Raw genomic sequence first — 144,179 nt, 5'->3', positions numbered from 1 at the left:
CAGGCCCGGTTTCCCTTGGTAGCTCTCCGGATCCGTAAAACGTATCTTGCTTTCCTGTTCTGATTTGGTACATTGTTGACGCAACATCAATTATTAAATATCTGTTCATGCCAATCTGTTCTGGCTGTTCCACAGAGGATACCCTTCAGCTTCCAAAGAGACCATACTACTCTGCATAGTTTTTGCTAAATATATTCCTAAAGCTTCTTTATTAATTGGAGCCATTCTGCCAAATATGGTTTCTATAACCTTTTCTCTTTCTCCTTTTTCATCACCTATCAGCAAATGTTAAAGAGCTGTTGGCACTGGATACCACAGCTATTGACCCAACAGGATTGGTACACCATGGCAATGAGTTTGACTTTGCTTTAGAAGTCAGCATTCTCCCTTCATAACTGCACAGTGTTTGAACAGCTGGTGGCCCCAAATTCATAAGACCGTTCTTTTCTGTTAGCTAAACCAGAACAATTAGGTCTAAATTTCGCTTTAGCAATACCCTCATAGAAAAAGATTCCTCCCAGTCTTTTTTTCTGAGCTGTTTTCCAAAGAAGCATTTGTATTACCCTCTCTAATTGTTAAAGCTTAATATGCATTTAAATCTAAGTAATTTTAATATGTAACAGGTTCATTGTGTCCAAACAAAATACAAATGTGAAGATTAATGATGTACTTTCTATGAAAAATTATAACTTCCACTATACTCTATTCAAATCAGTTAAGTCTTTGAACAGCTACTAATTCCAAGTTACTCTCCTTAACAGCACTAAGAACAAAGAGAAGACAATCTGCTGTGTTGAAAAGTTTGATTCTTCTTTCATTCAATATCAATCTCAACAAAGAACTATTTCAATGGGGAATGGTATGTGTCTGTGTTATATTCAGGAGAATGGCAGCAGTGCATTCAAATGTTAGACAATGAGGTGTGCTACTTACAGTACTCTGGCATGAGCTTTCCTACTAGTGAGGGCCCAATTCCACAGCCAACTATTCCCTTTCAGGGCCTGGGAAGTGGAATATGTTTTAGGACCAAGGAAGCTTCAAGAAGATACATGTGGTATTGAAAATTCAGGATCATTTTAGTGCAGATTAAGTAACCCTATATGTGAAACAAACTTGTCAGCAGTAATCTAGATTGGTGATTAATTCATAGAGCCTTTTGTATTTGCATGTCAAGGTTGGATGCAACTACTCCCAATTAGATCCAAAAGGTAATGAAAGGGAATGTACTAATGAATAGGTAATCAATAAATAAATAGCCAGATCAACTTTATTGGTATCCTGCTTTGGCAAACTCTGTTGGTCTAGCTGATAAATTTCCAGCAGATTCCACACCATATAGAAGAACAAGGGTAACAGGCGCATGGGATACCATCATTTCCAAGTTAAGTTGTACACCATCCTGACTTGTGATATATTTGCAGTTCTTTCATCAAAGTTCTGGATCTGCCTATGGAATTGATGCAGGCATGACGCTGGTCCAAGAGAGGGGCACAGCGTCACCTTCTCAAGAGTAATTAGGTATAGAAAATTAATGCTAGCCTCTCCACAACCTGAAAATGAATTCATTATAAATTACCTTGCTCTAACAATGGATTTGAAGCATTTTACCCTCAGGATACAGTGCCTGGACTCCAATGAAATAGTAGTGACATGATTTGATGCTGGCAACATTCAGTCGAATGATTCTTGTTTTCCTCAAATACACTATCCAAAAATGGAAGTGTGACAATCTTTTAGTGCAGTATTAGTACCCTACAAAAAATACCAAGGTAAAAATCTGCTAGTTCATCAACATTCTTCAACAAACAACATCAGAAAGGATATAACTACTAACTTTATCTGATGGGAGTGTCTTACAGAAAGTCCTAAGGGATATTGTGGTCAATTAGACTGCTCCTCCACAAACATTTTGAGCTGGCACAACAGTAAATTTCAAATGTCAATATATGATCCAACAAGCTCCCTGGGGAGTGATTCCCATGTTCAATTAAACCGTGAAGCTATTCTTAATGAACAGGTATACAACTTCATTAAGCACTAAGCACAGATGAAAATCTTTCCAATCCCAACTTTGTAAAAGCTTTGAATAGCAAAATAGTAAATGATTTAGAAGATCAATTTTTCAAATTGTAACATGATTGGGAAAATGGTAAGGGAGGACTTTACCAGACAACTGTATAAATGAACACAACTCACCCTTCATTGAGCAAGAAAAAACATGTTTTGATACCTGTAGAGGTTAGCAGAATTTTAACTTTGCAGAAAATATGAACTCTTAAGGATCAACTTCTGATAATCTTAGCCTTTATCAGGATTCTGTGACCAAAAAAAATTTCCAACAATGAAATAAAAACTGAAATGCCAGACATACTCAGCTTTGAAAGGACATTATCCTGAAATGTTAATCCTGTTTCTCTCTCCACAAATGCTGCCCGACTTGCTGAGTGTCGGCAGCATTTCATGTTTCTGTTCCAGAATTCCAACATTCATACTATCTTGCCTTAATGCCATTTACTGGTCTTTCAAGGAACCTGGTTTTGACAACTATTTTTTTTAAAAACTTCCTCTTACTCAGCAATGTACCTTAAGAAACAACTAGGAGATATGTACTATATTGTACTGTCTGACAGTTCCAGTTCCAAAAACTGCCATGCACATACTTTTTCTGAGTTATGTTGTCAGTACCAGTTTGTACAGACAATTCTGGTTTGTGGATCCCTATCCTCCAGGAAATGAACTGGTCTTATTCAAGCTGCATGTAGGCAATAGGGAAATATCATTTCCATTCTTTACTCTTAGCTGGATGTAAACCATATTTTATTGCAGTGAAGGAATACTCTGCTTACATTATTAGACAATTGAAGATACACTTCTCATATGCCTGCTTGGGATCTGCATGAGAGTTCTTCCAATATACCATTATGACATCATGATTCCAGCAAAGTGGCATAAGCTACCTTATAATATGTGCTAATAGATTTAACATCTGTTTATAAAGATCTGAATTATTTAAAGACAAATTAGGATAGCAGTTTTTTCACTGTTACAAACAGTTCAAAAAAACTAAAAATTATTGAGACAGCCATACTAATTTGAAGCCTCTGAATAGATGTACGAGTAGCTCCATTAAAATCTTCAGTTCAGCAACATTTATTGTAGTTAGAAACTTCATTGAACAACATTGGAATCAGCAGTTTAAATTATTTTGCATGACAGAGTAATAGATAGGAAATGATAAAAGAAAGATCAATATTTCTCAACCAGAAATATAGCTATTATTAGAAGGCAAAGTTTAAAGGTCTCACTTTGCTAAAGTACATAATTGAGAGGTAGTGAATTTCAGATTCTGCATAACATCCATTAGGAAGTCAGGCAATTAAACAGATACATAGTTCAAAGTCCCAGGAGCATTTTAATGGCAGTTCTATTTCATTCTGACTTTCATATTGGTAAAACATTATATCTGCTAACCTTCAGGAAAAGATAGAGATCATGCCACATGTGCTAATCTCAGTCAACCTTCAAGTAGTCAATATTCAGTGCTGAAGTCAGTCTTCAAGGTCAGGAAAATAGAAAAGTAAATAGGAAACCACATGGAAAGGCAACACATTAGATGGTCTGGTGGTTGTAACTGGCCTCCTCCCATCATTTTTACAAACTTCTTATAATAACATACATCTTTAGTCCAGGTGTATAAAAGTTAGGCTGGGTGTTCAATTATTTATACATTAACTGATGAGTTTGAACATTTAGTATGACTATAACATCTTGCATTTCCCTGGAAACTGCTGGTTGAAGAAGCTGCTGAAACGTTCAGCAGGTGTAGACATTGTTGACCAACCGGAAATAAGAAAAGTGAAGGTTCATTGAATGATAGTTTCTCTTTTCCTCAACATCGATGGAATATTGACATTTGTTGCTCCCTATAATGAAAAGCTGATAAATTTCCGAAACAAATAAGAAAGATACAAAATGACTCCAATGTCACCCTCATTGGGAGAATGGCCTGCATCAACAGGGAATGCTCACAATGGAATGGCAAGAAAGTAAAGAAGACCAATAAAAAAAACATTGGAAAAATATAAGAGAAGACTGGAACAAGATTGAAGGTAGAGAATTCTTAGCTTATAGCAAGTAGTAAAAAAGTATGAGAAATGGGAGAGAGATCAATATTTCACAAACAGAGATGCAGTTAGTGTGGGATCAAAATTTAAAGGTCTCACTTTGCTAAAGTACATAATTGAGAGGAAGTGAATTACAGATCCAACTTTAACATCCATTAGGAAGTGTAATAATTAAACAAATACATGGTTCAATGTCCCAGGAGTACTTTAACAGCAGATCTGTTCAAACTGTTACCATTTATATTCAAACTAGATTCCATAAATGCTATGGAAGTCCCCACCCCCTTCCCCACCTACCTACCCCCTCTCACCTGGATTCACCTATCACCCACCAGCTCGTGCTCCTCCCCTCCCATCCCTCCCCCCAGCCTTTTATTCAGGCTACTGCCCGCTTTTTTTCCAGTCCTGATGAAGGGTTGTAATACCCCTACCTGATTTGAGGTAAGGAATAAAGAACACAGATCCCATTAGGTGCACATAAAAAACAAAGCGGTCGAAATGAGATTTAGAGACAAATTACATACTCTAATTAAATCCTCTGCTATTTTCAGTCTGACTTGCCTTGGCAATCTAGCATTCAAACAATCAGGGCCTCATTATCTTTCACTTTGAATTCACCTATTTCCTTGGCAATATTTCCCTGACAAAAATATTGGAAAAGTTGGGTCCTAATGCGGGTGAATTCAATTAATCAAAGGTTGACAGTGACAAATGCAGTTGCAATGGGCAAAATAAAATGGCAATAGCTTACTGCAGTACATCTGGGATGGTTTCTCAAATCCATATTATTTTGGTACAACCAAGAATCAAGCACCAAATTATGGAGGGGGAATACATTAGCCACAAAATAATTATGTTTAATGTAACAATTGAACAGAGGAAACAATAAATATTCTTGACTGATGATAAAAATTACCATCCTCGTTAAATTAGAATGGAACTAACCCAAATATTTTGCTAGAAAGGACAACATATAAAAATATAAATGTTCAAGCAAAAGCTTGGAGTGCAATCGAGACATATTCTAACAAAAAGTAAAAGGGTTGCTGGATACAGTAGAGTATAGAATATCATATCAGAACTAGGCTTCAACACAAAAATCAAATGACAAATTCAGTCCCACAATAAAAGAATGTCAAGTGGAGAATGGAAAATATGGAGGGGAAGGAAAAAACTTGAAAGGCTAACTAGGAGAGAATGATATTTAGAAAATATTAGGACAGATAAGTCCCCAGGGCCTGACGGAATATTCCCCAGGCTGCTCCGAGAGGCGAGGGAGGAGATTGCTGAACCGTTGGCTAGGATCTTTGAGTCCTCGTTGTCCATGGGAATGGTACCGGAGGATTGGAGGGTGGCAAATGTTGTCCCCTTATTCAAAAAAGTTAGTAGAGATAGTCCAGGGAATTACAGACCAGTGAGCCTTACGTCTGTGGTGGGCAAGCTGCTGGAAAGGATTCTTAGAGATAGGATCTATGAGCATTTAGAGAATCATGGACTGATTAGGGACAGCCAGCATGGCTTTGTGAAGGGAAGATCATGTCTCACAAGCCTGATAGGATTCTTTGAGGAGGTGACCACGCAGATTGATGAGGGTAGTGCAGTAGATCTGGTCCACATGGATTTTAGTAAGGTGTTTGACAAGGTTCCACATGGTAGGCTTCTTCAGAAGGTCAGAGGGCATGGGATCCAGGAAGGCTTGGCCGTGTGGATACAGAATTGGCTTGCCTGTAGAAAGCAGAAGGTTGTGGTGGAGGGAGTGCATTCAGATTGGAGGGCTGCGACTAGCAGTGTCCTACAAGGATTGGTTCTGGGACCTCTACTTTTCGTGATATTTATTAATGACTTGGATGAGGGGGTAGAAGAGTGGTTTAGCAAGTTTGCAGACGACACAAAGGTTGGTGGTGTTGTGGATAGTGTGGAGGACTGTCGAAGATTGCAGAGGGATATTGATAGGATGCAGAACTGGGCTGAGAAGTGGCAGATGGAGTTCAATCCGGAGAAGTGTGAGGTGGTACACTTTAGAAGGACAAATTCCAAGGCGGAGTACAAGGTTAATGGCAGGATTCTGGGTAGTGTAGAGGAGCAGAGGGATCTGGGGGTTCATATCCACAGATAACTGAAAGTTGCCTCACAGGCGGATAGAGTAGTTAAGAAAGCTTATGGGATGTTAGCTTTCATAAGTCATGGGATCGAGTTTAAGAGCTGTGAGGTAGTGATGCAGCTCTACAAAACTCTAGTTAGACCACACTTAGAGTACTGTGTCCAGTTCTGCTCGCCTCATTATAGGAAGGATGTGGAAGCGTTAGAAAGGGTGCAGAGGAGATTTACCAGGATGCTGCCTGGTTTGGAGAGTATGGATTATGAGGAGAGATGAAGGGAGCTAGGGCTTTACTCTTTGGAGAGAAGGAGGATGAGGGGAGACATGATAGAGGTATACAAAATATTAAGAGGAATAGATAGAGTAGACAGCCAGCGCCTCTTTCCCAAGGCACCAATGCTCAATACAAGAGGGCATGGCTTTAAAGTAATGGGTGGGAAGTTCAAGGTAGATATCAGAGGGAGGTTTTTTACCCAGAGAGTGGTAGGTGCATGGAATGCGCTGCCTGGGGTAGTGGTGGAGGCAGGTACGTTGGTCAAATTCAAGAGATTGTTAGATGAGCATATGGAGGAATTTAAAATAGGGGGATATGTGGGAGGAAGAGGTTAGATAGTCTAAAGCGTGGTTTAAAGGTCGGCGCAACATGGTGGGCCTGTATTGTGCTGTATTGTTCTATGGTTTCATGGTTCAATGGATACAAGTGTGCCAGAGAACAAGGAAATAGTCACGTTTTTTACAATCAAGAAATGGGGAAGAATAAGTTAAAAACCATTCTTACTGATTAGGGACGAAAAGGAAATTGTTCTTTGGGTTCGCTCAGCTTTTACAGAGGAGAGGCACTGAGACTTAGAAAAGATACAAGATGAAATGGTGGCACACATAGGTACATTATGTAGCAAGATGAGGGAAGTTAGTTGTGAAAAAAAAACTAAAGAAACGGCTCAGTTTGTTAAAACGGAAGATTCAAAGGAGATCTGATGGACTATTAAGAATTAGAAGGTTTTTACAGGTTAGTGAGTTAGTGAATGAAGGATTAAGTGTAAGATCGAAACCAAAAGAATGAATAAAGAAGTTAGGGGAAATGTTTTTAATAATAGATGTTCAGGAATCCAATGATGCACACAGATTCCATATGATCATTTGAAAGGAGCTGAATGTTTGAAACAAAAATAGTTAAACTGTATGATGGATATACTGAAATATAGAGTTATTTATATAGGGGGTGACACTGTAGTGTAGCGGTTAGTGTAACACTATTACAGTGGCAGCAACCCGGGTTCAATTCCCGCCGCTGTCTGTAAGGAGTTTGTACGTTCTCCTCGTGTCTGCATGGGTTTCCTCCTGGTGCACTGGTTTCCTCCTATGTTCCAAAGACGTACAGGTTAGGAGTTGTGGGCATGCTATGTTGGTGCTGGAAGAGTGGCGACATTTGCGGGCTGCCCCCAGCACATTCTCAGTAACACAAAAAGATGCTTTTCACTGTGTGTTTTGATATACATGTGACTAATAAATAAAATATATCATTCAGAAAGGTGGCACAGACACAGTAGGTGACCTGTGTGCTGTACAATTTTATGATATTAAAATGTAAATTCTCCACCTATGGGTCTGTGAGTTAAAGGATAGCCCTACCACCCCATCCATTTGGAGCTAGCAAACCACCCCATCCATTTGGAGCTATTGATCCACCGTTTACTGAACTTGAGTTGCTGGAATGGAAGTGAAAGTTGTTCTGGTGCAGCATTTAAAAGTTTGTACCTACTTAAACGAAGAGTTTGCATATATAGCTCTAAAAGCCACAAGGTGGTTGAAGCAGCATTAGTACTGGGTATTCTAGCAACACCAAGGCTTTCAGATGTCTATGGAGGAGGTGCTGCTGGCAGAAGATGTGAAGGAGGAACTGAGGACAGGAAGCTGAAGGAATAGAAGGCACCATCACTCTGGAGCATTCTGGCAGAGACCATCACCAGCACCTCAGGAATTGTCATTGATAACAAAGATTCAGTGAGCTGTCAAGAGTGGCCAAGGCAAATCAAGGATCAAGTGTGGCAATTGTGCCAGCTGACACTCGGTTCTCCAGTTTGAATTATGAGCTGTTGTTGCCACTGAGCCAAAACTTGACACTTGAGGGCATTGGTGGCCTTGCCAAGCACTGGCGATGAGTGTTCACACTGCGTTGCAATGTCCTTGTTGCAGATAGCCAAGCTCCTCTGCTGATCTGCACCAATTGCTCTCAATCAGTGGGAGATGAGCGGGCCACGGTCTACAAATGTGCTCTGGTGCCTGGTGAAGTGGAAAACTCACTTCAACTCCATTACCATTTCTAATGTATGATTTTCAATTTTCTTCAGAAGATAAAATTGAATCTCTGCCTGCAAACTGGAGCAAAAAAACTGCAGGTGCTGAAGATCTGAAACAGAAACATGAAATGCTGGAATCACTCAGCAGTTCAGACAGCATCAACTGGGAGAAAAGCAGAATTCATGTTTCATGCTTGTTTTAAGTTGCAGAGAGTGGGAGGAGAAGGGATAAGAGAGGGAATGTCTGTGATAGGGTGCAGACAAAAAGTATGAAAGTAACAATTTAAGAAATAGCAGTTAGAGACAGAAGAAGAAACAAATTGGAAGAGAAAGGTCTATCCACATCTTTGCAGAGAGAGAAAAAAAGTGATCAACTGAAATTGTTAAGTTTCATATGAAGTCCAGAGGGCTACAACATGTTCAGACAGAAGACAAGATTCAGTTCCTTTCTACTGTTCTCCACTGACGTGACAATACCTTTCTGTGTCAATGTGTTTATTTGTATTCTCTTCTGATTCTGACTGCTGGTTTTTAGCTTGATGACTTTGTTTACAGATGTTCCCTCTGTTCTCTCCACCCGCCCTCTTCTCTATAACTTAAAACAGTCTCCTCACTTTTTTTATGTTTTGATGAAGGATCCTTGACCTGAATTGTCAACTCTGTTTCTTTCCCCACTGATGCTGTTTGATCTACTGAGTGCTTCCAGCATATTCTGTTTTGCTTCACCATTCCACTATCAAATGACTGAGAAAGTGCTACATTGTCAGAGATGCTGTCTTGCAGTTGAGGTCTTAATCAAGGTCCCGTATATCCTGTCAGAAAAATAGAAAGAAAGGATCTCTATGTTTTTTTCAAAGAAAGTGGCAGGGATCCCTTGGTATATATCGTCCAGTGTCTATCCCTCACCAACATCACCAGAACAGTTTAATTGGTTATTTATTTCACTGTGAATTTTTAGGCCTTGCTATGTGCAAATTGGTTTGTTTCCTGATGTTACAACAGCTAATACATTTAATCCATTGGCTGTGAATTGCTTTAGGACATCTGAAAAATACAAGAAACACTGTATGGCTACATTTTCATTATTTTCTATTCTCAGTCCTGTGTATTGTTCCAACAAAACTCATTCACTGCTTTCAGAATTGTGAAGTAGATTTTCAAGATTGCAGATGGGTCATCTGTTATAGAAATGGGTGCAAGTTATGAGGAAATCTGATGAGGAGCAAACAAAACATGAAGCAGAGTTGAAATACTGCACCATGGAATCAGCCAAAATTGCCAACTCTGGCAAAGATCAGAATCACAGGGAAGTTACAGTGCGGAAGGAGGCCATTTGGCCCATCAAGTCTGTAATAGCTCTCTGGCACTAGTGCTGTGAAGCAGCGGCTCTAAAGCTGAGCCATTATGTGTGCATCCTTTTAGTTTATAATGCCCCACCCCATTCTTCCTACCAATATGTAATATCTTCTATTTTTCTGCATTAATTTTCATCTGCTGAATACTCACTCATTCCCCCAGCCTTTGAAGCAAAAATTAAACTGCTGGAGGAACTCAGTGGGTCAAGCAGCATCTGTGGAGGCAAAGGAATGGTCGATGTTCTGGGTTGAGACCCTGAATCAGGACTGACCTGCACCGCCCGCTCCTATCTTTTTCCCAAGATCCACAAACAGGACTCTCCTGGCAGACCCATTGTTTCTGCCTGCCCTTGCCCCCTCAAACTTACCTCTTCATACCTCAATTCCATCTGATCTCCCCTTGTCCAGTCCCTTTCCACCTACACCCAGGACACATCTCACGGCTCCACCATTTTGACAACTTCCAATTCCCTGGCCCCAACCACCTCATTTTCACTATGGCTGTCCAATCGTTATGCACCTCCATTCCCGATCAGGAAGGTCTTTGAGCCCTCCCCTTCCTTCTGGAACATAGACTCAACCAGTTCCCCTCCACTAACACTCTCATTTGCCTGGCAGAACTTGTTCTTACTCTCAACAACTTATCTTTTGATTCCTTCCACTTCTTACAAATCAAAGGTGTATCCATGGCATTCGCATGGGCCCCAGCTACACCTGTTCTTTGTCTTTGACTATATTGGAACAGTCCTTGTTATAAACCTATTCTTTCTCCACTTCGTCAACGGCTGCATTGGTCCTGCCTTCTGCAGTCCTGCGGAACTCATCAATTTTATTACCTTTGCTACTAACTTCCACCCTGCCCTCAAATTCACTTAGACCATTTCTGACACTTCTTTTCCTTATCTGGATCTCTCTGTCTCCATCTCAGGAGATGAACTATCCACCAAGAAAAACCAATCCTGATGCAGGGTCTCGACCCAAAATGTCAACCATCCCTTTGCCTCCATAGATACTGCTTGACCCACTGAGTTCCTCCAGCAGTTTATTTTTTGTTCCAGATTCCTTTCTACTTCCTTAAAGTTATTATTATCCACCTCATGGTTCCCAGTTTTGTTGAGAGAAGGCAAGAGACAAATGATTAGACAACAAGAATTAAAAAGGAAGACACAAGATAATACGTTGGTTCCCAAGGATGCAATGGGAGTAGAAGAGATAGTGTCAGAGCTTTGGTTTCAACAAAATGAGACAACAGGGTGGAACGGCATGTGTGACGTAGAGCTGTTTACCAGACAAGTGATGAATGGTAATATTTTTGCAATGATTAATCTCACTTCCATCATTTCTAGCTGGCATAGTGGATTTTTTTTTCTAATGGATATTCTAAAGAACTGACATACATTGTAACCTCCTGCTATAGCTAATTTATTTTGTTCAATGAAGTATACAGCAAATTTTATTGGAAACCCTGTCAATGTAAAAATTAATGGGAGAGGCACAACATCATCAAAATGGAGTGTTGTTTTAATGTTAGCATGCTCTTCCCATCTAATTAAATCATGTGTACCTGGTTTCTTTGGATATGGAAATTGAAGACCTCTACATGTATGATACTGAAAGAGGCCATTCAGCCCATCATGTCTGAGAAAGAACAATCCAGCCTGATCCCACTTTCCAGCTATTGGCCTACAACATTGCATATACAGCACTTCAAATACACATACAAATACTTCTAAATACAATGAGGGTCCAAGTCCCCACAACCACCAGGTATGCAAACACTTTCCCTCACTTCCCACCAACAGCCTTATTCTTTCTACCAATTACTTTAAATCTTAGCACTCTGACACCAGAGTGCCAGCGAGGAGTTCTGCCCATGGTTGGGAAGCACCCTGGAGTTTCCACATGTACAGAATGTGCAACTTACAATTCTGAGGGTCTATTTATTTGGCTACAAACTGAACTTACCAGAAAGAAACTTAAGACTTGTCCTTGGTCTGGACAAAGAAAACAAGATACTTCACGACACACAATGCACCTATCAGCTCTTTCTCTTTTGTCGATATTTCTTTCAAGGTTGTATCTTCTCTCTCCCTGACACTTGCACTCCTTTCCCCCTGAGATCTCTGACTAGAGAGGGTTGATTTTTATATGAGAGTACATCAAAAGATAAGCGGTGAACTCCTTACATATCCCAGTGAAGCAACATCCTGTTGGTCTATAGCATTGGCGAACTCTAAGGCAGTCAGTTTGTCAGCTGCACACGGACATGTTGTAAGAATGTTACTTAAAGTTGAGAATTTTCAAAGCTTGATGTGCACTTAAGCAAATTATTACAAACTATCATCATTACAGTAAACAGATTTCACATAATTAGAGTTATCAATTCAGACTGGTAAACCGCTTTGTGAGAAAGCCTCATGAAATAATCAGAAGTGAATCTTCTGAGAGTTATTTGAAGCATCGGAACGTTGATTAAGCACAAGGATTTGCTTTTCTGAAACCTCTTTTGGCCATAACCCATTTACGTAATCTTTCTCGGTGATAATGTTTCAAATAAGATTTGAATGAGTGTTGATCTATTGACCAGTTTTCATAGAGTTGGTTATAAAATTGCAGAAAATCCTTTCAGGTGTTGTAAGATCAGTTACTCATTTCCAAAATTTTCTATTTTTATTTCCAGAATTCACAGTTGCTCTTCTTTTAAAAATCATTTTGCTTTGATCATCAGATTGAGAGATGTTGAGACTGGAAATTTTCCAATTTTAGTAAAAGCTCTCGCAGAACATTAGTAACACAGCCAAATGCAGTACAAAGCAAAAATTACTTTGCTTCAATGGATACAGAAACGGCATTTTGTATTGCAACCCAATAGAAAAATCCAGCCTTGCATATTTGAGTTCCAACTTTAAAGGATCACCTCCTACTCCATCCCCATGGTCTTTTGCCATTTCTCAAGCAAGTCACTGCAAACAATTTCAGTCTTCACTAAATTCAGGGTTCTTCCGTGCTAAGGGTCCATGCCCACTCAGAGATACCCAAACTTCATTTGTACAAAAATCATTCATCACCCATCACCCACCATCATCATCTTGGGGCTCACCATTAAGCAGAAGCATAAATGGACCAGCCACGTAAACGGTAGTGTAACAGTTAGCGTAACACTATTACAGCACCAGCGACCCGGGTTCAATTCCCGCTGTTGTCTCTAAGGAGTTTGTACATTCTCCCCATGACTGCGTGGGTTTCCTCCAGGTGCTCCGGTTTCCTCCCACATTCCAAAGACGTATAGGTTAGGAAGTTGTGGGCATGCTATGTTGGTGCCGGAAGCGTGGCGACACTTGCGGGCTGCACCTAGAACACTAGGCAAAGAAGCATTTCACTGTGTGTTTCAATGTACATGTGACTAATAAAGAAACCTTATCTTACCTTAATACCATAACGATTCCACGTGCCCGGATAAGTGCAACTCCAATTAATACTCAAGATACTCGACACAACCAGGACAAAGCAGCACCCTAAACATTCATCCCCTCTATCACTGACACACTGCGGCTGCAAGGTGACACATCTGTAAAATGTCCTGTATTTACTCATCTAGGCTCTTGCAGTAGCACATCCTATGATCTCTGCAACCAAGAAGAACAAAGACGGCAGGCACATGACAACCTATAGGTTCCCCTCCAAGGTGCATGCATAAGAATATGAGAAGAAATGGAAGCAGTAGGAGGTCGCCTGGCTCCTTGTGTCAACTCTGCCATTCAGTAAGATCATGACTGATATTTTACCTCACTGCTACTTTTCTGCACTAACTCCATTACACTTGATTCCCTCAATATCCAAAAATCTATTGACTGCTGTTATGAATATACTCAGCAACTAAGCATATTTAGCCTTCTTGGATTGTGAAATCCAAAGATTCGATGTCCAGCGGATGAAAACATTTCTTCTCTTCTGAATCCTGAGCATCACCAATCCCTGTGGCATCTCCCTTGTCACAGCCTCACAACCCAAAAATGACCTGTTTCTTCTGACGAGACACAAGAGACTGCAGATGCTGGAATCTGGACAACATTCAAAGCGCTGGAGGAACTCAGCAGGCCAGGCAGCATTCATGGAGGGAAATGGACAGTCAACATTTCGGGTCAAGAACCTTCACCTGGACTTCCTACTCTCTGTTTCTTCCTACTCCCTGTTTTCTGTTTATTAACCAATCCTTACGCCACTTTATTAACCCCAATCCCACATGTTCTAATTTTGTTCAGTAATCTTTGTGTTTCACCTTTTCAAAGGCACTCTGAAAATCCCAATACACCACACCCACTGGTTCATCCCACTAATTACAACCTCATATCAAATATTATTTCCCTCTAATAACACCATGATGACTCTGCTCAATCCTAGACTCTGCTAAATTCTAGCATTTTGCCCATCACTGACATCAGGATAACTGGCTTATATCGCTCTCTCTCTCATTGAACAGTGGTGTTACACTTGCTGCCTTCTAGTCTGTGGGAACAGTTCTGAACCAATCACTTCTTTCACACCTGGTGGTGCTGCCATGTTCTTGTACTCTTAACTCTACCTCTCTCGGTTATTCTGCTTTGTCTCTTTAGTTTTTTGTTGTTGCATTACTTCAGATTGCACTACAACCTTTGCATCATTCTTCTGTTTTTGCATTTGTCATTGTATTTATCATTGTATTTATTATCACCATGTAGACTGTTCACTCTGTGAGCTTCACGCAAACAAAGAATGTTATTGCACCCTGGTGCATATGACAATAAACTAATCCAATCTAATCTAATCTGTGGAATTTTCAAAATGACAGCCCATAAATCCACTGCCTTAATTGCCCCCTCCTTCAAAACCTCAAGATGTAGACCATTGGGTCCTGGAGATTCATTGACTTTTAGTCACATTTATTTCACCACTACATTATTTTAACTACTGTCAATTCCTCTGAGCACCTCATTTGCTCGAAACCTTTGTTCTCCACTATTTCCATAAGGCATTCTGTGCCTTCTTCCATGAAGACAGACACAATCATTGAATTTCTTCATTATTTCCTTATTTCCCAAGATAATTTCTCACATCTCAGTCAGTGAAAGACTTTTGCTCATCTTTTTCTTTTTACTATGCATTGAAGCTCTTATTTCAAACCCTATGCAATGAAACTCTCTTTATTTTTATTTATTTTATTTATTAAATATTTATTATTATTTATTTAGAAATATTTATGAAATATTTCTCACTAGTTTACTCTTATGTCTGTTTTCCCTTTCTTTATCAATATCTTTTGTCCTACTTTGCTGAATTCAGAACTGTATCATCCTTTTCTTTCTTTGATCTTTTGATCTTTGATCCTTTGATCTAATAATATCTTTTCCTTCTCTTGTGAGCCACGGCTGTGCCACTTTACTAGTTGGGTTTTTTCCCCTTAATGGTTTATGTATTTGTCTGTTTACAGTCATACCTTTTAACATAGTTTCCCAATCTACCATAATCAACTCATGCCTCATACCTTCAAAATTTTGATTTAAGACATTGGTTTCAGATTGAATTAAATTACTTACAAATTTTAAATAAAATCCTATCATATTATGGTCACTCTTCCCTAAAGGCCCATTAACTCTTTCACACTGCACCATCCTGACTTAGAAATATATTGCTGTGCCTTCAGCGACACCAAGCCTCAATCCTGGAACTTCCTACTCAAAAGCATTATGTGAGTATCTCCCCCAGAAGGACTGTAAGGTTTATGAAGATGATTGCAACAAACAATCTGCCTAAGGAACTCAGCTGGTTGAGCAGCATCTGTGGGGGAGAAAGGAGTTGCTGATGTTTTGGGTCAAAATTCTGCATCAGGATCGAGAGCAGAGAGGAGAGATGGCCAGTGTGAAGAGGAGAAGGGGAGTGGTGAGACAGGTGCCAAAGGTGATTGGTGGACTGAGAAGGGGTAAAAGGGGACAGGCAGGTTGCACCGGGTTGGGAGGGGGGGTGGTCTCCACTTATGAAGATGGTTCACTACAACCTTCTCAAGTGTTTCTCATGCTTCACGTTGTACATTAGGAATAGATAATAAATGCTGCCCTTATCCAGTAAAGTGGATAACTAAAAGGAAAGAATCCAATTAAAGAACTGGAAATCCAATATTTAGTTCTTGTCCTACTGTTGCAGCTTTTGTTTATATTAATTACAATACTGTAGTTGTTGTTGGAGCAAACAAGTCTTTTACTTACATTGGGTAACAAAATAGAATTGAAAATTCAATTCCATTGCACACATTTTCATATATGCTCAAAATCTGAACTAAAGTGTAAAATTGATCTCTGAATGCAGTTAGGATGCACGAAGTGGCCCCGAATTACAGGCATCCCTGCATGTCGTGTGGGTTTGCACAAAGGGTGCTGGTACACAGCAGTAATATCAGTCCACATGTGACACCATTGCTGGATCAGTGGCGCATAGATATGCAGAGAAGAAATAGTGTCAGTTTTAACCAGGAAAGGAGGCCCAAAGGAAGCGCTCTTTAAAGCAGTGGGGATTACCTTCATCATTCCTGGATTGTGGGTTTCCTCCGGGTGCTCCGGTTTCCTCCCACATTCCAAAGATGTACGGGTTAGGAAGTTGTGGGCATGCTACGTTGGCGCTGGAAGCGTGGCGACACTTGCGGGCTGCCCCCTGAACAATCTACGCAAAAGATGCATTTCACTGTGTGTTTCAATGTACATGTGACTAATAAAGAAATCTTATCTTATGTCTGTTACGGAAGACAATAATGGATCTACAGCTGATACAATGATGGATCAGATTTCTGATCAATATTCAGGTGAGGCCTTCTGCTATTTCAGGCCCCTCACCCGCCCCCAAGTGTACCAACCATTTCCCCCATCATCTATCTCTGCTGCTAGTCCATTATCATGGGAGGTGGTGGAGGGGACTTTGTCCCATGTATGTCCTGCACAACAGGTTACCTGGAGGCTAACATGTTTCAATGGCTCCCGTTCAGAACTGTTGCTTTAAGAGGAGTACCCATGATAGGCAATGCTACAGAATAGTTTGTGCCATCACAGAAAAAAACCATGAATCATACAGCTCATGCAGACAACACTATGAATGAGATCAAAGCATGAAATTCACTTCCCAAAAGCTCCTGATCAAGTTTACCTGTGTCCTTAAATAGCACTTTTTTGACAGAACGTGCAATTTCTAGGCTGTTCTGTGTTGCTCATTCTAAAATTACCCTGCAGTATTGACTGGACAATTTATTTCCAGAGATTTGTGAAAACAAACACTGAAAAATGCTTTTCAGACCAGTCAATACTATTTCTCATGATAGAGAAGAATTAGTTACTCGAGATCATTGAGTATACAGTATACACTCACGTTACAGAGGGGCTGTGTTCCAGGAAAACCATCCATATTGTGATTTTCAGAGACATGAACCCTTTTTTTCCCATTGAATCCCATATCATTAGTGGAGGTGCATTCCTACTGGAAGTTTTTCTCTCAGCATTAATGCCCTCACGGGGCAGTCTATAGGCAAGGGAATTCTGATTGTATTGTAGGCAGAAGAGCAAGGCTTGTTGTTTTAATGAACTAAAAGTGGATATTACATTATTTGATAAAGTATCGATGTACGAGTATCAATAGAAGAGATTGCCTTGTCAGTTTCCAAAGCAAATCCCGTAAGTGGTCCCCCAAATGGTAGTCTGCAATCATTGTTCTTGGTAAATTAGTTCAATTCTTTGTATACATTTTGAGTTTATTTATTTATTAACTATTTCACAAAAATTCCATAAGAGTGAATTTTTATTCTGCCTCTCAAATTTTTTCGTTGTGATTTGTGAATTCCATCAGGGCAAATTTCCATTACCCAAACTGCCATAACATGGGGGTGAACTGTATGTTGTATCCTGGAGCCCACACACCTCTATACTCAGCGTGAAGTACAGCAAACACAAAATTACCAAGAATAACAAGGAGGTCTTCTTCAGAATCTTTTAATCTACAGTCAGTTATTAATGTCAAAGATACATCGGAAAATATTTATATGTCTCTGTATCTATTAATATTTATATGTCTTCCTGCTGAATATGAAGAATCTTCAGATGTAAACTCTGGGAAAGTTTGAAGCTGAACCGGAAAGAGTTCAAGAACCTCAATTCAAGAATATGTATTGACTTCTTTTGAAGGGTAAATAAAATGTACACATGTTACACTTAAACCTATGCATTCTTAATGATTATTGAGAAAGCCCATGCCCCATTTTGCCTTGTATCCAAACTGCACATTCACTTGCCTTAATTTGCCAAATTAGTTAAAATGGTGCCTTCTGAAACACTCGATAAAAGAGGTCCTCTAAAGTAGGCTTCTTTAAAACATAATATATATTATATTATACGTTAAGAAGGATCTTTGATGTAAGTAGATAGAAAAATTTAGAAGACCTGTTTATCATAGTGTTTACTTTTCTTTACAAAAAAATATTGGTAAATTGGTAAATTGTTTTATTAGTTATATGCACCAAGGTACAGTGAAAAACTTGTCTTGCATACCGTCAATGCAGATCAATTCATTACAACAGTGCATTGAGGTAGCACAAGGTAAAACAATAACAGAGTGCAGAATAAAGTTATACAGTACAGAGAAAGCGCAGTTCAAGTAGACAGGAAGGTGCAAGATCATAACTGGACAGATTGCGAGGCCAAGAGTCCATCTAATCATACTAGACAACCATTCAATAGTCTTATAACAGCAGGATAGAAGCTGTCCTTGACCCTGGTGGTATGTGCTTTCAGGCTTTTGTATCTTCTGCCCTATGGGAGGGGGGTAGAAGAGTGAATGTCTGGGGTGGGTGGGATCTTTGACTATACTGGCTGCTTTAGTGAGCCAGTGAGAAGTGTAGACAAAGTCCATGGAGGGGAGGCTGGTTTCCGTGATGTGCTGAGCTGTGTCCAAGGCCATGGGCAAAGCAGTTGCCATACCAAGCCGTGATGCATCCAGATAGGATGCTTTCTATGGTGCATCGGTAAAAGTTGGTGCATCAAAGGAGACGTGCCAAATTCCTTTAGCCTCCTGAGGAAGTAGAGGCACTGGTGAGCTTTCTTGGCAGTGGTGTCAACATGGTTGGACCACGACAGGCTATTGGTGATGTTCACTCCCAGGAACTTGAAGTTCTCAACCCTCTCGACCTCAGCACCATTGATGTAAACAGGAGCAGGTGCAAAATCCCCCTTCTTGAAGTCAATGACCACCTCTTTTGTTTTGCTGACATTGAGGATAAGGTTGTTATCATGACACCATATGACTAAGTTCTCTATCTCCTTCCTGTACTCCGACTCATCATTATTTGAAATATGGCCCACTGCGGTGGGATCATCTGCAAACTTGTAGATGGAGTTAGAGCAGAATCTGGCCACACAGTCCTGAGTGCATAGGGAGTAGAGTAGGGGGCTGAGGACACAGCTTTGTGGGGCACCAGTGTTAAGAATAATCGTAGCAGAGGTATTGCTGCCTATCCTTACTGATTGCGGTCTGTTGGTCAGGAAGTTAAGGATCCAGTTGCAAAGGGAGGTGTTGAGTCCCAGGTTTCAGAGTTTGGAGATGAGTTTACTTCGAATTATAGTATTGAAGGTAGAGCTGTAGTCAATAAACAATAGTCTTAACGTAGGTGCCTTTACTGTTCAGATGCTCCAGAGATGAGTGTAGGGCCAGGGAGATGGCATCTGTCATAGACGTGTTTCAGCAGTAGTCGTATTGCGGTGGGTCGAGGTTGTCTGGGAGGCTGGAGTTAATATGATTCTAATACATAATACAAAAACAATTTTGATTACCCTTTCCTTCCATCACTTCCTGTAAAGAGTCTATCACACAATTTCTCTTCCTCTCAATGGAACCATGCAGCTCAGAGGCTGGTCCTTCAGCTCATCATGTCTCTGCTGACTAATAGGTACCTGTCCACATTAATCCCATTTACCAGCACTTGGTTCATACAGTGCCCTGGTGATTCAAGTGATCGTCCAAATGCTTCTTAAATATTGTGAGTGACCTGCCTTCACCACCTTCTCAGCTCATGTATTGCAGAAACAAATGCTCTTCACTGCATTTGTTCAAAAAACATCATCTTTCAATCCCAATATTCCTTTTCACTCAACTGAAAGTTCTCTTTGCTGTGGTCAACAAGGTCTTTGCCCTCACTTCTTTCACCCAGCCACGTCCTTCCCACTTCTACAATAGTATTTGAGCTTGTTTTATGAGATCTCCCATCTCTGCATTCAGCAGATCATTCCTCTATCATTTCCTGACCTCCGGGACTGTTGCAAACCACTTTCTGCAGTCATGGGCTAGAGGTTCCCAGAGTAAGTGGGGGTGCTGCCTTTAATCAAGGAGGTTTTGAGAACATCCTTGAATCTTTTCCTTTCACTGCCTGTATTCTCTCTACGTGACCTATTTCGGAATAGAGTGTCTGTAAGGGGATTCTGGTGTTGGGCATACAAACAATGTGTCCTGCCCAACATGGCTAACTGAAGTAACTGGAGCCTCAGTGCTGGAGATGTTGGCCTGGGAGAGGACGTTAACATTAGTTCACATATTCTTCCATAAATTTGGAGGATTTTGCAGAGTCGCAGTTGGCGTAATCTTTCCAGTATCTGTGTATTCCGGTCGGAGTTTGGGTATCAGAAGCACATGGGAGCACAGGGATTACTGTTACCCAGTAGACCATGAGTTTTGTGTCATGTCTGAGTTCTTGATATTCAAATACCCCTTTCCTCAATCAACTAAAGGCTATGTTGGTGCATTGGAGGTGGTGGTGAGTTTTGCTATTTGATGTCTGCCTGGCAGGTAGCTCCCTAGTTTGGGAAAGTGGTCCACATTTTCTAGGGTCCTGATGTTGAGAGGCAGTGTTGTACAACCAGGGTACACTTAGTCTAGGACCCTTGTCTTGCAGATGTTGAGCAAGGGCCCATCTGTGAATGAATCAACAACGTCTTGGTGCTGAGCTTCCAAACACTCACAAACTCAAGTATTGTCTGCAAGCTGCAGCTCTACTTCTGAGGTCTGAATGACCTTGGTTCTGGAGTGTTGTCACTGTAGAGTAAACAGCTTCCCATTAGTTCTGAAGATTAGCACCACTCCTGTGGGAAGTTTATATTAACTATGCAGAACTAATAAAACCTTCCAAAGTTAACAGCCGTGGTATCAATACTAATGGTTCTGCTTTGAAGTTATTATCTATAAAGATGTACAACATCTGTGCAGAAATTATCTTCATTAACATTGCTTTGTAGACTGCAAAATGTTTATGGCACTTTCTTTTGTGTGCCAATTCATGTTTGATTTATTCCACAACTATAGTTTCTTGGAAGAGTTATTGCACTCGATATTGAATGCATAATACTTTTTTTTCAGAGTCCGTGCAGCACGGTAGTGTAGCGGTTAGCAAAACGCTTTACAGTGCCAGCGACCTGGTTCAATTCCTGCCGCTGTCTGTAAGGAGTTTGTACATTCTCCCCGTGTCTGCGTGGGTTTCCTCCGGGTGCTCCGGTTTCCTCCCACATTCCAAAGACGTACGAGTTAGGAAGTTGTGGGCATGCTGTGTTGGCGTCGGAAGCGTGGCGACACTTGCGGGCTGCCCCCCAGAACACTCTACGCAAAAGATGCTTTTCACTGTGTGTTTCGATGTATTTGTGACTAATAAAGATATCGTATCGTATCGTAAATAATCAACGTGGTGAGTTGCCAAGAACAATCAGTTAGTATATAGAACAGATTATGCGATTCCAGGATGACTAATTTGGCTGACTCTTAAAAGTCTCCTCAGTAAAGGGCAATAAGGGGCAGACAATAAACATGGGCCTCACCACTGGTGTCCACATCATGTGACAAGGTCATGTGACCCCAGGCCTATCAATATGATTGACTCTGAACTGTCTCCTCAGTTTAAGTCTTTCTGTCCTTATTGATTTTTATTGTACTCCAGGTGGGTCAGGGGTTCTCCAAATAATGAAAGAACTACTATCGGAAGGATGGGATAGCACTGGAGAGGCTGCAGCACGATGCTGCCTGGGATGGAGTGTTTCAGTTATGAGCAGAGATTGGAGAGGCTGGTCTACCTTCCCGAAGAGGAGGAGGTTAAGAAGGGATATGATTGAGCTTTATAAATTTATGATGGGTATAGATAGGGGAGACTGCAGGAATCTTTTCCCTTATCAGAGGTAGATAAAACCAGAGGACATAGATTTAGGATAAGATATTTACAGAACATCTGAGGGGGATCTTTTCACCCAGAGAGTGATGATTACCTGGAAAAACTGCCTGAGAGAGTTGTGGAAGCAGAGTCATTGACAGCGTTTAATAAGTGTCTAGACAAGTAGTTCAATCACCTAGACATAGAAGACAATACGCCAAGTGGTGGAAGATGGGATTAATTCAGATGGGTGCCCAGTAGTTGGTGCTGATGTGCTGGACCAAATGTCCTGTTTCCATGCTGTATGATTCTATGACATTATGATATTTTTGAAGAAGGAACAACCTTGTGAGGGGCATTGTGTTTTCAATTTGTTATGTTTTAAATGGCAAATGTACATTCCCAGTCCCTATTGCAAATACTTTCGATTAATTCAGTAAGGGCTCATTTGTCCTGACAGAGCAGGGTTCTGGCTTTGAATATCCAAGCTTGGATCAGCCTGTCCTTGTGTTGAAATAGAAAATGCAGAACTTTAATCTTTGCATATTTACTTTCATTTAATAACCAAACACACTTTGAACAGCAATACTCGATTTAATATGAACAGGAATTGCTGTGGATATAACTCTCAACAGATGCAATTGACCTGCTAGAATCTGCAACATTCTGTCTTTTTTGTTTGCTGATGCCTGGTTTGAAAATCTCATCAAATCAGTAAAACAAGTAAATTTGAAAGACTGTAAAAGGATATTCATTTACCTCAGATTTCTTGAAGTTCAGACACCTGTCCAGGTTATATTAGAAATGATAGCAGATGTTGCTGTCAAAAGATTAACATTCCTGTCTGTACAGATTAAGCAATGTACTTAACACATGTGCAAATTTGCAGCCTACTGTACATGTGTAACCATTATAAGATAAAAACATCAGCAGGAATCAGTTAGCACATTAGTTATAGTCGCATAGAGAGTAAGTTACTGGATTGGCATCTGGAGACCTGTTCTGTTGACTCAGACATGAGTACAAATCCCAATTTGAGGAATTTAAATTCAAGTAATTAAATCCGCAATAAAATTCTTACATCGGTAACAGTGACCATAATTTACTGGATAATTGTAAAACAAATCTGATTCTCTTATGTTGCACAGTACAGGAAAATCTGCAGTCCTTGCAGCAGATCGTGTGAGTCCAGGCCCAACAATGTGGTCCATTCTTAATTTTCTCTTCAATTATAGGTCAAGGAAGGACAGAAAGTAAATGTGAGGCTTTCCAGTCATGCCAATGTCTTGTGAACAAATTATGAAATGCACACCCAGTCACAATATTTATAATACTTTATTGACATTTTCTAAATAGCACAGTCCTTCAGCTGTATATTAGGTCAGTGTGGTAGTCCTTTTTCAGAGCTAAATGAGCAAAAGCATGACAACAAGGATGATCACAAATGTATATTCAAACTCAAACCTATCTAAACACAGGAGCAGGAGTGGAGCATTTAGGTTCTTCAGTCTGTTCTCACATACCACGGGCTGAATTCTTTAGCAATACACAACAAAAAAGTGCCGGAGGGACTCAGCAGGAACGTTGCTGGCTGTGGCTAGATGTTACCTAGGGAACTGCTGACGTTCAGCTCCAAGCATGCAGGTAAAACCCCAGACTTAGGCAGAGCTGGTTGTAAGTCTGGGACATACTGAGTGACAGATGCCGGCACATCTGCCACTCCACACTGTCGAAGATTCCAACAGTGGAACCCTGTCTTGCTGGGATTCCTGAGCCTTGCCCTCGGAAATCTGTCTCTCCAATCCAACTCCAGTTAGAATTAGTAGAGGATCGGAAGGCCCAAGTCACTCCAAAGAATTCTCCCTCAGGAGAATGGAGAAAGGCTGTTTATTTAAAGTACTTTGGTGTAATGTTTTATTAATTAGTAAGTATTTTAATATGTTCTAATTTATTTTTTTTTACTTCAGTTAATTAATTACTGGAATTTTAATAGTTACAGCCACCTTCCAGCTTTTGACAGGAGACAAAACTCACCTCAACTGTTCCTCTGTCAAAGGCTGTCAAGCATTTCTGGAGCAGGGCTTTCAACAGTACACCACCTGCAGCCAATTTGCCTTGGAGTCCTCACTATGCCTCGCCAAACACCTCTGGGTGCAAAGGGTCAGTTCTGCATCCTGGCCAGGTATTTAAAGCTACCCCATCAATCCCTTAAAGTCTTGAAATCAGTGATTAAGTTCCAGAGAATAGAACTGTGGTTTGTGTAATCCTCCTCATTCTTGGAGGCTCTCTGTAATTCTGTAAATCTACTTCATAATCAATGCATCCATGTTATGTCAGGGCTTGGCGGGGTTGAAGCAGGGAGGATGTTTCACTGACTGGGGTATCTGAAACCAGGGATTACGAGTCTCAAGGGCAGATCAAAGAAAAAGAATTTTTTACCCTGAGGAAAGCGAATCTTTGGAATTCTCTACACAAGGAGGCTAAGGAGACTCAACCACTGAGTATATTCAAGAGAATCTTTGAATATTAAGAAAATCAAGGGAAATGGGGTTAATACAACAAAGTGGTGCTGCAGTAAAAGATCAGCCATGATCTTATTGAATGTGGAACAGGTCCAAAAGGTCAAATGGCTTACTTCTGCTTCTACTCTTTCTGCTCTTACGTACCCAGAATAGTTCCCAGTACTTCATTCTGCTCTAGATCAAGTTTTGACAATAAAAGGATTTTCTCATTTAATTCCTGGAGTAATGATTTGCATCTTGCCCATTGTAATTGCCCTTGCTCATAATGCACAATCAAGCCATCAACAGCTCCTATAATACTGTGAAAATCTGATGCATCCTTAGTCTGATTAAAATCTCTGCAAGTACAAATAAGTAATTCCACTTAATAAATACAAGCTCCTCGCTGCTGCAGAATAGTCCACAGGGAGTAGAAATAATTATAATAAATAAATCAAGTGTGTCCCAATGTTAAATGAGAATTGTTGTGTTGAGTTTCAATAGACTCAGTTTTTATTTAAAAAATATCATACCAGTTAAACAATCCAATGTGCTTGGCAGAAAGTCTCTATGAGAAAAAAAATCCCAATAGGTAAATTTACAGAAAAGCAAAACAAACTAAAGAAGGGTCAGAAGAAATGATTAGCAACTCCATGCAAGAAACCCGTCTAAGGCAGAAAAGTTGATTTAACTTAAGTATAATGTAATAAAATGTTACTAGATCTTACTGTGGTGAACCATGCTAATCTAGAGATCAGGAAGGGAAATCAAACACAAATATTTTCAAAGACCTTAAGGAAAACTTTAAGTGAGGAGGATACTTTCTACTCCCAAGAAGTATCCTCCTCACTTTAAAGTTTTCCTTAAGGTCTTTGAAAAGATCTTCTACAGAAAAGCACCTGACTAGAAAGTTGTTCTGGATGAGTTGTTGGAACTGGCTTGTGACTTTTTGAAGGTTCACAACTTTTCTCTGAAGCTGAAATCATGTAATTTTGACCTGGACCTGGGCCAAGAGCTTGTAATTGCTGGGTAAGAACTTACTTCACTGAGGCAGCTGTTTACAGAGCTTCTGTAATTCAAAGGGAAGCAGCTTTTGATATTGTGAACTGCCACTTTGGGACAGTTAGAAATCTGTTCATAAAAGGAAGTATGTCCAGGCTTGCAAATGCTTCAACAACACTTGCAACGAGGAAGGCTGCTGAGTTCTGTGCATCCCGGAGGTCCTCACTGATAGTCAGCACAAGTCCACAGGGCAATTGCCTGAATGGGGGTGAATAGATTTCAGAGGCACACACTACACTGGTTCCAAGGGAAGCACAGGATGAAAAAACATCAATGCCTCATACACTGCTCACTTGAAGGAAATAAATCAGGTTGTGCTTTATTTCTAGAGCAACACACACAAAATGTTAAAGGAACTCAGCAGGCCTAGGCAGCATTTGTGGAGGGAATTGAACTGTTCATGTCTTGGCCTGATATGTCGACTGTTTATTTCCCCTCCATAGATGCTGCCTGACCTACTGATTTCCTCCAGCATTTTGTGTGTGTTGCTCCAGATTTCCAGCAACTGGAGCCTCTCTTGTGTCTCCTGTGCTTTATTTCTAGTTGCCCTTTCTGACTGCACAACACTAAAGTAGAGCAGATAAAAAGATGAGTGCTTGGTGGTAGGTGTTCAATCAGTACCTCACTGTTCAATCAGTGCTGGTTGCAGGAGGTGAACTCAGCCCTTCAGTTAAATGTGCCTTCAACTGAAGCCAGTCTAATAAACAAGTAAATTCTTTATCAGTTTCCTCCATCCCAGTGTCTTCATTTTATACAGTTTAGTGTTCCAATGTAACTGAAGGAGGAGAGAGATTGCTAACTCCTTGGGACAAACCGCACGTCATGTTTAAAGAGCATCTGTGCTGCATCCATGAGGATGAGATTGCCAGTTTTCCATGCCAGATCCCTCCGGCAACAGCCTTCCTTTGCTGCGAGTGGTTAAACCAGAGATACAAGGAAGTCCTTTGGTTTTGCTGATCTTATATCTGTAATCACCAAGAAGGAATGTGTTAGTGATTCACTAAGGTTTTGCTGAGAAAGACAGGGTGATCAGGGCCAGTTGGAAAGCAGGAATAGCCAAGTCCCTTATGCCTCAGAAGATTAAAGAAGAGCTGTGTATTACATTGTTAGAACATAACTATAGCTTCTGTCTTGGATCCTCAAACGTCAGCATGTGAAATACTATATCAATGTTACATATAGAACATAGAACATAGAACACTACAGCACAGTACAGGCCCCTTTGGCCCCAATGTTGTGCCGACATTTTATCCAGCTCTAAGATCTATCTAACCCTTCCCTCCCACATAGCCCCCTATTTTTTCTATCATTCATGTGTCTATCATATTCACGTGTCTATTTTTCTATCATACGTGAAGTGTGAGTTTACATTACTATCCGCAAAAAGCTTGCTGGAGTTTCAGACCCAGCCATGAGTACAGATTTCTTCAAGATAGTCAGCATTTATCAGTCACTGTTCTCACTGTACCAAGAGATCCCCACATAATGCCATCCAGCACACAGGTAAGCTCTTGACCTCTTGCTCCAACAGTGCTAACTCATTCTTCTTCAAAGTTGTCCTGGTCCACTGATCCACCTCCCTCCTTTGCCACATCTGGTGCTTTAACAACAGCTTCTTCTTTCAGGTATCAAAGATCACAAGCTTCAACAACTCTTGAATTCATACATTCCTGCTCTTCACTTTCCCCTAAATCCATCTCTCCTCCCAGTCTTACCCCTTTCTTTGTTAGCAATCCTCTCTACACCCCACCTTCAGTACTCAGCAGAGGCCTCAGCTTTATCCCGCACCGAATTCCCATCTTACATAGAACAAAGAACAGTACAGCACAGGAATAGGCCCTTCGGCCCTCATTGTTGTGCTGAACTAATTAAACTAGTAATTAAATGCCTAACTAACTTTCTGCCTTCACAATCTTCAATATCCCTCCATTCTCTGCACATTCATGAGCCTATCTAAGAGCCTCTTAAATGCCTCTATCATATTTGCCTCCACTAACACCCCCTGGCAGCGCATTCCAGGCACCCACAAATCTCTGTGTAAAAAACTTACCTGACACATCTCCTTTGAACTTACCCCCCCTCTCACCTTAAATGCATACCCTCTAGTATTAGATATTTTTACCCTGGGAAAAAGATACCAGCTGTCTACTCTATCTATGCCTCTCATGATCATACAAACTTCTATCAGATCTCCCCTTAGCCTCCGCTGCTCCAGGGAAACAACCCATTTGTCCAACATCTTTTCATGGCACATGCCCTCTAATCCAGGCAGCATTCTGGTAAACCTCTCCTTTCAAGAATATTTAGTTCTATTTGTGCATAACAGAACTTTCCACTATTGCCCAAGATCTCCATTCCATTTTCTATTTTAAAAACGCTGATTGTAATTTTTTTCAATGAACACATCAAAATTATTTTCTAATACCAAAGTAGGAAGAAGTATTCCCACTGAATACTTTAGCAAATCAAATTGTGAAACTTTGCAGAAGTGTATTAAAACTAGAAATTATGAAAATCAGCTTACAATATTTTATAGCAATATGAATAATAAAAATTCTTCAGGCACTGCTGATACAGCATGCCTCTGGTTGAAGTATTGTGGAAATATATTGATATGAACAAAATAAAACTTGGAACCAACAAGGGGAAGGGAAAACATGCAAATTGAAAATCTGCAGATAGCTTGGTCTGCATTTATCATTTGACCAGACTTCTCCCTGTCAAGTATTCACAGTATTCTGATTGACAGCATCATGTTTTCTCATTCTTGAATGCCCACTAGAATAATTAATAATATTAACAAAGGTAACAGATCTTGAAACTTTTCTGCCTTTTAACTTTGTCTCCATGAATGATATTTTGTCTTTCTGACAGCCAAGCTCTTCAAACCATCACTCAAACTACGTATTTTTAACACTGAAGGTTATTATAATCCATAAATCTTTTGACTATTTGAACCTAATAATAATGACTAGAATTTATATATTTGGCTTCTCATAGCAATGAATTATCATGTTTATCTTGAAAATCTGGTACCTAAGATTCATTCCAGGAAGCCCATATCATAATACTCTTGCAAGAGTTGCTGGAGTATCTTGCCTTATTTAGTGGCATTTGAATATATTATTTAAAATTGGGAATGAACTGGATACAGCAACTTAAGACCCATTAATCTTGCTTCTGTTCCATTAAAATAACAATAGAGTTGATTTATTCATTGTACACCACAACTGTTACAAGCAAACTGAAGTAACATGGATTCAGAGGGCCTGGTAAAAGATTTGACTTCATTGAAGAAGTGACTATCCAAGTGTTCAGTGGATGTAGACTTCCAAAGGGCAAGTTCCACACAAAAGGCTACTTGTTAGTTTCAGAGATTCTAGGAAAACGCTTAGAAATGTACAGAAGATTATCTGAAGGCATAAAATAATCTGTACAGTAGAGATGAATTGCAGGCAGTCCCCAGGTTACGACAGGGTTCTGTTCCTGAGAACTGTTCATAACCTGAATTTTTTCGTGAGTCAGAAGTGAACAGGAATATATGTGTGGGAAAGGACAACAGAAAGAGGTGTGACAGGACAGCGAGCAGGTGCGGGAAGAATAGCCACCAGCCAGCCTGTTGAACCAGTGAGTGAGCGAGTGAGTCTGCTCAATGCTCCCAACTCTGCTCAGCTTGACCCAGCCCCTGATTGTTGCTTGGGCCTCGGGGAGGGTGGGGTGAGTAGGCACATGGAAACGCCCTGGTTTCCACCTGGCAAAAGATGCTTGCCCCCCCCCCCCCCCCCCCGTAGCAGCTGGCAAATCTATCCCCATCTATCCTGCCTGTCTCCCAAACACACAGGGTGTCCATAAATTGGGCATTTGCAACATGAGGAGGACCAGTAATTCTGGGAATTACTGCTTCCACTCCACTTACTGAGTGGCTGAAGAGTCCTATTGGTCATCTACAGACTTTACACAGGTAGAGAAGGAGTTATTGATGGGATGGGATGGGTTGGGTGGGTAGGTGGGGATGCTGTGTGCTTGTTCTTGATCTCCAAAGACTCCATGCCTTGAAGACACAAGACATTCAGTGCCCTCCTGGGTGTTCCTCCTCCATTTTGTGCAGTCGTTTGTCAAAGATTCCCGTGAGTGGATGAAGATGACTCAAGGAGAATTTGTGAACATCCTTGGAGCATCTTCTCTTATCCCACTGGAAATCTCTTGCAGTGATAGAGATCTGACTGGGCTCTTGTTTCAGGACTCTGGCATCAATCATGTGGACAACATTGCCCAACACCAGATCTGGTTGAACATAATCAAACCCTCAACCATGGGGACAGTGGCCTGAGGAATGACAACGATATTGGTTTGTCAATTCTGCCAGTGGATTTGTCAGATTCGACCCTAAGTATTACATGCAATTTTAGTAACCAAGTGGTGGTAAGTGTTTACTGAAAAATTCAGGACATCAAATATGTTACTGAAGTGATAATTGGAAGGTGGCTAATTTGTAAATGTAAAAGTGTTATTATAAATTAAGTTCAAATTGTTTCTTGGGTTCAATAAACCACACTCAGAGCCTTGGTCCTTTCTCATCCTCACTGCTTTCTGTTTCAAAAATCTGAGCGATGAAGTGAATTTTATTTGTTATAAACACACTCAAAAAGGTTGAGTGGAGGACCTAAACCCTCAGTTACTGCAACAACCTTGGGAAACCCCAGCCAGAAAGATTTCAGTGAAGTCTTCAAGGAACCAGGTAGCCTCCATGTGAAACGGATTAGTTGGGTGAGCTGCAGGTCATGTGTAGTAATTGTGGAGAGCATTGGGTTCGATGTCAGTAGGTTTTTGTCTGCTGGAGGTTATCAAGCTAGTTTGGCAACAATGTCGGCTCAAGTAACTAAGTGTAAATTGATGCAGGAATTCAGAAGATAGCTTGTGAACCTTTTGGGTGTGACTGATATCACAGTACGAAGATGTTTAGTGATGTTTCCTTTTGGTCATTTCATCATCTTTGGTGGCAGCAGGGACAGGAGAGTAACATTCAGAATTTTATTCATCATGAATTGATATGTTATTTTTTAGTGATCAGATATGGGTACTTCTAAGTATTTACAGCTAAACACACATGCAACAAACTTTTGTAGAAGACCAGCAGAAAAAATGAATAATCCAAAATGAATCAAATTGTGAATAGCCATCTTGTGGCACAATGCAGCTTATTTTGTTTACAAAATATGAACCATGCTCAGGAAAGGATGAAGTACTTTCATTGTTATTGCACTATCTGTTTTGTTGTCAAGAGATAAAGCAATGTTGGCAGATTTGTAGGTTAAATTTTTAGGACACAAGGCAATGGCAGCTCTGGATGTGAGAAGTCTCGACTCAGCAACAACCCCTGTCACTAGCTGACAGGAAATGCTAAAGACTCTTTCTCCCCTGCAGAGATCATTACCTGCACACATGCACAACCCAGGCAAGAGACATAACCTCATGCCACACACCAATAATGGTCATCACCACTTCTCTACCCTTCACACTGTGGGTTTTTTCCATTGACTGTTTTGGAACAGCAGCAGTACTCCAGAATCAATGCTTTAGTTGCAACAGATACCTGAAGCATTGTGTATTTTATGTTTGGGAATTTTAGCTGTGGAAATTAAACACTTCTTAGTATTCTCTTTAATATTAAAATCAAGCACTCCCAGGTGAAATAGTCAATAAAAAACAGAAAATATCAAAAATACTCAGCATGTCAGGCAGCATTCTGTGGAGAAACTGAGTTAACATTCGGGTCAATGGCTATTCATCAAAGGAGTTTTAGATTTCAGATTCCCAGTATTTGCAGTTTTCTGATTTTTAGTTAAATAAAGGTTGATATCTCAATCATTATTCTATAGGGAATACATGTATTAATGAATTAGCAGATTAAAAACTAGACTTACACACTCATGTTTTTAATATTTCTCTACCCAGCGAACTCCTCCCTTGCCAAGTTTCACCTGTAACTTTGCCCAAGAGTCCACTTCAACCAGTAATTTCTTTGCTGAATGCAATCTTTTACTTCCTCCACCAAGTCAACCTCTTTCAATTCAAAACTACCGAGGACTCCAACTAACTCGAGGTTAGCAGCAAGTGAATATGCATAGAGCAAGAATGGAAATTACAACATGCAGAAACTTTAACTGACAGAGTCCACCTACCTCAGATGAGAAGGGTTTTTGGTGACTGTAGCTTCCCATAGTTTCCAGGTAGGTAAATAGATTCTAACCCAGTTTCAAACACATTCATGGAAGCTCTCTGATATTTGCAACAAATAGTTCTTTCTCAACCAGGATTTAAAAAAACACTTTCTTGAAAATAAAAACCCAAGTTGAAAATGTCAGAGGAGAGCAGTTGATATGAAGACATTTCAAAATCTAAGAAATCATACCTTATCTATCTTAATCACATCCTGTGTATTTTCATTATTGACTAATTTCTGTTTTGCCTTCTTTTAATAGCCATGGCATCATTTCGTATTTGAATCTCATACATTAAACACCAGGAATATTTTGCTATTTTAATAGTACAACATCCAGCAATGTTTATATTTACTTCTAAGATAAAAGTTTATATAGGAAAGAGTATATTTCTATAAATTAATTTGAAAAACTCTTTGTATGTTGACATCTGCTGTTGTCATTACTGCATCCTTACAATTTTTACCACTGATTCTAGCAGGAGTCTTCAGTATATTAAGAAACTATGGTGTAGATTTTGTTGTATAACCGTAGCCTCCTCAATCTTTTCCACCAGCCTATTCTCACCATTGCCCTGCAGATTTAGGATTTGACCCCAATGCTGCCAGTCACACCATCACACTAAACTAAGAACTGGCTCCCAGTTGTGTCACTGGTGCCAAGACAGACCGCACACAGACTGGGCTATGACACTGCAAACACTGAGAACTCATTACAATCAATCAGGTCACCAGAATGAGAATCCATTCAGCTTAAATTGAATGTGGAAATAACATGAATTCATCATGTCTCAGTTGAATGCTGTGTCAATCCCAGGCAGCAGCCAAAAATTATATTAAAAAAAATCTTCTACCAGAATCCGACAGAGCACAGAGATGGACAACAACATCAATTCTGGGTGAAAAGGGGATGAACTTTCATGAAATCTAAACTGTCCTGCCCAAGCATGTGTGCTTAAAGTAGGAGTCTCATTGAAGTGCATCAAGTATTTAATGCCATGGGTTAAAAGTAAACACAGGTTATTGCTTCAAATTAGTTTAAATTAGTGAAACATTAACAGGATCCTGTATTTAAGCACTGGCAAGGTAATGGAAGAAAATATATTGGAGGTAGTCAGTGATTCTGCAAACATTTTCAATTCCTCATTATAAATTAATATGGCTTGGAATTCTGTGTTTTGTTCATCACAAAGACAGATTGATAGATTTTTAGTTATTAAGATAATCATGGGTTAAGGGGTTTGTGCAGGAAAGTGTTGCTGAGGTAGATGAGCCATGATTCTACTGTGTGGCTGAATAGGCAGGAGGTGCTCCTGCTTCTATTTCTTATGCTTGCCTGACTTGAGATATTGTACATCTGTCGTTGCAAAATTAAAATCTCCATACTAATCAATTTTCACCAAGTACCTTCCTGCGCTAAAACAACAATGAATCTTCTTGCATTTGCATTGTGTTTACTGGTCTGTTCTCAGGGCCGAGTATAAATTTCAGCCCAGAATTCCCAAAGGTGACCAAGACCATCCAATTTAAAAACCACAAGTTCTAGTTAGCAGTAGGATCCTGGTCTGAACAGTATCACCTCCTGTGCTTAGGGGATGTGTTTATTAAATCCAAGCTTAGATAATCAGCTTGACTCGCTATCTCCTGCATCATTGGCTTGGTTATTTTTTATTAAAAGTTCACCTGCTTGGCACATCTGCTTCCATGGTTCTTCTATCCTTGTAGAATTGAGGGAGACAACAGCAATTCCAATTTTGTTTTTCCAGGTCCATCAGCTTTGGTAGTCTCCTGTTGTTTTGTGATTTATTCTCATATGTAGTAATCCTACCTCTACCATTAACTTACATTTGTAATGCATGTTGAAGAGAGAATATCAAGTTTTCAAGAGACACAAGAGAGTGCAGAAATTTGAAGCAACGCGTAAAGACGCTGGAGGCACTGGCTTGATGCTGCCTGACCTGCTGAGTTCCTCCAGCACTTTTGTGTGTTGTTCAAGTTTTAGGATTCACTTTCCCAAGGATTGTCGCAGAGACATTTTTATTATTCTAGGGTTCCGATTAACTCTGCCATTGAATTCCTCCTCGTTGATGCAGGCAAATAAAAATAAGCCAAGTACTTAGTTTTTAGTTCTTTAATTCTGATTTGCCCTCATCTTTTTATAATATACCTCAAATTTACTGCAGGAAGAGTGAAGTATTTTTACAGTGTATCATTTTGTGCTTTTCATCCTTTTTTCAAAGTAATGTTGTTGCACAAAACAGTCAAAATTTAAATAAATTAACGTATTGTTTTCATCTTCAGTCACTGTGATGTTTACCTGTCACAGAAGGCCTAACGTTTACCAATAGATACCCAGGACCTCTCTCTCCGAGGGTACTTGGGCATGAGTGTAAGCTTGAGAGAGGCAATCCACTGTCTATTCCACACTACCCCGCAACAGCCTGTGAATGGCCAAAGTGGCCAAATTGACTGACAGGACTTGAATCATTATCATCTGTTAATAGCATCCTTAAGCACCGAAAGCAGCTGCCTATCTGGCTTGCGTCATAGTAGGTGCTAGTCTGAAACTGACAATTCCAGATGTTTTTTTAAAATTATGGTGCAGTTTTCTGAATGCATTAATATCTATTTGAATGCAGTGGGTTCCTAAGTAGGTTTTATACATTGGTATAGTTTCTGTATTAGTTCAGTGGACATGTTGCTAATTTCCAGCAATCACAGATAATTCAAAGTGCTTCAAACAATCATCATATTTAACCAGCACATTATAAAGCTCTTTGAAGTAGTAGGTTTGATTAACAGTTATATTTTGTTTGGGGACAGACATGTTCAATGGTTTTTGTTCTGGGCTATCTTCAAACAGCAGCTAGTTTAAGAAATCAAGAATAAAAAGCTAATCAGAGACTCATTAGTATTACCTCATCTTACCAAATACAAAGGATATGCAGATGTGTTAGATGAAATAGGGTGGGAGTACACTCATTTATGCATAAACGTCGACATAGACCAGTAAAATCTATGAATAAAATCTATGTAATTGAATGTAAAAATAAAACTGTTGTTCTGCAAACATACTAAATATTTCCTGCACTGATTATTCCAAAAGGAAGTTTCAAATGATACCTGTCAATGTGTTAACTGTGACTAAATAAGACAACTCTTCAGCCAGCAGAATCTGTCAATAAGCACAAATTGTATCAAGTGAACTGGAAGACTTGACACAGTCAGGTTTCATGTGATGTCAGCCACTTCTGCTATCTGAAAACAGCTTTATTCAATTCTCTCGGGTCAACACATGCCCCGAAGCTGCCTTTCTTTCTTACAACAACCACGGAGTTAACCATCTGCTTTGACAATTACATCAAGTTCCTCTATGCTCAAGAGTTCTAGTTTCAATTAGTTTCTTACAATGCACTGGTGTCCAGCAGAGAGGACAGGCAGGTGACCTGTGTGCAGGTCTCTGCTCATGCTGGTGTTTAATCAGCTGCTCAGAGCAGTGTGAGAGGAGTCTGGTTTAATTCGCCCTCTCATTTTCTCCCAGTCAGGAACAAGATCACTTTTGTTCGGCCTGAACCAACAGACACAAATAAAGCAGGTCAGGTATCATTTTTACGCTTGTTTGTAAAAGTCTGGTAATTGAGTTTCAGTATGTTCAATTACATATTGAGGGTCTCCACATAAAATATAATGTTGAGATCTAATGTTTGTACTCACATTTTGTGTGATAGCTTGACAAAATGGTCTTGTACACCTCAAGAACAGACTTCAGAGATTAACTGAAAGACTCAGTGCAATTTTGCACCTATACCTTTAAGCCCTGACATTGTCTCTGTGTCCTAACTCACAACCATTCACATCCACCCATCACCACAGTGGTCACTGACCTACATTAGTTCACAATCAAGCTACCCTCTAATTTTAAAATCCTCCCTCTTGATTCCAGATCCTTCAATGGATTTATTCCTCCATATCTCCAGCTCTATAACCCTCAGCACTCCTCCATTTCTGGTCTTTTATTGCTGAATTCAATCACTTCACCATAAGTGGCTCGGCTTTCAGCCACAAAGCCCCTAAGCTCTCAAATTCTTTCCTTAAACTCCCTTCCATCTTCCTGTGTTTTTCTTTTCTTCTTTAAGATGTTGCTTAAGATCTTGTCTTTGACTAAGCTTTATGTCACTTGTATAATATATCCTGAATTGACTTGGTTTCAATGTTTGTTCATTTAATACTCCTGCGAAGTGCCAGGGCATTTTAAAGGTGCTGTATGTTGTGGGTTTTGCCTATTTTGACCTGGATTGCCTTTTACAATGTTTTTTGTTTAAAAGTGATAGCAAAATTTATTTGTAGATTAAGCTCATGGTATATACAAAGTGTGGCAGCAAGTACTTGCTCACTATTCAGAGCACCTAGGTAAACAAACCTAGTGCACTACCTCTGATTAATATGCAAGATCAAGGATCAAGCTGAGAGATGGATTTAGCAAACATGGCTACAGGGAAGGAAAAAACATTCAGCTACTACTGAGTAACTGGAAGAGGGAGGCTCACAGTAGACACTACCTCTTCACCAAAGCATCTGTCATAGGGAGCTGGAGTAAACAGTTGATGCCATGTCCTTGTATATTAATGTAATTAGGGGAAACTCCAGACATAATGGGATTTGCGTTATTGAGGTTAGGAGAGAAATAAAATTAGTTTAGCAACCCCTTATTTAAGTGCCTTTCATGACTCCACTTCTCCGCAGCCTATTCCTGAACACGTCTTTCTCCAGATGCTCTTCTCATTCCCCTTATATCCGCTCCAAGCTTTTGTTAAACATGAGGCCCACCTCCTGCTCCCTTGACCACCTTTACTCAAAACTGCTGACCACCCAGGTTCATTCCTGCTTTTTATTCAAACGGACATTTTACAGGGCTCCCTCCTTTCTAAAAATAGTCAAAGGTCCAATTTAAACCCACACTCTCTGTATAAGTGATCACCCTACCTTCAACCTACCTTTGCATTCCCAAGTTTAAACCTGTTGTCTCTGCCTGAAACTGTACCCACAGAGGTGTGCACAAGGCAGATTCAGGAGGGACATAGGCCCTGTCCCCTGTAATCAATAACTGCAGTAAGAATATGCACTTCCACTCCTTGCTGTGAAACTGGTGGCAATGAGTATCTTCTCAAAGGTAAGATTGAGCTGCATACAGCAAACCACCACAACTTTCAACATACAGCAGCAGCAATGTATAGAATCCCAATGTTCAGCTCCTGTACAAGATGTTGCACCATGGCTTTCACTGTATACAAGCTCCTTAAATGTACAAGTTGTGCACTCCAGTCAAATACCACAATATCAGCAGGACAGTCCTCGTCATCCAGTAGCCTCTCTCTGATTTATCCCGGTGCCTCAAGTGTAATTGGCAGAACGGACCACCACAGAAAGAAAACATCCTGACTAGTACCATGATAACGGGCATTGACCTGTAAAACGCTCTGTGTGCAGTCACACTACAGTTTAATGATGAGGGAGTGAAATCCCTCGTTGGTGTGCTACATCGGAGTTGACACATGGCAGCCCCAAAGCAACATGGTACCCTGTAGCACTGGGGAAGCAGAACATTTCCACAGCTCAGTACTCATTGTGCCTCCAGCTCTCTTTCAAGAGAAAAATCCAGTCAGCTCTCTAATAGTTTGTGCCCTTCCTTACACAACAAAGGATAACAAATTGCAAGATGTTGCAAACATCTCCATCTCAATATGGAGGGAGAGAAATCCAGAGAAAATTCATGGCCAATGTCACCCTGACAACACTGGCAATGCAGGACAACACTGCTCTGAGGTCACAGCTAAGACTGAATTAGATGTTTAATTTTGATCTTACTTGCTCATTAATGTCCTAACAATGACCCTTGCTGAATTTATAGCGGAAGGATTACACTCTGAAAATTCTGGTTAGATACTGACCCATATTACAGCTTTTCCTCCCTCCTCGCTCTCCCTCATTCAGAAGCCAGACTGGCTCATCTTCCTAGTCATGCCAAATTCCAAGGAGAATACCTCCGATTGCAGACATAGCTGGGTGTCATTGACTTGTACCAAACCTTGCAGCAAAGACAAAGTTGATCAGCAACTGGCCTACCACTCTCTGTGAACTTAAGCAACTTTAAAGAAATCTCGAAAATGCCAAAGACTAACAGAATTGTGACATCAGCCAGTAAAATCAATCACCAACTCAGCTGATTTTCCCTTTACATGGCATTGATGTGTTCCTTCCTGCTATTGAAACTGTATTAGCCACATACAGAGGTCACTGGAGTGACAAACTCTGAAATAGTAGCAATACACAAAAAGTTGGAGGAATTCAGGAGGTCAGGCAGCATCTATGGAGGGCAATGGACAGCTGATGTTTCGGGTCCATTTCCCTCCATAGATGCTAACAAGCTGAGTTCCTCCAGCTTTGTGTGTGTGTGTTGCTCCTCCAGATTTCCAAGAACTGCAGTATCTTGTGTCTCTGAAATAGTAGCATTGGTGTCAAATCCAACTCAAAACAGAGACTGCTGTTTCACTCTGTCAACTCTGCCTCTTATTCTGATGGTTGCTAGCAGCAGTTTCTAATGACCTGACCACAGGCACTAGAAACCATTTTAGAATTGAAACCATGATCAAAATAAACTACAATCAAACTTTTGCGTTCCTGCACATTTTCTTTTGCATTGCATATAAGTAAAATGCTGATGTGGTTCTAATGCCATTTTGCCATGTTTAACAAGAGCTAGTAAGTGATAAAGTAGTCTCCCAATTCAAACTCAGCACATCACTGGTAAATCAAATGATCTGAAATATGAAGTTTCTTGATATGACCTCAATATTTTTAAAGAATCCAATACAAGGATACAAGGTAGAAGATTATTCCATATTGAGAAAAGATTGCCTAACCTTGGGAGTGTTTCAATGTTTTTTAAATAAAACCAAATTGGATTCACAGTGGCAAAGAAGGTATCCATTTGACCCATGAAGACTTTGCTGGCTCTCAGAGCAATCCCAAGCCCCCAATTTACCAGTTTTTTCCAGTAATCCATTCTTTCACACACACCCATCAACTCAACACTGATTTTCCTACCACCAACCACACTCTCATTAATTTACAGTAGCCAATTATCCTGCCAACCCGTTTGTCTTTAGGATGTGAGAGAAATACAAAGCACCTGAGGGAAATCCACGATTATAGGGAGAGCATGGAAACTCCACACAGAGATCACCGAGGTCACAACTGAACCAGGGTCGCTGGAGCTGTGAGATGGCTACCCCATCTGCATCACCACCAGGGTATCTTCAATTAAGTGATTGACGTGCATAAATCTAGTAGAACACCTCTTGATTTCTTCTCTATATTAACCATTTAACACCTTTAGTAACACTAAACTTCCAAAAGAAAATGCTCTCTTATTTATAAACTATTTAACACTGAAAATTTGTAGCTAATGACACTTGCCCATCAATAAGATGCAAAATGTTACATTATGATCAAACTGTACATCTGACTTTCAGGGGTTACTTTAACCTCACTTGCTTGTTGGTCTAACATTGGTTTTGTGTCTCTTGACTAAAGAGTGAGTAAAATCTCATGGGGTAAAAAACCAATGTTAATCCCCATCTTGTCAGTTTTCTAATGGTTCAAAAAGATAAAATGGGCCCCTATTTATTTTGGATTACTGTATAATACAAGGGAATAGAATATAAAGGTGTCTTCTTTCCTACCCTAATATTAGCACATAATCGATAAATACTAAACTAAATCATGAGATTGTAATAGTAAATTCAGCAATTACACAGTTTTGACTACTGCCCACACTTGGGGCTTAATGGAAGTTCGACATCACACCAAGACGCACAGAACTAAAATGCTGGAATTGTTTTAAAGCCAGTGATAAAGCAGTTTTCCAAGTCAGACTCTGTACATCACTGGGGTATCAAATGATCTGAAATATAAAGTTTCTTGAACTGACCTCAATGTTTTTCTTAAGGATTTAAGGTGGCAGATTATTCTGTATTGGGAAATGTCTTCTTAACCTCTTGGGAGTGTTTGAATGTTTTTCAAGTACACAAGAATGGATTAAGAATGATATTAGCAATAGGAGAATCCATATGATTATATCCTTGGTCATTTTTCTATTTGATAAATTAGGCAAATCCTACTCATCAATTTTATGGATATCTTATAATCATTCTCCATGTTCCACAAATCACCACTGAAATAAGTTTTAATCATATGAGAAAATATCCTGGGTTTACAATATGAAATTTTATTTTCAAACAACATACAATTTAAAGGGATTTATACCTGAAACATCTGCAGCTAACATACAATGCCTTATCTTTCACATTGATCAATGGGGTTTCAGCCCTGGGAATGGATGGTCTCATCAATATTAAAAATCATGCGGGACCACAAAGAATGTACACATTTTGCCACCTGTAGCAGATTGAAAGGAAAGCTCATCTTATACACAGATCACTACAGAATTTAGTAATCTTGCACTTTGAGCAAAGATGCCCATTGTTATTTTGCTTTATTAACTGTTCTTTTGAGACAAAAACAAGTACACAGTTTTTTTTAAAAACATACTCTGAGTTTTCACAACTGAGGAAAAATACAATGCCAAGGAAACTGCTGTTGTGCTCAACATCATTTTTGCATTACTGCCATTGTTACTTTATTTCAACTGGACATCATGGCAAAATTAGTTCACACTGATGACTATTCAAGATCAGTGACCACCTTTGACTTATTAGTTAGAGTTTTTCTGATATAAACTGAATCTTCAAATAAAAGCAATCTTGGATGGGACCTGGTACATCTTGTGCAATAAAACAAACATTTAAAACATATAATTGTGTAGTGCAAGTTCATTGTGCATTAGAGGATCAAATTATTTCCATTAATATATTACACAGAACTGACACAGCTAAGAATGAATTGGCAATGGCCAATTGACAAAAGCCAAATGTTGCAGTTCCAAGAAAGCCAAACCAAAGACATGAAAATACTTAGAATGTCAGTCAACATCTGTGAAAGGAGAAACAAAGCCAATGTTTTGGGTTGATAACCTTTTATTAGAGCTGCAAATGTCAGAGATGTAAGAGATTTTAACAAGGTACAGAGGCAGGGAGAGAAAGGAAAACATAAAAAGATTTGTAACAGAAATGGAAGGTAGAAAAGATTAAACAGCACTAAAGGTACGAAACTGCAAGGCAGAAGAATTTAGATATGGACATGTAAAGAAACAAAAGATGGAGTTAAATATGTAAACTGGAGTAGCGGAATCCTTACCAGCAGTTACCCCATCTATTCTTTGGACATCTGGTGTTGGCGATGATTCTCCTATTGCATGTTAGTCCTTTCTCCACAGGTGTTGCCTGAGTTAAGTATTTCTAACATTTCCTGTACTATATTTGCTTCAGACTTCATTTTCATTTAAACCAAAATAAATTCAAATTAATTTCAACATCAATTTAAAAACAATACTATCATGATTTTACAAGCTATTATTTTCTTTCCTATCTATAAAAGAATTGCTCACAGTTCAAAAAAGACAGTACCAAAAACTGTGTTTTCTTTTAGTGGGGGAGAATTAAACTTAACTCGTGGACAGGAAAACTTCAGGATCAGTTGAAACAATACTTTTAGTATCTTCCCCAAAGTTATATTCCACTAACTTCAATGGAATATAGAATCACCATCACATCCAATCGAGTCAATTTTCCAACTTCAGGTTTGATTAAAGATGTCCCAATTATACTTGCATAAGTATAGGTTCATAAGTATATTCAATTTTGCAGGAGCATTGAGAAAAATGAAACACAAAACTGCACCAATGTCTTCCAAGTGAAACAGTTACTCTATTGAATAAAATTTACTTTGCACATATATAAATATGATTTTCAGAAGTTCTGAAGTTCAGGGATGTCCTTGTAGAGGTCAAGAGACTTTGGATTGGAGAAGCTGCTACGTTGTTTCACATCTTTGCCAGCGATAACTTGCTTCACTGCCACTTCTACTTTCTTTCCGCTGATGGTGTACTACAGAAAAAAGGTCAATGTGAACAACATTTCTATGTCTTCATATTTTTTTATCATGATAAGCAATGACTGCTCATTCATTATTGTACAAAATAGGGTCCAATCTTAGACGAGTGCCCTGCTGCTTTGCAAATACTGGCTTAATATGATACTCTGTTTTGGCAATAGTGTTCAACAGTTGATTCCGCATGACTTTGGCCAGGCAGAGCAGAGACCTGAATTTTGGACACTGATACCAGCACACAAGTACAGATCAGAGCTTAAATATCAGTTTTGTTTTCATGCTCACTTTTACTATTGTTAAAGCTCAAATTTTATTTACAAATTTGCTCTGCAGCCATTTGATGCAGGAATAGTAATATAATAATTCAAATAATTAAGAACAATAATGTTTCTGTTTCAGATCACATTATCTTTGTGTTGTTTGTTGTGTGATGCAGTCACACTCAACTATATTCTCATTAGATTTACTATCCCTGCTCTAGGCAAAAGCTCAAGCTTTATTTGAGTTATATAGAGTGGATCAGATCAGTCCATTAGATGTGCGAGCTTTGTATTTCAAATATGTATACATGAAAACAGAATATCAGTTTCATATTTGAACCAAGGATGTCATTAATTCAACGGACCAAAACAATGCCATAAACTTCAATGGAGATGAAGATTTCCTGAAAGTTTTGGCAATTACAAATAAATTACAATACAACTAAATGCAGAATAGATGTATTGAACTTATTTCACCAAGTAACCAGGATGATACAAACCTTGCAAGATAAATCTGAAGAAACACTAAAATCTAACTTTGCTGCTTCAACCTCTGGGCTTGATTGAAATTGGAATATTGTTTTCAATCATTAAATTATTGATTTGGCAAAGCAAACCGATGATAAAGATCTAAGGAATAGGTCCTAATTCTGGAAAGACAATAGCTCACTTTGATCAGCATTTAATGTATGATTTCCACTCTTGTTAACAAGCATCCTGGCACATTCAGGATCAACTGTTTATTTCTAATGTAAATCAAGGGAAATAAGTACTGCAATAGTCTACTATAAACCCACCTACTCAGATAATTTTTGGAAGGTCTTTGACCTGTACCAGTTGATTCCACATTAATTGGAACTCTGATTCCATTCAAAGACGTCATCTGTTTGCTGAATGATCTCCAACGTTATCCATTTTTATTTCAGTTTCCAGCAGCTGCAGGATTTTGCATCTATTCAAATACTTATGTTTTGCAAATGCTACATTTAACATTTGTGCTACTTGATAGTACTTTTCGTAAATAATTGCTAGTTGAAAAAAATCTAGTTTTTTTCTAGTTTAATAGAAACATACAGATTTTTTTACTGGAATGAGGTACACAAAGCAGATGTGAAGGAAACTCTACTTCCAATCATTCCCAAATGCAATATGACAGTTCATGTCCATATATGAAAAAATTGTGACTTAACAAAGAACAAAAAGCAGTTAGTTTGCTTGAGAATATGAATGGATATAGTGAAAGTGCAGCAACTTACAGGAATGTCTTTAGTCTCCAGTATGAAGGCAGGGACATGTCTAGCTGATAAAGCCTTTCGGATGGCACTTTTCACCTTCAACACCAGGTCTACTGTAAAAACTTGATTGGAGGCCATTTTCAGGAAAAGGATGACTCTTTCCTCACCATCCTTGTTGTACTGCGGGACACAGAGACTATCTGCAACTTCCTCAAAGGCTTCAACTGCAGGGCAAAACACCACAAGCTGCTTTCAGAAAGAGAGCAGTAAGAATCTGCTATCTCTCACATGGACCTCTCAGCCACGACACAATGCATTAACATTTCAATAGCCTAAACCGCAGCAGTTTTGCCAAGTTTTAATTGCTATGCAAAAATCACATTGCGAATGCTTTTTATATCAGAGCTCCTGTTGCTAAGGGGCATTGACTTTGGATTTTTATTTAAACTGGTTGAACAAGAAGAGTCTTATGTGAGGCAGAAATAGGGTAGATAGTCAGAGTATTTTACCCAGGATGGAAATGTCAAATACTAGAGGATAGAGGTTTAAGGTGAGAGGGGGAAAGTTTAAAGGAGATTTGCAAGGCAAGTTTTCTTTTTACACAGAGAGTGGCAGGTGCCCGGAAAGCATTGCCAGAGGAGGTGGTAGAAGCAGATACAACAGCAATGTAGCAATGTTTGAAAGGCATTTAGGCAGACACATGAACAGACAAGGGAAAGAGAGAGACAGACCATGCACCAGTGGATGGGATTAGGTAGATTGGCATCATGGTAGGCCGAAGGGCCTGTTCCTGTGCTGTACTGTTCCATGTTCTAGTTACAAGGTATCTCACCACAGCATCTTGCTCATTTGTAACAAGATTGATATTAATTCACCATGTGCTTGACAGTGATAGTTTAGTGACTTTTGCACTTAATAAGAAATGATAAATTCTGGGATTTGAAAACAAAAATCCCATTGCCCCTCATTTCTTGTTCATATATCACATGGATAACAGAGTTCTCGAATGATCTGCTTTAGCATCAGAAAGAAGAATAGGGTAATGTTTCTTCGAATCCCCCTCTAAAATTTCTGTGGGTGATTTTTGGGAACTCTGGGAAAAGAGTATACAGGTTTTGCATAAAATTTCCAATGCAGAAGCAGGTCAGCCTAAGTGAATAGAGTCCAATGAGTCTGGTCCCACTTCAATTATGTCTTCCCACTCTGCCCAAGTCCATCATTGCCCTCTTGCCTCATATGTGGTGCATGTGATGATATTGCTACATTGAGTGATTTCATGATTATCACATCTCCTGTGCACCATTTAGTATCAACCTTTGAAAAAGTCAGTAGTCTCTGGATTATTCCTACTAAAATGAAACAGATCATTTGCCACTTATCTGGCAACTGTTACGAATTACTGTCTTCCTGCATTTTAGTGCAGTCCTTATTATAATTAGCTTTGTGCCTCAAGGTAGTATCATCTGCAAATTGCGATACTTCCAGTTCCCGACTTTAAACCATCTATTTATAAAGGTGAACAACAGAGATCCTAATACAGATCCCGATAGATACTATTTCCCAATTGCTGTCACTCTCAGAAATTTCCCTTAGCCTCACCCCTCTGTTTTCTATTTTCTGAGCTACCTTTCAAATCCATTCTGCTCCCAGGGCCCTGATTCAGCCCTTGTCTCAAAAACGCAAGTTTATCAAAGGCCTTCTAATCATCCATATGGACCTCATCCACTGCAGTATCCTTGTCCACCCATTCTATTACTATTTTAAATAATTTGATAATTTTGGTTAAACACTACTTTCCTTCTGGGTTATTTTTTGCCAATTTTCAGAGAGTTTTATACCAAGGTGACAAGCTGAAAATCTACCTATTCATCTTGCCAAGCATCTTCATGGCTGATTAGCTATCAAGGTTCGCATAACAAACAAAGCACACATTTAAATTGTTGGCTCTGTTCCCTGACATGGAATTTCATCATATGTGATAAAAAACATTATTTTTCAACATCATTACTTCTAATCATGTATGACAAAGCAGCCATTGGGAACTGAGTGATCAGAGTCCAATGTGGCCCTTCGCTTCCATAGGAATGGTAGCATCTGTAGAAATACTGCCCTTGAAAAGCAGCAAAGAAAATTACAAGTGTAGTTACAGGAAAGCATTGGATTAGAGCACTGCACTTCAAAGCTTACCGATGTGGTAGATTTCAGAGCTTCCAAATCTCACTCCATTTGGATTCAAAGTGCCATCACTGCAGAAAGGAGAAATATATTAGAGTAACATAACTTCAAAACAAAAAATAAATAAATAAAACACATCACTGGGCATCTTGTAGAATGGGATGAGGTTACAAAATGTCACATTACCCCTGCTCTCAAGGATATGTCAGTATAACCTTTATAGGGTCAAGGATTCAAAGGCATATCTAAGTGGTGCAAGCTTAAGATAAGTTTAATTTTAGAATGGATAAGGGATTCATAAACTTTCAAACCATGACAGTCATCAAAAGTTAATCCGTTGCAATTTTATACTCAGCTTGTATTCAAAAATTGAAAATAAAAATAAAACTGGAAAAAATTCTGACAAAGGGTCCAGGGCCTGCAACATCAACTGTCTTTCTTTCCACAAAGGTTACCTGACCTGATGAGAGTTGCCAACATTTTCTGATTTTAGTTCACTCAAAGACCAACCAATAACAAGGCATAGTACAAAGGAGCATGGGGCTAGTGATGGGGCAGCGATTAAATCACTGGATTCATAACCTGGAGGCTGGGATGAACAATCCAGAGGCTCCACAAGGGCAATGATCTGGATTTTTTTTTAAAGCGAAGTCTCAGTCACCGTGAAACAACTGGATTGTTGCAAAAACCCATGTGGTTCACTTATACCCTTCAAGGGAGGAAATCTGCCATCTTTACCTGTTCTGGTCTATAAGCAACGCCAGACCTTTACAGTTATGTCACTCTTAAATTTCCTCTGAAATGATCTAATATCCTCAAAAAATTTAAATTATTTAAAAAAATTACTGCATTTCTAAGCTAATCTGTTGCAGTGAGATGTTGCCAATCTTGTCTGAGATGGATGTAATCTCTAATCATTAAATTAATCTATAATTCACATCAAAGCACTGGTCTAATGTTAAGACCATCAGATATACAATAGAATGATACATGAAGATCTTATGCTGCTCCTTACCCCATTGCTGTTGCTGCCTAGCATGCATTTTGAAAAATGGTGAGATAAAGGTTAAGCTCCTCTGTTAAACGTCCTAGACAGAGTCAGATGCTTGAGTACAATTATTTGCTCCGGTTCTAAAGCCACATTCCACATGGGTTTAAATAATGCCTAATCATAGAATTTGACTGAATTATATTATGTGAGGGAGAAAAAGAGACAGAAAATGAACTGAGCATGGGTGATGCAAATCTATTTCAAGTATAATCAACAAACTGGCATGAAAAGGTTGTTTAATCTCATTGCTGCACACTACACATAGCCAGAGCTATTTCTCCTTGTGGTGCCTAAATGAGGCTTATATCTTCCATCATCCCTTTTGCTACTTAATCTCTACTGCTGTCCACTCAATCCTTCTTTTTTGTCCTTTCCTCTTCCCCCTACCTTCTCTGTACCTTGAAACTTATTTTAATCTCGAACCCTTTTCACTTCTGATGAAAGGCCACGATCTGAAACATGAATTTTGTTTCCCTCTCTCTCCCAGGACACTACCTGGACTGCTGACCTCTTCCAACATTTCTTGAAAACATGATATACATCTGCATGTTAAGCAATGGGATGCTGTTACAATTCTAGACAGCATTGAAAATAAAGAACTGATGAAATACAATTGTTCAATCAAATATACTCAAAATTAGGGCATGTTTTTCTGGTGTTTCAATTAAAATATTTGCTAAGTTTGGATAGAAACTAAACATAAAGGAAAGGAGCATGAAAATTTCCTGAAACTAGCCTGATGGATCAACACACAAAGCGTTGGAGGAACTCAGCAGGTTAGGCAGCAGCTATGGAGGGAAATGGAGAGTCGATGTTTCGGGTTGAGACCCTTCATCTGGACCGATCTCAGAGACTCAGATCCAGCAGCTTTTACCCTTATACACAGTAAGACCACAGATATCCTGATGACCATTCCAAATTGTAGATTGTAATAAATAGGAGCCTAATTGTCCCGTTTTTGTTGTTTCCATGTCTTCCAAGTTTCAAGTATATTGCAGATTTATTTGCATATTTTCGGAAGAGAATGTTTTCGAAAGAGCTGACAACAGCAGTCAATATTTTCCTGAAATAAGTCATAAAACTCTTACAATTGAAGGAATATTTCCCACAGCAAAATTAAAAAAAGTTAGAGCAAAAAAATCAACTTTCCTCCTACACAGTTTTATAGTTTGTGAACAGACAACCCTAAAAATGTAATTGTTAATAAAGGAAGAGAAAAACCAAACCATCTTTGCTTACATTCACATCCCAAATATAGCTCCCAATGATAATTAAAGTCATACAACATAGAAACAGGCCATTTGGCCCATTATGTCCATGCCGATTGTTTTTCTCATCTACACGAATCCCATTTGTCCACATTAGGTCCATACCCTCCTATGCCTTGGTATACAAGTGCCTGTCTAAATGCCTCTTAAATGTAATAATTGTATCTGATTCTAATACTTCCTGTGGCAGTACGCTCCAGATATCAATCACTCTCCACATAAAAGACTTTCCCCTCAGATCCCCTGAAAAACTCCTTCCTCTCACCTTAAAATTATACCCTCTTGTTTTTGATACCCCCCCCCCCCCCCCCCCCACCGTGGGAAACAGACAGTGGCTATCTACCCCTTCTATGTCTCATAATTTTATACACCTCTGTCAGGTCACCTCTCAACCTCCTTCACTCCAAGGAAAACAAGCACAGCCTATCCAATCTCTCTCCACAACTAAACCTCCAATCCAGGCAACATCTTGGTGAATATCCTCTGTACTCTCTCCAGCACAGCCATATCCTTCCTATAATGTGGCAACCAAAACTGCACACAATACTCCAAGTGCTGTCTAACCAGTATTTTGTAAATGTGCAACATGAAATTCCAACCTTTATATTCTCTGCCCCGATCTATGAAGGCAAGCATGCCATATACCTTCTGCACCTTCTGCAGTGTAGCACTTTCAGGGAACTATGGATTTATACACCAAGGTCCCTCTGATTCTCATTCTTTACTGCCCTACATTTACTGATAATCTTTTACTCCTATTTGACTTCCCAAAATGCATTACCTTGCACTCGTCAGGATTAAATAGCATCTGCCAATCATCAGTCCAACTTTTTATGATCTATGTCCTGCTGTGGTTTTCGACAACCTTCCTGCTGCTGCCTCCTCACCTCACCTCTCGCTCACCAATCATCCTGCAGTTGCTGTCAGTCCTACTGCCACTGCTATGTGGTGAAAGCTTGGTGAAAATTTTACAAGGGCTTTCTCAAACATAGACACATCTTGATATCATTTCTCTAAATGTGAGCACTTCTGTTAAAATAAGATCAGAGAGGAAGAAAATCCAAACAACTGTTTTAATTTCTCAAACTTACCTTCTGCCCAGCATTACGATCCCTCCAGTTTTGGGGTTTATTTTAGCGTAGTCACCATGTGCCCAGACACCTAAGTTTGAACATCAATAACAGTTAAATAGCCAAGGCAGTTAAAGCCCTTCTCATAAAACCTTTCTGCACTTGTGGAATATTGACTGGGACTCCCCTAATGCCAGGGGCTAAGATGGGGCAGAATTTGTTAAGTTCACCCAGAAAGGTTTCTTGAAACAAGGGATGGGGCCATACTCGACCAGGGAATAAAGCTGGTCCAGTGATCAAAGTTTCAAAGGGGGAGCATTTAGGGAATAATGATTATAATTTTGTAAGTTTAGGGAAGTTATGGATAAGAATAAGACTTGTCCTTGGGTGAAAGTGCTAAATTGAGGGAAGGCTAATTACAACAGTATTAGGCAAGAACTGAGGAAAATAGATTAGGAGTGGCTGCCTGAGAGCACATGTAGGAGGCAATTGGACAGACACATGAATAGGCAGGGAATAAAGGGAAACAAATCATGTGCAGGCAGATGGGGTCAGTTTAGATTGGCATCACGGTCAGCGCAGACATGATGGGCTGAAGGGCCTGTTCCCATGCTGTGCTGTACTGTGCAAATGAATTACTTCACAACATTATCCTCAGATTATTTTTGATTTCAAAAGAATATATTTTGTCCTAAGTTACATGGTTTACCTTTTACTCTACAAACCAATTAAAGAAAATGAATCAACAGTCAGAAGGCTGCATTTCAAAACAATACGATCACATCAATATTTAATTTTGAACATCCATCTCTAAATGATATTGGATTATGTCACCAGTAAAATATGCACGTGTGATTTAAGACTTTATATTTGCCAGAAGTGTCTATGATTTATTCTGTGTAGTCTGTTTCCCGTCAAGGCTGCTAAACCTCATTTAGAGGAGATAGACTCTGCTGCAACTGACAAAAATACCATAATAAGCCATTCTCAAACTTTATTCATGTGCCGGGGAGTTGCAATGAGAAATAACAACGGCAATAAAGGGAGGAAATCAGACACCAACTTCTGGAGTGTGCAATGGCAAAATTAAATGTGGAAACTGTAACTTGCTGTCAGTAATTCCCCAATTCTTCACAGGGCGTGTTGTTCTGCATATTCTGCTAGAATCAGTGAATTGGTGAAAACTTTAGGATCTAGAAATTCTATTGCATTATACAATATTTATGCACTACATGATACAATTTCAATATCAAAAGTCAGCAAGGGAAAAGAAAATTACATGCACTGCAGGGATCCCATGCAAATAGAATGAAATGCAGGTCTGGACACACTTTTGAGATTTCCAATCATGCATGCATCTCCTGGGACAACAACTTTGTACAGAAACATGTCTTCACAGCACATACAGGTACCATTCCATTGCAGCCATGGAGTTCAGCACTAGGAACCCACCTCAAGCACATCCTCTAATAAACATCCTTCCTGAAAGCTTTCCCTGAAGGCCCCCAAACTTTCCCATCACAACCTGATCCTTAATACCCGCTCCACTAATAGCTAGTCTGCCTTGGGACCACGTCCTTCCGAAAGATCACTAGGAGGAACCACAACCCTCTTAACTCCATCACCCAAACTGATTTGGTCCCAATATCAAACTCCACATCAATGGGCCCCTCTCACTTGAAACAGCTCCACTGATGTTATCCAGACATTCATCAGTGGTTCTACAATGGTGGGGCACACAAAAGGAAAGGATTTTCAGCACACACTGTGGAATTTTGCAGAAATATTTACTGGCTCGCCCCATATACCCAATCAATATACCTATCTTGATACCAAAGAATTTCTGGTATTTGTTCTCACTAGTAAAACCATTAAAATTTTAGACTCTATTGATTTTAAAATTATGTATTTATGGTATCTCAACCTTAATTTCTTGAGTACATTTGAATATTTATTTTACATTTGGTAGAATGTTTAAAAAGTCAATGGCTGGATTCTGGATTTTGCTGAGTATGGTCCACCCCCTCACTCACTGCTCACAATCCACAGAGCCCTGAAATTAACCTAATCCTGACCAGAAAGGCAGATCTTGCTGGCAAAGACCAGAGCTGAGTGGGGGAGACCCCAAGTGGCAGCAGGGCCTTGAACATTGCAACAATGTGACAGGGATGGGCCAGAACAAGACTCGTCATGAACTCCTCTGAAAACCTTGGCAGATGGCAAAACTCTATCACAGCTCTTCCACCCTGTCAAAGCCATCAAGTCTTCTCCTGAATATAAAACAATTAAAAGCTAGTAAAAATGAAATAAACAAGAAAAACATTTTAAATGTTTCTTCTACAAAAGTATTGTCTAAGAACACTTAAATAATTAAAAACATCAAAGACAAATAATTAAAATAAAATTGATCAATCTTTCTTCCTTGCACACTGTACTAGCTCTAACCTTGAACAGAATCCAACATCAGGTTCCCCAACACAAGTGTTGGGAAAATCTCAGCAAGCTCCACCTTCACTGCTGGACGTACATAGAGTCCAGCAGTAGAGCACAGCAAGTAAACCTGGGGTTTCCACATTCACATGGGAGTCCCAAAACCAGCTGGCACTTACTCAGAAACTGACAGTAAAACTCAGCACAATCTGGGCCAGTAAGTATGCTTTTTGCTTCCACATATGTTGCTTTTGCTGCTTTAATATGACCAGCTACTCAGCCTACTTAATGTTGCTGGATGCCAGAACTGGCAGCTCGCAGCCACATACATCAGAAAAGCTGAGACACCCAACACAGAGATGCTGGAATTTTATGAATAACTTCCTTCAAGGTAACTGGTGTGTACAAATGCTTCACTATTCACATCAGGCTTTGGACCACACACTTGGGATGACGTTTCAAGTGAAAATACTGTCCTTATTACACTTGTGTGGAGCAGCAATTATGTACACAACAAATAACACTCACAGTCAATGGGTGATCTGTTCACTGACTGAGGCTATACCTGGCTTAACTTATTTGTTAATAAAAATGGAGAGGTTTATCGTAATTGACAGTTTTTTTTAGAAAGAACAACTAACATTTGATAAGCATCACAGCTCCCTGTTAATTATATTACAATATATTTGCAATATAAAAATGGCACAAAGCATGCATTCTAATCTATTATATATATTTTATATACATATAATGCACACATATATAATATAAAACAATTTAGAGTGGGAGCATATTACATTTATAATTATTCCACTGGAATTTGATAAGCTTTATAATCAACAGTGAGGACTGAATTCATATTTTACCAGAGTGCCATCAGACACACTCAATAAATCCTAAGCACTTGTAATTCTAATAACCCTTCTAATTGATTGCACTATTATAGGCATGGTAATAAGTGGCTGTATCAGTCTTGTAGAATCGGACCAAAGAAGATTGCACTCATTTAGCAAATAAAGTATTATCACGGGCAAAGCTTACATCAGGGAGACAGCAGTCAATAACTGTGGCAATTGGTTGGACTGTAAATTACCCTAGAATGTGACAAAACAGTTTTGGTGGAATGGCGTGCATAAGCAATAGCTTCGATATGACAAATGATTCTGGGATCAGCTACGGGAAAAAGCTGTCGTGGGGTTATCAAAACAAAACTGGAAGGGATTTAGATCATCAGAAATTTTGCTTCTCATGGAAATTCATCCAAAAATCACAAAACAATGTACATGAATTGGTGGTGAATTAGAGTTAAGATGATTGGCATCAATAGGCAAAGCAGGATTTAATCTTAACCAAATGTTAAAAATGATTTGTAACATTATCTTCTGCTTATGGAATGTAAGGCACAGGAGGGAAAAAAAATCAGATAGCTAAATTTTAAAAAGCCTGAATTTCAGATATTCTGTCACAACTAAATCAGCAATAAATATTTCCAGATATCATTTTGATTCTGGATATACTATCACCATTTAGAACTGAAAGACATCAGTATATTAGATCCTATATGTTACCTTGGCAGCTAATGATCCTTTATGAGAAAGACTGAAATGTTTCTCCCTGATACCCAACGTAAACTGGTGTCAGGCGTGTGTAGATGAGGTGACCACCCAAAGTTGGGTCAGTGTGATGAAAACCAAGATGCTGGGGGTGTTGACCTTGGAGAGCACAATGATCTACCAGTTCATGTACCCGACCAGTCGATTTGGATGATTTTGCAGAGTCAGCACTGGTGGCATTTCCCAACTGCATGTTGTCCTGGTCTCCAACATAAACAGAAGGGCAGGAATCACTACTTCTCGGCAGACCATAAGCTTGGTGCCAGATACGAGGACGGTCCAAGAACACTTTTCTGCAGGGTGTGCCAGGGACACTGGAGGCAGCAATAGGGTTTGTCATTGATGACTGTCCTCGGTGACAGGTGACTCCCAAGATGTTGTCATGAATCTTGATTGTTGAGGGTCAGGTTGGTAAAGGACTTTTGTCTTCCAGAGGTTCAATACAAATCACCTCCTCTTGTGTGCATCAATAAAGGAATCAACAATGATTTGCAGCTCAGTATCAATGTGTGCATCCACACAAGCATCGTCTGTATGCTGTAATTCTATGACTAAAGTTGGTGCAATTTGGTTCTGAAGTGAAGGTGAAGGTTGACAGTTTCCCATTTGTCCTGCAGATTAACCCCATCTAGCAAAGAGCATTTTAAGAAATGAGATGATGTATTATATGAGGAAGGTTGAAGAGAGAGAAGGAAATCTACCATCCTTATCCAGTCTGGCCTATGTATGACTCCAGACTCACAGATGTTGTTGGCTCTTAACTGCCTCGCATTTCAGAGGCAATTAGGGACAGACAATAAATGTCAGCATTGCCAACGACATCCATATCCCATAAATGGTTATTTAAGAAAACAAATGAGGGTTGGAACAATGACATAACTATATGCCATCCCAGTCTCTTCTGGAATAGGTCTGTGATTGATGACTTGGTGAGGATCATGACATGGTTTTTCATCATGGAACAGAAGAAAGATGGTGATGATTACTGGGGGGAAGACAAATTTGAGAGACATTTTCCTTCCCAGTTGACGGAATCCCAAGATAGAAGAAGACCATGTACAATGGTCAATGATGCTCCATACACTTTTTTTTTGTATTAATTGTACATTGAAATGGATGCTCATTGTACCTCTTGTTGAGCAGAATTACATTGTGACTTGGTGAATGAGAATTCTTTCTCTGATTTTCCCTGTGAAAGATAGGAAGGAGAATTGTGTTCATTTACCAGAATCGGACCTTTCTCCTTTCTTGAAGATAAGTAACGAATAAAATGTCTTCCCTTAAATGCTTTTTTTTTTCTCAGATAACGGAGATGAGGTCATGAATTCACACCATGCAACTTCCAGAAGGACAGAGAAAATGTTGAAGGACAGCCTCAAAGTCTTCTTGTAAAAAGTGGAACATCCTGGGAATCCCTGTCTGAAGAACCTGGAAGGTCTAAATAACTGAAGTTTTTTTTTCCAGGAGCATATGGTGGCCTAATGCAGTGGAAACATACTGCAATAATCCAGGCAACTCACCTACCCGCTCTGTCAAGCCTCACTTGTGGCAGCGTGTGAAGATCTCACATAGGATCCATTAATCACTTCATAGCTCATAGAGCTGTAACGGAAGCAAATTATTCTCAACCCCGAGAGACTGCCTTAGAATAAGAACAAGGCAGTGACCCCACATAAATTCACAAGTTGCTGATGTGATGTGGAAAAACATTTGCGCATGAGTCATTGTTTTTCCTTCCTCTACAAGATATGTCCACTTATTGTGCCAATAGCATAACCAGCCAGAGTGGTGATGATTGGATGATTTCCCCAACAAACAACTCGGTAATCATTCTGTTGCAAGTGACTAAAATTGATTTTACTCATAGAATGTATATATAACTATCCTTCACTCACTGCATTTTTCTGGATTATGTACCCTGCTTTTATTGGAAGAAGTTGCTGTAGCTTATGTTTATTCAGTAGTGAGTAAATTGACCTTGTCTGCTGACATTTCTCACCTCACCAGATAATATTCAAGCAATTTGGAGCACTGGGCATCTCTAAAATTCTCAGAGCACAAAATATTCAATTTATGCAAAAAAAAAGATCTTTTTGTCCATTGTTCTAACTCAGTACTGTTACTTACAACACAGGTTGGAATAAGCCAGATGGATTTATTTCTATTTGGTTCATTTACCACATCCTTGAGAATTGTTGAAATGTCAACATCATAAAACCTCCAAACCTTAATCTCACATTGACTTTAAGGCATCAAGAAATGTATTAAAATACTCTAGGCCCTGCAACCAAGTGAACCTCAAGACACAAGTAGTAATGCCTCTGAACACTCCATATTGTTCGCAGTCAAAGAGAAACAGAGTCATTGCTATAAAATGTATTTTAAATCATTCAGCTTGTACCTGGAAATTTAGCAAAGTATGCCTTGTGATATTTGCTGCCACTTTCATCATTCCAGAAGTGTGTAGGTTGACAGGGAATGGGTTTGGTGCACACCAGCTCTCCACTTTCTCCCCACAGAACTTGTCCTATAGATGAAAAGAGAATCAATGGAATGTTTTCTATAAATTTTATTGCTTTGTTTTGTTGGAACATCCTCAATGAATTGCTTAATACCACTTGCAAGTGCTTATTACCTTCTCTATAAAAGTAAGTAATTAATTTTTGGCACTGTGACCATCATGTACACCTTATTACTTAAAAGCTACAATGGATCATAATTAATTCCATTTTTTGTTAATGAAAGCAGCATTAAAGCTGTTCATATCTGAACAGAAAAAGACGACTGAATTTTCCCAACTGGTAAAGGTATTCTTGATGTCAAGATCTGCCCAACAACCATCAGTGAAATTACAACAGACAGCAGTTTTAAGGTTTCTCCAATCAGTCACTAACCAGGAACAACGTAATCAATGATCCAGGGATGGCAGGAATTCTCCCAAACTCAGGTTTCCCCATTATATAGAGGTTGGAACACCAACAAGTTAACTTAGAGATAAGTGCAGGTGGGTAGACAGATAAATAGGAGATAAGGAAAATGCCAGCAAGAAATAGACCAGAGTAAGAAGGGTTGCTAGGACTGATTTCAAAAGGGAGAGAAACAGTAACAGCTTGAATAGGGAATGGGGTGTTAAGAGTGACACAAAGCTACACAGGGTGGAATTCCATTCGATGTAGAATCTGTGAGATCACCCTGAAAGGTTGGGTGGGATGGGGTGCGAGGGCAGAAAATACAAGTTTGACATAATCGTGAAGTGTTTTTGTGTAGGGTGTGTTAAAGATATTTGAATAAGCAATGACACTGTTGGTCCACTGATTGTTCAAGTATCAAGATAAAAACAATACTTAACACAAAACAGTTTTGTGAACCAAAAGGAAGCTTGGCCCCAAAGATAAGTTTCACGAAAGATTTTTAAAGTAAGCAGGAAGGTCAAAATGCAGTGGGCTCTGGAGTAGGAGCTCCAGAAAGAAGGAAGTTAAGAGGGTAATTGCTCCATAACCAAGGATGAGCAAAGAAGAGATGATACAATGGAGGCCAGAGAGAGAAACAGAGGGAAGAATTTAAAGCTGTGAGAAAGGCAAGGTAAATGGGGAAAGGGGTATTGTTGTGGAGAGATTTGGAGATCAGGTGAGGATTTAAAATTCAATCTATTGAGAGAAGACCCACTAGAATAGGTCAGTGAGGACTGAGGTGACTGGCATGGAGGGAGTAATGTAGAATGGTGGATAGGTGGAAGAATGTTAGATCATTTGGAAAACAGTGTGGAGATATGGGAAAAAAACATGGCACCATGAAGTGAAATAGGGCAGATGCAAGTACTCGTACACAAACCTAAGTGGATAGACTATTTCAAAATCACTTCTGGGTTTTACAAAACTTCAAAATTATGTTAAACCACAGCAAGCAATCACAGAAGTTTACAGTATAGTTAGTAAGGTGCAGAGGGTTTGGCTGTGACCCAAAATTAGCTCTTTGGTTTCCCCACTATTCAAATAGAGGCACTTGAGCTCATTCACCATCTTATCAAAAGGTGGTTTACTATGATGGGCTTCATAATGACAAGGTAGAGATAGAGATGGATATTATCAATGTGAGGGTAGAACCCAATCAATCATCTGCAGATACTGCCATGAAGGACAGAATGGAGACATTATAAAGAATAGGGTGTTGAGCATCTCAGATTGCAAGATGTCTACAGGGAGAAGAGATAGGCCACAGACCTCTTACACACACACACAGACACACACAGACACACACACAACCTTGTATTTTTCACCTTTACCTCTACATTCTGCTTTCAGTCTGAAAAATCTGCAAAAACAATAAATTTCATGCAAAATTTGGCTGCAGAACTCTAATTACCACAAAACTGTTGCCTGCGTGACTTTTATAAAGAAGTCTGAGTTGGGCCAATTAAATTTATTGTGTTATAACTAATACAAAACTCTGCCCATTAATCCCCTGCCTATTTATTTTTCCAAACCTTTCTATAATCTGAGCAACTGAAGTCAAATTCAAGGGACATCCACATTGACTACATTTAAAAGATGACTTGCATGCACATAGTATCCTTTTAGACATCCCGTAGCACTCAACAGCAAATGAAGTACTTCTCATACTTCTAATGAAGCAGACTCTGAATAGTTTAATGTGCCATTTATTCCATTGTCTGGAAGTTCAACCTTTTCATCATCCTAACTGGCAGATGTGTAGGAACATGTTTATTAACATGAGAAAAGAGCAGATCATGGATTTAAAATCAAAATAGATTATTAGGAAGAGACATGAAATTGTGCTGACTTTTTTTCATTCCAGATTTCCACAGCCATCCCAGGTTCCTTGCTTGTATCTCTCCTCTATAGACTGGAATGGTGAAGTTCTGGCCCATGAAACATGAAATGATGTCTGTACCACCTGCAGGAAATGGGACAAATGCATTTACCATTTTCAACATTGTTTCTCTGAGGACGTAACAGTTGTAAAAACACATTGTAAATCATGCAGCATGCTTATCAACAAAAGTATGTTATAATTTCAATTTTACATTGGACCATATAAAGACAGACAGACACCCACATGTACTTGACACATGTGAGAACAAAGATTCCAGCTAAAGTCATAATATGGACATTGCATCTGGCCATTTAAGACATTAAAACAGGTCAGATGAAATGTGAACAACTGAACTGGAATTGTAAAATAATTCTGTGATAATTATTTGGGAATACATTTTATTTCAACCAATTCCAAATACACCTAAAACTAATAAGCAATAATTCCTGTAAAGTTCTCTCCTAATTTTGGGTTCACTGTATTTACTTGGCATGAGCCTGATATGTCATAGAATTGCCAATTAATGGACTCAAGAGAGGAAAATAAAAACAAATCAAGAATGGACGCCCTGATTAGATGTGCGTCTTTGCTGTGTATGAAAGACGTCGGTGCTTGGTGCCTCTGCGGTTAATTTCCCCCACAAATCATTAATACAGATAATATATATATAACAATTCAGGGTATGCTCCAAGGTGATCTCCTACCCCAAATCCACTGCTCCTAGGACAAGAAAATTGAAGGGAGAAATGCAAGAAATTACAAAAAAAAATGAAGTTTGGATGTGGTTACAGATAGAAATCAATGTTTTTCCCCTAAAATGTCCAAGATATTAAGTATTACGTGTATGTGTACTATAAAAAGAAAATTTAATTTTATCTTGGTAATCAATATAACTGTCCTTGAGCGTTTCATTAAATCAACCACAATGGTGAACATTTTCAGGACTGCAGATGAACAGAGGGAACATCAAGTACAATGGCACCACACAGTGGTCCCCAAATGCAGCCACTATGCCACAAGCACCATCTTTTCCTTCCACACATTTTACAAGATATGTTGATAGGTTCCATGGGAAGGTTAAAAAATAATCCATCTCAAGACTCAATGTGAGCATAATAGAATTTGCAATTTACTGAAAGCTGTGAAACCTTAGAGTCATTACCCTCAACAGAAACATATATAATCTGCATAATATCTCCAAACTAAAAAATAGCAAGAAGAGAAATGGCAGTTAGAAATTAACGATGTATTGAGGAGTGAATTTGTCCAAACAGTTACAGTGAACATGTAAACTAATTCCCACTATGCAGTATGATCAGCTGTTTGGGTTTCCTGAATTTGTATACCCTTTTGGAAGAAAGGCTTCAAACAATTATTTATTAACAATCAAAATCTGTTCACTTCCACTAGGTTCAACTGAACATGTTAAAAAATATTTAGCACATTACAATTTAGCTTGGATGTGCATTCTGTCCTCCACCCTTTTAAATCTTAGAACCATAGAACAATACAGCACAACAGAGGCCCTTCAGCCCACCATGTTGTGCCGCCCTTCAAACCACTCCTAAGACTATCTAACCTCTTCCTCCCACATATCCCTCTATCTTAAATTCCTCCATATGCTTATCTAACAATCTCTTGAACTTGCCCAACGTATCAGCCTCCACCACCACCCTCGGCAGCGCATTCCATGCACCGACCACTCTCTAGGTGAGAAACCTCCCTCTGACGTCTCCCTTGAACTTCCCACCCATTACCTTAAAGCCATGCCCTCTTGTATTGAGAATTGGTGCCCTGGGAAAGAGGTGCTGGCTGTCCACTCTATCTATTCCTCTTAATATTTTGTATACCTCTATCATGTCTTCCCTCATCCTCCTTCTCTCCAATGAGTAAAGCCCTAGCTCCTTTAGTCTCTTCTCATAATCCATACTCTCTAATCCATGCAGCATCCTGGTAAATCTCCTCTGCACCCTTTCCAATGCCTCCACATCCTTCCTATAATGAGGTGACCAGAATTGGACACAATACGCCAAGTGTGGTCTAACCAGGGTTTTGTAAAGCTGCATCATCACTTCGCGGCTCTTAAACTCAATCCCACGATTTATGAAAGCTAACATCCCATAAACTTTCTTAACTACCCTATCCACCTGTGTGGTAACTTTCAGTGATCTGTGGATATGAACCCCCAGATCCCTCTGCTCCTCTACACTGCCCAGAATCCTGCCAATTACCTTGTATTCTGCCTTGGAGTTTGTCCTTCCAAAGTGTACCACCTCACACTTCTCCGGATTGAACTCCATCTGCCACTTGTCAGCCCAGCTCTGCATCCTATCAATATCCCTCTGTAAGCTTCGAGACAGCCCTCCACACTATCCACAGCACCACCGATCTTTGTGTCATCTGCAAACTTGCTAACCCATCCTTCCATCCCCTCATCCAAATCATTAATAAATATCACAAAAGTAGAGGTCCCAGAACCGGTCCCTGTGGGACACCACTAGTCACAGCCCTCCAATCCGAATGCGCTCCCTCCACCACAACCCTCTGCTTTCTACAGGCAAGCCAATTCTGTATCCACACGGCCAAGCCTCCCTGGATCCCATGCCCTCTGAACCTTCTGAAGAAGCCTACCATGCGGAACCTTGTCAAACGCCTTACTAAGATCCATGTAGACCACATCCACTGCACTAACCTCATGAATCTTCCTGGTCACCTCCTCAAAGAACCCTATCAGGCTAGTGAGGCAAGATCTTCCCTTCACAAATCCATGTTGGCTGTCCCTAATCAGTCCATGATTCTCTAAATGCTCATAGATCCTATCTCTAAGAACCCTTTTCCAACAGCTTGCCCACCACAGACGTAAGGCTCACTGGTCTGTAATTCCCTGGACTATCCCTACTACCTTTTTAGAATAAGAGGACAACATTCACCACCCTCCAATCCTCCAGTACCATCCCCGTGGACAACGAGGACTCAAAGATCCTAGCCAATGGTTCAGCAATCTCCTCCCTCACCTCCCGAAGCAGCCTGGGGAATATTCCGTCAGGCCCCTGGGGACTTATCTGTCCAAATATTTTTCTAACAGCTCCAACACATCCTCTCTCTTGATATCTACATACTCTAGAACATTACTCTTACCAACACTGTCCTCAGTGTCATCAAGACCCCTCTCCTTGGTGAATACTGTTGAGAAGTATTCATTGAGAACCTCACCACTTCCACAGCTTCCAGGCACATCTTTCCCACCTTTGTCTTTAATCGGACTTTAATTTACTCTAGCCATCCTTCTGCCCTTCACGTACGAGTAAAAAGCCTTGGGATTCTCCTTAACCCTACTCGCCAAGCCTTTTCATGTCCCCTTCTCGGTCTCCTCAGCCCTTTCTTAAGTTCCCTCCTGTGGTACTCTATATCCTCATGAGCCCTGTCTGATCCTTGCTGCTTACACCTTACGTATGCTGCCTTCTTCTTCTTAACTAGATTTTCCACCTCCTTTGTCACCATGGTTCCTTCACCTTGCCATTCCTTCTCTGCCTCACTGGGACAATTCACCCCTAACATCCTGCAAAGAGATCCCACGAACATCGACCACATCTCCATAGTACATTTCCCTTCAAAAATGTCATCCCAATTCACACCCTCAAGTTCACCTTATAGCCTCAATTCACTTTTCCCCAATTAAATATCTTCCCATCCTCTTTGCTCCTATCCCTGCCCATGACAATTCTAAAGGTATGGAGCAGTGGTTGCTATCCCCCAAATGCTCACTCACCAATAGATCTGTCATCTGTCCTGGTTCAGTACCTAAAACTAGATCTAATATGGCATTCCCTCTAGTCAGTCTGTCAACATACTATGACAGGAATCCATCCTGTGCACACTTAACAAACTCCACCCCTTCTAAACCTTTGGCACTAAGCAGGTGCCAATCAATATTTGGGAAGTTGAAGTCTCCCACTACTAATAACTCTGTATTTTTGCATCTTTCAAAATCTGCCTCCCAATCTGCTCCTCAGTATCCCTACTGCTACCAGGGGGCCTATAGACTACTCCCAGTAGAGTAACTGCTCCTTTCTTTTTCCTAACTTCCACCCATATTGACTCTTGAGAGGATCCTTCTACATTATCCACCCTTTCTGCCGCTGTAATAGTGTCCCTGACCAGTATCACCACCCCTTCTCCTCTTCTCCCCCCCCCCCACTGAAAACCAGGAATATTCAATATCCATTCCTGCCCTGATGTCAGCCATGTCTCTGTGATAGCCACTATATCGTAGTCCCATGTACTTATCCAAGCTCACAGTTCATCTCCCTTAGTCCTGATGCTTCTTGCATTTAAGTAAATGGACTTTAGCCCATCCGCCTTCCTACTTTTATAGCCTGTACTCTGCTTCTCCTTCTTCAAAGCCTCTCTACCTGTTAGATCTGACTTTTCCCCCATCCCCTTCTTCCTCTGACCTAGTCCTCTGGTTCCCATCCCCCTCGCAAACTAGTTTAAACCCTCCCGAACCACCCTAGCAAACCTGGCTGCAAGGATATTGGCCCCCCTCAGGCTCAGGTGTAACCCGTCCTCTCTGTACAGGTCCCACCTTCCCCTGAAGAGATCCCAATGATCTTCTTGTGGAAGGGAGGAAAGATAGAGAGATGCTATAATCACCGGAACTGCTGAACTATCCATCACCCGCAAGAACAAATCAAATGCTCTGCTACACATCACAAGAAAAACTTAAGCAAATAAATAAGATATGGTTTGGTTTTACCAAGCTATTAGTTTCCAAAGCGACACAACCATTCAAGCATTTGCATTGACAGAAAATGCATCAATTTTAATAGAGTGCAATTTATGTTGTGTTAGAAATGGGACTGAGGAGCTTTTCATCAGCTTAGTACTATAGAGTCTCATTTTGACTGCATAGTGTTGCCTGAAGTTGATGTAGCACCTCAACAAGTACGACTAGCACTATAAGCAGCATACCTATATTACACCTCAGCAGAATTTACTAATTAATCTTGTTGATTTTACAAATAGCTTTGTGTACAGCACGAGCCAGTGGCATATGAAATTGGTATAATTGCAAAGGATTTGAAAATGATAGAACACTGCCAATGTGGCTTCAGCCTTCAAAATACACCATCAGATGAATTATCTTTCAAAAACCTGAAGAAAGGGAAATTAATTTCCACTCCCCCACCTCCCCTCCATTTGATCTCCAATATCGATTCTAATTCTTGAACACCCATCTCCTAATAAGGCAAAGAGTCCTGCTGTAATGTTGTATGTAACTAAGGCCCCCTGGGCATCTATTATTGCTCTGAGGTAACAAAATAATTGCAAAAATGATTAACACAAATTATAAAACTGCATGCAAACATGCCAAAGAACCCACTATTTATCTGCGCATTGAAAGTGCCATTAATTACCCCACAAAGGAGTTCACTATCTCACATATCTAGAGAGGTCTTGCTTCTGAATAGCAATTCAAGTAACACTTTCCAAATGGCCTATATGATTAATTTAATTTGCCTCAGAAAATCACATAAAGCAATGCTCCAGTACTGTTAGCTGCTTTGCATTCATTTAATTATAGAACATTGTCAAGTAATATCATAAATCATTTAAGCCTGAAAAAAAGCATTGATTTAGCAGTGTAATTTACTACTCTGAATTTATGGGGACCACTCCTATTACCAAGAGGTGGAGATCAGCCATGACAGAAGGTGATTAAAGCTAACAGCAGAAATGAAATGAGTTTTTTTGGGAGATTTAGCCATGTACCAGTTGATTCATCTTGCGGCTTTGAGAAGCCTAGCTGTCTGAGCTGTTAAGTAAGCTCTTATAACCGATAAAAGATTCTATTTTGTTCAATTCAAATCCCTCACCCCTACGTTTCCCATTCTTTACCACATCCCTATTTTTGACTGCAAGATTAACTGGACTTTAGTGTCTCGGCAAATCTCCAGTTCAGGGCTCAAATGCATCACATGGGAGACATGTTACAGCAGTAGTAATTTTTTCCACGTAGTGAAATTGTCTATTTTGTAGCTTTGTTAAAATTCACAAAGCCCACCCCATAATATCCTGGCAGATTGGATTGCCAGCCACAGAGGGGAATTAACCCATGACCCAAGCTTCCATGACACAAGAATCTTTTACTCTTTTCATTGACAAAAAAACAGTCCCAAGATTGAGCACTGTCGTTTACTTAATGTCTTATTCCGAATGTAAATGTATTCACTCAGTTCCTGCAACAAAACAACCTTTACCATGAGTTAAAATTGATAAAAACTATTTTTTTTCTGCAACACCACTGTGTAAAGTGGTGTCACCAAGGTAATAAAACTGGAAAACTGATCAATGTTTTTACACATTACACTTATTATTCCTGAACCAAAGCAAAGTTAAATAAGGTAGATAAAATATCTGATTATATATAAAAGTAGTCAATCTATATGATTGAATGGGCATGGGGTCTGCAATTCAGATCAACATTAAAGAAGAATGGCAAGGCTGCATAGGATGGAGCATACAATGGGAGCCATATTCAGGGAGGAGGATAAATGCAAGTGTTCAGACTATGGAATTCTGCTCAGGGTCACAGGCAAGGAGCAAACAACGGCTTACCGATACTTAGGTGCAAATTACAGCTTGTCTGAAATCAGCCCCATCTAATTTCATTTAAGAAACAGATGGCAGAAGTTGTCACAAAAAAAACTATCTAATGATATCAGTCATCCTTTCTGGCAAACTATTTCGGCTTCAGGTCCCCCTATGCAAAGAAACACTTCCTGAAATCAGCCCTAAACTTACTTGTCACAACTTTGAACCTGTGCCTCTCAATTGGAAAATACTGCTTATGTCTTGGTTTTGCAACCCTTGACATTAATATTTATCTTAAGCTGGTTATTTACAGTGTTGTTTTGTTTGGCATTGTTAAATTGCCCATAGTTCTCTTTCCTATATTGTCATTCATCTTCTTTGCTCTTTCCTGCAATACTAAAGCCTAGGGAAGGATATCTGTAATACTCATCATGACAGCACAGATCACAATTAAAGTCTCATTTTTCATTCCCACTAAGTTGGTCAAAAGCATGTAGCAGTACACATAGTTTTAGATTTGTCTGCACTGAACTTCATTTGCTATTGATTAATCCAGCCACAACCCTGCATCCCAATCTCAGTTGCCTCTTCTGATCATTCAGTTTGAGTGTCTCTGTGGATTAAACCACATCACAGTGATCTTTGATTTTATTTATGTATGCTCAGAAGATGAAGAGTTCGAAACTAACTTTTTGTTCACCCCCTTCCACACTGACCACTGCAACTTAGCGCTCCCTGCTTGCTTCATTTTAAATTTGAAAATTAAAACGCTGCAGATCCTGGAAATCTAAAACAAAAACAGAAAACACTGGAAATACTCAGCAGGTCCAGCCACATCTGTGAAGAGAAACAGTGTCATCATTTCAGGTCAGAGACCCTGCATCAGAACTGCATTCCTCTACTGTGGAATCTCCAACCTGAAATGTTGACTCTGTGTCTCTTCCCCACACAGGTGGTAATTTTAAAGTTTTGTTACACTGATAAATAGAGGACTTAGAAAGGAAGTTGGTTACTAGTGTATTTTTAAAAAAACATCTTGGAAGTTAGGCATACATCTTGAGGGTTTGCGCCATTCATTTGAGATTGGTCTCCTGAAGAGAATGGTTTTCTAAACCATTCTAAAACTGTGTTCACTGTCACTCGAGGGGTTCTTTTCATGTAAAGAAGCTGCAATATTGTCTATCCTTTCACAGTCTCAAGGATTCCCAGTCTGTTTTTGCATGTCAATTGAACAACTCTGAAGTTTAGTCACAACTGGCCGGTAAAATAACATAACAGCCAGGATAAACTGATGTTGGTTGAGGGACAAGTTTTTTCCAGATGCAGAAAAAGTTCCTATACCATGATTGAAATAGTGCTGTGGGTTCTTCTACATCAACCAAAGATAGACTTTGCTTTAAATCTCACCTGAAAAATGATACCTCTATCTGTCCAGACACCCCTGAGTATCACTTATGTTCTATAGTCAACACGGGAGTGGAATTTAAGCCCCTATCTTCTGAATCTGATAGAAGTCTGCTCTCTCTCTGAGTGGGTGATGACAATATTTTTCTGTAACGTTTAATTTCATAATTTTTCATTAAGTTGTGATTAATCTGAATAGAATTCAGGAGCCATTTTTGAACAGATACACAATATCTGCCTGATTTCAATAAGAATCCAAGTCAAGATAATTATCAGTGCATTACAAATTTCCTCCTTTCCATTTTCTATGTACCCTATGGTATATACAAGTCTTCTATTCCAGAAGATACATCTGCTTTTCAGTTCATCGCAAAACCTTTCTCTAAAGTCAAAGTACGCATACATGTATGTATATTGTTAGCATTCTTCCAATTTAAGTTGAAATAAAAATTTCAGGGAAATTGTTTTTTTTTTATCTATTCTGATAACTGAGCTACTTACCATCCTCATCTTCATAGCTCCTTTGTGGTTTCAGCTTTCTCCAATATTGTAATTTCCATTTTTATTGTTCCTTCCTATCCATATTAAGTATTGTTATTTATTTTACTCCCACTGCACTGCATTAGGATGTTTATTTATCCCTAACATTTCAAGATTACTGCAAACTTGCAGCTTGTTCTATCCAATACATGTAAACAGTAACTCTGCCAACATGTGGAGAGAGAGAAAGACAGGGTGACAGTACAGATGCAGGCTCTTCATCAGAACTGGAAGGTAAGCAAGTCCTTAATCTTGGTGAAGGGTTAGCACCTGAAACCTTTTTTTCTCTTTGCAGATGCTATTAATTTCCAGCATTGCACATTTCCATTCACAAATTGTGTAGCCTGCTCCTTTTGTGGAAAGCAAACATTTCAAGCAAATCTTCCACATTTGAATATGATTGTATCTTCCCCCCTGAAGTCTTCCTCTTCTATCCATATTCTGTTGGCATGGAATTCTATGCAGCAGAATGTAGAATTAGATAAATACTTGAACTACTGAATTACTGCAGGGTGAGGCAACTGGAAACTATCAATGGGAACATTATGTAACAGGAAAGCATCAGTGACATTGAAAGGGGAAAGTTTACAGGGCTTGGTTGAGGACCAGGCCCCTGCAGAAAACTCAAGAAAGGAAATAGAGCTGGACAGAGATTGGAATTTTCTGATGGATGTGACAAAGTTGGCAAAATTTGAAATAGTTATAACAAAGGAGAAATTAAGACAGAGAAAGCACCTAAGAGAAGGGTGACATGGTGTGGTCATATTTAAAACAGACAAGAAGATTCCATAGGGGAAAATAAGTAACTAAATTGCATTACCAGAGACTCCCTTAAAAGACCAAAAAGGAGAGGGAATGAAATGGGGAGAGGCACATGGGAGAGGGGTTAGAAGAAAGATTTGCATAACTGAAGTTGGTGGAGAGGAAGGATCCTCACTAGAGACTATGTTTGAATAGAACATGACCTGAGAGCTTTAGGATGCCCATTTTTAAGTTCGAAGTGGATAAAAAGGAATTTATTTTTTTAAAAAGCCTGTTTTGTGAAATTCCAATAGAATATAAAACACAAGTTGCATAAATAATACAAACCACAACTGGGTTATGGATAATTACCTACTAATACAAAATGGAAGATAACATCTGGGCTGCTAAACTATAAATGGAAGAGAGCAATTACCGTCATCACTAGATCTAGAGACAGCCTTCAGTTGTAATTTTTCAAGGCTCAGTGAACTCTGATTATCTGGCAAAGTTTTGGGATGGTTTGATTAAGTACTTGCAATCCTGATATGAACAACAAATGAAGCATAATTTTTTTATATGGTTGCATTAGAATTAACTCACAAGACAGCTGTTTTCCCAAAGCTGAGAGTGCAGGAACACCCAAGCACCCAGCATATTATTTACCAGCCCAGACAACAGCAAGGTTCCCAGCAGTTATGATCACCTTAATAATTAACACGTTGGCTAACAGAGCAGGAGTCACAGCTTAAAGAATTCTGAATCTGGGTGGCTGGAGAACTGAACAATCAACTCTGGCAAAGAAGGCTGACTCAGCTCCAATTTTCCATCACTGATCAAGTCATCCTGGAAGAACTCAACCTCAGAGAGAACACACTTACTTCAGTTCCTTCTTCCCACAAGGTAATAAGGCTTCAGTTGCGGTTTACATTACAACTGAATGGATAGACAGCAATTGTCAGAAGCCCTTTGACGATATAAAGGGCAGCACGGCACAGTTAAAAAGGTTAGTGTGTTGTAAATGTCTGATGGACCCCATCATGAACACACACTATGCTCCAGTAATTGCTGCTTCCACCTAATGAACATAATCAATACAGCACAGCAACAGGTCCTTCTCCCCATATCCGTGCCGACCATGATACCAATCTAACTAACCCCACCTGCCTGCACATGGTCCGTATTCCTCTATTCTCTGCCTGTTCACGTGTCTGTCTAAATACCTCTTAAACATTGCTATCGTATCTGCTTCTACTATATCCACTGGCAGCATGCTCCAGGCATCTACCACTTTCTGTAAAAAAACTTGGCTCGCACATCTGCTTTAAAATTTCCCCCTCCCACCTTAAAGCTGTGCCCTCTAGTATTTGGCATTTCCACCCTGCGAAAAAGACTCTACGTACCCTATCTAAGCCTCTCATAATTTTATAATTCTTTCAGGTCGCCTCTCAGCCTCCAATGCTCCAGAAAAAACAAGCCAAGTTTGTCCAACCTCTCCTTATAGCTAATACACTCCAATCCAATCCAGGCAACATCCTAGTGAACCTGTCCTGCACAGTCTCCAAAGCCTCCACGTCCTTCCTATGGTGTGGTGACCAGAACAGCACACAATACTCCAAATGTGACCTAACCAAAGTTTTATACAGCTGCAACGCAACTTCCTAACTTATATACTCAGCACCCTAACTGATGAAGGCAAACATGCTGTATGCCTTCTTTACAACCCTATCCACTTGTGTTGCCACTTTCAGGTGTGGACTTGTACCCCAAGATCCTTCTGTACATCATTGTCCTAATAATACTGCCACCTACTCTTGCATTTCACCATCCAAAATGCATCACTTCACACTTGTCAGGATTAAACTCCATCTGGCATTTCTCCACCTAAATTTCCAACTGGTCTATATCCTGCTGCATCCTTTGACAACCTTCCAGAATATTCACAACTCGTGTCATCTGCAAACTTACTGATCAGACCACCCATAGTTTCATCCTTCCCCTTTTCAATAAAGGAGCTATTTTCACTATTTTTCTATCCAGTGGAATTTTCCCAAAATTTAGGGATATTTCGAAAATTAAAATCGATGCATCATCCATCTCACCCTAGAGTCCACCAGAGACTCCATCCAGAGGACACCTCAAACACAGCCCGATCATTTCCTAAGTAGGCCTTACCCAGTGATTGCAATTTTCCTGAGTTCCTTCGTCCCCTACAGTTCCCAGTCTGCAAGTATTTCTGGAATGTTACCTGTGTCCTCTTTTGTGAAGACTGATGCAAAATATCTGTTGAATTCTTCTGCCATCTCCTTGTTTTCCACTGTTAATACCACTGACTCATTTCCTTGCAGATAATGCTCACCTTGTTAACTCTTTTTTAATCTATTATGTAAACTCCTACTGGCTGCTTTTATATTTCTGGTTAACTTCATCCCATTCTCTAATTTTTCCTTCTTAATTAATCTTTCTTAATATTCTGTCCCATCTTCTGATCTGTCACCCAAGTTTGCACAATTACATGCTTTTTCTTTAAATTTGATACAATCTTTAACTTCCTTCAAATGGTGGGTGCTCCCCTTGGAATTCTTTTTCACCGGAAGATCCTCTTAAACATCTGGCGCTGCATCTTGACAGATTGATCTCAACCTCATTTGCCGTTTCACTTGAGCTAGCTTTCCTTTCTTGCTCTCATACTTGCCCATATTTAAGTTTAAAATACTAAGTTTTGAACCATTCCTCTTTCCCTCAAATCACATGTAAATTCACTTCCATGATGATCGTGACTGACAAGGGACTCCTTCACAATGAGATCATTAATTAATCCTACCTTACTGCACAATTCCAAGCCCCCATGAATATCGCTGCACCTTTCTGACAAGCTCCATACTTCACCCTTCTGGCACTCTGTTCGTTGTTCATTGGGGATCCTAAAATCACACACACGTGACCACTTGCCTTTATTATTTTTCATCCTTATCAAAACTGCTTCCACTTTCTGGTTACCTGAGCTACAGTCTTCCTTCTCTACTGTATTACGACCATTGTTAATTACCAGAGCCAGTCCTCCACCTTTGCCTAACTTCCTTTCCTTCATGAATGTCATGTACCCTTTGATATTCAGATGCCAATCTATGCTGTCCTGTATCTGAAGCATTTTATTTTCCTTCTATAACTTGCTGATTTTGCTTCTAGTCGCCAGTGTTTCTGTATGAAGGCATCAATTCTGAATAATGTAAACTATGCCATTAATGCTCTCTGCAATTAAAGGAAAAGACTTCCATGGAGCTGTTGTCTCAATGGACAAATATCCAACATCCAAGGAGATAAGAAATGGTCACTAACTTTTCCTAGATGCTTGCCTATCAAAAGATTTTGGGGAGTTGGTAAAAGTGATTACAGCACACATTTCAAAGTGCAAGCCAGTTCATTCTGTCTAAACGTTAATCTATAATGCAAGGCAAAAATGAAGTCAACCATCCTGAATGATCAGATTTCTCCAGAATTCTTGTCCTAGTTGAGAATTCTGCCTAGATTTTAAGAAAGGCAGTCTGAAAATAGATGCAAAAATAAATCATCCTTCCTGATTATCCCAAGTCACCTTCTACTTTCTGCCTGAGGAATCTAGTGGTGCTCGACTTCCACAAACATCCCAGACCAATTTACAGTCAACAAAGTACTTCTGAAAAGCAATCTTTATTCTAATATGTGAACTTACAGCAATACAATAACAACAAAGTAATCTTTCCTCTAGTAATATTGGCTGGAGAATACATATTGATCAGGACAACCACATTAACTCCCCTAGTTTTGTTTTCAAAGTAATATCATGGATATTTTAGGTCCAATTGTAAGAGGGAACAGGGCTTTGATTTAAAAGATGACACCTTCAGGAATGCAATGTTCCTTCATATGGCATTGGAGACTCTGCCTAGATTTTTGTGCTTAAGTTTCTGAAGTGAAATTCAAGTCCACAACCTCAATCAAGATTAAGCTGCTGAGCTCTAACAAGGTGAATGGTAGGTGAAACTGCACTCTTGGTTTTCCCCTCTCAGTAAGGAGATTATTACCTAATCTTGAGAAAGCAGTCTGAGCATATCTCAAGTTCTTCTACAGATAGAAAGTTGACATTTCACAATTAGAGGATACTTCAGTACAGATTATTCATATAGTGAGTACAGTCTGGGAGTTCTTTTCTCTGACAGGATTGTTGTGGAATAATCTATGTACAGGGCATAAAAATCCAACATCACAATGCGAGCAGATAGTTAAAAATCATTGCAAAAAGTTTAAGGCTTACTTAGTGTTCTTTCTGAGCTTATGCTCTAATTAAAAAAGGTGTATTGATTGCATGGCATTCTACTAAAGTTTGATCAATATTACTTGAAATGTTATCTGAGACTTCTTTCATTTTTAATCTTGCATGAAACATTGAAATGAACCTTATTTCTGACTGATGAAGCTGATGCAACATATGCCATTCTCTTCAAAGTACTTTCGCTGATACAATGTCACATATCCTTTCCAACTCTCACCGAGCTTCAGTAAAGGATCAGTTGAACATGATCATCTAACAGGTTCTATTTCAGGACAAGCCGTTGTGTACTTCTCCTTGTCACAATAATAAGGATGAAGAGCTATGAGAAATGCTTTAGAAAAACACGTGTAAACTATGATTATCTTCACTGAAAGTTTGACCTATTAGGGAGGAAATATATTAAATATGAAATATAAAAGCAATAAGAAACTTTTAGTTCCCATGTGTAGAGATTCAGCAATATATTGACAAGATATACTATGTTTATTTCCTTTGAAGACTGTGGAAATTTCTTTCCCTTCAAAAGAAGTGGAATCCTAGCAGCAGCTTGCAATTATCAGCTCCAGGATGAAATGCAAGAAAAATTGAGAGCTTTGCTTTTGGATTACAAGAAAATGGATATTTGGTGACAAAAATATTCACTAAATTATAGCAGCAAACATTAGTTAATTTACAAAGTCTCCTCAAGCCTTTTAAACAATAATCTGTGTAAAACTCATGAAAGAAAGTCACAATGTGATTTTGCTAGGTCTTCAGTGCTATTAATTTTCAACACTTTCCGAGAAGAATGCATTGTTTGGCTGCATTCCAATTATAAAGAATTATTCACCCGAACAAAATCAGAATATGCAATATTTTGCATTTTCTCCCTCCCTACCAATATCCAGACCATCATTTCATCAAATCAAGTGGTTACAGGATGAAATCATTCTCTGTCTCACCAGCAGGACTTTTTTTGTTAAATCATGTAAAAGATTTCCTTTCAAAAGGCAGTATGCTTTCCCATTTTTAATGTAGTCATCCTCATCAAGGGAAGCCCAAATGTGAATGGGCATGACAATTGTGTAAAAGATAGGAAATTGCAAATTTGGTTTTAAATTACCACATTACAATACTGTAGCTAAAGTACCGAGCCATTCCATTAGTCTCATTTTTAAATTTTATCTAACTAGAAAAAACTAATGTTCTACACTAAGTATTCTAACCTCACAGAAAATCAACCCAGTTTATTATATTAATGTCATTTGCTTTTACATTTTATTTCCTCCTTTCCCCAAAACAAAACATTCCAGTTTTTATGGAAAAGCACTCTTACTGCTAAGACATCCCTCTATTTCTACTCAATGTGTCTCTTTGGCTGTGTAGCTTATGTTATGAACTCATTGAAAGGTGGGACTTGGTCATCAATCTTTGTTTTGTCAAACATTTTGCTATGCATGACAGAATGCAACATAAAATTAGTATTCTACCCACGAACTTCTTTACCAGTGTTCTTGGCTTGATGAGGATGTTATTTCAAGGATGAAATACATCTGAGACATGAGTTGCATCACATAATAGAGCATGGTTACAAATGGACTGTCTAATGTAAATATGATATCGATTGCCTGAAATCTCACCTGTGATTGAGCCCAACAGGATATTGCTTTTGATGTGCTTGTAGACATAATCATAGGTCAGAGGTTTGAGAGGAGATCCAGTTGATAGGAGAGTGTGTAGTGTCTGCAGACTGTGAGTTTCACCTCAAAAAAGAAAATTTTGACTTAAATGTTAATTTCAGATAGGGCTATTAACATTCACACGAAAAGTAACACTTACAAATGCTATATACTTATATGACATTAGTTACAGTATATGTATTAATTTTTAAATTTTCACTGCAATTTACCCATGAAGTTTTTGTCTTACGAACAATTTCATTACCTATAACCTAATTTCTTCTACATCAGTTTCCTATAACATAACTAATTTGTGTCCTTAAAATGACAATCATAAGTGACACATCAATTGCCTGCAGCTTCAGAATTCAGATCCATTTACAATTAAGCCATCTGGAAATAAAAGGCTCACTCAGTATTTAATCACACTTTAAAGGCAAGAATTGTAGTAATTATTGAATTCTAAGTTCTGACGATACTTTATGAAAACCATGTAGCTGGATCTCCATGCATTTGACATTATCACATAGATATACTGTATAAATTCTTTTATCAGACAAACAAATAAAATCTATGTAGTACAAGAGTGCTGAATAGATTGACAACTTTCTAACTATAGTTAATTCATTGTTGGTCATAGAAGTTTGGCTTAATTTTTCAAAATAAACACTAATTGCTCAGGGTCATATTGGAAGCTTCAGTGTTTCATGATCAACCACATAGGTCCTTTATTATTAATTAATCAAAATAGTTTAGACTTTAAAAAATTAGTCTTATTTGAACATCAAGGCCTTTTTTGTTTGCAATATTTCTCCTGTTTTGAAATAGGCTTTCCTGCACTCCTGATTCTTTGGAGTCTAAGAAACGATAGGCTAACCACTGATCTTTGAAAGCAGACAATTTGAAAAGACTCTCAAATGTTCTAAGAACTGACAGAATAAAAGCACTTGTGCTTTTTGATTTTAAGAAAAGCAGCTTCAAGATCTGTGGTGAAGTGTTAGCTAAAAGGCTAGTGAAGATATCTGCATAGAAATTGAAGTTCACCCTTTCATGGTGCACCACTTGTAGCATCAATGTCCAAATGGGTAACACCTGTTTCCCAATGACAGATGCCTGCAGAGCTTGTGGCTGCCTCACCAATGCCATGCTCTTCACTGGGAAGCAAATCAGCTGAAGTACCATGGCTTACTGAGCTGCCGTGAAGGTGGGAAGACGAGGCTGGAGGTGGTGTTTTCCTGAGCATGCTACACGTGATGGTACAGCTTGATTCACCCCTGTGCCACAAGTGGCCACAGGCCACTGCAAGTTGTGGGCCAATCAAAGGATCACAAACAATTTCTTCACAAAAAATCCATGATCAGTGAAGAGAATTCCAATGAATTATGTATTATTCTGCTGACCATGGGAAAGTGAAGCAGGGAGATGCTGTGTGCAGGACACCAAGGTGACAGTGCAGATCCTTTAATTGCCGTCTCATTCCTGCACCCTCTGTAATGGGCTTCTTTTTCCTTCAATTAGTAATAGTAGGTCGTTGGTCATTGGATTCCCCCACAAGCTCCAATTTCAACCAGCACTAGAAGGAACGTGTGTTGTGCAACCTCCTGATTACATTAGGTTTATGAATGGTGCTGTGTTGCCGTGCTATACACAATGTCAAGGTGAATGCTATCAGTAATCACCCAGCCCAATTTCCTCATGATCACTATTTGGCAGATCTTTTATACACAAATTTCACATCAAAAGATATATAAAAGGGTACAATTTCTGTGCAATAATGTACAAAAGACAGATGCCTGTAAGATAGAATAGCAGAGATTCCATAGGGAAAATTTTATAGCTGTTACACACAATTGCTATAGACTATTGGGATCATAATCCATTCCAAATAAACTTTCAAACAGTTTCCATAGCTACGTGCGACTGACAATGAATCTATTCAAAATTATGTTATAATTGTTGTGACACTTCATGTCAAATCCTATCTAAGCATATCTGAAAGGGTAGTTGAAGCAGTCTTAATAGTAATTTTCAAAAAGGAATTATTAAGAAATCTCCAAGATTGTGAGAAAAGAGAACAGTAGGTATACCGGACAGCTCTGCTGAAGTTTTGATATAGGTGCAATGGGTCAAATGGCTTTCACTTCCCTGTATGTTATTATTCTATAATTCAATAACAAATCCCAAATTAGGACAACAAATTGTGAATTTTTATAAAAATAAAGCAACCCCAATTAAGAATGCGTAACAATGTCATTAAAGAAAGTTGAACATTTTTTTTTGCAGCTAGAAACATTAACAAGTATTACCTGGTTTCAGATTCTTTTCTTCCAGAACAGCCAGCCATTTTGCACCAGTCCCAAGTATTGTAATTCTGAGGAAGAGGAGAAGAAAGAAAGATAATAAATATCAACTTACAGTTTGCTTTCTTTGATTTTGACTACAGGGCTGCATTACTTATTTTGGCATTTTTACTAAAGCTGAAAGTACTGTATTAGTTGCTGCTCTGGAATATCAACATTTTGGATTCCCTTCCTTAGAAACCAAATAAAATATGTTATTAAGGTTCCCTTTTGCATAAAGGGTCTTAATTCCATGACCCATAGAACATACGCTGACACACTGTCACTTTTTATTTATCCTGTGACCTAACTAAATGGTTGCCAGTTTACTAAAAGCCATGTTATGGATTCTTACTTGCCAAGAATGGAGTTGAAGAACCCATTTCTAACAGGACCCTCAGAGTAAAAGGTGCCCACAATTCCCCTTACAAATTCAACATACAACAGGTGATATTTGGTGTCCTGGCTAACCCATTCAATCTTAAAACTCAATGATTTTATGTGCAGAAACAAGGAAAAATTACAGTATTCACTATCATCCCCATGCACAGCATCAACCAAGGAACCAAAGCTACTATTAAGCAAAAAAACGAACAGGTGAAACCACAAGATGCATGGTGGCAAAGTACACTCTCATTTCAATGGCTGGGATGGGAACTTTGTATATATGGAAAATGGAATAAAATATATGGAAAAAATGTCTAAGATCTATTTACTACTGCTTCAACTTTGCATAAAATTACCTTGCAAATCTAAAACATCTACTCAATTACATTAAAAGTGCAAGGAAGCTATACTTGTGGATTTGGTGATAAATTCTATCCTTTAGTCAAAGCAGCTTCACTTCACGTTTCCATTAAGGTGGCAGATTTTTTTTTGATGGGTACAGAATGTCACCGTCAGAAACTGAGCTGAAGCAAAGATTAATTTTTCTTCTAATATTTTCCCCTGATCTTTACCGAGGTACAGTTTAAAATTTATAACCCAAGAAATTACATTGCGAATAAATTACTTAAAATATGAATTGGTGGTGGAGCTTTTTTTTAAAATGATGCCTTAGAAATTGCAACATGAACTGGCTGTTCAGTCAAGCTATTCTTCTATATTGGCTGAAAATGCAATGCATCAATCATTTCAACCTACAGAAGATCATACTGCTGTGTATAACCAAGAGCATTTGGTTGCTGGTCTGAATGCATGAGAAGAATGCAAATTTACTTGCAGGATACAGGGAAAAGGATATTCAAAATACATGCAGAGTGGCATACCTTCAACTGTTATATATTGTTCTACATTTTGCAAACTTTTGTTAAATTCTGACAAACAGTTCAAGTGAGTCACTATTTAGGTCATTTCTTCACAATGAGGCCAAAATAAATTAAAATAAGAATCAATGACCTGATTTAGTCTGGATACTCTCTGAAAAGAGACAACTATAGAATTTTAAAACTTTAACTAGAAGATAAACCTCAAAGAAGATGTTTGCAATTTGCAGACTACAAAACAGATGTGAACACCCAACTGGACTGCCTGAGAATATGCAATGTCTAAAGCATTTAATGTAATGTAATGGAATATAGCAAACCAACATAACCTATTTAATAAAAAACAGATACAGGCACAACTGGAGTTCATTTCTGATGTCGAATTGACTGATGTTCTGCTTGCCTCAGAGTCAAAAGGTTGTGGAATCAAGACCCACTTAAGAAACTTAAATAATCTAGGCTTAGCCTTGAGTTCAGGGATAGATGAGGGTTGTATTTAATTTTTATGCTTTTCCACTTTCAAAGCCAAGTGAACAGCAAGATTAACAGACTGCTGGCTAATACCTGATAATGAGAAGGACAGACTAAATTTAATTGGAGTAGTCATGTCCTGTTTTCCTATTATCTTAAGTTCAGACACAGTCACAAAAACATGAATGTGCTTTAGCCATTGCAGGTAGACAGGCAATACAGACCATCAAGCAGCACAGATGAGAAAAGGGAGCAGGGAGGGAATTTTAAAGTTAAAGGGAATTAGGCTTCCCAAGTCTTGGAGGAATCATTGGGCACTGGGTTGGTCTGGAAGACTGAGAACAAACCTAGTGCTGGAATTTAACTCAGACAAGTGCAAAGTATTGCATTTTGGTAAGCTACACCAGGGCAGGGCTGACACAGTAAATGGCAGGGCCTTGGAGAATGTTGTAGAACCAAAAGACCTAGGGGTACAGGTACATAGTTTCCTGAAAGTGGCAACACTGGTAGACAGGGTGGTGAAGAAGGCATTTGGCACGCTTGCCTTCATCAGTCGGAGCAGAGTACAGGAGTTGGGTCGTCATATAAGCTGCTGGCGAGACCACACTTGGAGTACTGTGTGCAGTTCTAGTCGCCTAGCTACAGGAAGGTTGTAATTAAAAGCGGGAAATGGTGCAGAAAAAATTCACAAGCATGTTACTGGGACAGGAGGATATGAGTAATAAGGAGAGACTGGATAGGCTGGGGCTTGTTCCCCTGGAGCGTAGGAGGGTGAGGGGTGACCTTGCAGAGGTATATAAATTCATGAGAGGCATAGATAAGGTGGATGGTCACAGTCTTCTTCCCAGGGTAGGGGAGTCTAAAACTAAAGGGCATAGATTTAGGTGAGAGGGAAAAGGTTTAAAGGGGACCTAAGGGGTAACTTCTTCCACACAGAGGGTGGTGGATATGTGGAATGAGCTGCCAGAGGAAGTGGTAGACGCGGGTACAATTACAATGTTTAGAAGACATTTAGACAAGTACTTGGATAGGAAAAGGTTTGGAGGGAAATGGGCCAAACACAGGCAAATGGGATAACGTAGGTAGGCAACTTGGTCAGCATGGATGAGTTGGGCTGAATGGCCTGTTTCCATACTGTAAAACTCTATGACTCTATTTACAAACAAGAAGAAACTAGAAGGTTCATTCACCCATAAAATAGTGGAATCTATTCTTCAGGGCAGGCTGGATCTCTCATGGTAAATGTAAGCATGCATCAAGAAGGGGTAAATCATGTCCAGCATACCTCCTTGACTTCAACAGATTTCAAGTAAAGACTGTGGTACTTCATTCATTTACTTAGGACTTTTGGAAAAGTTTCACATAGAAGTCATCCAACTAAATTAAAGCTGCAGGGTAGGGCCAGAGACTGAACATTTGTGAAAGATATTAATGAGAAAGTGTTAAGCAGAGTCTCACAGTCATTAGAAACCTCAGGGATTTGAGGAATAATCTGCATTAACAATCTGGATCCCACAAATGGTCACCTGCTAGTCATATTTGCTAATGACACTAAAATCACTGCATCTCATTATCCAGACATAAACAAAACCATGCTCTAAGATATCAAGGTTGCTTGAGTAACACAGAATACAGCAAATGTCTTCACTCTGACAGGAATGGAAAATGAATAATTAACAGATTTGACCTTTTCTAATTCCGACAGGCCTATTGTTTCCACGAGACATGCCTCATTAGTGGTGTTAAAGTCAGTCATGGTTAAAACCAGAAAGAGTAGCATAACTTGGAGACAACTCTGTCAAGCCAGTAAAACCCATAGGAAATTAATTGTTACGTATTTGTGAAAGACTAATATGTCTGAAAATTTCTCACTACAACTCAGTCAACCAGCCATAAAGCAGGTGAAAGTATATTTTAAAAAACTGCAGATGCTGAAAATCTGAAATAAAAACAGAAAATGCTGGAAACACTCTGCAGAGCAGGCAGCATCTGTGGAGAAAGAAACAGAATCAATGTTTCAGGCAAGAGACCCTTCATCAGAAGTGGTCTTTCTTATCATTCCCAGTTCCAATTAAAGGTCTCTGACCCAAAATATTAATTCTGTTTCTCATTCCATAGACAGTGCCTGACCCATTGAGTATTTAAAACAGCTTTTGTTTTTATCCAAAACAAATGATCTAATCATCAGTAATTTGTGTATATATTGACTTCTTATACTATAACAGGTAGTACACATCTAAGGTACTTCATTGACTGTAAAGCATCTAGGGATGTCGATAACTTAGAAGTTGCTATGTAATGTGGGTTCATTCATTACATTTAGACTTCTCTCAAAGAATGATCTTGGGATCAACCCTGACCATTTCAATTGTCGAAGTTGCTTTTCAGTCCCATTATCCATTAAGACCTGCTTCCAACTGAGCTATTCAGAATCGTTATTGAAATTGGTAATTCAGGCTATACCCCAATTATTCCAAATAATTAGAAGCTCTTCAAAGTATATTTTAAAAACTTCATTATCAGCATAACTTGTCAAATTATGAATGAGATTCCATACAAACTCACTTCAAGTGGCTCAAACTGCAATGGTTTCTTGGAACAAAATGTGTTCTGTGTCACCAACACATGAAGTAAATATGTGCCCCCAGCAGCCTGCTTCCTATTGCACAGTTCAGCACCATTTCTTCCCTGTAGTTAGTTCCAAGCATTCCAGGTACTTTTAATAGAAACTGTGCAATAAAATCCAGAAATTCGCAGCAAGGATCAGGTTAAATTGACTAACTTTTTTTTCCTAATATTCCCCAGTTTATGCTCAAGGGATGGATGATTAAAGCTTAATGCAGGAATTCTTTCCCCCATAATTTCTGAGTCCTGTAAATGAGTCTGGAATGGTTTTAAGACTTGAACCCTTTTAAAATATCAAAATGCCTTGAAAATGCTGTTTTTTTTAATATAAACAGTACTGAAATGCTCAGCTGGTAAGTGGAATGATCTTGCCCTCTACTGATCAAAAAAACAAACTGCTAGAGGAACTCAGCAGGTCAAGCAGGATCTGTGGAAGCAAATGGATGGTCAACTTTTCAGCTTAACCTGTTGAGTTCCTCCGGCAGATTGTTTTTTGCTCCAGATTCTAGTATCTGCAGTCTCTTGCGGCTCCTCCACTGATTAAATTTGGATTGTAACTTAAAGCAGGAAGAAACTGCAGATCTGTACACAAAGAAAATAAACACGTTAACTCAGTGTTACTGTTATTTTAAGATGATACCTTTATTAGTCACATGTACATCGAAATACACAGTGAAATACATCTTTTTGCATAGTGTTCTGGGGGTAGCCCGCAAGTGTCGCCATGCTTCCAGCACCAACATAGCATGCCCACAACTTCCTAACCTGTACATCTTTGGAATGTGGGAGGAAACCGGAGCACCCGGAGGAAACCCACGCAGACATGGGGAGAACGTACAAACTCCTTACAGACAGTGGCTGGATTTGAACCTGGGTCGCTGGCACTGTAAAGCATTACGCTAACCACTACACTATTGTGCCTATTACTATTGCAAGAAAGCTTATAAACATTTCCTAAGAAGAATATTTTGTTGTATGGAAAGTCAATCTTCATTCCTTAATGCTTCACTTTTTGGTTTGTTTGCCATTGAAGAAGCAAAAATGTCAGCAGAAGTAGATAAGAGGCAACTTTTGCCACATATTATAAACTACCTGATCACGGTTGCCTTGAAGTATCAAGCTCCAGTCAGAACTGTAACTTTCAAAAATGTTTCTCAACTCATGCAGGTTGAAAATCAATCTGCCTGAAGGTAATACATCACATGACTTTTAACAAGAATACTTCTTTAAAAAATATAAAAGCTATGGTGAGTTGTCAAAAGTTAGCAACAAACATGTGTTACAATTTTCCCTCAAGCAACTGAGTGCTGTAGACAAATGGATATGCCAACATTTAGAATTATAGTGAAATTTATACCATGTCCTTTGTGGTTTTCAGCTAACCATTTGAACCAACATAATTTTCCCTACTTACCAATGCTGACCATCTTGATTAGTTCATACGTAAACCAGTGAGAAGATAAAAAGTATCTCTAAAACTTGATCAAGATGTCACTAATAGAGTTTCCCATACATTGGTGTGAGCTTTGTAGGCTGTTCCACATAAACCAGCATCTCACAGTACATGTGCCAGAAAATTTCTGAACCTCTGTATCTCTTCACACATTTTCAGCTCATTTGCGATTTCCCAGGATGGGAATTGTGTCAACATTTTAATCTCAATGAGAAAATTTCAGGCAGAAAAGAACAATTCAAATTTTGTTTCACCTGGATCATAAACAGAGTTGAAAATCTGCTATCAACTATCATGAGTGCATCTGGTCAGCCAAAAATTACAGGCGTATTTTTCTCCTACCCACATAATGGAAACTGTCTTGTCTATTTGAACCTTTCGTAATGCTGATTTCCACAAAGGGTCCTGTTAACTTTTCCAGAATTTCACCAATTACTTTCAATGACCTCTAATTTGATTCTGTTTCTTTACCTTGCCACTGAATTTGACTGTGGCCTGTACTCTTGCTCGACTGACATGCTAGTTATCTCAAAAGCATAAAACAAAAAAAATCACTAAAAGTTACGTTATTCAGACTCACATACAGAGATGACTACTTCACTTGAGAATAGAACCTTTTATTTTAGAAAGCAATTCTGTAAGATGCCTACCAACAGTGACAGCTTACAGGATTCAGATTTTGTCTTATACCCTGTGTGTCCTACTAGCCAGGGTTTTTTTTAAACAGATATTCCTCCAGTTCTTACTCCACTTCACATAACTTCATGCTAATATACTAATAGCAATAAATTATGCCTGTAAACACATACTTCAGTTTTTATGTATTGTTCCTCTAAGCAGCAATGAAAGCTACTTTCTTTGTGTATTTAATTTGTCTGCCAGGTTAATTCTAGAAATTGGGTAAAACCAATTTATGATTATATCAACAATTCTTAGTATTGAAAAAATATTAAGAACAAAACATTGCATCTTCCATCTGTCTCAACACAATATAAAATGTATCAGGAAAGCCTTCAAGGACACAAAATTTTGCTTTGCTGGAACAATAATTTTCCAAAGTTTTTTTTTGCAGAATGAAGCTCATTGAAATCAACCTTCAATTAACTCTACCCTACAGCTGTCCAGCTGCACAATCCAACCATTTAGTGTTCCTGTGTGACAAGGGTTCTGCTGAAGGTTAATCTTCTTAGCATTAGTAAATTAAAAGGATGTAACAGAATTATTTTCCATCTCAGCTAACTAACCTGGAAGTGTCATCAAAAGTCAAAACAAAAATCAGTTGAAACTTTTTTTAAAACTATCATTTCATTTACATATGCCCTTCTTTATAAAATAATGCTTTTTAAAAAAATTACGAGTCTGACGATTACCACTTCTATATCATTACCTCTCAATCAAGACATAAATTAGCTGTTCTAGTCCTTCCAGTTCTTTTGTAATTCTGTTGGGTCCTGTAACTCAAGACTGTCTGCAATAGCTAAAATTGTAATAATTAGAATTACTGATAAATTGAAACACTGAAAACAATATACAATCCATTTGCTCAAAAATTCATGTTTACATTATCAGACAAACATTTTCACAATTCTATGAAGCAAAAATGATTAAGCCCCAACACTCCAATCACCAATACTTAAAAAATAGAATCATAAAAGCTAAATTTGACAGTGGAATACGGATGCTTATTTTTAGTACTTTAACCATTGTACAATTAAAGCCACCAAATATACATCCGAGCCGGACATCACATTCACCACAATTTGGAACAGTATTAGATTTAACCGAAGTTCCTGCAAGCAGAAAAAATTTCAAACACACAGAATAAAACTTAATAAAAACACCTGCTCAATTTGATTAAAAAGTGGAGGGAATATTGTGTACAAACCAAAATATTTCCTCCTTTTAAAAATGCTATAACCCAAAATTACAGCTCATCATTTGAAAAAGCATTCCTTTTCCAAACTCCCACTTTCCCTACAGAACTGCAAGCCCTTGCCGACACAACAGCACAAATACCAAAGCCCTACCCGAAGAACCTGATATATTGCCATCGTCAATATAGAGGAATCTAATTACTCTTCCTTCATTGAAGATGGCAATATATCAGCACATAAAGTCCTTATTTACACCAATGTAGACTGCCTAAACACAAAAGTATATTACAAACCATTCATAATAATAGACTTCCTCCCATCTATCCCATTCAAAACAAGGTTAATTCAGAGTGGAATAACTGCTTCAACTACCAATTAATTTTTGGCATACTTGCATGTGAGGGAACTGGAGTCAGAAGTTTAAAAATGAAAAAAAAGTTTTCATATGAATATCATTTATGTGCAAATTATATTTTTATTGGAGCTCCATTTTGATGCATTTTAAATCTGAAACCAGAACTATAGATGCTACCAACTATAAAATGACTTTATAGATATACTTCAATTAGTTTCACTTTTAAAACTATTCAGAAATTCTAGTACTGAACCCAAAACCAATATAAAAGTATCTGCATCACCTTTGAGATGAAATCAGTAAGTATTTGGGTGTGCTTCATGCATTTTCTGCAAGGCGTCAAATAGAGTTTTTAAAATCAGAAATTCTGGAAAGACTCGGGTCAGCAGAATGCCATTCTGATGAAGGGTCTCAGACCTGAAACACTAACTCTGTTTATCTTTCCACAGATGCTGTCCAAACTGCTGAGTGTTTCCAGCATTGTCTGCTTTCATTTCAGAATTACAGTATCTGCAGGTTTTTTTTCCAATTTTCACTTTTTAAAGATGTTTTCCTTCTTACTTAGATACCGAATTAATCTATTTCATCCATGTTCATGTAATCCAAGAATGACATCAACAATGTCTTACCCAAGTTTGTCCACCAAGTCCCACAACACGTTTGGTGAGGGGATCAGAGGAGATCCGTCATACAGGACAACCGAAGCTCCTGTAGCAAGAGCTGAAATGAGCCAGTTCCACATCATCCAGCCAGTCTAGAGAATGCAATCAGGAGAAGAAATGCAATTTTACTCAAATATTAAGTAACAGAATTAGAAGGCACAATTAAGAACTGCAGTGCTGCAATTAATTTTCAAAATTTGTTTGTTTCTGTTGTTGATTTGAGGTTATCTAATATTACTGTTTTCCCCCTTCAAAATGGCTGTCTTTCAGCAGTCTGATTCCCCCCCCCCCCCCCCCCCCCCCCCCCCCCCCCCCCCACCCCCCCCCCCCCCCCCCCCCCCCCCCCACCTCTTTAATTTTGTGCTTTGGTAACAACACACTTTTACCCCTAATTAGCTCTGAGATTCATTCTCATGATTGAATTGTCAAATTGCACATTAGCATAGAAGGCTCCGCCATGGATTTTCTTTGGGGATTAAATGTGAACTGGATGGGAAGCAGGCAAATGGAACGAGCTTAGATGGGAATCTTGGTCAGCATGGACCAGTTGGGCCGAAGGCCCGTTTCCTTGCTGTATGACTCTATGACTAGAACCAATTCGACAGGGACAGCCAATTTCCAAATTTGATCTTGTGGGATCACAGACATTTGGGCAGGAATATGTCAAGAGCTCCCATGGGTGGCATGTAATAATTCATATTTAAACCAGGCAATGATATAACTATACAAAATTCATTTAATGGCCTCTCCTTGAATACTCCACCAGATGCACTACAAGAGAGAGAAAGTAAACAAGGGAATTATATATTTTCTAATACATTCATTTAGTGAGAGATGGATTTAATGAGACACATCTTCAAATATTCACCTGTCTAGACATTTGCCTAAAATTGCTGCAGAAATGGAAGCTGAAATGGATTTATTCAACATAACTTTGTTTTATGTTGAACTCTGTGCAATAGCAAAGACAGAGATCAATAATTATAAGATCTTAAAATAAAGACATTTGGACCCAATTACAAGTCTGTGGCTAATTTGTTCTCTTTTCACGATGAAACAAAACTCATCTGTCATCTTTGGCTCAGCTGGTAGCAGGGCATTCCCAACGAGAATGTTCGAGTATCACTCCAGAGACTTGCATACTAAAACATAGGCTGACGTCTGCAGTGCACCACTGAGGGAGTGCATCAATGTCAAGATGCCAACTTTTGATTGAATTATAACATTGATCTCCTGTGTATTCTCTCAGGTGGACACAAAAGATCCCGTGACACCATTTGGGGGACCATAGGAGTGTCTCCCAGAGTCCTAACCACTAGGTTTTCCCCAATTAGCATTTCTAAAAACCAGTTTATCTGGTCATTAACGTATTGCTGTTTATGGTTCTGACAAAAGATCTCAGACCCGAAACATTAGAATTATTTTTCTATCCACAGATGCCGCCTGACCTGTTGAGTGATACCAGCACTTTCTATTTTTATTGCCGTTTGTGGCAGCCTGGACAAGTTGGCTTCTATGCTTCATACAATGACTACACTTCAAAATATTGCTTCATTGGCTGTGATGAACATTGGGATACCCTGAAGGGAATGGGCAAGGTCTATAAAGCCAAGTCCATTTTATTTCATTACTCCATATGGAATGAAATAAAGTCTGATGGGTAACTTCTTGGTGGCTGGGAAACAAAAAATAGGGAATAAGTAAAAAGGAAAGAAAAAGTGCATGAAGGAACAAATGAAAAGAAACAATGCAGGAAAAGAGTAAAATGGAACACATAGCAAGAAGAAACAAAGACAGTGGAAAGAAGTGGACAAATCCTTCTCAGATCATCCAATTCACATCCAATCCCCAGAAGAAATCCATGCTAGAGCCTTCTATGCTAATGTGCAATTGGACAATTTAATCACTAGGAAGAATCTCAGAGCTAGTCAGGGGTAAAGGTGCGTATTACAGAAGAACAAAATTAAAGAGAAAGGGGGGAAGATCAGACTGGTGAAGGACAGCCATTTTGAAGGGGGAAAAGAGTAATATTAGATAACCTCAGATCGACAACAGAAACGAGAACAAATTTTGAAAATGAATTGCAAGCACTGCAATTCCTACTGCAAGAGCAACCGATATGACATAACATTCACTGTGACGAAGTTACAATATCACGAAGCCAGCTCTATTGCACTTGAGACACACCGCCCTTTCAATTTCATCGTCAGTTTAATTTTTTCCCCATGAAATGAAAATAAATTTAAGTACAATCATTTTTGTTTTACAGAAAGGGCCATGCTGCTCTTGGTTATGCAAATTAAATAACTTGCTTTGACAACCGCAGAGATTTATTTGTTCTCCAACAATGGCAGTATGATAAATCTTCCTGTTCTGTACATTATTCATGCACACTACAATCTGCACTTACTGAAGAGTAGTAGATAATGACATCACTGCTGCTCATGTTGCCATGGAGAATGTGCTCCTTCAGGTGCTGGATGAGTGTGCCCTGTGAAGAGATAATACTTCATGAACCTTTTTTAACTGTGACTTGCTGCTGTATTGCCAAGACATTTCAGTGTGCAGAGATTATTTGCTGTTACGCTCTTGTTAAAAGAAAATCCTAAACCATTTTACAATTAGAGGCAGATATTCATGCAGTCTCCTTCCCAACATTTCTGCAAACAGTATGTGAAGGTACAAGGCAAATCTTCCCAATGAACAGAAATGACGAAACACTGGCAGGAGAAGAGTCTCAAAATGCTTCTGTCTTCACATGTTATTCCAATGCAGTCTCGAACACAGCATGATAGCACCCAGCAATTGCTTGGACTCTTCTAAGATTAAACAATGGGACACTGATGCATCAAATGTCTTGAGCAATTAAAATCTAAATGGGTCTCACCTTTCAGTTGGGCCAGAATTTGGGTGCGCCCCAGATAGGTGGGTGGATTAGAGTTTCAACTTCTACCTCCTGCCACCCAGTGGGCCACACACTACACCTCCCCCACTTCTTCCCCCATCCAATCCAACAGGTGGGCCCAGGTCCATCCGACTCCCACAGTCGCCCCACAGGAGGGCAAACGTCCCAACTCAGGAGGTGTCAAGAGTTAACCAACTGTGTTAGACTGGAGTCACGTAGGCCAGACCACATCAGGGCAGCAGATTCCTTCCCCAAGGGTCATGACGAGCCCACAAATTACCAGCTTTGTGGATTCATTCGCACAAATCCCATCCACCGGGTTTAAATTTAATTTCTAGGTTTCAAGGTTTAAAAAATAAGCAGTTAAAATATTGCTATCTACTAGAATCTCTAATTTTTAAACATATAAGCAACCTCACTTGATTGGAGGCAAACGGAACAAAACTAACAACCTAATGTACGTAGTTTTGTTCCGTTTGCCTCCAATTAAGTGACTTTGGGTAACTCAGTGTTTGAACAGATTAAATGAAATATGAGAAATGTTTGCTGTAGCAAATCAGAACTGATTCATTTATGAATGTTTTCAAGTGAGACGGTGACAATTCTATCCTGATTGAATTTACTTACCATTTGGATGGCATGGAAATGCAACACATGTGCCACCTAGTGGCCTAGTTCTTCACTACAAAACCTAACACCTCCCAGTATTCTGAGAACTGCACTGACTGGTAATAATGATTAACAGCACACTCTTCAGCAAGGTTGTAGCTAATGACTAATTCTCAGGTTGACCCAGTCTCTCACCTAAATGTAATCAATGAATTAACTAACTGGTAACAACACCAGAGCTGTGCTGATAAAGGTAATGCAAACTAAACAGAAGAATAATCTTCTGGCAAACTGCCTTTCAGTGCATGGAATTTATGGATGATGCAGTATTTCAACAAAAGCACTTTTCAAAATAAGATCAGTCATTTAATAAATTAAAATGAAAAACCACAGCTGCCAGCATCTCAAGGACTCAACAAGCCTGTCATTAAGGTACTGATTCCTTCCTTCCATATTCTAAAGTTCCCATTTCCACTGCTGCTTCTGTAATGATGATAGAATAAAATTCATTTAACAAAGCAAAAATATGGCAACGGAATATTAATTCTGCGTTGAATGCCCTTGTACTTTCCACCACATATTGATCGTCAGAGTTCTATGAATATTTCTTGGCTCCCCAAATCAAAAGACTGAAAAAAAAGAATTTTAAAAATGCAGAACTCAATTATTATTAGATCGCTCTTGAGTTGATAGAATAATTTTTTTTGGAATTACTTTGTAATGGTAAATCTCAGATCTGATAGCCCAAGAAAATTTACTTACATTTACTTGCAAGGGGTGGATACTTGCTATCTGGTGATGATCAATTAGTGATACAGAATATCAGTTTAGCCAGTAAACAATAGCTATGGAAAAGGGTTACTTTATCAAGTTGTTTCCCAGATTGATCAATGATTAGTCATTAGATTACCACAATGAAGAAAAATATAAAGCCGAATAAGTACAGGGTCAGATCTCCTTTAACCTCACATACCAACTGGAAATACCTGAATCATCTTGTTCAATGGAATAGGGGGAAAGGTGAAGAGTGAGGAGATATTTAGACATATTATCAACTTATTACTATCATAGATTCCAGCCATGCATTATCAGACTTGTAAAGTCATGGCTGCCCACCATACAGAAATCGGAGAAAAATAATTCAGAATCTACTGTTTTGTTTAATTTTTAAAATACTTCGCTCAATATTGTGCAACACAAATGTATTCAGTGGCCTACAAAACCCACTATGCTGTTCACCCACACAATTAATGATGAAATAGGACCTCTTGTGCTTGGCAGTTACCAGCTGAGATTCCCCAGGCCTGGAAAGTCTCCATAAGGAATGCAGCCACAAACAGTGGGAGAGCTGGCAATGGCCACCAAATAGTAGGCCAAGTGAATCGTGCATCACTTGAGGAAGAGGATCTTTCCCAAGAAAGCCATCTTAAAACGAGTTGCTTATGAAAATTACCTCATCACAAACTTGGTGTGGGTTATACCCCACATTATTGTACATCCATTACATTGTACAGTTCCTTATGACTACCGGTTGGAATTCTCCTGGGCTGTGTCATTTTAGAAGAGGGGGTATGCAGACGCAGCCCTCACACCAAGAAATCCCAGCACTAACCAAAGGAAGGATCACACTCAAATAGTTGCCAACACAAAGACCACCCAACTACTCTGAATCTATCATAAACGTGTGGATTTTCAGGACCAGGCACTCAACTTCTCCCAATTTAAAATTTACCAAGTCAAACAGAAATTATAAATAAGAAGCCTATAATATTTCTTCAAAAAGACTGAGTTTTTGGGACTTTCTGATGAATTAGTGAAACTCTGATTCAATACACAATACAACTTCCATTATCAGTTCATGCAGAATACCCCTTCTGTTTCAAGTGAACAAAATTTCTGTAGGAAAAAAAATTACGCTTGCCTTCATATACATACTGATGTCAGGCAAAACACTTAATTATCTCGCTTTTCCATGCAGCATGTTACAGTTGGTTCTAACTTGCATCCCAATATTTTCAACCTAATTATCTAGCCACATCATTCTTTTACTGCTACATCAAAGATGATGACTTTTTTAATAATCTGTTCCTCTGTCTACAGCTCAAAGATTATGAAATTACGAATAAAATAAATTTCAAAATAAAATAGCAACATTTTTGGATCCTAATGAAATTTCTAAACTAACTTTTACAATCAGGTCTGTACCATGCATCAGATAGACTAAAAAAATTGTATTCCATTATATTTTTAAAGAAACTAGGAATATTAAAAGTCTATAAAATTATATCCAACAGTAAACAATGCTGTTCTTTTTTCCAAAAATCAATCAACCAAATCAAATAGCTCCTCTAAATATTGTGTGCAGAAATGCTTTTGAATAATGTTGGCTTGACTGAGCTAACCATTATAAATAAATAGAATGTAGCCTGATTATTGATACTGTATTCATTTCATAGCAATACCTTGCATATTTCATATTCTGTATTCCAAATGAAAGTATTTAAGATTTTGCCAAATACATGGCATCCAAAATTAAATTCTAATTGAAACATCAATTGACTTTTGACAGGAACTATTGCAAGAAAAGGGCAATTTCATTAAATACAAGGTTTTAATTATTTCTCATGCAATTGTAATTTTCCCTTTACATCTGATTATGTGCAAGCATGCTTATGATGAGCTCCATTAGTGGAGCACATTTTGTGAGCAAGCTAATGTTTTAAAAATAGTTATGTTAGTTATTACAAGCAGGTGTCCAATGGCACTTCTTAAAGGTAACCTCAGATTGAGAGCACCTGTGGTGTTTAGCTGCTAACTGATGTTTGGGAACATCCTTAAAACAGGCAATAAAGGTAAATCGTTGAACAGGAGGAACGTAAGGACCAATATAGAATGGGTAGGGACATAAAACCCCAGTGTTAAAAATCTTAGTAAATGCAAGTTCAATGCAGCATAAAAGGTTAAAGTATGTCCAACTAATTTCAGGCAAATAAGATTCAACAGTTCTCAAATGTTTATCGCAGTGATTACCTACCCCAGCTGAATGCACCATACATTTTGGTGCCCCTGTTGTGCCAGAGGAGTACATAATAAAAAGCGGGTGATTGAATGGCAGCTGCTCAAACTCAAGCTGTGGACCATGGTCTCCCTCCTTCCCAGTGGCAAGGAATTCATCTAGAAACACGCTGTAAAAACACAAAAGTGAGAAAGCCAACACATTAAACTGTTCTCAAAAGCCCCAAGGGAAATCATGATCAAAATATTCCTTCATTAGCTCTGCCAAGAAAATTCATGTGAACAAGATTATTGATGTTAAACCATAAGACATAGGAGCAGAATTAGGCCATTTGGGCCATCGAGTCTGCTCTGCTATTCGATCATGGCTGATTTATTTTTCCCCATCAACCCCATTCTCATGTTAAAATAAATAATTTACTCATGGACATTTGGCTTATCTCCTACAGGTTACCTTTGTGAAATGACTATAGGGAAAAGGCTAGGCAAATGCCCTGAGTGGCAGCACCCAGTTGTACTGGAAGGTGCACCAATAAGGATACCATGGACCCAGCAGAATCAATACACCAGCTGGGAAAGCTGCACTCATAACTTCTCCGAAGTTATCCCAGGGAGTTGCTCAGACTTGCAGATCCTTGATCAGAATGTACAAACTCCTTACAGACAGTGGCTGGATATTGAAGGGCTACCCAGAAGAAAGATGCCCCAAAATAAGATAATTGTCTTTGAAGAGATACCAGAAACACCCAGTCATTGCTTTCAAAAAAATAAATCACAGATCTTTGTAATAAAGTGAGTGCTCTGAATCTAATCCTTCCTTTAATTTGTTATTAAAAAATAGTTACATCATGTCTACATCAGTTTCATGCCTTCTAGATTTTGTGATACAATATTGTGGAGGGCAATTTTATCACAGTGGAATTGTCTCAGAACTGAACACTAAGTTTTAAAAAAATCAGAATTCCTGGGTAATAAACTTGAATGAATCTGTAAAGAAGAAAAACTGCTGAGAAAGATTTTATCACATCAAATAATAACAAATTCCATCTCACACATTGCATATGGTGTTTTGTTTTATCAGCCTTCAAATAACATATCAACAAAATTACCGAGTGTACAGAACTATAAGTTTTAAAAAAGTGTGCTCAAGTCACGCTAATAAAAAAGAAATCTGAGTATTTGGACTTAGAAACCAGCTCGCTTTCTCTGGTTGCAATTGGGAATGAGCAATGTATCAGGCATATTTAATCTCGGTGTTCTCTCTCATCCAAGATGTTACAACTTTATTTTTAAAGTTGAAATAATACAACTTAAAATTATAAGATGAATTATTGAATGTCAATTTTAATTGCAATAGAAGTCAGCATATACATTCTGCAAATAAAATTTAAATTCTAGTAAACACATGTAATTGCAAAAAATTAACTTCTTATACAATAGGGCTGTAAGGGTGCAGGCTGAAACCCTCATAGCTCAAAACAACCACAGAAATTTGATAAGATAAAATATCTTTATTAGTCACATGTACATCAAAACACACAGCGAAATGCATCTTTTGCGTAGAGTGTTCTAGGGGCAACCTGCAAGTGTCGCCACGCTTCCGACGCCAACATAGCATGCCCACAACTTCCTAACCTGTACGTCTTTGGAATGTGGGAGGAAACTGGAGCACCCGGAGGAAACCCATGCAGACACGGGGAGAATGTACAAACTCCTTACAGACAGTGGCTGGAATTGAACCCAGGCCGCTGGCACTGTAATAGCATTGCGCTAACCGCTACACTACTGTGCCTGCCTAATAATCTAGTTATCTCCAGTTTAGCTATACAGTGTTGAAATTTTTATCTATATCCAGAATAATTTCCATCGAGCTATTATTTTATATTCTGTCTTATGAGGATAACCTGGAAAGCATTCGCAAACAAATTATTTATGATTGACTGATGCACTGGAAAGGTGGGACATTCCATAGCCTATTGAATCAATGTTGTGTGGGTACCTGCACAAGTTTGTTCTACACCACAGGGGGCCAGTATGCACACCGTACTGGGATCTTGTTCAAGCAATGGTATACAAAATAGGCAGTAGACCAGAAGGTCAATCAAACCTGCCTCTGCCTCCTCGTGCACTTGCCAGACTGGGAGTTCTTAAGGCAGCAATTCCCAATGTACACCTTTGGTTCAGAGTTGCCCTTGAATGGTTAGGGAGGGGGTTTATGGGGGGAGCATTATCTCCCTTGGGCAGCAGCTGTGGTGGTCAGGACTTCCCCAGGAAAAGAAAGGAAGAACTGCTGTCAAGAAGGATGTCCTTGAGACAATCACATTGGCATATTCACTGCTGGACTTTCTGGCAACAGCCTAGTCAAGGTTAGGTTCTTTTACTATTGCAGGAGCAACCTTTCCCCTCCATTTAAGGTCAGCGCCAACATCAGGGGCTCGTGCTTACAATAGCCCCTGACACAAGAATGACAGTAACTGTGTGACAGAATTTGCTGAAATGGGCAAGACCCGAGTACAGTTATTGATTACGTTTTATATCGAATTCCATCATGAAGCTGAAAAAAAGGTGCACTGCGTCAAAACTCCCAGCTCATTAACTCCACCTCCAAACTTCCAAAGTCAGGAGGTAAATGAAAGACCAAAACAATCAAAGGAGGGATGGAAAATAATAATTTTTTAAGAAAAACCATAGAAAATCTGTTTTAAGGAGGGAGTAAAAGGGAAATTAAACTTATTCTGCATTTAAGTACTCACAGACAAGGGTGGTGCTGTTATAGTCTGGTGGACTGACCTCTACCTTACAGATGGCAGCTCTCAGACACCTCCTCAGACCTACCCCTGGACCATGACCCCACCCATGAACACCAGGCCACTGTCTCCCAGACCATCACAGATCTTATCACATCAGGAAATCTCCCCTCCACAGCCTCCAACTTGATAGTGCCCCAACCCCACACTGCCCACTTCCATCTCTTCTCCAAGCTCCACAAACAGGACTGTCCTGATAGGCCCATTGATTCTGCCTGCTCTTGCTCCACTGAACTTACCTCCCCATACCCCAACTCTATCCTGTCTCCCCTTGTCCAGTCCCTTCCCACCGACATCTGGAACACCTTGGACCCTCCACCACTTTGACAACTTCCGTTACCCTGGCCTTCACAGCCTCAATTCCACCATCAATGTCCAGTCTTCACACACCTCTATCCCCCATCAGGAAGGTCTTAGGGCCCTCTACTTCTTTCTGGAACAAAAGGGCCCTGATGCAGGGTCTTGACCTGAAACGTCGACTATCCCTTTGCCTCCACAGATGCTGCTTGACCTGCTGAATTTCTCCAGCAATTTGTTTTTTGCTCAAGATTCCAGCACACGCAGTCTCTTGTGTCTGCATTTAAGTAATACTGGTGAGGACCAAATGATGATCAGGCTGTTGGGATAACTCCATGCTCCTTTTCAAATTGTACCATTGATAAACCATTTGAAGAATGCCCATCTTAGTTTTGTTTCATCAAGAAGACAGAACCTTCAACTGTGCATATTATTTGCCGACTGTGTGCTCAAGTCCTGGGATGGAATTTGAACCCACAATCTTCTCATTTACGGGAGGGTGTAGACTTGGTTGTTCAGAAGCATTCAATTCAAACTGATGTAGGTTCAAACCCAATTTGAGGATTTAAGGACATAATCTAGACCAATGCTCCAGGGCAATCTGTTTTACAGACCTGTCTTTCAATGTCTTACATGTCCTCCCAGGGAGACAAAAGATCATACAATACTGTTCAAACAAAGACAGTGTTCTCAAGGCCAACATTTATCACTGAACCAACACCATTAATTGCATATTGATCTCACTGTTGTGCTCAAATTGGCTGCTGTATTTTTTCTCTGTTTTATCAGTGAACACGCACTTAAATGGCTGTGAAGAATTTTGACACTTCCCAAAGTCAGGGAAGGCATTATATAATTACAAGCTGATTTTGTTTGTTATTTTCCTTTCCAACTAAACTAAAGACACATTCATTAAAAAGTTTCTAGTTAATAAATGTCAGTCTATCCGTGTGGTATTACATTCATTAAGAGTCTGACTCTAGATGGTGGGCATGTCCTACAGCCCTGCATTTCACATCTTTTTTTTTCCACATTTCTGCATCTGTACTCTCACTCTCCAACTGCCCTCATCTCACTGCTTTTGTTCCATTTCTTCTCTAATTGATTCATTAACACATTGACTGAATGACCTCTATAACTTATCTTAAAGATAGTCCCTTTGTTGTATCCATCCATCCCCTACTTCTCAGCAATTTAAAACTAACTTGTTTTCTCTCTTTCCCAGTTCTGATGAAGGGTCCTCAACCTGAAATATTAATTGTTTCTCTTTCCACAGATACCGACTGACCAACTGTATGTTTCCAGCACTTTCTGTTTTATTTCAATATGCAAAGAATAGTTTTTAAAGGGAAATGTGCAAGGTCTAAATGGTAAGAACCTTTCTGCAGTTAGTATTTTTTGCACAGAATAGAACCAAAGTGGTCTGAGTTATATCTTATCAGCAATGTGTGATGTTAGATGCTTGCCACAGGAAATAAAGATATGTTATTGGCTGGAACCAACAACACTTGCTTTGGCAAGCATATTCAATAATTTCCAAGACAAACATTAGCAAGGCTTTCCCTAAGGTGGCCAAGAACTCTCCCTATTCGCAGATTTTTTTCTATTTTTATTGATAGATTTGACTTGCAAAGTACACGTTCTCTAAAACCAATATACCTGATAAATGGAAAGCGAATTCCAACTTTAGCCTTCCATCTCACCATTGGCAACAGGACCTTTCTGTTATTTTGCTCTTGCTCTCTGAAATTGACCACCCAAGCCATTTGTTTTTGATATCCACCACTCTTTCTCTCTTTTTCATGCACAAACTTTCCCTTCATCTTACAGTTGAGATTTCTACTGCTCAATGTTCATTTTACTACAGTGAAGAACATTGGGGCATTTAACATATTCAAGAGATTCTAGAAATGCCAGCGATGAGAGTCATTTTATATGAACAGAGATAATAGTTGGTATTGCAGCAAGTACATCATTCGAGGGTTTTCACCTGTTGGTATCCTGGACAAGTCCACGGCCTCTTTTTGATTTTACATATGGTATTAATACTACCTTCTCCAAGTCGGGCAAACCTGTAGGAGCAAATAAGAAAGTCATCTTGATCCATTGAACACTACAACTGAGATGGCATAAATTTCAAGTAATTAACATATGGCTGGAACAGACCGATTATTAACCAATGCTTCCATAGAAAATCACCAACTACCTGCAATGCACAATTCAACTCATTCCAACTTCCCTGCTCTGTGTTCAAAACGAAAGTCAGAGAAGAACTGGAGGTCAAAGATGAGCTGACAATGGCCACCAGGATCACCACTTGCAGACCGTTCTGCCTTGCATGACAGTCATAGCAGTGAGGCATGCAATATCATTGTGACTGCAATGGTGCAGCAAAGGGACCAGCACAGGAGGCAAGCCACACCAAGCATGATCCAACTCAATGGTCCCACATTTTGGCTACAGGCAAAAAATCTTTCCTCCGATGGCGGTGATATCAGTGCTTCTAGACTATGAACATCTCTAAGACTGACCAACTTTAAAAATGATTGTAATTCATATTATGCAAGAGACGATTTGTTAACCACAGGAACATGATTATTTTAGTTTACTTTTGATCAACAGAAGGTCTTGTTTTGTCACAGTGTCATACAGTGCAGAAACAGGCTCCTCAGGTGCAGCCTGACCATCAAGCACCCATTTACACTAATGCTACACTAATCCCGTTTTATTCTCACCACATTCTCATCATCTCTCCCAGGTTCCACCACTCACCCACACACTACGGGCAATTTGCAATGGCCAATTAACCTACTAACACACACATATTTGGGATGTGGGAAGGACTTTGAACACCTGGAAGAAAGCCACATGGACACAGGATGAAGTTGCAAGCTCCACACAGACACCAGAGATCAGGATTGAACCCAGGTTACTGGAGCTGTGAGGCTGCAGCTCCACTATCTGTACTACTGTGCCACCTCTATTTAAAATGACTAGTGATCCTAGGCTGTAGTTTATGAAAAGGTGAGGACATTTAAGAAGATCTTCCTGTAGACGACATAGAAAGATTTAAGATGATTTTTTTTATCCCCACTCAAGGATAATATGTGACTGCTAAGTTGTAATGTAAGATCTTCAATGATATAAACAAAGCAGTCTCTATGTTTGACACAAGAGACTGCAGATGCTGGAATATGGAGCAAAAACCAGGATGCTGGAGGAACTCAGCGTATCGGGCAGCATCTGTAGAGGGAAATGGACAGTCGACATTTTGGGTCGAGACACTTCATCTGGTTCAGATAGTTTCCAAATTTATATATTAAGCAAAGGGCTAGTAAACGTTGTAAGAATATTTTTAAGGCCACCAAGAATGTTGTTAATTTATGTATGTTTGGCATTATTTAGTCCAAGTCTCTTGCAGACCAACTTTGGCTTTTGCTCAATGCAAGTCACGCTAGACTTGAGAAAGTCCAAACACCTTTTCAATCAAAAACATTTGAAGTGCATAATGATTCAAGTTCAGTAATGCAAATGACACAAATCAACATTTTCCATTAATAAAAATAATTTAATCCAAGCAGCTTCAAATCATCTCTAACTGGTAATGAAATTAACTTGTTTTAACGTTAGAGATAGACATAACCATGTCATACATATTATTTGAAGAATAAAGTAAAATTAAAGAAAATCCAACAAGTTTTCATGCCCATTTAAGGAATAAAATCTAGTTTTGCTTGATGCTTGGCATTGCAATATGTGTCACAATGCTAATGAATCATCTTCCCCCAACCCCATGCCACCAAGTTGAATTGGAATTACTTCAATATTTGCACAGTGCAGCAGCTGAAAAAATGAGATACATGTACCAATGATTTTAAATGAAGCTTTTTTAAATAATATCATATGAAATTTAAAACATGTTTGTTTGAACTTGTTTCATCTGTAATTGCAATGCCAACCAATCAACTCACTATGAATTGTACCTCCATTAAAAAGTCATCAAGGTAATTTCTTGCAGATGCCAATAATTCCAGTGCCCAAGTTCAAAATGTTGCTTCAGCATTGGTTCAACTATCCCCTTAATTACAGTATAATATATAAATACAGTGATTTACACCCACAGATTAAATGTCAGATATGAAAAGTTGCAGTTTAAATTGTCGTAGACTTCTGGTGCAAGAAAGATTTTAGCTATGATTAAAATTGCCATTTTTCAAACATTCAATCTGTGGATATAAATCACTCTACAGATCTACTCTTGCGAAAATGCATTCAATCTGTTGTTTAGTGATCCTGCAAATAGGAAGCACCTTAATTGCTTTAGTTCTCTATCATAAACATTCAAATATGAGAAGCAACAAAAAACTGCACATACTGGAAATCTAGTAAAAACGAAAGATGCTAGAAGTAATCAGGTCAAGCAAGAAACAAAGTTAACATTTCATATTGATGGCTTTTCATCAAAATGAAGAAAAGTTAGAAATAGAGGATGTTTTCGGTTGCAGGGAAGGGGCAAGGATGGGGAGGGGGCGAAAGGCAGATGATCTATAACGGGCAGAGGCCAAGAGAGGCAGATTAACACAAATGGCAATGATGCTGCCTGAGAGAGGGCAATGAAGGCTTATTAATTGCAACTGATTTGTCTGGAGAAAGTGTAAACAGGAGAGGAAAGAAAACTTGGGAGAGAAAAGCAAAACAAAAAACAGGAATGGCTGGTTAATTGAAATTGTTGAATTCAATGTTTCAATCCTGAGGGCTTTAAACTTGGGCTTTGTTGGAACAACATACAAGGTCAAACATGAATAAGTCAGAGTGGGAATCAATGCATCCAGATTTCATAGGTGAAAATCTAGTGCCATACACAAGTCTTGCCAGTTTCCCCAATGCTAATACCTTTTAGAAAGAAACTGACAACTGAATACTTTTAATTAAATTGTTCAGGTTATTACATTTGTTTTTAATCAAATTCATGGGACCCATATTTAAACAAAGTAGTTGATTGCCAAACAAAAAGCAAACTTTATTTACTCTTGAAGGATTTGTTCTGACAAAGTGATATATTAATTTTCACCCAGAAAATAAAGAGACTGGTACGGTTTATTTTGTTAATCATAGCCAATATATGTTGATTGATATTGAAAGTGAGTAGTTCTAGTAGAAGGAAGATTAAAGGAAAACAATATTTTTCTCCAGTCTTAAAAAACAAATCAATGATGCCAATAGTTTATTTTAAATCATTTATTCCTCGAGCAAGGAGAAGACTGATAAAGACCTTAAATATTACGGAAGGGTTTGAAGAGGTTGACAAAGGAGAGGGCACTGACACTCTTGGGGGGAGACCAGTAATATAAGATGATCCCCAATAATTTCTGGGGAAGCCAGGATAGGGAAAGGAGCAGAAGGATTTGTTGATTGGGTTAGCTGAGACAGGCCAGTTGGAAGCAGCATAAGCACAGACCAGCTGGGATGAACCACCATTTCCACACTGTAAGTTAGGTATTTGGGATGTATTCTAGTGTACATTGACCATTCTGAATCAGTTATTCACAAAGGCTCTTTAAGCAGAGTAGGAACAAGTAGTGAAAGTTAACTTACCTTTCACTACATTCTGCAGCTTTTCCATGTGATCATGTTCCTTGCCATTGTAAATAACCGCTTCAACTGAAAAAATTAGCTTTGGTTGGATTTGAGAGATCCTGTCTAGTACACCCTATGGAAAAATTGAAAATTGTAAATCTTTAGAAGCATGTTGTTATTTTAATAGTTAACAAACTGTATATAGGATGAAATTAAGGCATCAAGTATGCATTAATTGCATGGCCATTGCTGATATATTAATGTGCATTAACTAGCACAAAGATTACCACCGTCTCCATCTGCCTCTCGTGTTACGATGAAATATAATTAGAAAAATGGGAAGCAACCTGAGAATATATCCAGATTTTAGGAAAATAGCTCCCCCTCAGCTTTGTGTATTACATCTCACTAAATTGGCCACACAGAGGTCACTGTGTCCACATGATACGCAACACCTACAATGTACATTCCAAATGCTTAAGGTAAGTATAATTTGGTGGTTGTGTACAGCTGAAACTAGTTTTTAATGGTAAAATGCTCACAGCATACCAAGTCATTCCTCCAATTCAAATAAACTTTTAGGTAAAACCAGATTTGCTTGATTCCGACGGCGATGAAGTGCTTTGTACAATTTGCAGAGTACACCAAATTCCACCCCTCATTCCTACATTGACTTTAGGAGCATAATATGAGCCAACCACAAGAGGGAAGGACTAGGGAAATCATTTTTCCACTCTGGTATCATGGGAATTATTATATGAAGAACTCTCATAACCAAGTGCAATGTGCTCATTCTGATTTGTTTTAGTTCTATGCAGCACCTAAATACAGGTTGAAATTTTAAATGTCATTGTTTGACATCAGAGTAAAATTAACACAGGAAAAATCTATATCCAAAACACACCAGCATTCGCAATTAAGCAATTGGGCATATACAAATAGATATGTTCCTTCACAGAAGAATAACAGGGTAATATTACAAATTAATTCAAATTTCCATTAAACATACACATCACAAAAATAATGCAACAGGACACTGGCAAGTTGGTTGTTAGCAAAGGCAAACCACTGGAATCCAATCAAATCATCAGGAAAAAGAGCTTCAGCGAAGAAGGTCACAAAAACATTGAGAGCTCCAAAGACAAATAATTAGGAGGTAATCAAAAGAGAGAGAAATTATCGATTGGTTAGGGGTTATGCAACAGAAAAAAGATTAGAGGCAACTATAACCATTTATTAAGGGTATAAAGGGGCAGAGCTTACATCAGAACCTTAGTATTTTCAATTACCTGTTCAGCAAATTTAAGATCATTTCACCCTGATCAAGATCAAGAGCATGACTGAATTTAGGGATTAATGTGTCCAATCTGGCCATTTAATTAAAAACTCACAATGCAAATCCCAAAGGATAGCCAAGATGCACCAATTTTCATCAGTTACTTCAATAACCCTGATGAACTTTTGATCTCTGATGGAAATGAATGATCAGATGATATCTCAGAATTTAAAAAATAATTGCCTGTGGCTAGTCAATTAATGATATCGGCTTGGACAAGCTTAGAAGCTATTATGCAATTCTGGAACTCCAACCTAACATCCTGCACATACATCCTACAGCTCTGCCAAGCTATTGTCAAATGATGAAACACAAAGGTTTCTCGGAATCAATGATGAACCAATGGAATCCAAAAAGCACCTGACCATAAATTGAAAATGCTCAAAACCATATCAGGATATCATAGCTGAAAATAAATTATAGGGGGCATAAACAGAATCAGAATCAGGTTTATTATCATTGACATATGTCATGAAATTTGTTGTTTCTCGGCAGCAGCGCAGTGCAAGACCTAAAAATTACTATAAGTTACAAAAATAAATAAATAGTGCAAAAGAGGAACAAGCTGAGAAATATCAACCTGCAGTTAAAGCTACAGTCATAAAGATGCACAAATCAGGAGCAGGAGTAGGTCACTCAACCCTGCGCTGCCATTTAATATGATCCTGGATGATCAGATTGCAACCTCAACTTTGCATCCCCATCTAATTTTCATAATCAAACAGAAAATGCTGGAAATATTCAGGAGGTCAGGCCACATCTGTGGGAAGAAAAACAGAGTCAATGTTTCAGGTTAGAGCCCCTTCTTCACAACTAAAGATGAGTCAAAAGAAGCTTGTAATACTGCAGGGAGGGTAAAACCAGGGTGACCATGGGGATAAACTGTAAACAAGGTAATCTAGTCAGTGAGTGAATGGCAGCGGTTAGAGAGTGAGAACATAGACAAAAGAACTTGTAAAGTTGTAAAATGCAGAGCAGGAGGATAAGCCCAGCAGATCAGGCTGGACATGTCCTCCAGAGAGGAAATAAGGAAAAAAAGCTGAGCTAAAGTTACAGATGGATGACTGATACAGACCAAGAAATCAAGTTGCTGAAGCTGTCAAATTCAGTATTGAGATAAATTGTCATAATCGTTCACCCCTTGCTAGTCAAGTATCTATCTACCTTTGCCTTAAAAATATTCAAAGATTCTGCATCCACTACTCTTTGAGGAAGAGAGTTCCGAAGACTCTTGGCCCTCAGAGAGAAAATATTTTGCCCATCTCTGTCTTGAATTGGTGACCTTTATTTTTAGACAGTGACTCCAGGTTCTAGTTTCTCCCAGTGGAGGAAACAACCTTTCCACAACCATCCTGTCAACACCCCACAGGATCTTGTAACTTTCGGCCAAATCCCTCTTTCAATAAGGAATAAGGAATCCAATACTGTACACAGTACTCCGGATGTGGTCTCACCTATGCCCTTTGTAACTCCAGCAGAACCTCAATACTTTTGTATTCAAGTCCCTTGGCAATTAAATAATATTCTGTTAACCTTCCTAATAACTTGCTGTATTTGCATACTAACATTTTTCGAATCCTGCGCTCACATACCCTGATCCCTCTGTGTATCAGAGCTCAGCGCTCTCTCATAATTAATAGATAATTTCTCTGCAAAAATTGACAATTTCACATTTTCCCACATTACTTTGCCGATGATGAGAGTAAACTGATTGTTTACTAACTGGATTGGATTTGTCCAGCTTTCTGTGCAATTTTCTACACCGCTGGGTGGATGTTGGTGTTGTATCGGCATTGGAACAGACTGACTGTGGTGCAGCTAGTTCTGGAGGGCAGGTCTTCATTACTATAGCTGGGATGTTGCCTTGGCCCATAGCCTTTGCTGTATCCCATGCTTGCGGCCATTTCTTGATATCACATGCAAGAAACGGAAATGGCTCGGGACTTGTATCTATTATAGTGGAGGGTCTCAGATAGCATAAGAGATGGGTCATCCACTCAGCACTCCTGGTTGAACCTTGTTGCAAATGTTTCCATCTTTTCTTTAGCACTCTCATGCTAGGCCCTACCATCATCAAGAATGAGCCACTTCCCCACAATGAGTCTTTGGACCCTCTTCTTCGAAGGATGGTGGATGCAGAATCTTTGAATATTTTTAAGGCAGAGGAAGATGTTTTAGATTTGTCTATTGTATGCTGTTTATAGATAACAAGAGCCTACCCTACACTTCATCGCAATGAAAATAAAATCCTGCATGACAGAGCCCAATTCCTTAATTATATACTGCCACCTCTTGAGAAGTAATGGTAAAGCCAAACACACACAGTCCTTACAAGCAATCCTCCTTCAATAAATAACTGTCAGTCCATTGCAAAAATTTAGAAAATGAAGAATCAGTTTGTACAATTCAATGTTTCATTGTTCATCAATCTACATTTTTGCTTAGTGAGACACAGTGGTTGAATTAAAAAATGATCGATTCATCTCCTTGCAATACAAGCACTAAAAAGAAATGTTCAGCATGTTATCCTACAGTTACTATTGCTCTGATTTCCTCTGAAACTCAGCACCATGGTGCATGTACACAAGGTTAATTTGTCAAATGCACCCCTGAGGGAGGAGGGAATTGAAGCACCCAGTGTTTGCAACACACTTTGCCTGGCCATTTTACAGGTGCATGTTAAAGTGTGGATTCACGTAAGTAAATAGAATGCTTTCACAATGCATCATGATAACAACAATAACTTCCATTTATCACACACCATTAGCCTCTTAAAAATATTAAAAATCTTTCATAGGAGTTTTGTCAAACAGAAAAAGAAATGTTGCCCAGCAACATCAGATGATATGAGATGACAAAAATCTTGGTCAAAAGGGAATAGAGAGGCATCATGAGTTCAAAAGCAGAGCAGGAAAGACTGGCTCAAACAACATCAAGGATAGCTGGTAGATAATAGACTGATGAATATTAATTTTCTCCTTTAAGCTAGGACCTTTAAACTATAACATACAGTGTTAAAATTACAAATAGTCATTGAATAAAGATCTACACTGATTAAATAAAATAAAGCTAGCCCAGAATAATGGAAGGGCAAGACTGAAGTATGTGAATGTATGTGAATGAGACCATCCCAAGCAAACATGTCTCTGGAACAGAAGTCACCATCTTAAATCTCTCCCGCTTAAAGTCATTGAGATGGAATGCAAGCTGCAGACATTCAAATGGCAGTCAATTTTATCCAGAATCTTTCATTTTCCAGAAGAAAGCACAGGTTCAGGAAGGTACGACTGGCATGTTTGAGATTTGGGTGGTGGGAATATACGTGAAGCTGAGAATGAGATGCCGTGGATACTGAACCTGTCCAATGTACTCACTATCCATGAGGAGACTGCAGGTTGGGCAATCACAAGGTACTGATGGTCAGAAGGCTGTCCAAGAGGGCTGGAGGTGGGCAGAATGGAACAGCAGAATAGAAATGTAATTGTGATGGAGTCTCTTTAATTGGGGGAAGACACGTCATCCTCTATAACTAGGAATGAGTAAGGCACCAAGACATCACTGCTTACCCAGCACGAGGATCATGCAGCTGGAGAGCAACAGATGGCAAAGAGGAAATCCAGTTGTTGTGGTCCGGATTGGAACAAAGAATATTGCTGAGAACAGGGAGAGCTGAAAGAATATTAGGAGTTAAGATCTTAAATTATGAATCAGGATCTCACGGATACTGAACTCCATTAATGACTGAGCCATTGGGGTACTGACATGGAAGCAGACTGAAGAGGAAAATTAACACATTGCTAAACAACTGGTGTGGGAAAGAGAGGTCCTTACAGGTCCTTATGCAGGGTTTCAAATCGAAACATCAACAGTTCCTTTCCTCCCCACAGACGCTGCTTCCTCCAGCAGATTGTTTGTTGCTCCAGATTCCAGCATCTGCAGTCTCTTGCATCTTGAGGAGTTAATAAAAGTCAGCAAGTACTGGGGTGATGGGTGAACAGGACATGGCACGAATTACAAAATGCACAACAGAATACATATGATCTCGTTTACAGGAAATTGAATAAGGAAGCCCAGTGTTTAGTGCATTGGAATAGTCATCTCATGATGAGACAAGGGCACATTAGACCACACAGACATACATTCAATTTAAAAAAGCAAAAAAGGACAGCAGCACAATGTCAAGGCAACGCAGGATTTGGATGATGTTAAAATAGGTGCCCTTGAAGATGGCACCAATACGAGATCTGAAACTCAATTCAGTGTCAAACATTACATAAAAGTTGCAAACAATTTGATTTCAATTTAGACAGTTGCATGGGGAGAATTGGAGTCAGTAGCTATGAAAAAGAGTTTGCCACATAGGCCAAAAATGCTATCTTCAGTTTTCCCAATAGTGAATAAGAAGATATTTCTGCTCAATCAATTCTTCATGTAAGATAAACAGATTGACAGTCGAAGGACAGTGGTGAAATAAAGCTGGACATGATTAGTCGATGTGCGACTTTGACCTGACCAGCTTTGATCCTACAGCAGCGGCAGAAACTGGTCGGATTCCATCAACAAGAAGGATGCGACAAGGGAAATTAGGATTGGGATGGAGAGGCAGTTTGCAAAGATGGAGGAGTAAAGAGATTTTATTTCGAAGCGAGGGTTGATAACAACAGGTTTGAATGAGAAAGGCAAGGAAAGAAAATGTAATGCTTGGCAACAACTTGCTAGAAAAAATTGCCACACTCTAACTATTAACTCTTCTTTCCTCAAGCCACGCCTTGGCCAAGTTTTGTAGAGGCTAAAGTAACGTCCGGGTAGCTCTGCTGCCTCATAGCAGGATGCTATCATGAAAGAGGGTTGGGAAAAAATAAAATTATTTCACTTAACAAGTTGTGAGAGTCCTGACCTCAGAGGCCAAAAGGGTGGTGCAGCTAGAAGATCTCACCACATTTAAAAAGCACCTGATGAGCCACACAAAGAGCCGTGACCCATAGAGTAAGAGCTGGGAAGTAAAATTAATCTACAACCCAAAGTTTGGCCACCAATGTCATACATTGGCATTGTCAGACTAACTTCTGTTTTCTAAAACTTGGCCAATTTTAAAGTCTTTTAGTCTTTCATCCTTTTGAGCTAATGAGCTCCTGTAAATAAAAAAATTGACCATCATTCTTTTCTTTGCTTCCTCTTGGCAATCCCAAAGCTCTCCTGGCCATTCTCTCATTCTCCACCCTCCATTAACTTGTACTCATCCAATGTTCTGCTGCCCTTATCCCAAATCACAATCATTCTTGTGTTTATTGACCAAGATCAGCTCAAACTCCAGCAGTGCCTCAATTTTAATATTTTTATTGTTTGCTTTCATCTGAACAAATTATTTGTTCATTCATAATATGCTATTTTGAAGAAACTAATATTCATAATTCAAGCTGTCACACACCAGCCATGCACAGGGCTTGACTGCTAGGAGGGTAACCATTAGTTTTTTTGTCTGTGTTGAACAATATTGAAATGAAAATCCAAGTCAAAGTCTCTTCCTAACCCTTCTCCACATATCAGTGTGAACCCAGAGATTTTAATAGAGGAAAAATAAATTAATTACTGTAATCTAATTTCAACAGCCAACACACTTGGCAGAATTACAAGAAACAAAGTCCCCACTTACTTACTACAAGCAACTGAAGCAAAATACTCACGTTGATAAGATTATAAACAATACTTTTGAGAAATATGCAATGGTGATTTGAAGGTTATGGAGATGATCTTGCAGCAAAGGCAATTTTAACAGCTCTCATTGTAAAAATTATGTTTCAGAGCGCAGGCGATAGGATGGAACATGTCCACCACTTACAGTCGTCAAAATGCCCCAAATGCTCCAACTTCCCACATTGCCTTTGTGAATTTGTAAGAAATGTTTACTGCAACTAAATATCTGGTGGACTGTGCAGCAGAAACATAGTCCTATTGCAAGAACAAAATGAAGAAATGTACCAAAAATTAACAATCCAGCAAAGGTTGGGTCCTCAGTGCAAATTATTGCAACTACTAACATTAGAGCTTCAAGTAGCAATGTTGTACACCACATTAGCAAATGCACTAATTGCCAATTTCATTGTCACATGAGAATTTTATATTCACCTCAGTAAATTAGTATTGAAACATCCTCTCATTCCTCTCTCATTCAGGCTCGATGCCTCAGAGTAGAGTGGAGTGGGTGTGACAAAGACACAGATCAGGAAGCATCAGTTTTCGACCCTACCTGTGCAGAACTGGCACATTTCAGCCCTAACAACATCAGATGTTGATATTATTCTTTGCGTACTTTTACTGCAGGATCATAAAGGTCAAGGTCCTTCCTTCAAGCCACCAGCCCAAGCTGAAGACACACAGAATGCAGCTGTTAGATAGGGACAAAAGTGGGTCAGCTGATAGGGTCTCGCCTTTTAATTATCCCAATATCACCAGCAGCCCAAGTTTACACATGAAAGAACGCATGACCAGAGTATCATTTCCCAAATGTTACCATCTTCAGAAGTTCAGAGACCAGAGAAAAGGTGCTTGAGAGAGAACAGTGAGGAAAGAGGGGAGGATGTCAATCCAGGGGATGGCGCAATTCTTCCCCTTTTACAACATGAACAACATGTCAGCAAAATACACATTGCATTACATAGAACAGTGTGAAAAGAAAATTAGTCATTCCCTCTTCTTCACCAATAGGTGTAGAGTTGTGGTTCAAAGCAAGTGCCATTGCATAACACAACACATGGAGAAAAATATAAAGATGTTGAAGTCAACAATCAGATATCTGTAGCCAATTATTCATATTTCACATGATGTACAAAATACTTACATTTACACCAAAGTCAGGGGCAGTTGAACTCCAAATGGCACCAATACTAGCTGTGGCTAACATGGCTTCAACCGCTTGAATACAGTTTGGAAGATAACCTGGAATGAAATGAAAAATATTTAGACAAAATTGTATTCAAAATATTGATCCTACTGGAAAAAAAACAACTACTTAATTCATTTCACAGCTTTATTAAATTCCATTGAGTTTTGTAATCAATGCAGTTCTTCTGAAATGTTATCAGCATTAGTTAAGCAAACATTGCAAGCAATTTGTGCAAAGAAAAGAATCACCAATATACAAAACATGATAAATTGCTTTGATTGAGATTGGTATAGTGGGATTCTGCTCTTGCTCTACTTCAAACCATGCCATCTGCCTGAGCAGTCAGACAGCTGGTTTAATACTTTAACCAAACTTCAACAACTTCAGCAATACAGTATTCCTCAGGGACTGCACGTTCTAGTGTTGGCCTAATCTACTTGCAAAGATTCTGATGCTATCTTACAATATGCAACTCTACTTCAGAAGTATGCCACCACTAAACCAAGCTCTCCAAAGCTACATTTAATTAGGATAAGTGTTGCTGGACAATTAGACTGCGTGAATCATTAAAACACACATTATCCCTAATTAACTTATAACACCATTGTACACCTGCACACAGTATTGACTATGCTACATATTCATGGTACGAACAACTCTCTGAGTCAGGATGGCTCATATTCGGGTACTATTACATGGTGCAATGTAAGTTAATCTACAGATAGGTCCAGAATGTAAGACTCAACCCAAAATGTTGACTGTCCATTTCCTCCCACAGATGCTGCCTGACCCGCTGAGTTCCTCTAGCACCTTTGTGTGTTGCATGTGAGTACATTTGCGAGAGTGTTGACTCAAATTAGGAAATGGAGAAGTTAAACACAAAGACACCGCAGGCACGATTCTGATGAAAATCTTGCACCAAATTGTTACAACACTTCATAATCTGATGTAAACTCTTTTTTCCAAATGTCACTCAATGTTATTTGAGTTACCAACAGTTGCGTGAAAGAGCAATTTTAGCACTAAAAATATGACGCGGTGCAGGCCATGGATAGAGACTTTCTTTTGAAGCTTTTCGGACAACCTGTACAATAATAAGTCTATTGGCAGTGTGACAAACCTTGATGAGGCTGTGAACTTTCCTGTTGAATTTTTAAACTCTCTGTCACCACTTGGTGTGCTATCACATAACCTTGAACTAAAAGGAGTATGCTACTCAGGAAAATTATCAGTTCAAAAACTGCTACCACAATAATGCTGTTGGGGAAAGTATATCTTCATCTCTTGCATAGTTTTACTATGAGCACTAACAAGGCACAAGGGCAATCACGAAAAGTTGTTGGCCCTAACCTCAAAACTCACTGCCTTTCCCATGGTCAGCTTTATACTGGCTACGCCAGAGTTGAAGATAAAAATAATCTATACATTTTCACACCCGATTCAAAATAAAGATATATTGTGTATCCCAAAGCACTTCAACAATGAAATCAAGTAAAATCTACACATTGTACATCAGAACATACCTGCTTAAAAAGAACTATATTAAATGTAATCTTTGTATATTTATTTTCATGTATGTTTTAATCATTAACTTTAGTTATACTACATAAATTTAACCCCCAAATTATTTAATTCACTTTTTTGTAGATTAACTGAATAGATCAAAAAGATAAAACTATTTAAAGCTCACTTCTTCCACATTATTTTTCTAAGCTAAGAACCACATTGAGAGCTTTGGAGGGAGATAATACAGTGCCTGTGACCAGAAACCAAATGGGTAGTTCCAACACGACAAATGAAAATGCAAACCAACTGGAAAAAGATTAATAGGCTAATTAAGAAATCCTAATGTCTAAAAAGAGATAATGGATTTAATTTTTCATTAAAAGCCTTTACCAACTTTATTCCAGCTACAGTTAAGTCATTTAGGCACTAGTCTATACAAAGGACATTTGAACTGAATTAATTCTCTTCAGACTTTAATTATTTTTTGACCCAGTGATTACGTTACTCAACTTATATCCTCCTCCTTGGAAAACTAGTTTGAAGTATTCAGAAATATTTATTTCTAAAGACTTAGGTTCATTCTCTCCCTTCTCCCAATCAGCATTAGGCACATTACCTCCCCTTTCAATCTGTTATACCTGCTGAAATTAATACAAAGACAATTTAAGAAATTATTGGTGTAGGACAAGCAGAAATAAAAGATAAGAAAAGAACCAAGTTTGGCTGTGTTGACTGACATAAGCCTTATTGCAAAGAGACCTGGAAATAAAAGCCATGATCAAAGGACACAGCAATCATGGCCACTGCTGAAACCACGAATAAAGTAAAGCAACCTGTATACCTTTCTAACAGCCTTATTGCCCTTTAAAGATCTGTGGCCATACAATCCAAGGTTTTTCCACTCCATTCTATTTAGAGTTTGGCAGGAATAATACATCAACATTTGTGGTTACAGGGATTTTGGTTGAGATAGAGAATCTTTCAAGATTTATGACAAATAAGGAGGCCATTCAGTCCATACACCTGAGAAAGGTACCCAACCCAATCCCATCTTCCTGTATGAGGTCCATAGCCCTGCAGGTCATGGCTACTCAAGCACACATTCAAGTCAGTGGTGGAAAGGGTGAGCAGCTTCATGCTCCTTGGTGTCAACATCTCGGAGGATCTATCCTGAGCCCAACACATTGATGCAAATCACAAAGGCGGCACGCCAGCAGCTCTACTTCTTTAGGAGATTTGGTACGTCACCAAAGACTCTTAAAAATTTCTATAGATATTCAGTGGAGAGCATTCTGACTGGTTGCATCACAGCCTGGTATGGAGGCTTCAATGCAGAGGATCACAAGAGGCTGCAGATGGTTGTAGACTCAGCCAGCTCCATCGTGGGCACAAACCTCCCCACCATCGAGGACATCTTCAAGTGGCAGTGCCTCAAGAAGGTGGCATCCATCACGAAGGACCCTCACCATCTGGGACATGCCCTCTTCTCGTTACTACCATTAGGGAGGAGGTACGGGAGCCTGAAGACCCACACTCAATGATGTAGATGCAGCTTCTTCCCCTCCACCATCAGATTTCTGAATGGTCCATGAACCTGACCTCCTTATTCCTTCTTTTTGCAATATTTGTTTTTGTAATTTAAAGTAATTATATATGTTTGCACTGTACTGCTGCCGCAAAACAACAAATTTCACGTCACTTAAATCAGTGATAATAAATCTGAGTCTCATTTGGATTCTGATACTGTTTAAGAAGGTTTCTGCCTCCACAACCTTTGGGTGCCGAGTTCCAGACTTCTATCGTTCTCCAGGTGAAAAAGTCTTCCCTCTCTCCCTTCTAATCTTTCCTCATAATAATTTCCTCATAATAATTCTCCTTTCAGCTTCCTTCGTTCCAAATTAAATAAAAACCTTGCTTATCTAATCTTTCCCAATAGCTACAATTTTCCTGCCCTGACAAAATCTTTGTAACTATCTTCTGAACACTCCTTAGTGTGATCATGTCATTTCTATAATGTAGTGACCAGAGCTCAAGCAGTGGACTTACCATGTTATATGTACTTCTAGTGTAACCTTCCTGATCTTGTTTCAACTTATAAAGGAAAGCAAACCTTTATACCTTCTTGGCTACCTTATTGACAATTAAGGATTTGTGGACATACACTCCAAGGTCCTTTTGTTCCTCCACACCATTCAATATTCCCTTGCTTTGTTGTACTCTCCAAATCCTTGCAGAAGGCTCTAGGTTTGGCAGTCCAACCCTTTTCCTTTGTGGAAATATGCTTATACTGAACCTCCTTCAGAGCTACATCCCTCTGCTTCTGGACTGATTTAATTCAAGTAGCTGTTTCCAGTCTTATGCTAAATCATTTCTCTTTAGGGGATTAAAGAAAAGAGGGATTTTGCAAAATTAGTTATTGAAACAACTATGGCTTTTGTATTGGGGCATTATGGGCAGCTGAGTGAAAGAACAAATAAAATGGTGACAATCACATTGCTTGAAGCTTTCTATAGGCCTCCAAAGAGTGAGAACAAGACAGTAGAGCAAATATGTAAGCAAGTTTCTAAGCACTGCATACTTGACAGGCAGTAAAAGACTTCAATTATCCCCTTCACAACTCAGATAGTAACCATGTTCAAGCTAAAGAAGATGCAGAAATCTTAAAATGTATTGGAGAGCATATAAATCACTATGTAAGAAGGACAACAAGAGTGAGGGTGGTTGTAATTTTAAGGGCATGAATATCAGCAGTTGAAAATGGTGGCAATGAGATAGGGATCATAATTAGTTTAATTTCTATGATTCTAAGATGCATTAGTTTTTCTCCATTAACAGAATATGTTCACTTGATTGACTACTACCTCAATTCACAAGTCTTGTAATCAATGCTTCTCTCTGTCATTGTATGATAATTAATTTGGTCAATTCAAACTTAAGGTTTGCATAATTGAGGGAACCTAGAGATAGAACATCCATGCATTTTCCCTATCGATTTATTTTTTGCTGCAGAAAGAATCCAGGGTAAATACTACTTAACAATTATGCTCAGTGTATCAATTCTCAGCTGCTATTAGTTAGAAAGCTGTGTTAGTTTCTCTCCAGTAAGAGTAAAAAGGCAATATGATAATAATTTTCTTATTAGAATACCATTATGCATAGATTAATACATTAGCAAAGACTGCTTTAAGATGTTGTACTTAATGAACAAAATCCTCTTACAATATGAGGAGTGAAAGTTTACTCATAACTTGATGAAACAAAAAACAGGCATCAAGGCCAACAACATTGAAAAATGACTAGGCCATGTACTTGAAGTTTAAAAATGCTTGCTTTGGGAGATTATAATGTCAAAAGTTATATGCTAACATTTTAAAGTGCATATATTTGCAAGTGCTTTGAGACTGAAGGAATGAACTTTAATCACAACATTCATTTAAGTATGTATAATGTCATAGCATGCCCTCTATAGCATGCAAAAATGGTAATAATTGACAGAGTTTGTAAAGTCTACAGTTTTTAAATATTGTGTTTCAATGCACTTCCACATTTTAGCAAGAATACAAAATGATTGGACTAATAGAAATTAAAACTCGACAAGCAGTTCTTTCAAAGGTATGTGAATTGGCACATGCAAGTTCATTAACCCATTCAATACAGATTGTAACAAGTATTCACAATTGATTACTTTGCAGAAACAGTACACTTAAAACAAGACAATCTCATCATCAATCCACACAATCGATGGATCAGTTTTAATATTAATATGAAGTAGGTTCCCAGTCCATGGAATCAATAGTGACTTCTCATATTAATCATGTATCAAGAAAAACCCAATGTGATCCAAGCCTCCTGAAAACACCAATTTAAGAAAATTAGTTGTTTACATTTATTGCAAGCACTCATTTATGGTTTTGAGGACAACATTCACAACTTCCTGCCCAACAAAACCAAAACTCAGCTAGCCATCTGCAGTGTGACATGGATTATTGTCCCCATCACTTGCAGTGCAATCTCAAATGTTATATGCTTTTTCAGGACAGCATTATGATTGAATATCTGTGGAAAATGTGAGCAAAATATTTCATCAACACAAACAATACCACTGCTGTCCTCTAAGTTTTACACTCATACAGCAACATCCACGGGAGAAACTTCAATTAATCAAATGTATTGAAATATCCTGAGTGAATACAACTGTAGCACACATCCAGGGGCAGCGATGTTAAAACATACAGGTTGTGAGAGATTTAAAAAGAATACTCAAATTAGCATGTCAAGCAGCATCTATAGAGGCAAAAGGTGCAAGTCGACATTTCGGGTCAAAACCCTGCATCAGGGCTGAGATGGAACGGGTAAGATTGTCAGTATATAGCACGACGGGGATAGAGGAGGGTAGAGGCTGGTAGTTGACAGGTGGAAACAGATGGGAAGGGGAAGATGGGCAGATATTTTTACACAAAGGGTGGTATCTGTGTGGAATCAGCTGCCAGAGGAAGTGGTTGAGGCAAGTTCAATAACAACTTTTTTAAAGACAGTTGGATAGGTACATGGATTGGAAAGGCTTACAAGGTTATGGGCCAAATGCTGGCAAATGGGACTAGCTTGGGTGGGGCATCTTGGTCGGCATGGACCAGTTGGGCCGAAGAGCCTGTTTCTGTGCTGTATAACTCTATGAGGTGGGGGAGAGATGGTTGGGAAAGAGGTCAGTAGGTGAGAGGTGGGCAGATGGAACCAGGTGGGGGGGGAGGGAATGGGAGAGGTGAGCAAAGAGAGAAGGAAACTCGGTGGACAGGTGAGTGTGTGTGGGAGGAGAACACACCTGTGTGTGGGTGTGGGATACCTGAAACTGGAAAACTCAATGTCCAGTTTCGAGTAACCCACACCCAGAGTGTTCTCCTCCCACATGAACATAGAATCTTCTATGAGATGCTGTGCCATTCCACCACATACAGGTTTAATTTTAGACTTCTGATATTTGTATTTATTTTTAAAAAGGATTAACTAATTACCCTGTTCTGCAAGAGACATGCAGAGCAAGAAACCAAGGCTACTGTCAGATACGCTTATAACTAAATTATAAAGACAGAGCAATGATTTAATGGAAGAGCATTTTATTTTCTACAAGTCAAAACCTCAAAAGGTAATGCACATCAATTTGGCTTATTCTTGAAACTGTCAGGAAAACACCATACCCAAAAAGGTATAAAGAAAACAATTTAACTGAACAATACATAGGAAGGCACTGTATGCTAAAGAGACTTGCAGATACCCAGAGGATTAAATGTCAACGCTAATTAGGCTAAAATCACTTCCACAACATGAAAACTGTGACCTCTCCTACCGGCAACTGAATGTAAAGGAATAATTATTACTGCCACTGTTTGGGGAGTTTCATCACTTGAACCCCATTTCAAGGCTAGAGTATAGAAAGATCACACAATTTACCTTTCTTGAGAGATTCAATATTTGTTGTTAGATGGGGAAACTTAATAAATAGGATTCCTACAGGTGCTGGGCTTAAAACTGGTGGAGTCACACCACTGAAATGTAAAACCACAGTCCCTGAATTATTCATCTATGTCAGGACACATTCGAGCACTTGCACATGACTGTTAGCAATACTATCTAGCTGATTCTTCCAAAGAAATTCCACCCTGTTTTAAACGACTGATTTCCATTAGGCTGAACCACTACATTTACAGTGGGAACTCAGATTAATTTGTGCTAACTTCAGTTTTCAGAAGCAACACCTTAAAATACATATTAATGATGCAACAGCACTTGTAATGTATAATTAACATTGGAACAAAATATTTTGGTGATCCAGGGGTGCAGTGACACACAACTGCAGTGACCCAGGCTCAATCCTGACCTCCAGTGCAGTCTGATGGAGTTTGGACATTCTCTCCGTGATCATGTCTGTTCCTCCCAGGTGCTCTGGTTTCCTCCCACATTCCAATATGTGCTGGTTGGTCTGTTAATGATTTCTGGGTGAGGTGGGTGATAAGAGTTCCAGATTAGAGTTGAAGGGGCTGTGAGAAAGTAAGTTATAGGAAAATAAGCGGGGTCTAGGGATTGCTCTGAGAGCCAGTATGGACTCAGTGTGCTCAGTGGCATCCTTCCATGTCATTAGGAAATATGAGGAAATGAGATATCTCCTGAAAATTAAATTCAAGATCAAAAGTAACATCTTGACAAGGAATGACTTTCCTCCTATATTCTTGTTTCAAAGGGTTAATTAATTCCACAAACAATTAAAGTTTTCTTCTTCATGCTTACAAATTCCTGATATTTTTGGCTAGCAGCCAGCAACATTTGGAACCACTGAGAATTTTACCTTTGCCATGCTTAGTGAGTAAAATCTTAACATTTTCAGGTAATACATGTCAAATCAAAAATAAATTGTCTATCACCATGTTTTTAGATGTAAAATATTCTATTTCAAACATTAATAAATAATGACTGCACCTTTTTCCCCAGCTGTTTTCCTGGTGGGTTAAAATATTCAGTGATGCACGAATGTCCTTACCCAGAAATGGCAAAAGGTGAATAAACCTGAATTAATGATGACAAAACAATCCACCCAATTTAGACTCAGGAATGAACCTGAAGCTCACCCCTGGGGAAAAATATTTCTAAACTGTCAAGTGGACAATTCAGTTGCAGTTCTTATCCTTCTATTCGGGCTACATGTCACCGTGGAGTTTGTGACTTCAGAATATAATATAATAAGTGTATTCCTAAATCAATCCTCTCAGAAAAAAAATCAATTTTAAGGAGTTTATGTGGTATTGAACCATTGTATTACTGACTCCAAGGAATATTTGACAGATAAATGCCTGGGTATTAGACTGCATAGCACTATATTATTGTGCATTGTCTCTGTGCTATGTCTTTGTACAGTGCCCAATTCATCTAAAGTTAATGAAAATGGGGGACTAACTGCAGAGATGACAAAGTGCAAAATGTTCATTCTGGGCTCATTTCTGTGTAAAAGTGTAACATTGGGAGGACCCTGGGTGTGCATAATCCATCCCAACCAAGTGCAACAGATCTAAATAATTTTCCATAATTTTCAGTGCCATAAGAGGGGCCTGTGCAGTATGCAGGTCACCTTGCAGTTGCAAGTTCTCAACACATCTATGAGACCTCTGTTCAAATGCTTCAAAATCATAAATAATTTCACAGAGTAAATAATAGGGAACAGTTTCCATTAGTAGAAAGGTTAGCAAATAGAAATGCCAAATTAATGTGATTGGCCGAAGAACCAGAATCTCTATGGCACAGCAAATTTTTGCAATATGGAACACAATCCCAACAGGATGGTGGAAGTCAATAGTAACATTAAAAGAATAAGTTAAATACTTGAAGGGAAATTATCTTCAAGGCTGTTGGGAAAGGCGAGGCAGTGGGATAGTTTCATGCAAGTGCTAACAAAGGCACAATGAGCAAAATAACCTATTGTAAAATGCCTTTCAATGATAATCCGTATGCTGTCATTCACACATCTTGCTAGTAACATATTTAAAGTGGAGAGAAGCTGTTAATGTGAATAGGACACAGTCTTTTGCAAATAAATAATTACTGATAACATCAGGCCCAGTGTTTGAAGAAAACAGGCATGGATGCTCAAGCAGCTATTTTAATAGTGGTTTCAGGTTAACAGTAACAAAATAAATGTATTTTTTTATTTTTACAGTAACCTAAAAATATTGTATTATGATAATGTACCACAGTGGTATTTAATCAGTAGTGGCCACAGCTACACAGTTTTGGTACTAGATCAGCAACCTACAAGGTCTTAATTCAGAACTCATCATAGAAAATTATGATATTAATTTCAATAGATCTAGTTATTTCTGAACAAGTACAGGAAAAGTGACCACGACCATGGAAAGGAAATTTGCAATTAGTGATTTACTCTTAAATCTCACCAAGAGTGTAAAACAACCTCTGTAAATATCAAATGAAACTTGTCATAGGCCCAAACATCAGGCCACATCAAGAGAATCAATCAAGAAAACTCCTAAATAATTTAAGGAGACTTGTGCTCAAGGTACAAGAAATGCTTCATTAAGTGGTCAGGAAACTGCCTGTGTAGACAAAGTTCTATCTTTCAGCCCAGATTCCTCAAAGACAATCCTTGGGTACATCCTGTACCATCAGCAGGTTAAAGATGGCAGAAAGAAGAGCATTTATTGCCTGTCGATACTCAAGTGTCCCAGAGAAGAAGGAGATGCTGAACTGCTTTCTTCAATTACTGCATTCTTTCTGGTGAAGATATTCTAACAATGTTGTCAGGTAGCAGCATTTCCAATGCAATGATTAAGGAACACTGATGTGCCCAAATTAGGATGATGTGCATTTTGGAGAGGAACATGGAGATGGCAATATTCCCATGAGGCCACTGCCCTTCTTCTGGGTGGTAGGATCATAGGTGCATTTTGTAGATGGTACACAATTGTGTTGGAATGTACATGTTGCGGAGGAAGTGAATATTTAAGGCGACAATGCTCATTTGTTGCTTTAGCTGGGAACATTTACTTGCTTCTATTTAGTATATTGCTCAGGATGTGGTCTCTACATTAAGGAAATTAAACACAGATAGAGCAACAGCTTTGCAGAACATCTCCCTTAGTCATCAAGCATGACCCCAAGTTTCTATTTGCCTGTCACTTAAATTCACCATACCATTTGCGCTCTGACCTCATTGTCCTCAGCCTCCAACACTGTTCCAAAGAGGTTCAAAGAACTGCACCTCATCCTGTAACTAGAGACATTACAGCCTTCTAGACTCAAGACCAAATGCAACAATTTCAGATATTCTCAGCAGCATTTTTCTCCTTCTCTCCACTGCTGGTAATTTTGATTTCATTCATCTTCAATCTACACCTCTCCTCAGACACCCCTTCTGGAATTGACCAGCCTTTGGTAACCCATTTCAGCCTACTCCATTACCACTTTTGTTACTTAATCTCCCTTGCCTTTCACACTTGCACCCAGCTCTGAGGAAAGGTTACCAACCCAAAACATTAACTCTGCCTCTCTCTCTCTCCTCCCACACAAGTGCTGCCTCGTCTGCTAAATATTCCCAGCATCTTCTATTTTTATTACATACATTCCCTATGCCCCTCCCTGCTTTCTCAGCAATTTGAAAATTATTTATCCTTCATTTTTTTCATAATTCTAATGTTCTGACATGTTAAGTCTATTTTTCTCTCACCTTGACTTCATCTTGTCTTCATCTTGTCTACTCGTCATTCCTATCAATAACCTATGAAAGACAGATTTATTGAGGCCAAGGTTAAGTGTTTCTCCCTCGTTTTGATTCCTTGACTGGCTACTGCAAACCCGCACTGAAAGCAAAGTTAATGTTTGGTCAGTGATGAAACTCCAATATCAACCATGAAGAATGACTAAAGAGTCTCCCACCCTGAGTACATTCATGTCCTTGCTATCTCGGTGCTTCTTCCAAATGCCATTCAACATGCAAGAGCACTAATTCATCAGTGGAGGTAGAGTAATGGTGCTAATCAGCAGGAGATTTCCTTAGTCAGGTTGGACTTGATGAGTCTTCAAGGGATCCAGAACCCCCTCTCCTACTGCAAACCTCTATGCCACAGCTCTGGCCTCCTGAAGGCATAGGCGAGGAAAGGTGGTGGTGGACGAGTTGGGCCAAAGGGCCCATTTTCCTTGCTGAGGAGGCTGTGATGTTGGTTAAAAGGTATGATTCTACTAATATGACTGTCAGTTATTGATCAATTTCCCAACTGCAAGTGAGGATGTCTTGGCAAGGTCAACTGGGCATTACGTACCTTTGCCAAATCTATTTTTGTTTATTTTTTCATGCAAAATAATTTATGTTAATTTAAATTTATGTAATTTATGTTTGTCATGTTTGTAATGTAATACAGTGCTGCTGCTGCATAAAGCAAAGCTTCATGGCATTTCTACCCTGGGTATGTATGCCCATAACAATAAACTTAAACTTGAATCTAATGTCTTAGTCAATGCTGGTCCATCAAATTGTATTCTTATTGCTGTTTCTTGTAGCAGTGTAATTCAGTCAGGGCTTTCTGGACTATTTCTAAGCAGAATAAAGAGCCAACCACATCACTGACTGTGTATCTGAATTCAAACACATAGCCCTGGTACCTTTCTCAGCTTCAGGATGTCCAAAAGACTTTACAGCCAATTTAGTTACTTCTGGAGGTATAGTTATAATATATCCACATTCGCATGTCACTTCAACAATATGGTGATAACTAGATAATCTATTTTTAACAATATCGGGTTGAGAAATAATATTGCCTGGAATTTTTTTTTAATCACTCACTTGAAAGAACAGAAAAGACATCTGCTAAACACCTCCAACTGTGCAACCAGTCCTCAATAATACTGTATATTCAAGCCTTTGTAGTAGGAGTTAAGCCAATAATCATTGCCCAGTGCTAACAATGCTTTCACTAATCTTGGACTAATACCCAAAAGATCATTTTGATACAATTCTCAATTTGTGAAAAGTGAGATTTGTGATGTGCTATTCATTTACATCAATTGCATTCTAAGCAAGTTTCTCAATGTGATTTCACTTTCAACTAATGCTGATTTTAAAGAGTCTTCCCTCTCACCCATTAGTACACCGTAGACAGTTGACAAAAAAATTGTGCAGGAGATGGTATTTCATCCAAAGGATTGAAAGTTCAAAATTAGGCCAGAATTCTGTTTTGACAAAATGGAGGCATATTACCGTATTTCCATTACCCAAAATTTTCAAGGAGCAAGATGCATCTTGCTGTTACCAGACTCCTTCCTACCCCAAACAGATTAAAAGTTAAAGAAAGCTTTGCTACAACATAAAGCACATTTGCAGAAGACATGCAATTCAATAAAACAGAGTGTACATTTCATATCCTGTTCAAATAGTCCTATTTGGTACTGCGCCAACTTATTCAGAAACAGATTGCCTATCCATCTGCAATGAGGCTCGAATCATCAAAAGTTGATCAAACAATGTAAACACTGCCTTTGTTTTTTTTCAAATGCAATGGCATTCATATGATTATTTTGTGCTTCATTTAATTCCATGACATACGAATTTAAAACTGGCTTCTAAGCAGCTTTAAGAGAGATTACCCTTGTGTAATACTAGCAAGTCTTCTAGTTACTTAAACACATAAATGTCAGAACTGGTAATGATGCATTTGTGGTTATTCTAATTGCATCTATTTTCGGTCCAACCAGAGATTACACTATCTACAATCTCCCATAGCACTGATAGAACAGCCTTTCAATAGCTTAGAACTCGGGCATCAATTTCAAATCAATTTTACTACTTTACAATGCTTATCAGAGTCACAGTTTTCAAATAGATTTGTAAAAGAATTAGTCAGAATGCATAACTAATATTTGTCAAGTGATTAAACTTAATTTCCTTTCCACAGGGGATGAGGGAGTTGAACAGCAGGCGCGGTAGTGTAGCGGTTAGCGAAACGCTTTACAGCGCCAGCGACCCAGGTTCAAATCCGGCCGCTGTCTGTAAGGAGTTTGTACGTTCTCCCCGTGTCTGCGTGGGTTTCCTCCAGAATACATACTCTCCTCAATTACCATCATCACACAAGTAAATCTGCATTATGTTACTATAGCCTTGTTAGAAGCTCAAGTGCAAGATTCCTGTGTACTAATGCTTTACCTCAAACATAGTGACTGGTCCTTTATTCTTTCAAGCATGCTCATCAGAGATCAACAGAGACCTTTCTGAAGTAAAAAGCATGCAAACAGCATCTTTCAACTCACGGTCCCCAATCTGAACTGTTAGTTGTTTGTCTCAGGAAGGGTCCTGGATCTGAATTTGGAAAAGGACTTATTAGGGATGGTCAGCATTGCTTTGTGCAGAGGAGGTACTGTCACACCAATTTGAGTGAGTTTTTTTTTGAGGAAATGGCGAAGGTGATTGATGAGTGTAGGGCAGTAGATGTTGTCTACATGGACTTTAGTAAAGCATTTGACAAGTTCCTCGTGGTAGGTTGGTCCAGAAGATTAAGTCACATGGATCCACAGCAAGTTGGTAAATTGGATTCAAAATTGGTTTGGTCACAGAAGACAGAGGGTAATGGTAGAGGAGTGTTTTTCTGACTGGATGTCTGTGACTAATGGTATTCTGGAAGGATCAGTGCTGGGATCTCTGTTGTTTGAAATATACATTAATGATTTGGATGAAAATGTAAGTGGCCTGATTAGTAAGAAAGTTGGTGGAGTTTTGGATGGTGACGAAGGTTGTCAAAGGATATAGCAGAATAAAGATCAGTTGGAAATTTGGGCAGAGAAATGGTGGATGGAGTTTAATACAGACAAGTATGAGATGATACATTTTAGGAGGTCAAAGGCAAGAGGAATGTATGCAGTAAATGGCAGAATCCTTAAGAGTATCGATGTACAGAATGATCTTCGGGTGCAAGTCCATAGATCCCTGAAAGTAACAACACAAGTGGATAGGGTGATAAAGAAGGTGCACACATGCTTGTTTTCATCATTGGGGGCTTGGAGGATAAAAGTTGGGAAGTCATGTTGCAGCCGTATAAAACTTTGGTCAGGCCACATTTGGAGCATTGTGTGCAGTTCTGTTTCACCACACAACAGGAAGTATGTGGAGGCTTTGGAGAGAATGCGGAAGAGGTTCACCAGAATGTTGCCTGGATTGGAGTGTATTGGACAAACCTGGACTGTTTTCTCAGAAGCATCTGAGGCTGAGGGGCAACTTTATAGAAGCACATACAATTATGAAAGTCATAGATAAGGCAGATAGTCAGAATCTGTTCTTCCCCAGAATAGAAATATCAAATACTAGAAGGTATAGGTCTGAGGTGAGAGGTGGAAAGTTTAAAGGAGGTTTGTGAGGCAAGTTTTTTTTTGCATGGAGAGTGGTAGATGCCTGGAGTGTCCTGCCGGGGAGGTGGTTGAAACAGAAATGCTAGCGATGTTCAAGAGGCGTTTAAGCAGACACGTGAACAGGCAGGGAATAGAGGGACATGGATCATGTGCAGGCAGATGGGATTAGTTTAGATTGGCATCATGGTTGACTGAGACCAAAGGGCCTGTTCCTATGCCGTGCTATTCTATGTTCTTTGAATTTGCTACAGATGTGTGTGTTTATTTTAATGATACAAAAATTGAAAATGCTGGAAAGTAATTTTTAATATGCTATGGCTACACGTTGTTATGCACTTTGAATAGGTTGGTACATTTTTGTTGTGTTGTGGGTATTTAATGTGTCGATGTGTACATTTTTACATGTTTCAGTATACATTTGGATTTTGCTGCACTTTTGTGACCGTATGTTGTGCATTGTACTGCAGCTTGCTGAAGCAGTTTGTGTATTTCATTGTCTTTTACTTCGCTTCTATATTCTCTTACATATTGCATTTTGTGTGCTGATAAAGCTTTAGTCAATTCTAGTTCTCCCAGATACTGCAGAATCACTGCCACACAGCAAACCTTGGAAGTGAACTACCGCCTAACTGAGCTGAGCCCATGCTAAACCATTGCCATGCAATACAAGACAATGTCTCAACCTAATCTCAGGATGACACAGTAGTGCTGTTAGTAGAGCCATCGCTTCACAGCTCCAGCAACCTGGATTCAATCATAACTCTGGGTGGTATCCATGTGGAGTCCACACATTCTCCCTGCGACTGCGAGGTTTTCCATGGGGCCTCTGGTTTCCTCCCATGCCGCAAAAAGTGCAAGTTGGTAGGTTAATTACCTCTAGTGTTTAGGGCTGGGGGTGGGGGTGTGTGGAGTTGATGGGAGTGTTGGGAGAACGGAATGGGTTAGGGTAGGATCAGTGTAAAAATAGGTGCTAGATGGCCAGTGCAGACTCAGTGGGCTGAAGGGCCTGCTTCTATGCTGCATTTTTCTTTGGCTCTATTAGTTGGTTGGATAATTTTCAGTTGAAATTTCAATCTTGCACTGTAGACGAGGTTTAATTAAAGCTAAATAAAAGATTAAAAAGGAGAAGAGGAGTACAGCAGGACACTGTCAACCAGAAATAATTTACTGTGAGACAGAAGAAAGAAAAATCAGAACAGCAAGTCTTCACCATTAAAATAATGAAGCATTCTAGGAAAAGATGGCACTAATAACAAATGAACACACAAGAGACTGCAGATGCTGGAAATCTGGAGCAACACACAAAGCACTGGAGGAATTCAGCGGGTCAGGCGGCACCGATGGAGGGAAACGGGCAGTTGGCATTTCAGGTTGAGATCCCAACAAATACCTTGTTGCATGCTTCACGCTATTGTTTGTTGGGACATTTGAGCCCCTCCTCAAAGCCCCAGGCTAAGAAAGTTGTGCATCTTATTATTGTTGCTCAACTCCCAATAAAGCCATCAGCAGGACCACATTTGCTTTGTCGACAACCTCTGTTTGCTGCAGTCATTCACACCCTTACAGAGCGGTGCCGGAGTGGTCAGAATCAGTCAGGGGTGACCTGCTGCACAACTGATACAAGGCTAACACAATGACTGATGTGATTGTACACCTGAAAATTTACACCCTTATCTTGCAGTTAAATAATTGCTTTGACACCCGAGCAGGCACCGATTTTCTTTGACTAATGTGATCAAAAAACAAATGGTCTGGATTGTGCTGCTCACTAGCTGGTGGTCCCTTAGTGAATTTTGGTCTGCTGTGGTGTGGAGGTCAGTTCATCCGTGACTTCTGCACCTGCATATTACAAAGTGAAAAATCAGCAACAAGCAGGTGGTCAGCCACCAGTGAATCTTACTTCCTTTTCTGCTGCCGGTTTCTGCAATACTGGAGTACTTAGGTGCTAAAATTAAAAGCAGTTTGCACTCTTCACCTGGCATTACATTCCAGCTTTATACTGTGTACGTAGTCTGGTCCCATTCACTTGGACAGGTCACTGAACTTGATTTTAAAAAAGTGCAGATTTTTTTTTTGAAAGATATATTTAGCTTAATATTTTAAATTTATTTCTATCACTTCAATTAAACTTAAATTTTAATGTTTAATTTTTTTTTCAGTTCTTATCATCACAGACCTTTAAAAGCAATTCAAAGGCATTTGATAGTACTGAACTTTCTGAAGACCATCAGGGTGGTCTGGCAGCAGAGGCGTCTAGAGCAGGTTACTCTACTTCACAAGATGGCTGCAGCACCCGGCTGCAGTAGAGGTTGGAACCCATCAGAGACAAGTAGGAATAATGCAGGCAGTGAGCACAATCAGCCCATGGTGTGGACACATGTCGAGCATAAACTGTAAACCATAATACAGATCAGGAGGCACTGTAGCATAGTGGTTAACGTAACGCTATTACAGCGCCAGTGATCGGGATTCAATTCCTGCTGCTGTCTGTAAGGAGTTTGTATGTTCTCCCTGTGACTGTGTGGGTTTCCTCCAGGTGCTCTGGTTTCCTCCCACATTCCAAAGACGTAGGGGTTAGTAGGTTAACATGGGTGTAATTGGGCGGCGCGGGCTCGTTGGGCCAGGAGGGCCTGTTACCATGCAGTATAAATAAAAGTTTAAAAGTTTAGATCACAGGCAGAATGGAGCTAAGATATGGGGCTTTCAGGGCAAAGAGGAATATTCTGCCAAAACCAACAAAAATAACCTGAATGATGTCTCAGGATGCCTGCAGTTGCAACTCCCAGTTGGCTGGAGCTCTGGGCAGATCTTCAGGCCTCATTCTTATGTCCTGTAGATACATGCCAGACCTAAAGGAGGCCTGATTATCACGGAGGCCATTTTGCCTTCAGAATGGTCCAGTTCTCTCAGGTTTGCTCCCTCAGTCCAGTGTCAGCTGATGAATTTTATTTAAAAATCAAAATAGTCAGTACAGTATGTATACCGAGTAGCCATTAGCTTGTGGGAGGACGGAGGGGCTAAAGAAAAAAGGGATTGAGTCAGGGCATAAAAGATAGCTGAGATCATAAACCAGGGTAATAGGATTCCAGGTTTTAATCGCAAGAGAGAAAGAATAAATGCATGTTTTGATTTTCATAAAGTCCAAGATGTTATAATGAGCCAACATACAACAGAGCACTATGAACAGCATTGACACTTCAGTAATGAGACTGCTTTACTGAAACAATTTTTGGGGGATAACTGTGCTGAGGAAAGCCTGGTATTTATTTACCATTCCTAACTGTTCTTGAGCAAGTGGCTGGGGACTTCTTCAACCACTGCATGCAATGTGATGAAGGTACTCCCACAATACTGCAAAATTAATTGTTCTAGGTTTTTGACCAAAGGACAATGCAGGGATGGCTGTATTTGTCCAGGTTATGATAGTGTTCCCACGTAGCTGCAGACCTTGCCTTTATAGTAGAAATCATTGACTTGGGATATACCAGCAAGAAAGCCTGAGAGATTTGCACGTGCAGACTACCATCATGGCAGGCAGATGGTGGAAAGAATATAGTTAAATGGAATGCAGAGCAAGCAATGCTTCAGCCTGAACAATGTACTGTATTATACAGCTGCTCCATCCAAATGAGTGGAAAGTATTCCATCATACTGCACATTTATGCTTTGCAGCTGATGGAAAAATTTAAGTCAGGCAGTGAACCACTCACTGGAGAATTACCAACTTCTTACCTTCTCTGGTCATCATGACGTTTGTGTGGCTGGTCTTGTTGAGTTTCTACTGCATGATAGATATAATACAAATTCAAGGACGTTAACTAGAACATAAAAACTTAAAATAGGAGCAGCTATTGGCCACACAGCCACTCAAGCCTGCCCCACCATTCAATGTGATCATGGTTGATCTATCCAACGACTCCTCCTCTTTTGTGCCAGTTCCCCGATCTTCCTCTTTAAATATCTACAGTGATCTAGCTTCCACAACTCACCACCCTGTGAGAAGTAGGTTCCATGAACGTCAGTTTTAAGTGACCACCCCAATCTTGTAGCTATGTCAAGATTCTCTGCCTCATGGAAACATCTCAACATCTATCCTGACGTGCACCCCCAGGATCTTGTATGCTTCAATAACCATATCATATCATCTAGTTTGCTGATGATACAACAGTGGTGGGTCTCATCAGCAGGAACGATGAAACAGCTTACAGAGAGGAGGTGGTGAGGCTGGTGGACTGGTGCTCAGTCAACAATCTCTCCAAAACAAGGGAGATGATTGTGGATTTTAGAAAGGCCCAGGCTGACCACTCACCCCTGTGCATCAATGGCACCATTGTACAGAGAGTCAGCTGCTGTAAGTTCTTGGGAATACACATAGCAGATGACCTGTCCTGGTCAACCAACACCTCCTCCCTCGCCAAGAAGGCACAGCAGCGTCTCCACTTCCTACGGTGGCTGGAGAGAGCAAACCTGCCCTCCAGCACCCTCACCACATTCTACAGGGGTACCATTGAGAGTGTCCTGACCAGCTGCATCTCTGCTTGGTATGGTAACTGTAACACCTCAGACCGCAAGACTCTGCAGAGAATTGCAAGCACAGCTGGAAAGATCATTGGAGCACCTCTTCCCTCCATCCTGGACATCTACAACACACGATGCACCCGTAAGGCCTGCAGAATCATAGATGACCTCTCTCATCCCTCCCACGACCTATTTGTCCCACTGCTGTCTGGCAAGCGGTACCGGAGTATCCGGGCCAGAACTACTAGACTGTACAACAGCTTTTCGCCCCAGGCTGTCAGGCTCCTGAATACCCTGGAGGCAGTCTCAGGCAAATGCCGCATCAAAAGTCCTGGCCTGCACAACGGCGCATAAGAACTTTGGCTGCTGCTGAACATGTTTATACACTTAGTGCAATACACTGAGTTCTGTATTTTCTTTGTCCAGTTTGGTTTTGCACTAACCTTGCACTAATTTTGTATCCTGTATATACCATGTTTTGCACTATTTGTGCTTGCACAATTTTTCTGTCTGCGTTTATTTTACGTTCTCTGTTCTATGTATGTCCCCTGTTGTGTGAGTCTGGGGGAAACGACATTTCGTTCCTCCATGTGTTTTACAGCAAATGGGTGAATGACAATAAAGTACAACTTGAACTTGAAGATCACCCCTCATTCTTTAAAGCTCCGAAGAATATAGATTTAATTTCTTCAGCCACTCTGATAGCACAGCTCTCTCATCCCAGGAATTAGCCTACTGAATCTCTTTTGGACTGTCTCCGATGCCAGTACATACTTTCTAAAATAAGGGGACCAAAATTGTGCACAGTACTCTGGTGTGTCCTCACCAGCACCCTGTAAAATTGCAAGAATAATTCCCTATTTCTAAACTCCAGCCCACTTGCAATAAAGCCCAATATGTCATTAGCCCTCCTAACCACTTGCTGCAGCTGTCTGTTAACTTTTTATTTCCACTCATGCACACAAGAACACCTAGGTTCCTTTGTACCTCACTCAACTTTCTCCATTTAGATAATAGTCTGTTTTTTGATACCTCCTATGGAAGTGCATTACCTCACATTACCACATTAAACTCAATTTACCAAGATTTTGCCTACTCACTCAACCAGTTTATATCCTGTTGCAGAGTCCCAGTATCCTAATCACAACAAACCCAACCAACTATTTTATGTCAGTGGCAAATATGGACACCTTGCACTCTTCCCCCTCCTCCAGATTATTAATGTAAATCATAAGTAATTGAGGGTCAACAAACTGATCCTTGAGGAACTCCACTAGTTGCTTCCTTCCAGACTGAAAAAGACTTGTTTATTCTGAATCTATGTCTTCTACGCAACAACCAATCTTCACATCACAATCCCCTAATAACATTTGCTCTTGTTTTGCATAGCAGTCTTTTATGTGGCACCTTATTAAATGCCTTCTCAAAAACCATATACACCACATCTATAGGTTGCCATGTACTAACTCTGCCTGTTACATTGTCAAAGAGCTCTAGCAAATTTGTTAAACATCATTTACTTTTCATAAAGCCATGCCAACTTGGTTTGATTACATTAAGCATCTATAAATGACTAGCCATTTCTTCCTTGATTATAGACAACAATAAGGAAATAAAAATTTAGTGAAAGACTTGGAAAATACAGCATTTTCTTCCCACCAGAAAACACAGGTTACAGGTCCCAATGATAATAGAATAGAAAACAAAAAAAACATTTACACAGAATGAGAATGTAGAACCTATTTTCGAGATTAGTAGTTGAAAGATATTGGTTGCAAATTTTGTCTTGTACATCTTTTAAACCCTTTTTGTATTTTCTTTACTTTGTGTTGAATTGTCTTTAGGGTGAATTTGCTAATTCCCTTTCATTTATCAAAAATCCTCTGCAGCAGCAAAACAAAAAATTCTCACAGAAGCACAAATACACAAACAAAACAAAGCAAACTTGCAAAAGGAATGTTCAAGCTTCCACTTCCAGTGATTAAAATACTAGATTTGGGCTGAATTGCTTGCATCAGATTGCAGAATACACCAAGAGTCCTTGTAAAGGCTGTTGTGTGTTCCTTTGGTAAAATGTGATACAATATCAAATTTCACTTTGGCAATACAGGCATGAAAAACAGAAAAAAAAAATGTTATTCTTACAGAAGAGTGATACAGTGGAACAGCTGTTCAGAATATTTCCTTCTGATCTGTGATATCAAATCGACTTATCTCTATATATTGATCTAGAAGGAAATCCCCTGCATTTCTACTCAACAATTCATCTACCTCAAAGAAAAATATTCAGTATTTCAAATAATTTAATTAAAAGACACCATTGATTTATGCATTGGTTTTCTAAGCCTCCTTCTAAAACTACTAAGACTAGCTTTTTTGTTGCTTACCCCCTTAAAAGATGCCCCAAATCCCATTGTTCTTATCAAGGACATACCCCATTGTGTTGTGTGACACTATCACCAAGCTGAATAGAATAGAGTCAGAGCAGGTCTAATTTGGGTATCCATGAGGTAACAGCAGCATTGTTTCCACACCATGTGTAACATCATGGCTCAGCATATCCCTCACTCTACTAGTAGAATCAAGCCGAGGACCAAACCTTTTTCAGTGAGCAGTACAAAGTAGTATGTAGTGAGCAGCACCATTTATATCTAAAATCAGATAGCCAAGCAATCCCACATCAACGGATCAAGGTTCTGCAGTCATGCTACTTCTTGTGGACAGTTAAACAGCTAACAAGGTGTCGTCTCCAAGGACATCTCCATCTTCACCAATGACATGCCCCAGCACACAAGTGCCAAACACCTGTCTTAAGCACTTGCAACCACTTTTTGACAGAAGCTCTTGAGTTTTTCCCTCCCAAGATCCACACTGAAGACACCAGATTTCAACCACTTCAGTTCACTCTATGTCATGTGAGAAAAGCAGCTAAGAGTACTAGATACACAAAGGGTAATGGGACCAGATGACATCTGTAGAAATAAAAACCTGCAACCCAGAACTAGGTGTCCTGGACCTAGGACATGTCGACTCCTCTGAGAATTTCCTACAATGTTCTGGACCTGACCATCTTCAGCTGCTTTATCAATGACCTTCATTTCATCATGAGATCTGAAGTTGTAAGGTTCCCTTGCAGCAAGACACGAACAATACCCAGGCACCTCCACTTCCCTGCCCAAATATAGCTTCAGCAACAATCACTAAACTCAACACTATGTATGGCAATGAGGTGGTGTACAGGAGTGAGATAGATCGTCTGGTTGAGTGGTGTCACAACAGCAACCTTGCACTCAACGTCAGCAAGACCAAGGAATTGATTGTGGACTTCAGGAAGGGGAAGTCGAGAGAACACACACCAGTCCTCATTCAGGGGTCAGCGGTGGAAAGGGTGAGCATCTTCAAATTCTGGGTGTCAACATCTCAGAGGATCGATCTTGGGCCCAACACATTGATGCAATCATGAAGAAGGCATGCCAGCAGCTCTACTTCATTAGGAGTTTGAGGAGATTTGGTATGTCACCAAAGACTCTTGCAGATGTACAGTGGAGAGCATCCTGACTGGCTGCATCACAGCATGGTATGGAGGCTCCAATGTGCAGGATCACAAGAGGCTGCAGAGGGTTGTAGACACAGCTAGCTCCATCATGGAGACAACCCTCTCCACCATAGAGGACAGTTCCTGCCCTGTCTCACTGTGAAATCCTGTTATAATGCATCTTATTTTGGTGCTGGAAGTCAGCTGATTTGTTAATTAAGTTTCCTGATATTGAGCATGCATCTATTTGAAATTCCATAGCTGACTCCAAACTAGGATTACAATTGCATAAAACTTTCACTGGTGTCAAAGCTTTCATAGTTGTAGAGCAATATGTCATGGAAACAGGCCTTTCAGCCCAACTCATCCATGATGACCGTGGTTCCCACCAAGCTAATTCCACTTGCTTGCATTCGGCCCTTGCTCTCTAAACTCCTCTTATCCATGTACTTATCCAAATATCTTTTAAATGTTGTTATTATATCTGCCTCAACCACTTTCTCTGGTAGCTCATTCCATATATGCACCACCCTCTGCCTGAAGAAGTTGCCCCTCGGGTCCCTTGTAAGTATTTCACCTCTCACCTTAAACCTATGCCCTTTAGTTTTTAGTTCCCCTTCCCTGGGGGGGAAAGACTGTGTGCATTGACCCCATCTATACCCCTCATGATTTTATATACCTCTATAAGATCACCTCTCAGTCTCCTACATTTCAAGGAATAAAGTCCTAGCCTGCCCAACCCCTCCCTATAACTCACGGCCTTGAGTTAGTAGTATCCTCGTAAATCTTCTCCGCAGTCTTTCTGGTTTAATAATGTCTTTCCTATAAACAAACCAACCAAAACTGTACACAATACTCCAACTGCAACATAACGCCCCAACTCAATGCCCTGACTAATTAAGGCCAGCATGCTAAAAGCTTTCTTCACCACCCTATATACCTGTGACACAAGTATCAGCGAACTGTATAAATCTACTTCTAGGTCCCTCCGTTCCATAACACCCCCAGGGCCCAACATTCCCTCTGTAAGTCCTGCCCTGGTTTGACTTCCCAAAATGCAACACTATGCACTTATCTGAATTGAAAATCATTTGCCAATCCTCGGCTCACTTACCTAGATGATCCAGACCCCCTGTAATTTTGAATAAGTTTCTTCACTGTCTACAATACCACTTATTTTAGTATCATCTGCAAACTTACTAACCATGTCTTGTACATGCCCATCCAAATTGTTTATATAAATAACGAACACAAAGGTCCCAACACCGACCTCTGTGGCACACCATTCATCACAGGCTTCCAGTCCAAGAAACTTCCAGTCCGAGTTTTTTGAGGAAATCTCAGGTAGGGTGGATAAGAGAAAGGCTGTGGATGTTGTGTATTTAGACTTTCAAAAGGCCTTCAACAAGGTGCCGCACAAGAGGCTGATTAATAAGGTGAGAGCTCATGGAATTACAGGTAGGATAGTAGAATGGGTGGAGCATTGGCTGGTAGGCAGAAAGCAAAGGGTGGGAATGAAAGAATCCTGTTCTGGTTGGCTACCGGTTACTAGTGGTGTTCTGTAGGGGTCGGTGTTGGGGCCACTTCTTTTTACTTTGTACATTAATGATTTGGATGGTGGAGTAAATGGTTTTGTGGCTAAGTTTGCAGACGACACCAAGATAGGTGGAGGAGTAGGGGGTATTAAAGAAACAGGAAGGTTGCAGAGAGACTTAGACAGTTTAGGAGAATGGCAAAGAAATGGAAGATGAGAGTCAATGTTGAGAAATGTGCCGTTGTTCACTTTGGAAAAAGAAATAAACGGGCAGATTATTATCTAGATGGGGAGAAAATTCAAAGTACAGAAGTACAAAGGGACTTGGGAGTACTCCTGCAGGATACCCTAAAGGTTAACCACCAGGTTGGATCGGCGGTAAAGAAAGCGAATGCTATGTTGGCATTCATTTCGAGAGGTATAGTGTATAAAAGTAGGAAAGTGTTGATGAGGCTTTATGGCGCACTGGTGAGGCCTCATTTGGAATACTGTGTGCAGTTTTGGGCCCCATATCTTAGGAAGGATGTACTGATGTTGGAGAGGGTTCAGAGGAGATTTACGAGGATGATTCCCGGAATGAAAGGGCTTATATATGATGAGCGTTTGTCGGCTCTTGGACTGTACTCACTGGAGTACAGAAGAATGAGAGGGGACCGATAGAAACATATAGAATGTTGAAAGGACTGGACAGAGTAGATATGGCCAAGCTGTTTCCCTTGGTGGGTGAGTCCAGGACCAGAGGGCACAATCTTAGAATTAGAGGGTACCGGTTTAAAACAGAGATGAGGAGAAATTTCTTTAGCCAGAGGGTAGTGAAATTATGGAATTCTTTGTCACGTACAGCTGTGGAGACCCGATCATTGAAGGTGTTTAAGGAGGAGATAGATAGGTATCTAATTAGTCAAGGCATCAAGGGATATGGGGATAAGGCTGGAAATTGGAGCTAGATAGGAATAGTTTTAGTTTAGCTCATGGAGCAGACTCGATGGGCCGAATGGCCTACTTCTGCTCGTTTGTCTTGTGATCTTGTGATCTTCAAGAGGCAGTGCCTCAGGAAGGCGACATCCATTATTAAGGACCCTAACCACCCAGGACATGCCCTCTTCACGTTACTACCATTGAGGAGGAGGTACAGGAACCTGAAGACCCACACTCAACAGTTCAGGAACAGCTTCTTCCCTCCTGCCATCAGAGTTCTGAATGGTCCATGAATACTACCTTGTGATTCCTCTTTTGCACTATTTATTTATTTTTGTAACTTTTAGCATTTTTATGTCTTTATGTCTTGCACTGTACTGCTGCCACAAAACAATAAATTTCACGACATATGTCGTGAATGACATATGGCAACGTATGAAATACATGTGAATGACATATGAAACATAACGACATATGGCAGCATGGTAGCGTAGCGGTTAGCATGACGTTATTACAGTGCCAGCAATCGGGGTTCAATTCCCCTCACTGTCCGTAGGGAGGTTGTATGTTCTCCCCGTGTCTGCGTGGGTTTCCTCCCACATTCCATAATGACGTAGGGGTAGGTTAACATGGGTTTAAATGGGCGGGGTGGACTCATTGGACTAGAAGGGCCCGTTACTGTGCTGTAAGTAAAGTTTTAAAAATGTCAGTGATAATAAACCTGATTCTGATTCTGTACAGTCCATTTGATTGGAACGCAATCTACCATGTCAAATATTCACTCCTTCTACTGCTGGCACACCTTGGGTATAATGTATACTGCTTACAAAGTGCACTGCAGTTACTCAGGTAGACAATTATAACAGCACCTCCCAAACTGTAATATAAACAGAAAATACTGTTAAACACTGAACAGTTCAGGCAGCATCTGCGGAAAGAAAAACAGTTAACATTTCTGGTTTTAATAGTACAAAGTTGTGGCTTACTGCCAATCTTCCCAAGGATAATTAGGAAGTGTCAATATCTTACTTTATTTTATTTCCTTATGCCATAGAAGGAGGTCATTTAGCTCATCAAGTCTATGCTGGCTCTCAAAGCAATCCCATTCCCCCACTTATTTCCCTGTAACCTATTCTCTCACCCATGCTCATTCGCACCTTATTAGTTCACCCACTAACCAAGGGGTAATTTACAGGGCCTGACAACCAACTCATCTTTGGGACGTGGCAAGAAATGGAAGCATCTGGGATACATGCATGCAGTCACATACAGAATATGCAAACTCCAAAAGCCAGCACCAGAGATCATAATCACAACAGGTCACTGGAGTTGCAAGACAGCTGCACTGCCTACTGTACCACTGTGGCACCCAAGAAATGCTGGATTTGTGAGTCTCACCCACATTCTGATAAAAATAATTTTAAAAACTGCAACTATAGCACTGACGCAGTCAATTAAATGATGCAATTTTTTTTCCTTTCTGGAGCACAGAGGAGCTTCAAAGCCCAGGAGATCAGGCTTCAGAACAGTTTCTTCCCCATTGCTATCAGACTCCTGAACCAATCATCTCTTTCACATCCCCTTCCCAGTGGTGCTGCCATGTTCTCAGACTCTCAGCTCTACCTCTGTATTAATTCCATTACTATCATTTTGGCATTTCTTTTTGCACTGCTTCAGATTGCACTACAATCTTACACCATTCTGCTGTTTTGCACTTGTCACTGTATTTATTATTACCATTTATACTGTTTATTCCGTGAGCTTCATGTGAGCAAGGAATTTCATTGCACCCTGGTATGTATGACAATAAACTAAACAGTACCTGAATCTAACAGCAAACAGGTTCTACGAGGATCAGTACCCAGTCAGCAGGTAGGAATGACATTGCCTGGTAGCTGGTTGCAATTAGATGGAGAGGCACATTTTTCTTTGACTCATTCACAGAGTATGAGCGTTGCAAGCAACACCACCATTTATTATCCATCCCTTATTGCCTCTGGACTGAATAGTAGAATGTGGTTTACTCTCAAAGATGGCTTTTTAAAACAATCTAGTTATTTCTTGGTTGATGCCAACTCTTTTAACAAATTTATTTCATTACTTGAATTTAAATTCTCAAGCTACCTAGGTGGGATTCAAACGTATGTCTCGGGATCAAAAGTCCAGGCCTCTAGTCAAATAACTTTAACTATTGTGCTACTATACCAATTGATAGGTTTCACACCTTGGGCTGCATGAACCGCACCTGGCTACAAAGGATAATCCAGTAACTAAAAATGAAGCTGCATGTCAAATGGATCTCATGCAAGCACTTGTTTGTTGGTACTGTACCATGGAAACTCATTGAACAACACCAGGTATTACAAGTTTGTAATAGTTTAAACAGCATCAACATATTTTCTTGGAAATTATAAAAACAGAAATAACTTGCACTTCTGAAACTGCCTTTGATGACTTCAGGGGAAAACCCAAAGTGCTTTCAAAGAAATAGTACTTTGTTATCAATGTGACAACTATTGTATTATTTTGAGTTCTGACTTTAGTTAACTGCACCTCCTGCTGATTTGAATACCACAATATTTCTTACTCCAGTGAAAACAAGTAGGGTGCCAGTACACCCAGTTGGACATTGAAAAGAAAATAGAATAGGCTACTAATTCAAATAAAACAAGATTCAAATACAGTGCAATATCATGTGAAGAACAATATCTTGTATGGAGACTACCAGAGCAATATCTCCTAAATACACTAATTTTCACTCTCTAATTAAACATGTTTCAGATGTTTGATACTGGAAAATAAGATGTTTAAAGGCATTTTTTTTAAAAAAGAAAATTAAAGGTACTTATTTAGAAGTCAAAAGGAAACCTACCAACAACTCTGTCACCTATCTTCAACCCCATCTTTCGAAGTGCTGCAGCGTACAAAGCAACATCTCTCTTTAGCTCTCCAAACGTCACTTTCTCAATCTCCTCCTTACCCTCTGCTGTTAAGCAAAAGAACAGATTAAAAATGGACAACATAATCCAATCATCTCGGGTGCATTTGACAATTAGAATGAAGCACACTTTGCAATTGTACACCCCAGCATCATAAAGGGCAATTTTAATGATGTTCTATGAAATTTTAATAAAAATTATGAAAGCTGCTGTTAAAGTTTCATCTACTGATAAGAAAACATGAATTATCATTGCATCAGAACTATTTTGCAAGATCACCTGCTAGGGCTATTTTGATCAGAAACAAAATTCAAATGAGATGACATGGGGACACCGTACAGAGTCAGTTGTATGTGTAAGTAATTAAATACTGCAATGGATCCCAAAACAACAAGTGGAAGCTTAATCTCATGTCTGGCAAAATGCTAGGAGACAAAAGTGCACCAGGAGTCAACTCCCTAATAGGATCTTTTTAACACATTGGAAAAGCAAAAATCAGCCAGAAAATTGAACTTCCTCATATCTGAACAGAATAACAATAAAAAGGACCCAACACAATGGACCAATACTCTATTGCCAGCATATCAGAAACTGATTAACACATTGTAGAATTCTACAAGTGTGTTCAAGGTGTGGTAACAACTTAGCTTTTCAATGTCACATTTAATTATTAACCAATACTCTCAGTAAAGACTTTGAACGTGTACTTCCGGCTCAAGAATTTCTTCAGATGAACCATCTGATTTTGAAAGGTGCTCTTGAATAATTATTTGCTAAACCTTCCACAGGCAACAGGAGTTCCACAACAGCTGTGGACTGAATACCAAACAACTAATAAAATGTAACAGTGAAATCATGATGACTTCCAGAACATCTATAAATACACTGTAATGGATAATTTCCTGAGTTAGCACTGAGAGTGAGGGTTGTCAGGAAGGGGGGAGTTGGGACCAGGTGATGGAAAATTATTGATTTTCTCTTCGAGGTTTACCAGATCACCATTAGAGAACTGAAGAGCTTTAACACAGAGATTACTTCTCAAGAAGCTGATTAGGTGTACTGAGTTAAATTGAGATTTCATAAGACATATTGCAACCATACATGATGAGGAGAAGAACGACTTACATGTTCCATGTTCTAAAGCCAAAGCCTCGAAGCAGGTTTGGCTTTGTTCTGCTATATAAAAAAGACAAGGTTTCTTCATTCAAGAGAGCTTTTAACCACCTCACCCACATCACTAACAGAAGAAAAAAATCACAAAACATTATAACACTTACATGCTGCATAAAGAGCCACTTTGTCATCATCTTTATGCTTCAGAAGATTTTCTGCATAGTTTAATTTACTCCCTTTGAACCATTCAGGAGCATCTGCAATTCCTTTCCTCCTGTCAATCACCTGTGGGCAACATCAACAAAAGGAATTTTACTATTTATTCCTCTTAAAAAAGTGACCTAGTTAGATCAGTTCTTTATACACCAAGACTGTTAAATCTATATCCTAGATAGCAGTTTTAACTAACATTTTAATAAATAAATGTGAAACAGATGAAGATTCAAATACAAAATCACCAAATGCAGATTATTAAATCAATTGATTTGTATTATCAGCTTATTTCATTCAATAACTTAAAAAATAAACTTTACACCTTTCACTTTATTAACATCCATGCGTGTTGACAATCTACAAGGTAAGCAAAATACTTAAGAACATTAAAAAGACCAAAAATATATACATAATTTATGCAAAACTACCTGTTTACTGTTGATTTCCTATTACTAACATTCAGTCATATGTAGGGTTTAATGTCATTGCAAAGAGTAAAATTCTGTTTTCAATATATCTCAAAAACAATAAATTTCAAACAAATGCAACAATAAAAGCCACTATTGAAATGGTAAACTATCTCTAAATGAATTTACAATATGAACTGCATTCCAAGGTTCAGATGGTTTATAGCCATCTGTTCTCAGATAGCCTGGTTAATGTTTTCTCTGTCTAACTGAAATATCAATTATGTATTACAATCTGCAAATTCTTTAATCAAGATGACCTGGGCTTTTCCTAATTTATTCTGGATTAAATACTTCCTCATGGATCAGCTTTCCCTCACTGATGTATACATGTGCCACAATAAACCTTTGGAATAGGACTTGAATCCACAACCTTCTGACTTAGAGGCCACAGTTCCCCTTGATGTCTGAGTCACTTTATTAGGGTAACTGATATTACTTTCAGAACTAATTTGCAAGCAGAAAGTAAGAACTAAAAAAAATAATTGGCTGCCCAGTATGCAAATTCATTTTCTGAAGCACTTATAGCCATGTGCATCCATTTCAATTCAACATTGTCAGAAATAATTGAAAATTAATAAATGTATAAGTTATGAAACTGCAGTATATAATCTTTTCATCCACCTTCACATTTTGCCACCATATAGCTGAATATACTTTTCACCCCCTAAAATTCATCACCAAATTATATTGATGATACAAATTTTAAAAAGCTCATCTTTCTTACCAAATACACCATTAGAAAAGGCAGCCTACCATATTAGATACAACTCTGCAGCCTAATTCAGCACTCCTAAATGCTTTCATTAATCTTTGCAATGGGTTGCAATGGCCAACATTAAACATAGCTACCTTTCATAAGCTCCAAAACAAATATTGCTGAAGAGTTCACCACTGACTTATTGCACAGAGTTATGCCTGTGCCCCATCTTCAATCTACATTGAAGTGGTCATCCTTATTTTGTTCTTCTACTGAATCAGCATTTTGCTGCAGAATACTGTCTTGTGAATGACAATTCTGCTCTGAAAAGACCTACAAGTTTAACCGTTCATTCAGCTGGTACAGCATTCCACAAACAAACCCCCAAGTCTGCCCAACTGCAAATATAGGGGCAGATAATCTGAGACTCAACCTCTTTACTCATCCATCAACACCTTGTCATTTTCCCCCTTCAGTAACTTATCCCAAGAGGAATTATAAAACACAAGTATAAACTGCAGACCAACATTGACAAAGAGGTACTGTGGAGATTCAGAAAAAAATTGCAGACCCAGTTGCTTGCTGTAATAAGAATTTGGCTCTGTTACAAGAGAGAAAAAAATGTAACCAAGCCATCAGCCAAAGGCCCGTTTAATCCAGCCTTCTCAATTGAAACACTTGTTCATTGCAAGGTGAAGAACTCATTCCTTGATCAGTTTCCCCCTTCTGTCCTTCAGACCCCCAAAAAACTTAGGAGGATGTAAGGAGGAGGAAGGAGGGGATAATACTAGGAGTCAAAAATTGGACTTGTATTGTTATTACTAATCCATCAAATTCTACGCTAATCAATTTCCTATGTAACAAAAGCAATTAGTAGGTTTAAAATGATCAATCGTTATTCCAAAATCACTAACTCCCTTTCCCCACAACTCCACCCATTTATCAAATTGCCAACAGTAGAAATTAAAATTCCATACCAAAATTAACATTATTTGTAGCAAGGCAAAGGATAATTACTATTTACATAATGTGAAATTATGTAGAACACAGGTTCATATGCTCTGTGTTGGTATTTAATATTTTCACATCCCTCTTCACCCAACCGTTTCAGCATACTTGCCTACAAGGGAGAAGGAAGAGAGACAGCAGGGAACTATTGACCAGCTAGCCTGATATTGGCAGCAGGGAAAATGCTGGAATCTATTATTAAATTGGTATCAGGTTACATGGAATAACCGGTTTGTGCAGAGACAACATGGATCCATGGAAGGGAAATAGTGTTTGACAAATCTGTTAAAAGTTGAACTAGATAAGGAAGACCCAGTGGATATTGTGTATTTGGACTTTCAGAAAGCCATTGGTAAGGTGCCGTACAAGTGGTTATTAAACAAAATATGGAATTGGGAATAACATACTTGGTGGACTGAGGATTAGTTAATAGTAAAAAAAGAATCAGAATAAGTAAGTCATTTTCAGGTTGGGATGCTGTGACGAATGGAGTGCCTCATGGATTGCTGCTGAGGCTTCAGCTGTTCACAATCTTTGTTAATGGGTGTGGGGACCAAGGAAAATGTGTCCAGGTTTACTGGTGATACATAGCTGGATGTCAATGTGAATTGAGGGGATGGTGCAAGGAGATATGGAAAGACTAATTGAATGGGTGAGAACTTGGCAGGTGGAACATAATATGTAAAAATGTAATGTCATCCACTTTGACAGAAAAAGTAGAAAAGCAAAGTATTTTATAAATGGTGGTGTGGCATGGGTGTCCTCGCATCCAAATGGCTGAAAAGTTAACATGCAGTTACAGCAAGCATTTAGGAAGGCAAAGGTACATCCCCTATTACTGCATGAGGATTTGAATACTAAATACGTACAACTAAAATTATATAGGGCTCCAGTGAGGTCATGCCTGATATGTTGCATACATGTTTGGTCACTTTACCCAAGGAAGGATATACTTAATAGAGGGAATGAAACAAATGTTCACCAGATTGTTTCTTGGGATGGGTTGTGTGACCAATGAGATTAAGCATACTGGGCCCATACTCTCAAGAGTTTATATGAATGACTGGTGATCTCAGTGAAACATACAAAACCCCTGTCAAATTCCACAAGATTGATGCAAGGACGACATATCCTCTGGTTGGGGTGTCAAGAGGCAGAGGTCACAGTTTCAAAATAAGGATTTGGCCATTCAGGAGAAACACAGGAGGAAATTACTTCACGCAAAGGGTGGTGAATCTTCTGAACGTTCCTTTCTTCAGACGTCTCTGGAGACTGAGTTGCTAAGTATCTTCAAAGCAGAGATCAGTAATGTTTTGGATGTTAATGGAATAAGAGGATGTGGGATTAGTGCAAGAAAGTGCCACTGAGGTAAAAGGTCAGCCATGATCTTAATGAAGGGCGGAGAAGGTACAATGAAATAAATGTACCACCCCTGCTTCTTTTCTTATATTCATGTCCAACAGCGAGTCCCATCCCTCCACTGTTCACGGGAAAATCCAGGCCAATAATTCACTTCTCCAACAAAAAGCTGCAATCCATACCTAATAGCTTATTTCTAAATTCACTCAATAATACAGAATCCTACTTGTCCTATACCACTATTAACCAAATTTATATTGATACCTTCCCCCTCCAATGCCATGCCCGTCCACCCACCCACCCACCCCCCCAACTTCTTAAAGCATTAATATCTCTATACCAACAAACATTCATTCGACTATTTCATTTGCAGCATGCATGCTTTTGATCAGTTATCAGTGTGCACAAGATCAAAGCAAGTTCACTTGTCTCAATGAATATCCCCTCTCTAGCCAGCATCTTGCATGAATCTTCTATTTTATCAGACGATCCTTTGTAGGAGTGAAAACTTGCACACACCTGAGGAAGCAGCAAGAGTCTAACTTTGGAATGTAATGGCCTGGCATCTCCTGTGCAGCTTAGACTTGGACTGCTTTGATTTGGGAACAGAGGTAGAAACTTGTCCTCCATGCAATAAACACGGGATGTAGTAACGTACTGACTTTAATGGGATCAAATTTCAGATATAGATTTCAACTTGCAATGCAATCACAGAATTAGATTACTGCATCCCTCTGCTCCCAGGGCCAGTGAGCTAGCATCACAAAAGCCACTTTATGCTGGATACTTTAAACCCTACCACAAAGTTTGACTATTTTCCCATTCTTTATATATTCTGCCTTGCACTCACTGCCCTATCCTCATAAAGCACATATCTTTTTTTGGCAAAATTCCCTCAATAGACTTTAGAAAAAGGAAAATAAAAATTAAGCCCACTGATTTAAAATTAATAAATCATCTTACCTCACTGTAATGATGAGAATAAACCAATCCACTAAATTTCCAAAATTCTGCCCAAAACTCAGGATAATTCTCCACCGACCACTGATATAGTTCATTATAATTGACTGTGAAAAACAATAAAACTGTTTTAATACTGGATGTTAACTTACTTTAGGAAGCTCATTCTTTTGTCTCCAGTACTAATTGGTGGAAATTACAGGTAGGTGCAGGAAGAAGAATAAGTTTCCCTTTCACTCTTTATTATTCACGTACCAAAGGGCAGCAATATCTTCAACCATTTAATGATTAGCTTGAAAACACGACTGTCAATCTGTTTTAAAAATCATGATATATCCAAAAGAAGTGGTGGCTTTCAATTTTCAATCACTGTAGCCACAAGCTCTACAATCATTCAACTTTGTTCTGAGGGAACAGTGTTTGATAAATGGCCACAGCCGTTTAAAAAATTATTTTTGTTAAAATGCCAATGTAGCATTCAATTACTAAATATCAATTTCATATCAACTGAGGAAGCATTGGGAATTCACAGGTCAAAAAAAAGTGATCCATTGCATTCTCTAGGCAAATGCAACCCCATTTATTTTCTATTATAAAACAATTGCAAGAATATGGGATATAATACATTTTAAAACATTACTGTCAGAATTGCTTATCTAATGTGAGCAAAAAGAAATCCTAAGCACATTGTCTACAGTAGCAGGATAATGACTTGATTGTTTGTTCCAAGTACACAATCCATTCTGACAAACATTAGAGGGAAAAATCTTACAGGGCGATGGCAATTCCATAAAAAAAATCATCGTATCTTTAATGTGAAGATTTCACAGCGGATGATCACGGGCTGAAAGGGGAGCTATCCAATTAATTGGTCAAAAAGATGGTATCTAAAAATTCCATACAAGTTAAGGTAAAACTGAATTGAAACCTGTAACACCAACTTTGCAGCTGGGGTTACAAAGCAGAGCAGTGCCAAAGGGCCAAAGAGACGCGAGGAATTTCAAGAAGAATGGGAGAGGTAATGAAAGAACTTGTGGGCGAGGTTCGGGGATTTTAAATTAGCATAGAGCTATACCATCCCATTCTGACAAATATTAGAGGGGGAAGCTATTTCGGTCTTGCCATTGTAAACAGCTGTCTTTAACGTGAAACTTCACAGCGGATGACCAAGGGCGTTTAGGAGAGCGATCCAATTAATTGGTTGGAACTACTGTCAGTCACTAAAGATAGGGTGACAAGCAACCTGATTTGATTAGGCCCAAGCAAGTGGAACAGTGAATGAATTGGAGCTCAGGTAAAATACAGACCAGGTGGACAGAAAGGAGCTGCACGGGACATTGTGGGCGACGATAAGTTGTGATCACAGAGCAATGGGTGACAACTTCCAAACACCGTGCATCCGACAATGGGGACACTTACTCAGCTGCAGGCCAAACTTGTCACTGATGAGCTTCCTGAATTGGTCCATGTGTGTGTTCCTTTTGGAGTCGGGGTACCACATCACTTTAGATTCCACAATTTCCTCGCAGACTATGTCCTCCTTCGACATCTTGGCCACTACTTTGTGTCCCCGTCGCAAGTAAAACGTGCGTGCAATGTAACCCTGGTGATGCTGCTTTGTGGCTCAGCGCTTCCGCCGTGCGAGCAGCCCCCGGCTCCGCTTGCAAATGCCAGCGGTGCCCACGCTGCAGCGAGGTCAGAGCCCACCCGCAGTGGAGATCTGGCGGTGGCAATGAGCGAGCGGGGAGACAAAAATCGCCACCGATCGCTCCGGCCGCTTTCCCCGCTCCCTCTCCGCACACTCAGCCCCAGCCCATCAGCGCCCGCCGCTATGATTGGCTGCGCTCGCCTCAAGTCATTATATCGGCCGAGAACAGTCGCGGAGGTGTGACCAATCAGCGGGGTATAAACACTCGCCCGTCACATAACCACCCAATAACCGGACGACATCGATTTACGCAGCTCTGCCCAAAAAGTGCTCCAGCGCTGGAACAATGATCAGCGCTGCAACCTATCACCGAAAAGAGGGTCACCTCATCCCTGGCGGGCAGGCAGGCGGAACGTCTCACCTCAGGGACTTCAGTCAGTGTAGGATTGGAGGTGAAGTGTCCTAATCCGAAGAAAAGGCTTTGATACTGGATTATATTCTTTCCGTAGCAATTATTAGTACTCGATCTGTTGCTGGTCCGCAAATTCACTCTTCTTATGACGGGAATTTTGTATTTCATAAAAATTAAACTCCCAGTCATAATTTGTTTGATCAAGAAATGAGAAGTTGCACATTGTCAGGGCTATTGCATGCAGTGAGAAAAATTCTTAATTGTTAAACACTACATGAATAAAGGCATCATAAAAATTAAACATTGCACTTGGATTAGGTGAAAATTCACAAAATAGTTATTTTTTATTCAACGACACACACAAAATGCTGGAGGAACTCGGCAGGTCAGGCAGCATCTATGGAGGGGAAATAAACAGTCGACGTTTTGGGTCGAGACCCTTCATCACGACTGGAAAGGAAGAGGGCAGAAGCCCTCTTTTTATTTCTTTCCTTTCAGTAATTTATGTTTCGAGTGTCCTAAAACTGAGCTATAAATCATTTAAAAAATTTCAGAATTCCCTAAATAATGGGGAGAATTTTGTTCCCCATCCAAGCACTTCTGCTTTTCAAAATGTATTTTGAAGCCAGCTAATTACATCAGTTAAGCACTGACAATTATAGATGATCGTTACTGAAGCTGAAAGAGAAAGACAGGTACACAACAAAAGATTCGCCATTCTAAATTCAATTCAAAAGCATCTAAGCAGTAACATACATTGGAAGAGTAAGTGAAAGCAGGATCAGGTTTGACTCTTCTGCACTTTTGCAGGCTAGAATTGGAATTGTTTATTATTATCACTTGTACCGAGATACAGGTGAAAACTTATCTTGCATACTGGTTCATA

At 39.3% G+C, this 144,179-nt stretch overlaps 1 protein-coding gene across 1 annotated transcript; it reads right to left on the bottom strand.

The window, feature by feature from the left end:
- Window positions 1–40,114: 40,114 nt before the first annotated feature.
- Window positions 40,115–143,127, bottom strand: aacs (acetoacetyl-CoA synthetase). Its single transcript, XM_052032020.1, has 18 exons — window positions 142,653–143,127; window positions 141,237–141,340; window positions 136,691–136,811; window positions 135,347–135,460; window positions 107,531–107,628; window positions 99,375–99,489; window positions 95,770–95,851; window positions 90,695–90,845; window positions 86,557–86,637; window positions 84,114–84,238; window positions 75,409–75,473; window positions 73,064–73,186; window positions 57,821–57,934; window positions 55,422–55,547; window positions 48,999–49,068; window positions 45,601–45,659; window positions 43,435–43,637; window positions 40,115–41,914 (listed from the first exon to the last, which is right to left on the bottom strand). The coding sequence occupies exons 1-18, from the start codon at window positions 142,780–142,782 to the stop codon at window positions 41,777–41,779; spliced, it is 2,019 nt and encodes a 672-aa protein (XP_051887980.1). The 5' UTR covers window positions 142,783–143,127; the 3' UTR covers window positions 40,115–41,776.
- Window positions 143,128–144,179: the final 1,052 nt, after the last annotated feature.

This window comes from Pristis pectinata, chromosome 17 (genome assembly GCF_009764475.1).
Source record: "Pristis pectinata isolate sPriPec2 chromosome 17, sPriPec2.1.pri, whole genome shotgun sequence".
Taxonomy (NCBI): domain Eukaryota; kingdom Metazoa; phylum Chordata; class Chondrichthyes; order Rhinopristiformes; family Pristidae; genus Pristis; species Pristis pectinata.
Note: the sequence above shows the minus strand (reverse complement) of the source record. Positions and strands in the feature narration are given on the sequence as shown.

What these genes read in the sequence shown, in the direction of transcription:
- aacs (XM_052032020.1), bottom strand. Translation starts at nt 142,782, where the DNA reads ATGTCGAAGGAGGACATAGTCTGCGAGGAAATTGTGGAATCTAAAGTG. An exon ending in GATAGGTGACAGAGTTGTTG is followed by an intron (nt 107,629 to 135,346) that starts GTAGGTTTCCTT and finishes ATTTCATTCCAG; the next exon opens with GTTATCTTCCAAACTGTATT. An exon ending in CTTGTCCAGGATACCAACAG is followed by an intron (nt 90,846 to 95,769) that starts GTGAAAACCCTC and finishes GTGTTTTTACAG; the next exon opens with CGTGTTTCTAGATGAATTCC.